Raw genomic sequence first — 138,256 nt, 5'->3', positions numbered from 1 at the left:
ATGGGTGTCCAATCCTACAGAGTTCAGCTTCAACACATCTGCCTGTGAGTTTCTAGTAACCCTGAAGACCTTGACTAGCTGGTTCAGATGTGTTTCATTTGGGTTCAGACTAAACTCTTCAGGAAGGTGGCCTTTCAGGAGTAGGTTTGGACACCCTTGATATAGACAGACCAGAGTTCATCAGGATTTTCCTTGAATTTGCAACTTTATGTGGTTTTTTTTGGGTCATCTTTCAAGATCAGTTCTCCAAAAAGGCTGGTGCCTGTGAAGGAATTTTTTAATTAATCATAATTAACTTATTTTCCTTGCAGGATTAATATTTATATGCTTTTGAGACCTAAAGTTCCCCGACACTTTGGCGTCAGTGTGTCTGACACGTGAATATAACAAAAGGGGAAATGAAACTAGACATATAAACTCTAAATCGAAGTATATAAACTCATGACTTTGAGTAACAAAGTGAATAAAGAAATCCAGATTTGCTTTTACCTAGTAACAGAAGGGTTTGCTGAATTATATATTTGTAGAACCAATCATATTAGATAAAAATTATGTAATGATGTCATGTTACCTTTGCTATGCTCCTGTTCTATAAAAACTGTTGTTCTCTTTTTGCTGGTTGGATTCTCTCTGGAAATGGTCTGAGGTCCTCCTGGCCGTGATTAAAGCATATTCCAAGGCATTGTCTGGAGTCTGTCTAATTGCTGCACAGCAGGTTAGTGGAACACTAGAGATCTTATTCCCAAGTGTCAGTGTTCATAGGGGGCGAGACGTTGTCCGGCTCAGAGTGAGGCTCTTAGATGGGGTTCTGATGTGGTCAGGTAGCTATAATTCTTAGGCTGTTAGTGAAAGTTCTAGAAAACTGAGACGCTTACACGGAGGTGTAATGTGTCGTTCATTCATTCATTCATTCATTCAAATCAATAACAACGATATCAGCTTACTTAGTATGTACTTGAAGTATATCAGGGTGGGGTGCACATCATTGCAATCTTTCAAAATAAACACAAAACATAACAAAAGTAAAAAAAAAAAAATTCAAAAACAAAAGTTACAACACTGGCATCTAATGCGGTCAGAGTGGGAGTCACCTGAGGATAATATTGCAGGTGTCAGGGATACCTGGTTTAACTTAAGTGCGTAGGGGAAAATCTACCACATGCCGAGGCCATCGCAGGACCACAGTCTGTCCTCGATTCGCTCAGCTGTAGCACGTGGCGCTCCTTCAAATGACTTTTACTTGGTAATGCGCCACAGTGCATCACCTTGAAATTATGCATCTCCATTGGCTTGTTTCTGGGTATTGGTCCTCTCAGCTTAAGGCCCCTGGCAATCAGAGGCCCTGGGCATTTTGCCCCATTACTCCTGTCCATAATCTGTCCATAGCTTATTTAGTCAAGGTATCAGCGTTTAAGTGCCTTGCAGTCAAATTCATTCTTCCTGAACCAATAACCACTGATTTCATTGATTGGCTGGTTGGAGAGGTACATAGTGTCATTTTGTTTGGTGAGGCTAAATTACTCATTGCAACGCTTCTCTAAAATGAACCTCTGCTGAAGTATTAGCTTCATTACCTGAACTTTCCCAGCACTCCTCCTGAGATCATTCTCTGCAGTTCCTCTGTCTTTGGGTGCTTGTCAGAAACACTTCACGTCCTAAACCAATTAACCAAGCTCTTCTCAGAGTGCCCTGATCTCCTGACAGGCTGGGAGGAGAGGCTGTTGTGCGTCTAACAGGATCTCTCCCCGCTTCTCCTCCCAGTTCACTGATTTAATTTGTTTGGTAATATGAGGATTGGCGTGTTCAGCCCAGATTCACTGCAAAGTGAAATTGGACAAGGGCATTGGAGCTTCAACATGTAAAACTGTCTCACCTTGACAGCTGGCTGAGTGGACTGGGGATTGCCTGCAGAGATACCCGAAAGGACCACACACACACACACACACACACCAATTCAGTCTCCATCGTATGGGTTCAGGGTACATTATGATGGAGGAAACCTATGTTGTGATTTTTAAAGGGAGGAATAGAGACACTTTGTAAATCTCTTGATCATTTTGGTTGCTGAACAGTGAACTTTTCCCGAATTGTCCGAAACACGGTTAATATACACTTCCTCTTGTCCATCAGCCTATGGACAAACAAAATGGAAACTGTTATTCACTGTGTTTTACTTATCTCACTTTCTACTCAATAACTATGTTTAGATGGAGAAACACTGACACTGCAGCTACAGAAGATAATCATCTTTATCCAAATGTCAGTGAACATGATTCCAGCCCGTCAGATCCTCTGCTCTTCAATCAACTTTGACTGACATTAATGGATTCCTCTGGGATTTTGCAGAATGCTGAGTTTTTAAAGTTATGACGTGTGTACATTGGAAATTGTATTTCCCCAGAAGGTGTAAACACTGTGCCACTTCCAGAACATAGCTGTTTGTTTGACCATTCTGACCAGCCCAGCAACACTGATTCAACCAATGGTGTGAGTTTGGGGCAGGGCTATCTGTTAGATTGACCAATGGCAGATAGGTTAAGTAGTCTGCAAACCTATTTGAAAACAGTTTTTATTTTTGCTACTTTGCAGATGTCATTAGAGGCACATAAATTACACACTTCACTTTTAGAAGACCCCATAAATTGGCTTAATGAGTGCAACTTTGTTTTCTATTCAAACAGGAAGTTTGGGCAGGGCATCTCAAGGGGTTGTCTGATTTTAAAATAGCTAATAGGCTTGAAGGGACAGTTCACCCAAAAATGAAAATTGTCATAATTTACTCACCATCATGTTGTTTTAAACCTGTGAGTTTCTTTGTTCTGTTGAACGCAAAAGAATATATTTTGAAGAATGTTGGTTACCAAACTTTTTTTTTTTTTCATACTATGGAAGTTTCAAATGGCAAATTTCTGGTTACCCATATCTTCTTTTGCATTCAGAAAAATAAAGAAACTCATACGGGTTTAAAACAACATGATGGCGAGTAAATGATGACAGAATTTGGGTGAACTATGCCTTTAATTTATGTCATGGCTATGAATCATGATTTGCTACTTGCTAGTCGATAGTATCTCATTCTAGAGAGTGTTTGATTGGATAAAAATATATGTAGTGCAGGGTGAGTCATCAATATTCTTGGTCTGTTTTCCTGGAAGAGAAAGACTGTATGTTTTAAATGGATCAAATGGATCAAAAAGCACAACTATTTATATATGAAGAGCTGATAAGTAACAAGAATCAGCTTACAAATATTTTTAGTGTTATATTATTGGCAAATTAAACTGAAATGACTGAATAAAATGATAATATCCAGCTGGTGGGCTAATTAGATAAAGTACATTAAACCGTGCACTGCCATGTTCTTTTGCACAGCAGACATCATTCCCAGACTCTCTGCCTAGTTGTCCTGAGAGACCGACACCAGGAGCATCTTAAGTCCGGCTCATTTCCACCTCCAGTGAAGGGAGACGGCTCCTTAAGGTGTGTGTATGAGGTGTAGCCCTCAGGGAAGATAGCCGATCTCAGCCAATCCCAGCGCCCTGCAGACAGACATGATCCTTTTGGGGACTCAGTTTGGAGACTTGCTTTATTTTATTAATGCCTAAGTCAGAGAATATAACTTATGGTTGTTCAACATTTTTCTCTATTCAGTCTGCCATGTATTCATACTATTCAATATAATTGCTTTATTCATAATAAAATCATAACATAACCATTTTGTGACCAGGCCCACATTAAATTTGTATGCGCGGAATCCACACAAAGTTCTGCTAATTTCCATAATCAGAATTCCCATCATTTAAAATGTTCTACATGTCCCCATTCTCTTGTTTATTATAATTCTGTCAAATTACTTTATTTTAGCTACCAAAAAAAAAAAATGGTAGCTAAATTTTTTTATTTTTTCTATTCCATAGATTTTCCTCCCAAACCAATGCTGAAAATCATCAAAATCAAAACCATACCTGGGTTCTATCTGGTATCTAACATCTGGGTTCTATCTATCTAACATATATCTGGGCCTGCTTATGAGTTTGGTTGAAATTCTAATATCATCAATAATATCATCAATGGCTGATCTTTAGTACATTGTGTCCAAACCAGATATTTAATTTGGTTTGCTATGATGAAATCCTTCTCTATTCTCTCTATGTTTTATGATAATCACTGGAGCAGCTCTGGAGGGGGCCAAATGGCTCTTTTCTGACATCCTGCTGTATCAGCAGCACAGCAGCGTGTCGTCACCCGACCGACTGACGCTTCGGTATCCTGGGATACAGTCTTAATGAAACATTCCCTGCACCATTTCTCTTTATGGCCTATAATGATTATTAAACAGGGCCGTGGCGCTATCAGGAAAGCACAATAAAAGCTAATGATGTAGCCAATGCTTTAGCCAAGCTTCATCAAAACACCTGATATTTCTGCATTGGGAATCCCTGATTAAATATTTAATTACATATTTCATACTTCAATTCACTGAGGACATTCATGCAGATTTGGGTGTTTGTACAAATGCGCTGGCGAGGTTCTTTATAGTATTTCAGAGATGCATTGGGTCAGTGTGGTTGCTTATACCTTGATTGCTCAGGTTGGGTATGTGTTTTTATGTATTTTATTAATCATGTAAAAATATTTCAAAGGCCTGCCTAGTTTTTTCTGAATCAACCATTTTGTCATGCAGAGAAATGATTCAAATTATAGAACAGCACACAGCCGGCCCGTATTGTATGCTCTGTTAGTGTCTATGCATAAAGAAGACCTCGATTTATCCTGCTATTTGATTTCCATAAAACAAACATCACACTACATCATAGCAGCACTTGCTGATTTCTCCATATGCATAAACCATTAGCTTCCATTACAAGCAATGTGTTCAAGCTAATGAGCAAAGCATCGCTCCCTAGAGAGAAAAACAAACAAAAGGAAAATCAACTAAATCTAGTTTACAAAGCAAATCCTCCTCCTCACATAGACCGGCTGCTCTTTACAATCCGACAGACGCGGCTGAATACTGCCAACATTTGTATGTAATGGGATCATGAGTTCAACTGTCTCAAATGAGATTTTAGAGGCTGTAACACCTAAAAATGATGTTTAATGGTGTTTAACCCTATAAAGCCTATAGGCCTTTTAAGGTCTCTAAATGATCAATATGATCAGAACTTTGTTGTCCACAATCTACTACATGCCCTAGGAGTAACTTTTATATTGTTAGTAATATTTGAAAATGAACATTTACATTACAAACTATCAGAATTTCATCTTACCTTTCATCCAAAGTTTTTATATAAATAACAGCATCTGCACCAAATTGCACATTTTTACTTCTAAATAAAACTGAGGTGTTTTTTTCTCACTATGAGCTATTAAAGCCTGATGCGTATGAATGTGATACAAAGACAAAACTCATATGCATAACTTTTTTTTCATATGTATTTTGTCTAAAGGTTCAATAAACTGTTTCATTAAAAAAAAATGTTTACAGGGTTAATAATTGAGGTGTGAAAAAATAATGTTTATGCTTTCTTAAACTCTGAAATTTCTAATAAAAAGTCATCAGCTGTTACAGAACACAATGTCATATCAAATTCTGTATTATTTTTTAAAACCATTTGCCTTGTAATTGATTAGCGCATCCGATTATTATGTTCAATAAAGCAGAGGGAACAATAGAGCATACATGAATGCCTAAACAATTGGCAAATCTCTTTCCAGTGCTCCGGTTGAATTGGAAAGTACGTCTGCTTCTATTTTCATCAGCAGGCTAATGTAATGTCATGACTAATATTATCCCCATTGACATGACAGGCACAATTTATTTCTTAATACTCTCAGAGGGAAGCTATACTCAGCGGTGCTTTTCCATCTCACTGATAGCCATCAAACTGCGGCCCTCATTTCAAACAGGGCTCAGCCGTCGCACTGCTATGAGAAAAGGAGGCCTTTCATTCACACTATTTTTCTCTTCTGTCTGTCCACCCAGTCGCCTGGAGAAAAGTCAAACAAAACCATTTAACTTTGTTGTCCATTACAGCGGCACGATCTATTAACAAGAAAGCAGATGCATCCCAATGACAAATTCCAAATGTAATAGGATTCTGACTGATCATGATCCTAAATTATCTCTGAGGCGAATAGTGATTATTGCATGTTCCAACACCTTGAGCCATTGAGCTCATACAGCCATGAGATCATGGAGTCTGATTTTTTTGCATAATGATGATTTTTATTATTACATTCAGTAGTTCGGAGCTAATTTAAAAAGATCTATTAGGAAATAAATTAGGAATTAAAAAGTGTGAAGAGTCATCTAAATCTACTTTCACATAAATAAAGATAAAGACTGTACTTAATAATTTTCTATAAAAGTGTTTTTATATGTGTGTGTGGCATGCAGTGGTGTTCTGAAATTAAGAGGCAAAGTCTCTTTGATTTTTTTTAAATCAAATGTAAATTCATCCATTAGTTTCAAAACAGAAAAGAAAGCAAATACAGTACTATTTTGTATTTTCACATTAACAATGTAATGTTCTATTTATTAAAACCAAGTATACATGTCATCAAGTTAGTGTTTTTAAGCATTTTTACATTAATTCCAAAATAGTAACTCAAGGCAATAACAATTAAAACAATATATTTGGTCACACTTTAGGTTAAGGGTCCAATTCTCACTATTAACTAACTATTAACTATGACTTTTGCCTCAGTAAACTCCTAATTACTTAAATTCCTAAAAACTCCAATATCCTAGTAATATGCATGCTAATACGCAATTAGTTAATAGTGAGAATTGGACCCTAAACTAGTGTTACCATATATTATATAATATTGTGAACTGATGTTCTTTTTAAGTCAACTTATTTTCAGATCATCAGTCATCAAGCTTGGTAAACATTGGTCACAGAAACAGAGATGTACCTGTAATTTAACAAAGCTGATTGCAAAGTGGATTTGTCACGAACTGCTCTGACAGGTTGAAGATCCAAATGCAGTTTTATTGAGGCAATCCAAAATCATAATCCATATAACAGGCAGAGGGTCTAAACCAAGGCAAACAATAACAGAGTCCAGGACACAGGCAAACAGGGAAAACGGGCAGGAGATCAAGACCATAAACCATGACAAAGGAAACAAGAGAGAGTAGAAATGCAGTGTGACTTTAGCAAGACTTTGCAAAGACTGAGAGAAAACTCAGGGCTTATATACACAGACATTAACAAGCTAATGACATACAGGTGGATGTAATCACATGATAATGAGTCTAGGCAAAGGTTTATGGGAAACGTTGTCCATGATGGAATGGCAAAGGACTAGGGAGGAGTGCCCTCTGGAGGCTATCATAGGCACTGCGACTGACATAGGTGAAATAGGCAATCTGGCCTGTAGACACTCCTAAGACAGTCACATAAATCTAGGATGGAGGTCGTGCAGAGGCGGAACCAGGGGAGGGATGGAGGTCCATGGACAGGAAGCAGGACTGGGAACAGAGGAGGATTAATGAGCCAGGGCGGATCTGGCAGAGCAGGCAGGGTAGATGGCCAGGGTATCGCTGACGAGACTGAAGACCATCTTGACCACAGATGACCACCACAGCCGAGTAGATGACCTCGGCTGTACAGATGACCACCACAGCCGAGTAGACGGGACTGAAGTTCCCCATGGCGGAGCAGAGGACAACCACAGCAGAGCAGATGGGTCTGAAGACCACCAAGGCTTAGCTGAGGACCACCACTGCAGATCAGGTGGAACTGGAGAAAATAAAATAAAGAGTTTAGGGTTGGCCTTTGGGGCAATGTCAAATCATGCAGAGTTCAGTAATGGCCTCTTTGGCTATAACAGGGCAGGCAGAACATCCCGTAGGTAGAGTCTTTAATCGTGGCCTCGTCGGCTGCAACTCTCGAACTTAGAGAGGCCTCTCTGGCTGAGACAAGACAGACAGGAAGTTCAAACTGGAAACCAGTCTCAAACGCCTAGGAACTGCTTTGGTAGCTTCAGGTGCAACGTTCATGACGGCTGGAGATTCTGGCGTGGCGTCCATGATGGCTGGAGACTCTTGAAGAGGTTTTGGGGTGGCCGCCATGTCGTGAAGAGGCTCTGGTCTTGGGACCACTAGACTGGAAAGTGCTGAGAGCATCCATCCATCTTCCTAGCGTTATTCCCGCTTATTTACTGAGAGTGCTGGGGACACATTCACACTCACACACACTCCTACGGACAATTTGGCATATCCAATCCACCTAACCTGCATGTTTTTGGACTGTGGAAGGAAAGCACCCGGAGGAAACCCACGCTGAGACAGAGAGAACATGCAAACTCCAGAAGGGACTCCTGGCTCAGCCGGGGCTCGAACAGGGGACCTTCTTGCTGTGAAGTGACAGTGTTACAGAATCTCTGTGTTTAAAGAGTGCAGAATGCTAGAACAAATTTTTACTAGTGCAAATTTGAAAACATCAATAACAGCGTTAAAGGTACAGCAAGCGATTTCTGAGAAACGCTTTTGAAAGTGGATCGGACCAAGCACCACAACCCACTTGTAGCCAATCAGCATACACACCTGACGGGGGAGGAGAGAGAGTGAGCAAGAGAGAGATTTGAAGAAAGACTGTAGAAAGAGAGATGACTGAGAGACATTACAAAAGAGAAAAGGTCTGAGGAATATCACTGGAAAAAGAAGAAAGAGCAAGAGGCAAGAGCTTTAGAACCCACATTAATGTTATAAAGAAGACCGCTGGAGAGACCTAAGCAAGAAGGCCTGAAAACGGATGGCAAGGTTGCATCGTTTCTGCTCCGTACGTGATTAACATTGTTTTGCTATGTTTCACAGAACCAAGATATGCTGTTGTTGTAATGTTAGCTATAGTAACAAGACAGTTTTGAGTGTTATTGTTTTCTACTGGTGTGCTGCTACCGACTAACAATGAACTCTTGCTTTTATATACTCTTGTGAACTGTATGTTAATTTTTTTTGTTATACCTTGTTGTTTGTTCATCTTTGCTTTATTTTTCATGAAGCATTATTTTGCTTTGCTTCAGCTAAGGTAAAGAGACTCTTGCATTGCGTGTTCCTGCATTTTGGGGGCAGGGCATTGAAGAGAGATGTGTGTTTGTTTTGGTTGATTTCAAATATCAAAGGCGTGTTCGACTTGAAGTGGCGCTGCAGGCCGATCGGTGTATGACATCAAAGTACCGCGAGAGCGGTAGCATACGGAGCATGCGGTAGTATACGGAGCATACGGAACCATCTGCTCTTTAATCACTTTAATCACTTACGCAATACTTTTATGTCATACACAGATTGGTCTGCCACAGTGCCGCTTCAAGTTGAACACACCTTAACAGTGTTTTGCTTACTGCACCTTTAACTTGTCAGTGATGGCAATTGCCCATGCCATAAGTTGGATTATCTAATAGTTTTGCTGTGTCTTTGTGACAGTGATGCTGTTGTTGTGTTCTCTTTAGAGACCCACCAAATTGTGGAATTTATAGATAAACCTGACTTTAAAGAACCAATAACTGATGATTACATAAAAACAAATATTTGGTCAAACAGATAATACTTTTATCCTTGTTCACCCCATTTTTTAACTATCCAATTAACAGCTACTATAAAACCAAATTCAGTCCCACACAGCTTTTCTATGCTGAGGCAGGCACTTTGAAGAATGGTAGGGCTAAGAGCTTAAGGGAGATAAAGAAGACCCATCAAGTCTGCTGTGTTCTGTCACATGGGTTGTTCTAAAACTTCATTCCATTAAGTGTGCTGTTCTAATGCTAATTAGCTGGTATAATTGCTTTTCAGTTCTTCAGCTGTGATTATCACCTGAGCTGTGTTATTACTGTTTTGTCCTATGCTGCATCTCATTTCGCCTACTTATACTACGCACTAAAAGTATGTACTCTTTTTGTGAAGAAAAAGTGCATAGCAGTGTGTAGCAGAAGTGTGTAGCAGAAGAGTAGACAAGCTTTGGGACATACTATCACGTCATAAAATAGTGTCTTTAACAGTTGCTCTCTGTCGCTTAGTTACACATCCTGTCACGTAAACTGACCTGACTGATTTAATATAATTTAATTTCCTACTGTATCAGAGAGAAATGCAGTAGCACTTTGATCTGCCAGTCATGGGTCTTTCATGCGGAGACTTATATATCATGCATAACGATGCATTTAAAGTTAATGGCCAAACGGATCTTTATAAAAGTTCCTGTTGTTGTTGTTGCAGATGAAATATAACACGGATAACATTACATAAATATTTTTTATCAGCTTAAATCTTGATTATTAGTCACTCAAACCCCTTTAACTAAACCTCTCTACTGAACTGTCAGTCGCGCACATCTGCCATGTTTTGTATTTTTCTGAACACCTTTTGTGTTTGTAGTTCTGAACTGGATACTCCTCCAAAGCACAATGGGTTATGGGCAATATTAGCTGTTAGCACGAAAATCCACCAGAAATTTGTAGACCATCCGGGGACTTCTGGTATACTCTTTTCAACATACTATGCTTTGGGACACACTTATTTTAATCTCACATACTGTTTAGGATGGACAGTGAGACGCAGAGCTAGTCTGAGCAGACAAAGGGTTACGCCTGAAATTTGCCCTTCAGTTTTCATCAACAAGCAAGTAATTCAAGTCCTTCAATGGTGTTCATTATTATTTTGTCATAGGAATGAGAGGAAAAACTCGTCAATTGTTACCAGGCACAAAAAGTAATTCTTGTCAAAGGACACTTGCCAATGCCTTCAGTGTGGATTTTTTTCATAGACGGCCAACACCATGTAAATGTCTGCAGCATTATGATTAATGGACTAAATGCCCTTACTGTATCCTTCACTGAAGCTACTGTACCCTCACCAGTCCTGTTCCCTACGGTGACAAATTCCTATAATTTACACATTGATTGGAAAGCCCACAGGAACGGACCATGCAGCTGGGCTAAAGCGGACTAATGACTAATGCTAGATCCTAATTGTACATTTACACAAAAGTGCTTGTGAAGGATTTGATGCTTATTTCAACATAAGCCATTAATATTCATTTTGTTCCAGAGATGCTTTTTCTCATCAAACACCACAATTTGTGCACATATAGATATAAGGTAGTGTATATAGTGCAATCGTTGTTAGTATTTTTATTTTTAAAGAAAGACTACCCAAATACATTTTCAAAAGAGACCCTATCATTTATACATGTGCAATACAAAGCACAACTGTGGGCAAGCTACTCAAAAATTAAGACAAAAGTAGCTAGTACAGTACACTATAAGCTACATTATATTGCTACATTTATGCTACATAATAATTTTTGTGATATATTAAAATAAAAAGCTGTAATTATTAAAAAAGGAGGTGTAAAACAAAATTATACATTAATTATACATATGTTTGAGAAGAAAATAATAATGTGACATTACATGACCGCATTCTATTAAGACAACTTTTCAAAGCAACTTTAACAGGAGTACAATGTACACTGAACAAAATTATAAACGCAACACTTTTGTTTTTGCCCCCATTTTTTCATGAGCTGAACTCAAAGATCTAAGACTTTTTCTATGTACACAAAAGGCCTATTTATCTCAAATACTGTTCACAAATCTGTCTAAATCTGTGTTAGTGAGCACTTCTCCTTTGCCGAGATAATCCATCCACCTCACAGGTGTGGCATATCAAGATACTGATTAGACAGCAAGATTACTGCACAGGTGTGCCTTAGGCTGGCCACAATAAAAGGCCACTCTAAAATGTGCAGTTTTATCACACAGCACAATGCCACAGATGTCACAAGTTTTGAGGGAGGGTGCAATTGGCATGCTGACTGCAGGAATGTCCACCAGAGCTGTTGCCCGTGAATTGAATGTTCATTTCTCTACCATAAGCCGTCACCAAAGGTGTTTCAGAGAATTTGGCAGTAAATCCAACTGGCCTTACAACCGCAGACCACGTGTAACCACACCAGCCCAGGACCTCCACATCCAGCATTCTTCACCTCCAAGATCGTCTGAGACCAGCTATCCGGACAGCTGCTGCAACAATCGGTTTGCATAGCCAAATAATTTCTGCACAAACTGTCAGAAACCACCTCAGGGAAGCTCATCTGCATGCTCGTTGTCCTCATCGGGTTCTCGACCTGACTGCAGTTCGTCATTGTGACTGACTTGAATGGACAAATGCTTACATTCGATAGCGTCTGGCACTTTGGAGAGGTGTTCTCTTCAAGGATGAATCCCGGTTTTCACTGTACTGGGCAGATGGCAGATAGCGTGTATGGCGTCGTGTGGGTGAGCGTCGTGTGGGTGACAACGAACACAGGTGCATTTTATTGATGGCATTTTGAATGCACAGAGATACCGTGACGAGATTGTGAGGCCCATTGTTGTGCCATTCATCCACGACCATCACCTCATGTTGCAGCATGATAATGCACGGCCCCATGTTGCAAGGATCTGTACACAATTCCTGGAAGCTGAAAACATCCCAGTTCTTGCATGGCCAGCATACTCACCGGACATGTCACCCACTGAGCATGTTTGGGATGCTCTGGATCGGATAATACGACAGCGTGTTCCAGGTCCTGCTAAAATCCAGCAACTTCGCACAGCCATTGAAGAGGAGTGGACCAACATGCCACAGGCCACAATCAACAACCTGATCAACTCTATGCGAAGGAGATGTCTTGCACTGTGTAAGGCAAATGGTGGTCACACCAGATACTGACTAGTTTTCGGACTATTTTTGAGAGAGATAGGCCTTTTGTGTACATAGAAAAAGTCTTAGATCTTTGAGTTCAGCTCATGAAAAATGGGGGCAAAAACAAGAGTGGTGCGTTTATAATTTTGTTCAGTGTAAAACAGAATTTAAAGGAATAGTTCACCCAAAAATGAAAATTCACAATTCTCTATTCCAATTTCGAAATCACAGCTAAAACTACTAGCTAAATATAATATTTAAAACATTATTAAAGACAAGTAACAGTAGTTCTGTTTCATTCCTCCTGACCGCCAGAGGCAGTGCTTAAGCACTAGTGGATTATCGCAGCGCGTTAAGCGAAGGGTCCCCCTCTCCAGTTCAGGCGGAGCTCGACCTACTCTAAATGTTCCAGAGGGGAGCGGCGAAACTCTCTATAGACTGGCCATCACACCATCCAGGGGATGGAGAGAAATCTCTATGATGGCAAGAGACTTCTGTCACGTGCCCCACCCGTGAAACAGCTCAGTCCAGCGGTCCCCATTTGTTTTTTAGAAATGAAAGATTTCTGGGATAAGCCTGTTTCACACAGGGTTCTTGTAAAAGGATTTTCTAGGCCGGGTGTTAATAGCATGGAGGAGATAGGGATGTCAAATGCCCATCCTGTTGAGCTGTCAGTGGCACCTCACTACTACGATCTACTGCTGTGCGCTCCATCATGGCAGCAGGCAGAGACAGAGAGAGAGACAAAAATGCACAAGTCTCATTTGTAGAGCTTAGGCTTCAAGATAAACAAGGCAAAAAGCTGCTTGGTGCCCACTAGATAATTTACCTGGGTCTCAGAATGAACTCAGACCTGTATCAAGCGTTTCTGTCGGAGGACTCTCTTCAGCTGGGCCCACGACCATCTGGCTGCCTTCATCTCAGCTTCAGTGCACAGTCTGCACCTTCAAGTCTGTCTTGGCCTGCCCACTCTTCTCTTTCCTTGTGGAACACTCCAGTGCCTGTTTGGTGACATTTTCAGGGCTCTTGCGGAGGCTGTGGCCTATCCAGTCCCATTTCCTCTTGCATATTTCTAGATCTTTTCTGGCCATGTGATGTGTAGGATGTAACTGAGGCATTTGTTGATGAAGGTCTGGAGTTTGTTGGTGGCTGTCTTTGTCAGTCTCCAGGTTTCAGATCCGTACAACAAGACTGCTTTCACGATGGTACTGAAGAAGCAGACCTTGGTCTGCTTGGAGAGCGCTGTTGAGTTCCAGATGGGGCGTAAGGTGTTGAAAGCATGTATGGCTTTGTTGATGCGGCTCCTGACGTTCTCATCTGCTCTTCCGTACTTGCTGACCACACTGCCCAGGTAGGTGAACTTGTCAATATCGCTGATGTCCACACTATGTAGTTGGATTTGGTCCTGTTGTTTGTTTTTAATCCTCATGGTTTCTGTTTTCTTGGTGTTTATTTTGAGGCCAATTTTCTCTGCTTCCTCCGGTTGAGCTCCTGCTGTGCTTATTGTTGCCTGTGTGACTGTAGGCTGATATTGTGCGAAATTGAGGTCCTCCAGCTGTTTGGTGAAGTGTGTTGGCATTCCTGTGTTGGCATTTTCTGTGGATATTTTCAATATCCAGTCCACTACCAGCAGAAAGATGGTCGGTGACAACAAGCAGCCCTGTCTCACTCCGGTCCGCACTTCAAAGGGTTCTGTAAGTTTTCCTTTGAAGTTTTCCATCCAGTAGGCTGTCTGCTGGAAATATAGGTGGGGGTTGCTCTGGAGGAGGTCTGTTGAGAGTTTCTTTAAAATTTTCAGCCCATCTTGCTCTTTCTTGGCATTCGTTTGTGATGATTCTGGCTTCTTTATCCTTGACTGAGCATGTTGGCTGGGTGCTCCTGCCTGCAAGAGTTCTGGTGATCTCATACAGCCTTTTCATGTCCCTTTTCCCTGCTGCTGTTTCTGCCTCTGTCAGGTAGTGAATACATTTCCTCTTATCTGCCCTGGTGCTCTTCGTCACTCTTTGGTTGGTTTTACAATACTTTGCTTGCAGGTTTTCTCTTGCTGGTCTTGGCAGTGGTTGATCTGCTGTTTCAGTTCTTTCCTTTCTGTGATGAGGCCACAGGTGTCTGCTGTTAGCCACTCCTTGTGCTCTCTGGTCTTCTTTCCCAAAACTTATTTGCAAGCATCTGTCCATCTTCTTTAGCTCTTGCTAATTGTCTTCTACAGTCTCCTCTGCCTAACTTCCCAATGCCTTGAAGTGGTTTTTCAGGCTGCACTGATATCCCATGTTTTTCCTGGTTTTCTTTCAGGCTTTTGATGTTATATTTGAATGATAGCTTTTGTGCACGGTCTCTGTGCACTTTCCGCTTCAGTTTCAGTGTTGCCTGCACTAGGTGGTGGTCTGATGCAGCATCCGCTACTCTCTTCACTCTTACATCTAGAAGATTTCTGTGCCATTTTCGACTGATGGTGATGTGGTCAATCTGGTTTTCTGTTTTTCCATCTGGGGAGGTCCAGATTTTCTTGTGGATGTCCTTGTGTGGAAAAAAGTGCCCCCTATGACAAGGTTGTTGAACGCACAGAAGTTCTACATTTTTGTTCTTGCCCCCGAAACCATGCTTGCCCATAGTAAGCTCTTTGTTGCTGTTGTCATTTCCTACTTAGGCATTCAGGCCTCCCATTAGAATCTTTCAGTCTCTTCTGTGTAGCCTGTCGTTGGTAGCCTGTAGTGCCCTGTAGAAGTCTTCTTTCTCGTATTTCTCTGCGACATTGGTGGGTGCATAACACTGGATGATGCTAATGTTTGTTCCCTTAAAGTTTAATCTTGCTGTGACAGGTTCCCATTCCAGGAGTGCCTTGGCTGTGTTTAGTATCATGAGTAGCCCAACTCCATGTGCGTGTGCTTCTTCTGGGCCTGAATATATTATAGTCTCTCCGCTTGCCATTTTTGTCAGTCCATTTTCATTTCATCTTGTCTCACAGAGTCCTAGTATCTTGAGTTTGTATCGTTTCATCTCTTTTGCTACTTGCGCAGTCTTCCTACTTTCATACAGGGTCCGGATATTCCAGGTTCCAATTTTGGTTTTGGTCTTGGCTGTCAGAAAATTCATCTGCGCACTGGCTTCCTGAAAGCTTTCACCAGGGTGCGTCATGAGCTCTACAGGAGAGAAATCATCCTTGGCCAAGTTGCTATCTGCACGTTTCTGCAGTTTCTATAACTTTGAGGGTTTTTTTATGGGAATGGGTTGTTAGCCCAGAGCCCAACCCCCAACCTGGAGGACCAGGGACCACTCTTTGTCTAATCTCTACCTTTCAACCAAAAAAGTGAGAGTGACGTCACTCATCATGCAACTCGAGTCAGGGACTCTGCTGGGGGTAGTTTCACTGAGAAAGGTGGTTACAACGGATGCGTCACTCACAGGTTAGGGTGCAGTGTGCAAGATAGCGAAAGGAAATGGCCTGGAACTGTTTCTAGCATTGAAACATTTTGTGCAGTTCCTAAGGAACCACCACGTTTTGATCAGATCAGACAACACATCGGATGTGGCATCGCCAGGAAGCCACACGCTCACCTCAGCTTCACAGTCTGGCATGGAAACTGATTGTGTTGGGGGGTGTGAAGTGGGGCGTGAAGCATTTTCATACAATACGGGCAATATATGTCTCGGGAATAATGAATGTGGGGGTGGATCTCCTGTCTAGAGGAAATCCTCTGTATGGCGAATGGACTCTCCACCCTCAGGTAGTGAGCCAGTTGTGGGAGAGGTTCGGCTGAGCTGCCTTAGATCTCTTTGCCCGTGAAAGGTTAAACTTGAGTTTTTATGAGTTTACATCTGAGGGTGATTGAAAAAATTCAGAACGTACAAGCAGCTTCAACACGCTCTGCATATGCTCGGAAATGGAATGTGTTTGAGCGATGGTGCGCACACAGACACATCGTCCCTTTTCTCTGTTCTGTTTACCTTGCGGGGTCAAGCAAACAGGTGGTGCGTGCTCTTTCGAAGGATCTTCTGCACCCAGGGGAATGGAGGCTTCACCCGGACATGGTGCAGAGTATATGGTAACCAAGCCATCTACTGTATGCATTCCCACCTCTTCCGCTGCTGTGGGAAAAATTGCAGTGTGCTTATTGAGTGTTACCTGTAGCACCCCGATGGCCAGCCAGGCCTTGGTTTCCCATGCTTCTGTCACTATTGGTGGGCAGGCTGTGGCAGCTTCTGCTTCGAAAGGATCAAAGATGGACAGAGCTGTTTGGCACCCGGATCCAGCCAGTCTACAGCTTTGGGTTTGGCCTCTAGGTCTGACTGTCTTTTAACCTACTGTGAACCCACTTTTGTACATATATACCATAAATACAAAGTTCTGGAATGAAACTCTAGATGGTGCAGGCTAATAGGTCCTTTTACCCACCTGTTCATAATCACATAATTATCTATAGGGCGCAACTGATTGGTTCCTGCCGTATTAGTAGTCAATGGGCTTGCTGCTCAACCTTCAAATACTTGGGTAGCATTTACCCTAGCAGTGCAGCGTGCTTCAGAAACCCTCCACCTTCCCCAGCTCCACCTGTATAGATCTGCTACGGGTAATTCATGTACACTATATTGTACAGCAGCAGCATGTCTACTTACTCACAGCAGCGTGTCGTGTATGTATTGGCAGTAGCATACTTGACCCATACTTGCTCTGCCGCAGCAGCAGCAATAAGCTACAGCAGCGGCAGCGTAGCAGATCTATTCCACCAAGACCAAACATACAACATTGTCATACCCATTACCATGCCAATCACTCCGAGAGTTGTCATGACAGAACTAGTGCTAGAGCTGTATCCACAAGTCTGCTCTATGCAACACGATGGAATTTCTACTCTTCATGGTACAAGAATCGTGGGTTGGATCCTACATTCTGTGAAGTTCCAAGAGTTCTAATTTTTTTTGCAACATGTTTTGGATTCTCACAAAGCAGCTTCCACGTTGAAGGTATGTGGCTGCAACCATTCGCCTTAGGCACACAGATCAGCTTTTTGTTATGTTGGTGCCCGGAAATACCCTGGAAATCCAGAGTTCTCACGAGAGCACAAGTTGAATTTGCTCAGCGAGTTTACTCTGGCGTCGAGTAATGATGCTCATTAAAAATGCCCTTGTATCCGAGCTGCACCAATCACATCGGGTTATCTGATATAGGTGGGCCAGAGGCGAGCTAAACAGATGACGACAGCGCTGTGACACAAGTCATTAGTAAACATTGCAAGATGAACACCAGTTGTTTGAAACTGCTTTGGCCGCTACAATGAACCAGTTAGACTTGGCTTTTTATCTAAAAGAGGAACAGAAGACGGCGCTCTAATCGTTCCTTTGCAAGAAGGGCATTTTTGCTGTTTTGTCGACCGGATACGGCAAGAGTCTAATCTACCAGTTAGCTCCGCTGGTAGCTAAGCGTATGGGGCTTGTTGTGATTGGTCGTAGTGTTATCCAATTGACCTATGGCTAAGCCACGCCCCCAAACGCGATGAGCCAATCACAGTGCGCATAGCTAACCCATACACTCGGACATTCTCTGCTTCCACGTCCATTGAAATGCATTGCAGTTAGTCAGTTTTCATTCGTTTTTATATTTTTTTCTTGTCATTTTAAGTTTAAAATGGTCAAACGGTGTGCATGGGGTACATTCAACTCCAACACTAGGTATCCTGAGAGGCTGGGCGACGGTGTGTATTTTTTACCCTTTCCCAAGCCACATTTCAACCGAGATAAGTGTCTGCTCTGGATTAAGTTATGCGGTAGACCACAACACCAACTAAACGCAATTAAACAAGGATGTCTACATCTGTTCTAAGGTAAGTAAACAACGTATTTGAACGTTATCTTTAACATCTCTAACATAACGTTAGCCTAGCTTCTAGCTGCGTTGTAGCTGCGTAGCCAGACACAATGTTGTGTTTTACACAAATATAAGTAGGCTAAACACTTTGCAGTTGTAATGATGTCCTGTATGAACAAAATGGAGTATGTTTTTATGTTTCCACTGTTCGATCGCGCCCGCGCCTCTCTCTCTCTGATACACACACTCATCCAGCATTGCAATCTTGACATCGCAGCCTGTTCATTATGCTGCGTTCACACCAAACGCAAATAGAGCGTCAAATTCGCGCGTATCGCGTCTAGTTCGACGCTTGAACATTTTGAATCCATTCACGCGTCCAAAGCGAATAGGACGCGCGTATAAAGTGAGCGTTTGAAGCGAAATAGCACCAAACTATAACGTGTAAGTTACACTGTGACCTGTAAATCTTTGTCTGGAGCTGAAGCTTTTCATCGACCTTCTCAACAATGAAATTATTAATATAACCCTCCAATGTATAGTTAAGGCCCTTTTGGTGACTTCGAGATGATATATAATATTTCTGTCTCCAAAAATCATCAATTGTCTCCTGTGAAATGTCTCCTACTGTGACAGCTACCGCTATAGCGCCTGTTACCGAATGTTGACTGTTTGTCCGAGTGAGTGGAGGGGGCGTGGCTTAGATTTTCAAATGCATGCTTGGTGCCGCCCCTCGAGCTGGACGATTTTTTTTAGTCGATGCCACACCATTAATCTTTCAGATTTAGGTCTGGATTTTCAGGCTAGCCCGGAAAGGGGCTGCTATATCAAAGCAGAGGTCATCACGATGGCATTCAAGAAAGCCCAAAGGCCTCTGCCAGAAGGTATCTCTTGTCATTCCACTAGGTTGTGTCTACATCTTGGGCTGCTTTCAGAGGATTCTGTATGGTGGATATTTGTGCAGCTGCTACTTGGGCTTCTCCATGTACCTTTGCCCGCTTCTAAAAGTTCAATGTTACTACCCCTTATGCTGTCAGTTCAGCAGTTCTCCAGGACCAACATTGAATTTTTTCAGGTGAGTGGCATTCCTCATGTTGGTAGGAGTCATCCACTAGTGCTTAAGCACCACCTCTAGTGGCCAGGAGGAATGAAACAGAACGCTAGTTACGTAGGTGACTGTGGTTTTGTGAATTCTGGATGACCGCCAGAGTTATTTGTCACTCTGAATGCGCGAGAAAGGCATATCGAGACTAAATGCTGAGCTAGTGTGTCTATTATACTCGAGGCTCCGGCTACGTCACCATGTGACTTTTTTAGTATATTATCTCGAACTATCGAGCTGGCTGCAATAATCCACTAGTGCTTAAGCACCGCCTCTGGATGCCTTTTGGATGCCTGAAATATGGTCTGTGGTTAATAACATTTTCACTTTTTATTATATAACATAAAATACATCAGTAATACCTCCTTGTGACTTTTTAAAAAAATCTTCTACAGTACTTATCTTGAATTATCTTAATGAACAAAACGTGTAAGAATCATAAACTTGTTGGTCGCAGAGCTTATTTTTGTCAAAGAAACCAGGGTGATACTAATTTCCAGCTTGACCTAACTTCAGAGGTTGACTTACGGCATCAGTTGCATTGCTTCACTGCTATTCATACATTGGATGTATACTTAGGAATCTCTTCGGAAGTAGTAGGTCATACTTTCGCCTACTATTTTATTATCCTTTTCACAAACCGTTTTTTCAACTACTATATACGTATAAAGTTTTAAAAATTATAATTCCATGAGAATAGGGAAGTCCACACCACAACTATAATGATAATGCCACAGAGGAACTTTATCATTGGAATCACTTTCAGAATGTTATTATTTTTCAGCTGATGAACGACAAAAAAATAGAGAGCTAATCAGAATTCAACAACTTTAAAGAGCTTAAGCATTTACAGTGGCAGGTGAAATATCTGCAGCGTGCACTTATAATAAACAGAACTTTATCGTGTGTTGGTGTGGACAATAATATAGTTAGCGTTATAGTTATTTTTTAGTTAGGCCTATTGTTCATGGTGTGAAATGGCCTTAAGGGCTGTGTAAATCCATTAGGCAAGAGACAAGCTACTTTACAATATATTTGGCATGACTTAATTGCACGGACTACAACGCATTCATCAACAAAGATTCATCACTGTGATTCTGCCTATATATCCTACTGGATATCCTCTTCATGTACTTCACAAAGGTCAGTCCCTCCATATGCCTTATTGTGACGAGGAATGAAGATTAAAGTAAGAAGAGAGACTGAAACTCTTAACATGTACAGTGTGCTCTTGCCTCAAAGGGTCAGAGCCATATAATCATTCGCAATAACATTCTTATCTACCTAGAACTGTAGTAACACTAGACACTGGGAACAATTGTCAAATTAATCAAGGTGTCAGGTTATGGTAGAACAAATAACCTCATTCGGCTTGTATGTGATTGGTAGATTGTACCTGGACTCTCTACTGTAGCTATAATTAAAAGCAGTAATACAGTTGTCAATGTCAATAAATCAATTCTTCCTCTCTGCAGGAAACAAGAGGAATGGCCTTGTCCCTGACTTTTAGTAGTAAACATATATTTTCATTCAGTTCTCATGAGAGATCTGCCCTCAACCTGAGCTAAAATAGCTGAAACAACCTTACTAATTGCTAAATATCCTGTTATTTTCTGTCATGTTAGCCCATGTTTTTGGCTGACCTTGGTTTAGACCTGACGATTGCGGCTAAAAACTCACTCATACTGTAACTTTTTATACTCTATTTACAATAACGCAAAAGTTTAGCATTTATAAAGGCTGGCTATCTGCTTTATAATCTCATTTAGAGTGAAAACAGAGATAATATCCAAAACTTTCCTCCCTGCAAATTTGGCAAAAAAATATTTTTGCATAATTTTTGGGAGCCTGAAACTGTCAAGGTAAGCCATAAATGTTCCATCTGCTTCTGCCGTTGCAGTGTCTCATTTAAATGAACACACTTGACACACCCTGGCAATTGAGACAAATGAATAGCACAGAAAGTATGCAGACGTGTTTGTGAAATGCACAAGTACAGATGGAGAGAGTTTCTGTAATGTTTTCCCAAAGTCCTCTGTGAGTGGGTGGTAAATTGACAGCCTGTAGTAATTACTGATTATGGCAGTGATAGCCCTGTAGATTAAATCCCAGATTGTTTTCAATCAGCTATTTGTGAATACGCCTTGTCTCATCGGATCTGGAAGGATGCCAGATAATTGGAATTAGAGCTTCGGAGGTGTGTTGCGCCATTAAACGGCAGAATCAATCATTGGGATTGGGACACTCGACTCACACTTCAATTGTTCACATGTGGCATGTTTCATGGATTAAATATGAGAGCAGCTTTCATAACAGATTCGGCAAGAAACAATGTTCACGATTGTCTGCTGTGTGTGAAAATTATTTCTTTACAGTGTTTTATATTGTCTGCTCATTATCTCTTTATTATATGGCTTGCTCATTATCTTTATCCTATTGTATCACACAACTTAATCATTACAGTCAGAAACCTCAGCTGGAAAGATGCTGAGCAGCGGTGCTGTTTGCTCATGCTGTCTTGGCCCCAGACATACAGTTGTATCAGGTTAGTGTTAAACAGGAAGAGTGATGAGGTTTTGCTGAGAGACAGCATCTCTATCATGCCAAGAAAGTGTGGGCTCCGAGTCTACATCAGTGTCAGCGAGAAAAGTAACACACCATCAGGGAAACAGAATGTCTGATGGATGAGCCTCGAATACTTCTAGTTCACATTAATGGGCCTGCTCTACATTAATTGATGTGAAGGAAATTGTTTTCCATTTAAGAAGTACTATTAATGTTGTAATGGTACTTAGTGTGGATACATTATGGAGGGGAAGAAATTCAATTTTTTTTTTTTAGCATAACTTTGGTCCAATTAATAGAAAACAATGCAACAATTTTGGGATGATCTGGAGATAATGAGTTTTTATTTATTTTTTATTTGTTTATAAATACCGTAATATATACCCTTACAACTTGGATTATATAATTACAGAAAACCAGGATTATGACTGCCTTTAACATTTTTACAGGAAGGCATTATGTTAAAGGTAGGGTAGGCAATGTTTTTCATAAACACCTTTTGTTATACTGGTTGAAACTCTCTTCACATCCTGATAGCAATCAATAATAGAAGTGATCTAAATATTAAAAAACGTCCATATATCTTCTGTGGACCAAAAATGTTCTTCCAATCACTGCATTCAGCCCAAATGCAATGATAGGATGCTCTACAACCTATGTATGTATACCTACCTCTGTGCACCCTGCTTGTGCAGACATCCCTGCATTCCATTAGGCTATTCAGAGTTGTAGACAGGGCCTCATTTATAAAACAGATTTGATCTTAGAGTGTGTGTATGCTAAAATCCACTGCAACGTTCATATTAATATTTAAGACTTAAACAAGATGGAGATCTGAAACCATTCAGCTGAGCACAGTTTCACGATCATGTACGATTTATAAATTTCACATCTGGAAGAGAGGTGTACGCGTTTGTTTGATAATTTGAGAAATGATTGTAAGATCAAATGTAGGAGTAGGACGGTTTCTATGTAACACTTTATAAATGAGGCCCACAGTCACAGGGCGCTGCAAAAAACAGCAGCCACAATTTACAGTTCCTCCTGAACCAAAGCAACAAGCTTATGCTGTGGTTACGCCATGTCGTAATTACTGTAATTAAGAGATGGCAATTCGTGACGTTCTACTCCCTGCACGATGTCATGCGTTTTTTAGGCCGAAACATTTTTTGTCACAATCAGCAAACATCCCCTCACTATCCGCTAGCTGCCTGTCCCCTGAACACACTGTAAAAAAAAAACACGGTCTCTGTAGACAGCCCAGGCTCCACAAATGGCAAGAAAAACAAACTGGCCCAGCCTGGACCACGAAACATAACAAACAGTGTTCCAGCCAATAACCGACAAGAATGATTTGGGGGTGGGGGGTTAGTGTGCGTGCACATGAAGGGGGGTGTGTGGGGAGTGGAGGAGAGAGAAACATGAAGAGGGAAGTTAGCTAGAGGAGAGATGTCCTAGACAACGACAACGACTAACGTTAGAATTATATTCTCTTGAATTTTGATATGGCTGACACACGACCAAAGACGACGTTCCGATGAACAAATAGCAAAGTGGTATACTGTTAGAAGGAAGCATGGAAGGGATGGGGAGGGGACAGGATTAGGAGGAGGGAGGGTCAAGCTGTCCTCCGTTTTGTTTGACAATACTTCGAACGTCAACAAGAAGTGATGTCACCCAACATCGCTTAGAGCACCTTTAAAGTTTGACAATAAAAATGTATATTATATAACAATGTTCTACACTAACAGAGCTAGGCAATGTCAATGGTATTCTTGAAAGGTAAAGTATAATTAATTAAAGGGAAGATCATTAAAAAAGATCAAACATAAAAATAATTTGGTTACTTGAAAGTAATGCATGACTTGACTTTATGCTATTGTGCTAATGCTAACAGTGTTATAGACCAACTTCAATTGCGGTTTCTAATAGTAGTAACAATAACCCTTTATTTCAAAAAAATTATTTCGGCCCAAATGCAATAATGTAATTAGTAATCAATGATTTATTATTTCCTTTCTATCTGTAACATTGATATAAATGTAAGTGTGGTGAGAGTATTGAAAAGTTTTAGCTGCATAAAAAGTAGTTCATTGACAAACTGACCATGGTTATTAATTCTTCAGTAAGTTGATAGATTTTCTATATATTTTCAAATGAATTAGCTTTGCCTCGGTGCCCTGTAAAAGTGCCTAATACTGTAATGAGTTTGATTTTATAACAACACTTCACTGCACCGATCCCAAGACCTGGGGCGCTAATTAAAACATTGAGCTATTAGCAATAATTCAAAAGGCAAGTTACAAAGAGATGAAAGCTCATAGAGGTTTAATAAAACATGTTAGCTTAAGAAATGTTCAATTATGTTGAAGTGAGCTGTCAAAAATACTAAACAGGCTACTGGGTGTGATATATGGTTTATATTTACAAAATGATTCTGTTGCAGTTTTGCTCAAGGGTGTAGAGAAACAATGACATGAAAAGTGACTTTCAATATCAAGTGAGGAACCGAGACAGTCTAATTGTCCGAAATAACAAATACTGATGTCTTCTGTTGGGAGTGTTATTAATTTTGTGTTTATAATTTGTTATATGCAGCTTTGTTCTCAACTCATTTCCTACTTTAAAACCGTTGTATTTTGCAATACTTCTGGTGAAGAGGGTTTACAATATGTGAATCTAATAAAACATCATCTCAAAGAGGAAAATAAAATGCAGTTAAAGAGTAATGAAGTTTTTTCACATGGAATAATAAGGCATGTACCGTTATTTCTCATATTGACTACTGGTTAACTCCGTGCAATTTACATAAAGAAGATATTTCTGTTAATATTCTTCCCACGCCATTAACAGATCATAAGGCAGTGTCTATCAGCATTTCTTTACATTCCTCTCTTTCCTCCAACTACCGTAACTCTTATTGGAAGCTCAATAAGTCATTATTGGAACATGAATTTGTAAAGATGACCATTCGCAGTTTGATTGCACAATATTAGAACATAGCTCAGATTAGTAATAACTATTGCTCTAATTGGGAGTTATTTAAATTTGAAGCTTGTAAATTTCTTAGAAAATTTGGCAGTTTTTTATCTAACTTGAAAAGAATTCAGCATATTTCTTTCAATTAGAAAAATTCCATGCAAAAACAAATACAATTTTGCATTTGAATATTAATGGTACGATAACACATGACTCAAAGAACCTTGCAGATTACTGTTCAACCTTTTTTTAGCACTCAGGGTTTAATGAAAATAATTCCTCTGTTTTTTATAGATAGTCCTACTAATTTGAAAACTATAAATGAAGATCAAAAAGAACATTGTGATAGTTCTATATGTATAAAGGAAGTCCTTCAAGCTATTACAGAGCTCAAGTTTAATAAATCCCCTGGTGTAGAATTCAGAACTCTGAATTCTATAACACTTTCTCAGAAGAACTTGCTCCTTTTCTTTTAAATCTTTTCTTACAATGTATTGAGTGTGGTAAACTCCAGCCTACCCTGACACAAGGCCTAATTATCTTAATTCCCAAACAAAAAAATACACTTTAATTTTCAACAATTTGCGACCAATTTCCCTAGTTAATAATGATTATAAAATTGTAGCCTCTATATTAGCTTCTAGAATTAAGAAAACTTTGGATTTTATTATTGATGACACACAGTCAGGTTTTATGCGTAATAGACACATTTCAAATTCGCTTGGTATTAGACCTCGTTGATTACCCACATCTATACCCAGACGAGAGTTTAATTCTTTTCTTAGACTTCCATAAGGCCTTTGACACTGTTGAACATCATTTCATACACTGAACAAAATACTTTTGTTTTTGCCCCCATTTTTCATGAGCTGAACTCAAAGATCTAAGACTTTTTCTATGTACATGCACAAAAGGCCCATTTCTCTCAAATATTGTTCACAAATCTGTCTAAATCTGTGTTAGTGAGCACTTCTCCTTTGCCGAGATAATCCATCCACCTCACAGGTGTAGCATATCAAGATGCTGATTAGACAGCATGATTATTGCACAGGTGTGCCTTAGGCTGGCCACAATAAAAGGCCACTCTAAAATGTGCAGTTTTATCACACAGCACAATGCCACAGAAGTTTTGAGGGAGCGTGCAATTGGCATGCTGACTGCAGGAATGTCCACCAGAGCTGTTGCCAGTGAATTGAATGTTAATTTCTCTAGCATAAGCTGTCTCCAAAGGCGTTTCAGAGAATTTGGCAGTGCATCCAATTGGTCCACAACCGCAGACCACGTGTAACCACACCAGCCCAGGACCTCCACATCCAGCATCTTCACCTCCAAGATCGTCTGAGACCAGCTATCCGGACAGCTGCTGCAACAATCCGTTTGCATAACCAAAGAATTTCTGCACAAACTGTCAGAAACCGTCTCAGGGAAGCTCATCTCGAGCTCTCGACCTGACTGCAGTTCGTTGTCGTAACTGACTTCAGTGGGCAAATGCTCACATTCGATGGCATTTGGCACTTGAAGAGGTGTTCTCTTCACGGATGAATCCCAGTTTTCACTGTACAGGGCAGATGGCAGACAGCGTGTATGGCGTCGTGTGGGTGAGCAGTTTGCTGATGTCAACGTTGTGGATCGAGTGGCCTATGGTGGCGGTGGTGTATGTTATGGACAACGAACACTGTGCATTCAAAATGCTATCAATAAAATGCACCTGAGATCCCATTACGAGATTGTGAGGCCCATTGTTGTGCCATTCATCCACGACCATCACCTCATGTTGCAGCATGATAATGCACGGCCCCATGTTGCAAGGATCCGTACACAATTCCTGGAAGCTGAAAACATCCCAGTTCTTGCATGGCCAGCATACTCACCGGACATGTCACCCACTGAGCATGTTTGGGATGCTCTGGATCGGCGTATACGACAATGTGTTCCAGGTCCTGCCAATATCCAGCAACTTCACACAGCCATTGAAGAGGAGTGGACCAACATGCCACAGGCCACAATCAACAACCTGATCAACTCTATGCGAAGGAGATGTGTTGCACTGCGTGAGGCAAATGGTGGTCACACCAGATACTGACTGGTTTTCGGGTTTACCCGAAATAGGTTTTGGTTATTTCTTCATTAATTCCATTAAAACTTTATATTCTAATGCAAATTGTTCAATCAAGCTGCGTAATGGCACCTCACCCAGATTCAAGTCATGGTATCAGACAGGGATGCCCTATTTCCACATTTTTATTTTTACTTTGTTCACAACTTCTTGCAGATCATATTAAACAGAGCCCTTTAAGAGGTATCACTGCTGCTGGCAGTGAAATTATCATTAGTCAATTGGCAGACGATACCACTCTTTTTTTTTTTAAAGATGCAGGAGAAATGCCTTTAGCCCTTAATATTATCCATACATTCTCTAAAGCTTCAGGGTTTAGAGAATTATTTATATATATTTATATTATTTATCATATATCTGAATATAAATAAGTGTGAATTAATGTCTGTTAAAAACAGTAATCTTCTGACAATTTGTAATATTCCCATTAAAGATGAAATCACATATTTAGGTATTAAGATTGTAAAGAATGAGGAGGAACGATGTAAGCTTAATTTTTCATCAGTCATTGACAAAACAAAGAAAAAATTTAATTGGTGGTTACAGAGAGACCTACCCTTAAGGGGGAGAGTATTGATCACAAAGGCAGAGGGCATCTCGAGACTTACATATGCAGCGCTCTCCTTAGCAATTAATGACAATACTTGTAAAATTATTGATAAAATGCTGTTCAACTTCTTATGGAAAAATAAAACCCATTATATAAAGAAATCTGTGGTTATGAACTCAACTGAAAATGGAGGCCTGAACTTCTTAGATTTTACCACCCTTAATCACACCTTCAAAGTTAACTGGCTCATTCAGTTTGTTTTTGGTCAGATTTCTGTTCCTTTATTAGGGCTCATATCATGCCCAGCTTTCAATTGTGCTTTAAAAATGTGTTATTTGTTTTTTTCTCTCTTATGACAAATCTTATCATAAGGAATATTACTTAATTAATCTGCTTCTTCTGTTAGCTATATTTAATATTCATAAATGTAAATTTGGAGGAAACAAGCTGCAAGTGTGTTTCAATCTGTAAACATTTTCACATTTTTGTTTAACTTTTAAGTTTGTCACTGTTTCTGTATGTCTTTTTATGTTTGTTTATTTGGTTTACTCATTGTATCCCCCTGACTGTAGTTGTAATTCTTAAAAATCAATAAATAAATAAAAAAGTGTCTGTCCAGTGATAGACATTTACACGTAAAAAATAAAATAAAATAAAAGTTAAAGGGTGATGGGAGTGAGACATGGGCCTGTGTACACAACATGATACTTCTGAAACATAATTATCAGACAAAATAATAATATTGTGTATTACACCTGTTAAATATAAATATACAGTGCTAGTTAGCTTAATTATGCAGCCATTAGCACTGAAACAAAGGTGAATATACGAACATACACTGCTGTTGAACACGTGGTTTGCCACGTTTGCAGTGAGAGCGGTTTAATGGAGGTTCCTGTCCCATGTCAGCTGGCTGCACATCATCAGAGGATACAATTTAATATGGGCTGTAATGAGAGCTGACAGGAAATAAATATTAATTAAATGAGATCAGAAAGTGCTCCAGCACATGCCTTGATTAAACTTTTAGCGAATGCATAATTTGTGGTGTACTGCAATTCGGAAAGGGGCCACATGTTGTTCTCCGAATGTCTTCTAATCTGTTTGTGTACGTAAAATGGTGTTACTACAGGCTAATGGCCCAGCAGTCAAGCGCCAAATATCAGCTTTCATAGCTTTTATGAATTTTAAATTTCGAAATTAGCTCCAGCAGTCACATGAGTGATATCTATTTCATCTGTTTCATGAGTGGTATCCATTTCATAGGAATGGATCAGCATTCTTCTTTTGATGTTCCCAGCGGTTTTCTGATTACCATTCGCTGTGTGGATTTTCCATTGTTTATTGATTAGGTGTTCATAAATTGTGAAAGAATATCGCAATGATGAAGTTGTTAAAAGCATTTTTAAATCGATTACTGTTGGCAAGTGGGCAAGTGCTAAAGCAGAGGAGAACTTTAAAATGAGTGAGGGCTTACTGCAAACCCCAGAGTCACATTGAGAGATTACAGGCAGAGCAGCACTGGAGCAGTCAGGATTTATTTCCTGTCCCCTTTGGTTGCAATATTGTGTTTTTAAATTGAATATGGTTATGGTAATGTTTTTGATCAAGGATGGTGGGGCTACAGATAATTGAGTTGTTTAGATTAGAAAAAGCATTTCTCCACGCCATTATGACATGCACTGCCTGGACGGCTAGCGCACAACGTGGCTCGGTCGGCTGTTGCTATAGCCGTATAGAAAATAATGTTTGAATTGTAATGCTGTTCTCGTGTGTCAGAGTCATTTGTCTTTGTTCTGTGCGCTTGTGTCTCGCTGTGTATCACAGGAAAGATGAATGCGGCTAATAGACTGTGACACAACCATTAACTACAGCTGTAATGAAAGTGTAATATAATCAAACAGTCATTTCTCTGCAGAGCCCCAGAAGATACAGGTAAACGTCTGAAGACCGGACACAAAGGCCTATGCTTTGCCTCCACATTTCGCCCTTGAACTCCCATCAGCCTCACTGGAAACATCAAACACCTGGGGGAAAAATTGGCTGACTGATCAGCTCCTTTACATATGAAACAAATCCACTGACTGCATTATTCTTTCAGTCTTCAACAAAGGAATAAGGTGTTCTTTCATGTGTGATCTCAGCTTTTGTGAGCTTTTGTCCTTGCTCTGTAGGAAATATTGACTTTAGAGATATTCACTCATTTTATGGAAATATTACGCATAAGGGACAATAATAAGCTCTTGTTATTAAAGGCTGCTGGCCCTCTTCTTTGGACCTGCAATAATGGAGGCACGAGTTTGTCTGGTGAACAATTGTCTTGTCAATGGGGAAATAATTCCCAGAACTAATTTTAATGTTTTTCATATCATTTACATAATATCAATATTTGTAATTACCCCTGGGTTATATCTATGTTTCATGAGATAAAATAAAACCATGTAAGCAGTGCCTTCTGTGTCCAACTGTAATAGTGAAGTGATTTTCACATTGGCTGGACAGACATACAAATGCTTATCAAATTCTTAAACTATTATTATTAAAGTCCTAAAGTGATCTTCACACTTTAATCAAACAAAATATAATAAGTAACTTATTAAAGATACATTACCAGTTACAATTCAGTCTCCAGAAAATGTTGCTAGACCATATCTCAATATAATTGTCAGGTGTGTTTCGATCACTTGTTAGTTGTCATGGTTAGCACTTGAGTTGTGCACCTGTTTCTTGTGCAGTTAATCCTGAGTGTGTATTTACACACTCAGTTCTTTCTGTTCATTGTTTGTTGTTGTTTGTAGGTATTATGTAATGCTGTATTTTACTGGCGCGATCCTTCTCCTCATTGCCTTCTTCGTTCGGCGTAATCTTGTGACTGTCAGAGCAGAAACGAAAGCTGATGCTCTCCGTATGTTTTCCCGTCATCTCCGTGCGTGTTCATACGTAAATTGCGCAAGCTTATTTTGTCCATTACATCAAAAGATCTGAAAAAAACATACATTTACCCATCCATAAACCCTCCCCTCAAAGAAATTGGGACAGAAATGGTGAAAGTGAGATGGATTAAAACACCAGATGTAAATGGGTATGTGTCTCCCTCGTCTACTTGTGATTCGATCCACCAAAACGCATCTTATTACCAGGTGTAAACAGGGCCTAAGTTATTGTGTGCCCTGGAACAATAACACAATGAAGAGTTGCTTCAGAAGTGGGCTGGATGACCACCTCCTGATAGTAATGCTGGCAAGGAACCCTAGCTGCACGCTGCAGCAGTACATTGATTATGCACTGTGTCTATTAGGTTTCTCCATGATGGTGGGGGTATCTGAAGATGAATTTAATATCACCACCTGCTTGCCCACTCCTCATGTTCCAGGGCCCATACACCCAGAGGACGTCCTCACACTGGAGCCCACCACGGAGCCCAACAAGCATTCAGCCACTGCTGACTTAGAGCCCGTGCCCACCACAAAGCCAGAGCAAACGCTAGAGGCCATCTTCGTCCCGGAGCCCGAGCCCAGCTCAGAGTCTGACCACGAGTGAGAGCCGCCAACAACGTTCTTTATGAAGGATAGTTAGTGGACATGGGGTGGAGTCCCGCCCATCCTCCCACCAATCCTCCCGCTGAGCTGTGTGCTGAGTGAGTGTGCTGAGCTGGGTCCCCACTGAGGTACTATTAGATGAGTTGGATGATGTAGTATATTATGGTCTACAGTCTCCGCTGGTCCCGTCCAGTCCCAAATCATCTTCGTCGTCACTGGTTCAGCCCAGTCCCAAGTCATTTTGTATCTGCTGGTTTAGCCCAGCTCCAAGTCTCCTGGTCGCCACTGGTTCCGCCCAACTCCACGTCTCCTTTGTCACTGTTGGCAGTGCTTAATTTGAGCCAGATCCTACCGGATCCTGTTCTGGAAAATGTCAGATTTTGGATTTTTGTGTTACAGCATTTGTTTTTGAACGATTCAGCATAAACAAGTGCATTACATGGTGACAGTACGTGCGTGTGAGAGACAGAGCGAGACAGAGCGAGCGTGGGTTAATGCAGATGTATTTGGAGGTTATGTTTTGCTGGCCTTAGCATATATATTTTTATCAGCTTTCTTAAGTTCAAAATCATTCTCGTTGGTTGGTTCTTGCTGCTTATTGTTTTGCATGCAGTAAAGCGTAAAGTTTGTAGAGTAACAAAGTTGGGAGAGATTGTAAATACCTGATGAATTATTCTAATAAAAATTAAGCGTAGTGTCAGTTCTGGCAGGTCACGTTAGTCAAGCTCGCATCAGCTGACTCTCAGCTGATCCACGTATACCTATAGGAATACAACGCCTATCACTGTATACATAATGTATACACTGTATACACTCTATACTAATTACCCTCCTCCATTCCCAGCTCCTCATCTCATCAGTCAGTATTTGGCCTTCTGAGTACCCTTTGAATCAGAATAAATTCTCGAATTATGTTGTACTTTAAAATCTTGAATTAATGATATCTGTAATACATTCATGTTGGTTCTGTTCTGTTTACCCTAAGGGGGGTTATTGCTGCTCTCCCTGCTCTTATCCATGCTAGGCTGCATGGATGCGCAGCGAGTTCTTGCCCAGAACAGAACCATACCACCAATCCTAACCATATGCTAATTGTCAATCGTATTTGACGATAGTGGTCCTGACAGAAATAAGTTAATATCACCAAAATGTCAATAAGACAGTCAAGCATATTTAAATTTTCCATATCCATAAGTTTTTACTCCATGAGTAAAGCTGGTGGTTTTTCTGATCAAAAGAGATCCCGAAGATGGAACTGCTAGTACTAATTAGGATGGTGGGAGACACAAGCAACGGGAGTTAGATCAGTCGGAATCAGAAATTGATGTAGTGGAAAAGGCAACTGTCATCGGTGAGAGAATATCACTGATCAACTGAATGGTTTTTGTTCTCAAAATAGCTATTTATGTGACAGAAGAATGATGTTCTTACAGTTGTGCCGTCATGGTTTAATGACCTAATTTTATGTGGCGGGAAAACTAAAGTTTGTTGGTCCCGTCCTGCCTCCCACTCCCTCCTCCTCTCCCAATGCCATCCAGTTCCTCAGCCCCACCTCTGCTGCTTCCCTTCCCTTCCTCCTTCACTGGCTCCGCCCTGCTGCTCAGATCCGCCTTGAGACCTCCAGGTCTCAAGCTCCGCCCTGGTTTGTCGATCCCCTAGCTCCACCTCAGGCCTCTGAGCGCTGGACTCAACCTCTGCAAGTTGACCCATCGGCTCCACCTTGGCTCCACGCTCCCTCGGTTCCACAATGGTACGTCATCCCTCAGGCTCCACCAGGCTCTTTCGACCCTCCGTCTCCGACCTTGGTCAGTTATCACCCTGTTTGCCTCATGGACTTCCAGGTCCCAGGCTACACTTCGTCCCTCCATTCCTGTCATCCTTATGGCTCTGCTCGGATAAATCATTGATAATAAACACTACAACATTCCATAAAAAAACTGAAAAAGAAAAACAAACAAAACTGGCAACTAACTGAAACCCGCAGCTGACAATGACCTGTCAGGGTTTATTTTGTGGACTGTCTAACTGGATCCCTTACTTATTATAGTCCTAAAGTTAACCTCACATCTTAATCAAACAAAATCTAAATCATTATTTAGTATCTTAATTTAGTAATTGTCTAAAATCTAATGTAATCATTTGAAATCTTATTAAAGGTGCATATACTAGTTCAACTCAACCTTCAGGGGTATTGATGGACTATATTTAAACTTTAGTCATCTTGGATGAAAACAATGATTTATCATATTTTCCATATAATTGCATTTAATAATTGTTGAGGAGAAAAACATGTTTTCCTGCATTATCACCTTTCCAATATTATGGATTGCTCAGTTCACACACATTCGTGTGACACATGCAGATGAAGACACATGATTCATGATTAGCATGAAAGAAGAGTGACTTGTCACTCATAAGTCGTGATACACTCGAGTGGCTGTTAGAGAAAAGTTTTTTTTTTTCTTCTCTCTATAGCTATGAGAGCAATAGACAGCAAATTACAAATATCCGGCTTACTAATGTCATGCAACGCCAACATACTTATATTGATCTTGCCTTCGTACCGAACCCTCATGACAGACAAGTTATAATAAACATATTTACCTTCAAATGATTATCTCTCTGCTTGAACACACAAACACGCAATTGGATAGATCCAGCAATATATCAAAGAAGGGTCTGGTGATGAAATTCCAGCTTCATGATGAATCTCTCATGGTTGTATATCTGGGGAAATAAAACAACCGAATTTAGTCTGATGAAGAAGCTCGATACACTCCACAATCTAATGATTTAATAATAAAAGATATATAATGTGCAAACGCAAAGTGCTTCAAAAGCTCAGATTAATTTCCTTTGTTTAAAATGCTAGATGATGCACCATTAAAACAAAACCATAGCAGGTGACTAATTAATCATAAAGCTTCATTACAATTGAATGATAATCTCCACTGAGAGACAGTATTTCTCATTTAAATCTTGAAAAGCAAAATACATGAAAACAGAAAAAACATGATAATACACAATCCAAGTGTATCAATTTCTTTGAAGGAAAGCAACATTTTAAGGAAAGTACACTTTATAGCTGAAGGACCATGTATCATATATCATTAGAAATATACAGTTCAGTCCAGTATATAGTTATTTTCAGTTTATGGAGCTGTAAGATAGATGTGTCGCATCTTTTCAAGTATTGTGGGGTCTGCTCGTCGATACCAATCCAATGTGCCAAAAATGTCTGAATTAGAGAATCTTTCTCTGGTTCTTCAAAGGTATTCTAACAATTTTCAAGACCAGCAACTTTAAAGTCTATAAAAATTGATTTGTTTGCCATGGGAGCAGACCCATTTAGACTCTTTGGGGCGTGAAATCTTTGTGAGAAATGGGTTTATCAATCAGAAACATGAAGAGATAGAAAGAAATAGAGGTTTGAGTTAAATATAGACATTGTTTGATGTACCGAATCCCTGCAGTATAAAACAAAGAAAAGAAATACTGCGACTCCACAGAGGTAGGTCTGTCCACACTTATGAAATCCAGTAGAAGAGGTTTCCTTAAGCAGGGCTAATTATCAAAAATTATTCTGGTGTAGACTGCACTTTTATTACATATACAATAAAAATTGGAAATATATGTTTCATTCAAATAGAAATATTTTAAATAACATTATTATAAAATACATCCCCAGGACACATGCTCTCTATTGTTTAACATGTTGAAATTGCACATCAGGTTCAGGCATCCTTATGACCCGGAGCTCTGAATTCTCATTCCATCCATCATGTTAAAGAAGAACCCGGGAGAGATGTGAACAGATAGCACATCGCAGACAACTGAAGCTGAAAATATAATTACATTTTATTGTCTTGCTATTTATAACTAATTTCAATTGTGAAGGTAAAAAACGAGACAATGTTTTGATCTACCATTATAGGGTGTCATTGAGGTGGCATACAGTAGAGGCTACACTTGAATATAGTTGCTGAGTGAATATATTTTTGCTATACTGTATACCGTCCATCACTCTAATCTCAATCAAGGTGACAGTATCAAATTATCAAATTTAAAGATGGGCATTTATACTAAATATAACAAAATCACTCTCATTTATTCTAAAGTACAGGAAGTCAAATCAGTGAAGCTTTTTTGTGAATTTGTTCGTAGCATAGGTCCATCCCTAAATTTAAGTTAACCCTCAGTGTTGCATTGTACAAAACATAAAATACTTACAAACTGCCATGGCCACTGTTGGAACGAACCAATTCATAGAATGAATCGAACTTTCTGCTACATATGACCCCTTAAAGGACAATTCCGGTGAAAAATGAACCTAGGGGTAATTAACACATAGTTACCGAGTCGATCGTTCCCTGGGATGCGTTTTCATGAAAATCAACGCGTCTGTGTTGCACGTCAACACGCATCACACACATGACCAGCGTCGGCCAATTGTGAGCCTACGTGGTGACGTGTAACACAGACACGCAGCGCAAAAACACTACGTGAACCAACTAGAGGCCCAGAGAGAAGGAAATGAATAGTGGAATACTATTTTTGTTTGTTTTTGCGCACAAAAAGTATTTTCGTCGCTTGATATACTTAAGATTGAGCCACTGTAGTCACTTGGACTATATTAACGATCTCTTTAATAACTTTTCTGGGCCAGCAAGTTTCGGTCACCTAGCAGCCTATGGAGAAGTGATCCAGCTCTCAGATTTCATCAAAAATATCTTAATTTGTGTTCCAAAATGAACGAAGGTCTTACGCGGTTGGAACAACATGAGGGTGAGTAATTACTGACAGAATTTTCATTTTTGGGTGAACTAACCCTTTAATGTCACTAACAAGGCTCAAAATAGCCTCACACTAACACGGTAGCATAATTAGAGGGTCCTTACATGCAAACCGAAGCATTGAGAACTTTGTAAGTGTACAGACAGTTTAATAAGAAGATACTTTATAAAGACAGAACATTACGCGTTTAAAGGCAGGCGTCATCTTGGAAAACAGTCTCGACTAATCGAGTCAAGAACGCCGTGCTAAGTGAGCTGGTCGACAGGAATTACGTTTGTGAAATATAACGTAGCGCGGCGTTCGTGACTCGATTAGTCGAGACTGTTTTCCAAGATGCCTGCTGCCTGTTAACGCGTAATGTACTGTCTTTATAAAGTCTCTTCTTATTAAACTGTCTGTACACTTACAAAGTTCTCAATGCTTCGGTTTGCATGTAGGGACCCTCATTATGCTACCGTGTTAGTGTGAGGCTATTTTGAACCTTGTTAGTGGTATTAACTAGCGATTTACTTTTACTTACTCTGTGCCCCATATACTAGCGTTATAAGCTAATCTGTTTTTAGAGATAAAACTCTTTACATTCGATTTTCATGAAAACGCATCCCAGGGAACAATCGACTCGGTAACCATGTGTTAATTACCCCTAGGTTCATTTTTCACCGGAATTGTCCTTTAAGCGTAGCGTCTGGCAGGTCACGTTGGTCAAGCTCGCATCAGCTGACTCTCAGCTGATCCACGTATACCTGTAGGAATACGACGCCTATAACTGTATTCATATATAAGCTCCTTCAGTATTATCAGCAGCTATCGCGTTTCTCAGGAGCTAATTACCCTCCCCCATTCCGAATTATGTTGTACTTTAAAATCTTGAATCTGTTATACATTCATGTTGGTTCTGTTCTGTTTACCCTAATGGGGGTTATTGTTGCTCTCCCTGCTCTTATCGATGCTAGGCTGGAGACCATGGATAAGAGCCATGCTATCCAGTTCTAGAGTTCTTGCCCAGAACAGAACCATACCGCCAATCCTAACTGTATGCTAATTGTCAATCGTATTTGACGATAGTGGTTCTGACATAACAAAAATATATGGGAATATACTGCAAAATATAATGCATTTCCATATATATGGGAAACTAGTGCTTATATTTTTCAATATATTCTGCAATGCATTGACCATGGCTATATGAAATATTTATAAATGAAGACAAAAATAGCATTACATGTAATATTTACAAAGTTTTATCCTTTATTGTGTAGCCTACATATTGCACATACATGTTCTCATATAAATGTGAATGTTCACACATTTAAATACACATTCACGGAATGAGTTACTAGTTCCCAGCATGCTTTGCCTCTGACTAAAGGAGAGCAAATGTTAAAATTAAGTGTTATTTAATGTGTTTTGCTCAATATTAATATTGGGGGGGAGATCTGTTTGTGTTTAATGTTCTATTATTTTGAAATTTAAATGGTTTTCTGGGATGTCTGAGTTTTTGGGGTTACTGTTGTGCTGAAGTGTAGAGCCTGTGGTTCGGTTGAGGATTGGCCGAAATCCATTAAGGCTATAATTACTTTATTTTAAAAGTAATAGTTGTGCACCCCTCAGCACAGTGATAGTCTTGTGGCTGAATACTTTAGTACATGCAGGTGTGCTTGTGCTTTTGTTAACTGCTTTTAAAATTGTAAAAAATATTTTAAAAAATATAATAAAAAAAATATAAGAAATACATTATATATCACTATGTGTGTTTATGCTGCATGACTAAATATGTCTGCAATATATTACACATGCAGTACCATATATGATCACATATACATCTTATGAAGTGTATTAATGAATATAAAATTACATACATTGTAATATATTAGTAAATATATTGTCACATTTTTCAATATATGAAAAGCGGCAATTCCTTGTGTATTATTCAATATACTGTAATATATTAACACAATATATTATTCTGTAGATTTTTAAATATACTGTTAAACCATTTAATATATTAATCATTCATATATAGGGAAATATATTTTCTTTTCATAAGGGACCATTAGGACAATCCGATTCACTAGAATGAATCTGACCTTCCAATGCTTGTTAAGTCTGACATTACGTCAATGGTTTAGGGAGCAAATGCTCTATGAGATGCTAAAGGCAAACAAATATGCTTTTTAAAAATCATGATCCTAACTTTAATCTCCATTCCGTAATCTCAGATGGCCAGTCAGTGATTCATCTAATGAATCATTAAAATATTGCTGTCCGGGATGGTGTGAGCCCAGAGACTGCAGTGTACACAGAGTTTTTAAAAGCTTAGCTTAAATGTGTGATATGAATAATAGTGTTAATAAACGACTGTTGAGAGAGTATTCTCAATTGAAACGAGTAGAGGCTTGAACCTGGAAACAGTTGGCTAGTCCTTATGTCACGACTTAACAAGCAGATAAGGGAGAGAGGGGCCATTTAGGTGAATATACAATTAAAACATGTTTTAGCATTTGGTTGCGCTAATGCTAGCATTGCATATAAAGTAGCTTGTTACTAAAAAAGTTAGACTATTATGAAAATAGCTACTTTCATACTACTGAAAAATGTAGCATTGTTACTTTTAGATTCTCTGCCCGTTTCATATTGTTTTTAACCTTCATTAACCATTAATACATACAACAGATAAGATTCCAAGTCATTTAACTAATATATGAACATATAGCACGGTTCAGCGGCATCAGTGCTCAGTGGGTTCTCAGATATTGCTCTGAACATTGTGATGTGTGTGTGTGTGTAGTGGAGGTGGGGGTTGCTAAAGCGATTTGATGAATCACATGTCATCATTTTCCGTCTTGAATTTCAACCCATAAATCTTCTGATCTCTGTCGCCAGTAATTGTTGCTTCATACCAGTGTCCCAAACCTCAGCCCCTGAACTAAAAACCCAATTACTCTTGCATGAAAGCCAGAGTAATTAGCCTTGACTGATAGGTTACCATACCATTATGCTCCTAATTAGGTCCCTATCAGACCCAATAATATATAATATTGTACTTCAGACTCTACATAATCAACCCGGATGACATAACTCAGTGCATAATCATCTGTCTGCAGGAGAGATAAAGCTGTTAACTGATGCTAATGTACATTTTAAGCAGCTTGGTGTTGACAGGGATTTCCTGTACTGTTATTGGCAACAATTTACTAAGCATATACTGTATTTGACATGTGACTGACGTGCCAAAGCACCAAATCTGAGGAAGATGGTTGTGTCTGTATTGAAGGGCAAATAGGACACCGGTGCTACCAACTATAACAAAAATATGTTTTAAGAATGTTTTGCTAAGTTCTGAAAAAAATATTTCTGAATGTTAAAAAAAAATAAAAACAAACTCTAAGGAAGCATTTAATTTGATAATTTTTCAAACATATTGCACTGTAAAAAAATTCTAACCCTCCCAAATAAAAAATTTCAAGTGACCGATAACATCTAAATTTTTCAATTGGCCCAAGTGAAATTCTTGTTGCAATAGTCTGTTAACATTGGCTCAATGAGAAATAATACGTCAGACTAATTGAAAAATGTAGATGTTATCGGTCACTTGAAATTTTTGACTTGGGGATTTTTTTTTTACAGTGTGAACATTCTTCAACTCTTGGCGACTAGTAAAAAACTGCGAGCGAGATAAACTCTCAGCTGGCTGGCTTTTAAAAAACGTGGCGCTCCCATTGAAAACAACTAGGGAAAAATGCGCTAGCCTATAAAACAATGCTTTGGTGGACACACAGCCTTATAGGGAATTCCTTGCCAGAATTTTAGCCAAAGTTCTGAGAACGTTCCCTGTTTGCTGGGTAGCAACCAGTTCTACGCTTGCTAACAGCATTGTGTGCTCTGTGGGCACTTAGCAAAATGAGCCCAGGCTAATGTATCTCAAACGTACCAGCCTGGGACACACAAAGTCACTGTCAGACAGATAGCTTTATTAGCACAGAATTGCAGAAAGGAGAAAATTGATTTAAATTAGGGTTAATAGAACTTGCAGAGAAATCTAAAGCAGCATCCATTAAGTGTCTTTAATTCTCCTTTCATTTTCTCTCTAATCCACCTCCTGGCCTCCAGCCTCTACCCACTGACATGGAGGATAATGAGTACTGGCAGGCGTTAATTGCACCGTCCATTTTACAAAGACCTCATCCTCCAGCCTTGACCATTAGCTCCTCTCTATGAGTGCGAGATAAGGCCTGACTGACTGCGTTTGGGGTTGACGACATGTTGGCCACAGAGAACACAATATTCTGTCTTTCATGTATCCCTCAGGGTTTCTTTACATGGCAGATTTCAGGCTAATTAATACAATTACCGAGCCATTGACCATAAGTTAGACACAAGACTCCCCTCTGTTAATGAAATGCACACGCTGTGTGGAAGCTGAGGAGTCGGACCGGGAACTGCGCTGCAGGAAGATGCTGCTGATGTGATTTTCTTTCTTTTTTTTCCCATATGGCACAACATTCTGTTTGGAATCTTCTTAAACATCATCACCATCTGTTTTCAAAGAAGAAAAACAGTTGAGTTGCAATTTATGCACTACCGTTCAAAAGTTAGAAGTCAGAAAAAAAAGGGGAGAAAAAAGAAATGAATCATTTTATTCAGAAAGTATGCATTTAATTAAAACATTTATAAAAGAGTTCTATTACAAATATATACGGTCCCACTGAACTCTCTATTCATCAAAGAATTATCTTTGATATACACAAAAATATTAAGCAGCACAACTGTTTTCGATATTTATATTTAATAAGAAATGTTCCTTGATCAGCATATTAGAACGATTTCTGAAGGACCGTGTGGCATTGAAGACTGCAATGGCTGCTTAATTGATCTTTGACATTAAATTACATTTTAAAATATATTAAAATATATTAACATAAAACTGTTGTTATAATATTTCACAATCTTACCGTTTTTACAGTTTTAAATCAAATAAATGCAGCCTTGGTGAGCGTAAGAGACTTTTTAAAAACATGGAAATATTACCGACTCCAAATTTTTGAACGGTACTGTATATATTTTTTTCTTTTTAATCTTAATAATCACAATGACACATTTTTTTATTTATTAAAAAGTATAATATTGTAAAAATAGTTAAACATTTAATTCCATGTGTATTTCCATTTGTAAGACATGCCTTTATCCTCGTAGTATGTTCCTAGCAAAAAGTGTTCCCCCGAATCCAGCGTGCGGATCTTTGAGAGCAGATGATTACTCTGGGATGTGAAGAGTAATGCGGGGGAACAATAACACAATTCTCTCAAAGGTCTTGGGAAAGCTCTCCACCATCTGCTTCAACCATATGGCTGTACTATATCAAATGAGATATTGCTTTTGAAACACAAATATCTCTACTGCTTCTGAACTAATTCTATTTGGCTTTGCAGCTCTATTCCATTACCACAGAGTATTCACAGAGCACGGCCGGAGTGGCTAATCAGAGAGGAGTGGAAACAATTCCTGATAGGCTGTGCCTCATTTGGGTGTGATGTAATGTAATGTGATAACCAGCTATGACGATAGAATAAAGACGATTCTCTACAGAAAGTACAATAAGAACATTTTGTGATTTTATTATTATATGATCATTGCCCAATGTGTCATAGTAGGCCATGCATTTGGCAAGCCATGCTTGCAGGCTGGCTTTAAGTTCCTTGAAAAATTAAAAAGTATTGTTTCAAAAGACATATGGGATTAATGTGTAGGAAATTGTTCTGTTTATATACACCAATGAGCCGAAACATTATGACCACCTGCCTAATAAGCTGCCAAAACAGAGCGGACTTGCCAATGCAATGGACTCTACAAGACCCCTGAAGGTGTCCTGTGGTATCTGGCACCAAGATGTTAGCAGCAGATCCTTCAAGTCCTGCAGGTTGCGAGGTGGAGCCATTGTGGACCGAACTCGTTGGTCCAGTAATATCACAGATGCTCAATTGGATTGAGATCTGTTGAATTTGCAGGTCAGGGCAACACCTTGAACTCTTCCTCAAACCATTCCTGAACAATGCATTATCCTGCTGAAAGAGGCACCTTCCACCAGGAAACACCATTGTCATGAAGGGAGTTTGCAACAACATTTAGGTAGGTGGCATGTGTCAAATTTATGTCCGCATAAATAGCCGGACCCAGGTTTTCTAAGCATTGCCCGGAGCATTGCACTCCCTCCTCCGGCTTGTCGTCGTCTCACAGGGCATCCTGGTGCCATCACTTCCCCAGGTATACGGCACACACTTACAAGGTCGTCCACAGGATGTAAAAGAAAACGGGACTCATTGGACCAGTTGACCTTCTTCCACTGCTGGACAGGGGTCATCATAGGCACTCTGGTAGGTCTGCCCAATAAAAGCAGCAGAGTGTGATGCATTGTGTGACACCTACTATAATCATAATTACAATTTTTGCTTGACTTGTGCCACAGTTGACCTTCTGTTGGCTCGGACTAGACAGGATAGTCTTTGTTGCCTTTGGGAATCAACGAGCCTTGCACCCTGTTGCCGGTTTGTGGTTTGTGCCTCCTCGGGATCATTGTTGGTAAATTCTCACCACTGCTGACTGGAAGCAACCAACAAGCCTTGCCGTTTCAGAGATACTCTGACTCAGTCGCCTTTCCATAACAATATGTCACTCAAAGTCACTCAGATCTTCCTGATTCCATTTCTCCTGTATCCAACACAGTGATTATGCTTACCATCTTACTAAGGACATTAAAACACATCTTATTTTTGTATACTTTAAAATGTTTGTTTCAAATGAAATGTTTTATTGCGATTTACATCAGAACAGGTCGATTTATCTTGCTTAGGAATCAGGAATGCATTTAATTTATGCATTTTTAGACACATGTATCCAAAGGAACACATATATAATTTCACTTTGTAAAACTATGATCTTTTGCAGGGCTAGGCAACTCTGGCCCTCGGGATCCACTTTCATGCAGAGTTTATTACCAACCCTTATCAATTTCATCTGCCTGTAATTTCTAGTAATCCTGAAGACTTTAATTAGCTTGTTCAGGTGTGTTTGATTAGGAGTGGAGCTCAAATCTGCATGAGAGTGGATTTCAAGTGCCATAGTTGCCCACCCATGTTCTGTTGTTTGAGCTTCAGCAGGAACAAGCATCTTCGGTCCTGAAGGGCCACTGTCCTGCAGAGTTTAGCTCCAACTCTGATAAAAACTCGCCTGCCTGTAGCTTTCTAGAAATCCTGAAGACGTTAGGTGTGTTCGACTTGCAGTGGCGCTGTGCAGACCAGTATGACATCAAAATACCGCAAGAGCGATATTCGATATACATGTACTCTAACTATACTTTTAAAATGGCAAAAACACTATGTATTTTCACAAATAAATATATAGATAAAAATCCAAGCATCATTATAAATTAACACATAAATTGCTCATTTTATTTTATTGTATTTTATTGACATTGTATTTTTGGAGGCTTGCAGTAAGTTACTTATTTCCTTGTCCATTGCCATTTGTCATGTGATCAGTCACGACATATATTCCTGTAATTCAGTGCCCATAAGCAAGATGGCATCCTCCATCTGGAGAACCCTGTGCCAACTGACTGCCATTGAGATGAATGACAATGCTTACAGATATGATTACATCTTCCCCAGATATTATAGACCTCCTTGGTAATATTTCAACAAAAATTCTACACAATTTTGCACATCAAAATTACTTGACTTCAAGTGTGAAGCCATGCCACGGACTGAGGGGATCTTAGATTTTGAAACGAGTCATCGTGAAATATGTCAGATAAGAATATTTAGCACATATCAGTGGTGTTGGACATCCTTCAAATGAGACTTTTTATCACAATGAGCTTCCCACTCAACTTTCAGTCCTCTGCTCAGTCTGTTAGATTGAAATTCAGTTGCTGATGTAGCTCCTTTTGAAGCTCATCTCAATTTGAATTTCATTTTCATGTCTTAACCTTGCAGTCTTAATCAAAACTGTGCTTTATAATACACATCAGTGAATGGGTGAGCAAGAATCAGTGGCCAGCAGTTAATGTTCAAGTCTCTTCTGATCCACTCAAAGGTCAGTCAAAATCACACCCCAGGGTTTCGAACCTCACAAAAGCAACCAATTATTTAAAAGATGAGATTATTAAGATGATAATGAATACTGACATGTACTGACAGTGATTTTTAATAACCTCCCAGGAAAAGTGATGGATATTTTGGTTGCAAAAATAGGTTGTTTTGTGATCTTTTTATTTATTTTTTTCCCCCTCTCAATTTCTTGATCAAGAACTTGTGCATTACTAATACATTTATATATATATATTATAGTTAGTTTATATTATATATCTCATCTCAATCATGGGCCATTTAGAACTAAACTAAGCTTAGAAATGACCTCATTAATCATTCAGGGTCAAAAAAGATGATATCAAAACGAACGAGGGACATTTCCTATTACGACTGCATCATCTTTGACAGTAATCTATTCCCTCTTCTTGGGTACTAAGAAACCAAGGCCTGCTGTGGCCTCATTGACAGTAGTGTAAATGAGTTATAGATCCATTTCCTCCCTCTACACAAGATCACTGCCAGGTAATTGGGATGCCAGATCATGAAGAAAGAAAGAAAAATCATTGGCTCTCGCAAACCGGACAGCTCTGTCCCTTCCCCCCTCGTCTCTGAGAGTAATATAGATATTATTTCAGCCTCTGCTCCATTTTCCTTTCAATGAAATTATGATGTCCTCCACCCTGTGTAAAGGGGAGAATTGGATGCAATATGAAAGCTTTATTGATGTAGACAATAACTGTTTGGGCACTACATAGGTCAGGTGGGGAGGAGCTGGGGGGTGTCTTTGTGAGTCAAAGCAACATGGGACTAGTAGGGGAAAGATAAATAATCTGCTAAATAATATTAGCATCTGACAGATACACAACAGAGATATGTAACAGTACACAGTGAGTGTGTTCAAATAATGATTGGGTGTTTCTTGTCGAGTATAAACTTACTCTTACTAGTTTTTTTTTTTGTTTTTTTTAAGTAGGGCTGGCGATATGTAGCCCCTCCAAGAACTCTGGATTACCAGGGAAGGCGATATGGCAAAAAAAAAAAAAAAAAAAATCACAATATTTTTCCCATATTATATGATATCGATATTTTCCATTAATAGGGAAGGAAATGCTTTCCACATATTTGTTAGACCTTGAGAATGAATGAACATGGAAACTTGTTTGTTCACAATTGAACTCCACAGAGTATAGCTACCTTTTATTTATTTCCTTTTAATTCTTTTATCTGAATAAAAGCTTAAATTATCTGTTCATCATATAAAGTGATTTTTAAAATGCTCAATTCATATGGATTAGTTTTACAATCTCTTTATGAACTTTTTGAAGTGTCAAAGTGCTAGTTGGGTGAACTGTCAATGGAGGGACAGAAATCGCTTATATTTCATTTAAAATATCTTCATTTGTGTTCCGTAGATGAAAGAAAGTCTTACAGGCTTGGAGCAACATGAAGGTGAGTAAATGATGACAGAATTTTCATTTTTTGGGTGAACTATTCCTTTAAGATTTTTATGATTTTAAACATGACATAATTCAAATTTGCATGAGATCTACATATTTTAAGACTGAACCGATAAAATCTATGCACAAAAGGATTTGAAAAGTAGAAAAAGTGATTTACATTACATTTTACATTTTGGTGAATTGGTAGCTATTTGGTATCAGTTTGTGTGATCTCATATGCACAAAAAAATAATAATTATGATGTCATAACTCAAAACTCGCCCTACAGTGCACTAACCTTGAATATGTTTATAACAAGTACATTCACATAAAATGCATTTTATGGAGGGGTGGAAAATGAAAATTAATGCTGCAAGCCATCATTCTGTGTTTTCATCTTACATATATTTCTCTGAAATGAGCTCCATGGCATTTGACTGTGAACGAGTTGAAGGACCCATGCTGCATTCTCTGATGGCTGATCTAATATTGTAGGGGAAAGTGAGCCTGCAGGGCCAGAGCTAACAGACAGAGGTTCAGCCCTCACGTGTAATGAGAAGTGACCGTATGTGTGTGTGGGTATCTGTTACAAAGCTCTAATTGGATGTTTGATATACCCTGACCTCCTGACAAAGCACACCTCTTCAGGTGAAGAGCACAGGAGGTGCATGCAGCAACATGATAGACTAAAAGTTAAAGGTCTTGTTAAACAAAGGTGGGTATGTTTGGGCCGTTTTTTTCCCCCGACTACCACATGAGGTAATGTTCTAATTGGATTTCTTCTGGAAAATTCCGCTCTCAGATTGCTGCCACAGACAGCGTGACCTTTTTGGTCTTAACAATGTGCATTGTCCTTTCATTGAAGGAGGAAGGTGTTTAATTCACATACAAGCATAAGGTAAATCGCTCCTTTTGTTTGTTCCATGTCCACTTTTGAAGCTAGAGAATATTAGGTTTCAGATGTACGAGTTTTAATAAAGAATGGAGGCCAGTATTGTCAGGTTTGCTGTTCAGGCAGACTTTTGTTCAAACAGAGTTCATTTTCATAGAAATGCGATACTTCTTTTCGTGAACTGACAATGTAATGAGACTATTTAATTTGTGTAAATAAGACAATTGAATTGCTAAAATATTACCACTATCAAATTTGAATAATACTTTTAAGTATACAACATTTAATTCCAGTCCACAAATGTAATGAGGACTTTTCGCTGGTTGTATCAGTCTGTGTTTGCTCATTCTAGGCAAATTGTCCATCTGTGTATTAGCTGAGAGGATTTTTCAGAGATTTTTTTGCAGGTTACATCCTTACATCGACAAGTGATTTTTAATGGAATATTGCAATATTTTACTTCCCCTCCTTCTTGCTGCCACATCTCTTATTCTCTGATGATGTGTTTACTGGCATGAGGGCGAGACAACCTGTCACTTACAGTACATGAGATCACCGCAAAAGCCACAACAGTCGGATATATGTCACAATAGGGAAGAAAGGTCTATCGCAACTTCCTTCTTATGCCGCTTTAAAAGCACTCAACCGATTTGTTCAAAACAGTTTCGAAACAGGAATGAATTGCTGTGCTTGGTGATGCGCAACAAAGTTGACGTGGTTTCGTTTGGAACTAATTTTGTTTGTCAGATGTAGGTTACTCACTATTAACTTCTTGTTTATTTAACTTTTTTATATAAAGAAATATGTTGTATGTTAATTGTAGGTTGATTTTTTATGTGTTGCTACCCTTATAAATGAATGATCAATATATTAAATGGTTCAACAGTATATTTGAAAATATACAGAATAGTATATTGTGTTAATATATTATACAATATATTGAATAATAATATATAAGGAATTATATTTATATTTACAATATATTTACTAATATTATAATGTATGTGATTTTATATACAGTGATACACTTCATTATATATAGATGTATATGTGATCAGATATGGTTCTGCATGTATAATATATTGCAGATATATTTAGGCCTACTCATGCAGCATAAACACACATTTATAGAGAAATATATAATGTAATATATTTCTTATATTTTTTTAATTATTTACATTATAAATGTTTAATATTTTCAAGATAGTTAACAAAAACACAAGCACACCTGCATGTACTAAAGTATTCAGCCACAAGACTATCACTGTGCTGAGGGGTGCACAACTATTACTTTTAAAATAAAGTAATTATAGCCTTAATGGATTTCGGCCAATCGTCAACCGAACCACAGGCTCTACACTTCAGCACAACAGTAACCCCAAAAACTCAGACATCCCAGAAAACCATTTAAATTCCAAAATAATAGAACATTAAACACTAACAGATCTCCCCCTATATTAATATTGAGCAAAACACATTAAATAACACTTAATTTTAACATTTGCTCTCCTTTAACAGTCAGAAGCAAAGCATGCTGGGAACTAGAAATCTGTTGTAACTCATTCAGTGAATGTGTGTGTATTTATATGTGTGAACATACATTCACATTTATATGAGAACATGTATGTGCAATATAAAATATTTATAAATGAAGACAAAAATAGCATTCCTTTATTGTGTTATATGTATTAATATAGCCATACATGGTCAATGCATATATTGCAGTATATTGAAAAATATAAGCACTAGTATGGAAATATATTATTTAATATATCACATTATATTTTTCAGTAGCCTGACGTCGTCATACTCAGATTCTAGTCAGAATATGAGTCTGATACTGCTCCATTGAGCTGTGATTATGGGGCGTTTCAACCGAACCAGGAAGGAAAATTCTTCATTCATGTTTCCGATCGACAAATGCCTTGATCGCGGTTCTCTGTTCCTCTTTTAAAATTAATGCGCTGTCGAAAATTTGCTGAGGTGAAGTGACGGCTAGTAACAGCAGACAAACGGCTAGCATTGACATCAGCGGGAATCCACCTGTCACTCAAGTGGCCACACCCTTAATTATGCAGAACTTTAAATATTAATCAACTAAACGGATGAGTTATAAAAAAATTCACCCCCCTCACAGTTGTTATGAAGGGCAAAATTAGCTGTATAGACCAAAGCCACATAGAGATCCAGGCTGTAAACATGTTTTTTTCTGCTGTAAAGTTGGTAATTTTAACATGGGGGAGATGCAGATTTGACTCACTTCTGCAGCCAGCCCAAGCGGCCAGTTAATGAATTGCAGTTTAACTCACTTCCGTGTTGGTTTCAAGAGAGAGACGGGGAGGTTGCCGTTTGGTCCAGACCGAACTTCCCGACCAAAAAATGTTGTGGGCGGGGTTCGGGCTGGCACCCAGGCTAATTTTTCAGTATATTCCCGTATATTTTTGTTCCGTAAGGGTATACCTATTTATGATTGGAATATGTAAACTGTTCTCTTGAATGCCTAAGACAAATTTCTCCCATGGGAGACTGTGCTTCTCAAACAAGAAAAAATGTATGCCCCAGGACATAACTGATTGGATCGTTGTGGTTGATAAATACTGCAATATTCCATACAAAAAAAAAAAAGAGTTGTCAATATTTTTTTTTTTTTGTGGTGCCATTATGTGTTAGCCTATACAATATTGTTCATGTGTGTCAGTCTTTTGCTCTATTTAGAGTGAATCATTCATCATGGTGGATGCAAACAATTCAAAATTGAAGGTCAAGATTTTATATTTCAAATGATTAAATAATATATTAATTAATTCTGCTCAACTGAATAAATAGATGAATCACCCTCTGTGTAAATGAGTGTAATCATAAAATCAGTGCTTAAAGGAATTGATTATGACAGCTTAGCTATACATATTGTTCAGACAAATTCTGATCATTTGGCCATTAAAAATCTGGATGGCATCTTCCAAAAGGCAGGTCTCCTAAAAGTTATTATCATGCTTTGTTTTTGAGAAAACTGCCACTTTTAAAAAGAATCATTTACATGCACGACTTTCTGCTGTGAAAAAAAGGATGGTGCCAGTCCTTTTTTATTTATATTTACTTTATTTCACATTTATGTAATATTATATTTAATATTTATAATACTAAACTTTCTTCTAATACAAATGCCTTTTAAATCCTAATGTCAGCAGTGGCAAAGAATGGAAGCTTGTTTCTGCCACAGAATAAAAAAATAAAAGGAAATTGAAACTTTTTATCTCACAATTCTAAATTTATATCTCACAATTTCTTAGAATTGTGAGTTTCTATCTCGCAATTTGGACTTTATTTCTTACAATTCCAAGTTTATAACTCACAATTCTGGGGCTGGTTGCATAAACCGCTAAGACAGTCTTACAAGTTAGTCATCCATTTTTATTTTTTTTCTGTTCATAAAGGCTGTTCATGCATTTTTTTAAGTTAGTTACATAAAAATGTAAATCAGTCTAATTTGATACTGAAACTGATTACCCCTAACTAACTGCTGGTTGGTCATACTAGTTCACAAGACACAGACTTAACTTAATGGCTATGTTTATGCACCTGGCTCCTGCTGGAGACGTGAGCTAGACGTTTTTGTGAGATATAAATTCTTGAATTCTGAGGAATAAAATCAAAATAACCAAATATAAACTCACAATACATACTCACAATTATGAGGCGCACTTCCCTTTTCTATTATTTTTCCATGGTGGAAACAAGCTTCCAGGAAAAGGACACAACATGACATTAGATTTCTCGTGACATTTGATAAGGCAACTTGAGGACACAGGATCACAATCGCTCTTCAATAAAGCTTTTGTGCTGTAAGAGACTAGCAATGCTCCTGTTTACCCTCAGGGAAAGTCCCTCACACTTAAGCAGACAGGTCAGTCTACTTTACACTCGAGGAAAGCTCAACCTTCATGAAATCTAGCTCTGTCCTCCAATAGTCATGACACGGAACCTGCTTATATGTAACATGCATTTATGTAATACTTTATTTTTAGACCCTTCGTTCTTCATACACATCGTCTCTTTGTAAGATAACAGATACGACACCCGCATTAGACTTCTAGCCCACAAGTCCAATAAGACCTCACAGTGCCAGAATTAGCATTTTGTCTTCAGACTTCTATACAAGAGACTATTTTAATGTGGTAATTGGCAAACGCACAAAACCACTTAAATATGTGTGAGAGTGAGACTATAGGATCCGTTTAGAGCGGCTAGACCCTCAAAACGTCTAGTTTCTCTCAAGCAAGACATTTCACACCCATTTAAACAATGCTAACAACAGACTCATACAGAGAGAAATACACAGTTCTCATTTAGCAGCATATTTTTATGAAATGATGAAGTACGTGCTGTGAAATATGTTAAGAATAATGCTAAAGCAAGGAAAAAGGTAATCAAGATCTGCCGAGCACAGCCGTTTTACTGTACGGCAGCTGCACGCTGAGGTCGCGAGTATTTCACTGGTTTTCTGTTGCTGTGTCTGCCACACAGTGATGTACTTCATGTACTAAATAACTGAACTATGAGTCAAGACACCATGACCTGACAGCTCCCTTGGCCTAACTCAAGCAGAACAGCTCTGCCAATGCAGTGTAATCTCATGTTTATGCTGGTGTTTGTATCCAGCCTCCTATAACAATACACCATGGTGACATTTTGCAGGGAGACAGCCCTGGTAATAAAGGTCTTAGCAAACACTGCTACCTGCCATAGCCAAGTGTCTACTAACTTATAACTGAGAGAAGCTGCTAGAAGATAACCTGCCGAGTCAGCATTCACATAATTGCCATATAGGAGCTGTGAGTGGTACGATTGTAGAGAAAAGGAAACAGTCAAGACAGCAGAGAAAAAGTTTGCCTTTTCGAAAGTTCGGGGAAACTTCATAAAGTAAATTATAATGGCTGCACATTAAAAGCCTGCCAAAACATCCATAAGGCGAGTCTGACGTGCTTATCAAGGGCTTGAAATTGTTGTTAATAATCTGCAACAGAATGATTAGCTAAAGGTATAAGGTAGATCTCACCAGTCAAACCTAAGCACACGTTGTGCTATCCCTTTTCGCACAATTAGAATTTGCTAATTGATGCGCTAACAACAAACCCTCTTCAAATTACCATATGCAAATGAACTCTCAGATGCAACAGTAATATTCTCGGCTGTACAGTCGGATTCATGAGTGCATAAGTCCTACATTTCTTCAAATCATCTAGCTGAGTTCCTTCGCTTAGCGATGCTAGTCTATGACAACAAACAAAGAATACTTGGCTGTCATTTTCAGTTGAATATATATATAGTACTTGAGCAAAATAACAAACAGTGTGGCACAGATGACTGTTATTTGGACAGGGCAAGGAGGTTGTTACTATAATCACTGCAGACCAGCCATCCTTAGGGATGCACATTCAAACCCACACACTGGAATAAACACAAGCCTAACGAAATCATTTGAGCTAGAAAGCTTCACTGTCAAACCTCACACTCATTAAAACCATCCGCGCAGAGCTAATTATAGTTTTATATGGGGCCTGTAGTGCGCAACTTATTTCTCTGGTTCATCCACTCAAGACATAAACATTGCATGCTTCGGTTGTGTGACCTCTCACTTCTCGACGCTTGCTTAAACAAACATATAGACGAAAAAGGTGTAGTTGCAAAATGTTGCTATAAATAAAAAAGGTGAAGACAGAAGGGAAACAGATTGGGGGCCGCGTAAGAGTGCAGGGACAGGCAGATCTTTCATAATGTTATTGCTCTGGCTTATTTTAGTCTTGTGTGTTACCACATATCTGCTGGCCCAAGAGTACAATCTCTTCTGCTATCATAAAAATCATCCTATTTCTAGCTATCATAAGACTCTGTTTGTTTACTGTAGCTGACTGCATATGAAGGTTAAACAAAAATAACCTGTTTTACTTTAGAAAATGTCAAATTTATTTTTCATCTTTATAATTGAAGAGTGCCATCAGTCTCAATCTGAAATCTAAAATAGTAAACTTAATCTTTTCAATGTGTATTTTTTGTATATTTTCTAAGTCGTGCTAACATTTTTAAAAAAGGCTGTTCAAGTGTAAAACCTAAGATTGTCCTTTTATATGCTGCATTTTATGCACAAAATAATGTTTTTAAATCGTCACGATTATGTTCAGTTGGTTTCACTTTCATGGACTTTTAGTTTGTTTTTTTGTCTGTTTCCTGTTTCCTTTGTTTTAGTTTTCCCGCCATTCATCTGTTACCATGGATATTCATTTAATTATCAGAGCTGATTATTAAGTTCATTATCATTGAGTATTTAAGTTTCTCATTTCCTTTCTGTCATGGTCTGGTATTTTTGGTGTTTGCTTTTGTTAATAAACCTTGTTATTATTTTGAAACTCTTAACCTGCCTTCATCATCTTTGGACTTGAAATGTTACAGAAATATAGTTCTAATTCAGTTATCATGTTTTGGCTCTTTTAATTTATTTACATTTTATTTACACAATCTAAATTTGCACATTGATTCTTAAATTCCAAAGTGTTTAATTTACACATCCATGGTGTTTATTTCTTAGAACACAAGTTTTAATTCACACCCTTAAATCTGTCTTTGTCGCAACCTTGGTGATAACATCTATGAACTGCCTGTTTCTCCCTTTTTTGGGCTTCAAAACCAATTTTTTTTATAGCATTAATTGTTATACAATATGTATTTATTCAGGTTTTTTTATATATATTAATATAGGTATCAGACTTTTTTTAATTATGAAATTTTGTGATTTTTAGTGTATTTTTATCTGATGCATTTTCTGCATCCATTCAGTCCTTGCTACCTCAGCATCATACTGTAGATTAAGTACACTAAAAACAAAATGTGTCAATGTGCATAAATTATGTCCGTAAATTATATAGTCTCTTCAACAAAAAGCAGAAGAATAGCATTACTTAAATTGAAGTACTGTGATCATCTCATAAGTCATTATCAAGTTGTGTTTTTATACATTTAAGTATGCCTTTTGGAAGCATGTAATAAAGCAAGTCTCATAATATGAATAATAACTGAATGCAACAGAAACATGCTTTGGGGGAGTTTGGGAATTGTAGGTCAAGTAAAAATATAAGCATTTTCCTGCCACTGAAATGTGTCTTACTTTAATGCTAATTTTCAGATGAAATCAATCCCATTACACCTCCTCACTGTTCCCTTCTGATCATTGACTGAAGTTGAAGCATATTGACTATACTTTAAATTAATTTCAACTTCCATCAAACCCACGCTCCCGCTCTCTATCGCTATCCGAGCAAATTGTAGCATAAATCTCTGACTAAATAATGAATAGACATGTCAGCCAAAGCTTTCATGCCCTCGCCCTATCTGTATCTGTATCTCTATCTTCAGTATAATCCCCTATCTCTGTCCACAGAACTGTATCTAATGGTCCACCCTGATACCTTGCAGAGACATACAGGAGTGGTCATAAATCTATTCAGCCTTATTTACAGCCTCTGCTGTAGTCAGCGCTTTGAAAGGAACAAATCCTCTGTGTTCCCTTTGCCATCTGTGGAGCTCTCAAGCCAGTGCCATTCTGCTGGCCTGCTCACTATGAGAGATGCAACGGAGGTGGACCGAGTGTTGACACAAGCTACGCATTCTGGTTTGAATGGCTTGTCTGTTGTCTCAGTCATTTTTGACATCCTTGCTTTTCATACGACACATACTGTAGGCGAAGGACAGGGCTGAGTTAATGTTAAGAGGGAGTTATAGTTGTGTTAAGCCAGTTCTTATCATAGGAATGTGATCTTATCACAGGAAATGCAATGAAAGAACAGAAGCTTGTTTGAAATCAGTGATCATTAATTAGCTCAGACAAGAACCCAAACAACACTGGGTTTTGGGGTAATGGCACAAAATTCAGCAGGGAATTTGAGAAAAACTCCTTCCGCAGACAATCAGCCATTCATTGTCATCTCTGACGGTTCACTTGTCTGAAATGTGACATTTGACATAATATATTATAATTAAGTGATTAGTGCTGTCTACATGTCTCTGTCTTGTACTGAACCTGCTCTTTGTATAGGGAGACACATGTTCATTCATGATCAGATCAAAGTACATTTTAATTATTTTGTTTCATTATCTTTATTGTTCCGGCCTTTATTGTTCCTGTTAATCTTTGCTGCTTTTATTTTATGCTTTGTGTCAATCTTATGCATTATTTAAATACATATTTGGAGCTTTACAGCATAGAATTGTGGAGCTGATGAAATGAAGATTGCATTTAGAGCAATGCTTCTCAACCAGGGGGTCGCGACCCACTAGCGGGCCACAGCACTTCTGAAGGGGCCTAAAATTATTTATAAACCATGGAAACAAAAAGCAAATATATATATATATATATAGCTCCTCCGACATTTCTCTTTACAAATTCTCGTTTTAGACTTCTAATTCGTGACCGGTGTTTTGTTTTGCTCTATCCTCTCTTTAGCGTTCGTCAATACGTCATGCGTTGGTTCAGCAGTCACTCTTCAGCACTTTAATGATGGATGGATGGATGCACTTTTTTGGGCTTCAAAATGTAAGGTATCATTCACTCCCATTATAAAGATATTTTTTAATATAACTCCGGCTGAAAGAAGAAAGTAATATACAGGATGGCTTGAGGGTGAGTAAATTATGGGATAATTTCATTTTTGAGTGAACCAACCCTTTAAATGGATAGACCAACCCCCCAAAAAATGTCATAATTTACTCACCCTATAATGTAGAAACCTTAAAAGTCGCAATACTCTATTATTCCACAATGTGTGATATATATTTCACATCTTCTGAAGCTACGTAATTGCTTTGGATAAGAAAACAAAGTCACATTGTGAGTGATTTACTAAAAATCTTGAAAGTCATCTTCTCTAGCTTGTTGTGTTCATGAGAGAATAAGTGACACTGGTTTATGAGCTAATCAATGAATCAGATGATCCAGTTCATAATGGCCTGTCTGAACAATTTCTTCACAAATGAGTCATCCTTCTCTATTTTTGTGTTTCACAGGAGGAGTAAAATCACATGTTAGGATTAACAGTAAACAATATACAATTTTCACTTTTAGGTGAACTCACTTTAATTAGGGTTCTTTCTTCTGATCATATTATTTTTTACCTCATCATTTGCAGTAGGCCTGTGCCTCTTTTGTCAGCTGCTCCATGACATGCCACATGGAAAAAGTCCAGAAATTTTCCACCGAAATAGGTGGTAGAGAGGGGCATGCGTGTTAAATACATCTTAAAAAGTCATTTCAGACAAAAATGGGTAGTAGTGTGTGTTCAGACGCCCTCTTCTTGCACAATTTGACGCTACAGGAAGCAAGCCTGGACTGTCTGTCTTCTGTTTTCAAGCTCAGCCAATCCTCTATGTGCGAGGGGCTTCAGCATCATGATATTTAACACACCCACCCTGAACTCCGACAGAGGTATTTCCTCAAGCGCCTGTCAACGGGCAGGTATCACCTTCATACCAGCTGGATGTTCAGGATGAAACGTTGAAACTTTCTCCACAGATCACATTTATCGACGGAAGGAGCTCGATGCGATGCCAGACTTTTTCGAAACCTGCCATGCGTTCATCGCTCTCAACGACTGAACAGCCTCGATTTGTACTGGATGAGAAAAGCGAATGAACTTGTGCAGCTGCGGCATCGAGAACACGCACTTTTGTGGATAATTTATCTGATGAGGCTTGACTTAATTATATTTCGCAAATACTTGCAGCATAACAGCTATTACATGTTAAAATAGACTATGAGCGATTGTGTCGAGACTGTTCTCGTGTCTCGTCAACTGACTGCACGGGAGGACTTTAATCGCGAGCGCACGTAAATAACTGGATTATTGTTTCGCATGGATGTGGATGAGCGCTTTTTCTAAATAAACCCCATTTCTGCCCTTAAACTGGAAAATGAAAACGAAAACGTTCCATGTGTTCTTCTCACAAAATTGGGAGCCCGTGTTTTATGTACTGTTGGCGATGTAGTGCGCTTGCTCACTTTTATCCCTGCCATTCCAAACAAGTCATTTCTCGAACAAGAGACCCTGAAGATGATCCTCTTTAGAAAATTCCGCGTCTTGATTCTGATGGTGTTTCTTATAGCCTGCTCTATGCACATTATGATAGACTTGTTACCGAAGCTGGAGAGACGGAGCAGTAGCGCGTGCTCGTGCTCGCACACACCCAGCGAAGAGCCGCAGAACTGGGCTAAGCATCGAGCCAAGCCGGGATCAGAGTCCGGCTGGCCTAATAAACACACACTCAGAATACTTCAAGACTTCAGCAACGAGCCGAACTCAAACCTGTCCTCTCACTCGCTGGAAAAAATCACCGTTGGGGAGAGACCTGAGGCTTTGAAAAGATTTGAGCAGTTGACAGGTGACGAGAAGAGGCACGCGACGCGGGACTCTACCCTGAAGAACGCAGTTGTGAAGGGTTCGAGGCTCTCTGCGCTATTTGACCATCCTTTGTACAACAGGCCATTGCCTACTTTAAATGAAGACGAAGACACTTTATTCAATGTCAACACTGATATAAGATTTGACCCTAAAGCTGCACAGAACCCAGAGTGGTAGGTTGAGAATCTCAGGGGGTTTCTTTATGTTTTCCCCAATTAATATCGATTTACTCATAACAGCAACAATAATAAGTGTAGTGATAATATTATCTATTATAATAATAATAGCTAACCGCATGATTTGTATTATCTTAGAACTTTAAAAAATTTGGACACATTTTGGTCACCTCACCTCTGGTAACAGATTACTATACTATACTATGTAATGTAGAAACATGCATTTTTCTGTAAAGCTGCTTTGAAATGATATGTATTGTGAAAAGCCCTATACAAATAAATGTGAATTGAATTGAATTAAAAGAATTGGTATTATCATCATGCATTTGATCTTGATGATGTCAATAAACTCATGGCATTCAGAACAACATATGATTAATCTCTGTAATGGCTTCTGAAAAATGCCACATTGTTCATTGCATTTGGGACATGTTGTCTTTCCGCAGGAATGGGGAAGGTAAAGATGGGGATTATGCTCCTACCGGCGAGATGTCCTCAGACTCATACCCAAACTGGCTCCGCTTCCACATTGGGATCAACCGGTATGAGCTTTACTCCAGGCATAACCCAGTCATTGATGCAATGCTGAAGGATCTGGTGTCGCAAAGGATCACAAGTGTTGGTAAGACAATATTTGAGATTACACAATTAAGTAGCATTAGAGTTAAACGTTAAATGGGGAAGTGATTTTAGGATTGCAGTGGTTGTGATGCGTGATTTGAGTGCAGCGTCATCTTTCAATGCTGCTCCTCCTAACAGATTTAAATAGATACTTTGAATGAAGTTTCTCAAAGATAATGGCTAGACTCTTCCTGCACTCTGGCTGCGGATGCATTAATAAAATTGGACTGAGATTCACTGCTAGTGGATTCCAGCAGGGTAAATGAATGAGAAGAGCGTGGAATTTAGACTTAATCAAACGCCATGCTGTGGAAAAGTATCTCCTGCCAAGCATATTGTCAAGTAGACTTGTGCTTGATGGGCTGCATTTACGTGAAGCCCCAAGGTCAATTTCTCAACTTATTATTAACAGGCTCTCCTGAATACTTGATTCTGATTGGATGATTGCTGTATTCTGTGGTCAGAATATTTTTGTATAATAACCACTAAACTACATATTTGACCACTGTCCTTGGCAACCAATCTCACTCGTATCAACTCTCTTTCTTCTCGGATGATGGATTTCGTGTCCATTTATTTACTTATTTGCTAAGTAGCTGTGTAATAAGTTACAGAATGCATAGTGACCTGGTCATTATCACAAAATAAACCAATTTAGGATGATCCATTAAGGAACAAAGACCTGTTTGGGATCTGTGTTTATTTAATTTTAAAGGAAGTTGCATGTTAATCTACGGTGATAGTGATCTTTAAAAAACCTGGTATGGGCACAGCAGCCTAATAAGTGACTTGAGGCGGTGTCCCCTTGTTTTCTTCATCTGTTTGTGATTGCCTACATATTCATTACCACAATTCATTACAGCTTTTAAAAAAGGTCTTATCAACTTCCCCAAAAGGACAGTGTGTATGGCCAAAATACACTTGTTGTCTTTCGATTTTTCAACCGTGTATAATCAAAAACAAGACTACAACCATCTGCGATTACAGGACAAAGAATTTTCACTATTGAATTTTCACATTGTTATTGCCACTTGCATAATGAGTCTTATCTTAAATGGTTAATTGTAAGAAAGCTCAAGTTGTTTTCCTGAGACGAGTGTTTAGCGCCACTCTTGTTCTCTCTGTAGCAATGAAATCTGGAGGCACGCAGCTGAAGCTCATCATGACATTCCAGAACTATGGCCAGGCGCTCTTCAAGCCCATGAAGTAAGTGATGCAGTAATAGGACAATGTTAATGAAATGACTAATTTACCCATGGTTAAATATTATAGTTGTGTGAACATCTATAATCTCAGCAGCTTTGATTTTTACATCTTCTGATTGTCTTATGGGACTATTTCCTGTGCTATATAGTTGTCTATACTCTGTTATTAAATCTTCTGACGGACACCATTGTGTGGTACTTTTAGCTCATCTGCTCAATTCTATTTGGATATGTCTGTTATTATAATCGTGTGATAATATGCTGGGATCAGAGCTATTGAAAATGGATTTATAGTCGTCTGCGTAGTGATCCACAATGGACGGATCACATCCTATTTGAAATGTAGGTTACAAAGGGAGGGAGGTTGTTTTTACGGATTTGACAACCCCTCAGCACAAATAACAGTTGCCTCCCTGTAATTTTCCAGATCTATAAATGGCAGCAAGTAAATCTTTGGTGTCATTGTCTCAGATTCAGAGCAGCAGCCCCTCCATCTGCATGCGCCTTAACTATCTGTTTCACAGACACTGCTTATGCTTTCTCTGGCAGATTAGTATTTAATGTCTTAGTGGTTTCATTATTATCATTGAGATCCTCTCTGTTTCCTCAATGGTTTTTCATAGCACCACCAGTTAAAGAGTAATGTATACAGGATGTGGGCCTTGGTGACTGAATCATTTCTAATGTGTTGGTCGAGCGTATGTCCTGCCAGCTGAGTGCCTTTATTGGCCATGAAGCTGGTGTTCAGACTGCAGACATCCTGCATTCATAAAGACACGCTTTAGCATTGACAAACTTTAACATGAGATGCGTTTTCCGTGTGTGGGCATGAAATCAAAGAGTTGATCAATATTCTTGAATTTTATATAGACAAATGTAAAATGTCCATGTTGTTTTCTGTATTCTTCGATAATGTTTTCAGAATTAAGGAAGCCAAATAGGAGGCACATGTGTCCCAGAGGATTCAGTCGTTCAGAGATGTTCTTGGTTTGTTCTTGGGGAGTATTTGAGGAGAGATGAGAACAATGGGTCTTTGGTGACAAGATGCTGATAAATGTTATTAGAGAGAGGAGGTCTGAGCCCAGGCTGTTCCTGCTATAATTAGCACAGACCAACAAAGACACATTTATTTCTTTTCCAGCCACAAGCTAAACACTTCACCCCCATCTTGCTTTTGGAGATCATCTTTTCTCTTGCATTCTCCTTTTTCACTGATAGTTTGAAACCCAGGACTTGCTCGACCTTCTTTGAGGACACGATCTCAGATGTTTGCCAGCGAGCACATTGCTAATGTAATCAAAGTCAAGATGAAACTTCAAACGTCTTTACTCATCTCTGCCTTTGTTTGTAATTACATTTTGTAAATATTGTTTTCATGAACTGATTTGTCTACGTGCTTTCCATGCCTTCTCTGACAAGTCAGGCAAGGATGTGTTCTTGCAACACTTGTGGTTGAGTACGATTTGATTCATGTTCAAATATGCCACACACTCAGATATTCCTATATTACTGCATAGCCTGAGGAAATTGCTTAATCAGCTTTAATTATCTTAATCATATTAGCTGAGAAATAATAGAAAACTCTGTCATCATTTGCTCACCTTCATGTTGTTCCAAACCTGTATATTTTTCTTTCTTCCCTGGATCACAAATTAAGATGTTTAGCAGAATGTTCCTGCTGCTCCTCCCAATGAAAGCAAATGGTGACCAGAGGCTGTCAAACTCTAAAAATAAGAGAAAGATCTTAAGCGAATAACGATTTAAAGGTCATATGGTTCTTTTTTTTAATCATTTTTTGGCACATAGTTGCCATTCGCTTTCATTCTATGGAAACGAGCAGCCTCAAAACCATAATAACATCTCCTTTTATGATCTAAAGAACAAAGGAAACTATACAGGTGTGGTGCAGCATTAAATGTTTCATTCATTTATTCATTTATGGCTTGTGTTTTTGGCAGAGGAACTGAGCTCCTGAAATAGAAAACTGGTTAGATTGTTAGCAAATTCCCTATGATCAGTTGATAGAATAAAAGCTGCTTGATTGGTCTCAAAAGCAGGTAATTTGGTCTGGAATTCTTATGTGGTTTCTGCTTAGGCTAGTACTTAGGCTATTTAACAGAATTAATGAAACTCTGTGATGAATGGGTGTGTGAGTGGATTAGTGGGTGGACAGATCAGAGGGAGTGATAGTTTTTAAGAACTTCCACAGTTGGGCTTCTCGAGGTTTAATAAAGAAAAGATACAAGAACTCAGTGTAGGAGAGGCGAGCTCCTCTGAATGCATCATTACTCAAGCACTATTTAAAGATAAAGGAGATTTCAATAGCAAACAGACGCGTCTTAAAGGCTGCTCTCTGAGGCATGAAATGCTTAAAAATGGATCTTCCTCTGTTCTGAGATAGAGGCGAATGGACAACAACACAATTGTTCTCATCTGCTTGCGTTGTTTGACATATCCCTGTAAATATCACATGACAAGCACACAACACTGACTTTGAGCAGTGGTTCTCCACTGGTTTTGCTTTAGGACTCAGTTTGTAAGAGTCAGTGGAAATCAAATGTCAATTCAAATACTGAAATTGTTTCTTTGACAAAAGTTTACTGGATTTTTTACTGAAAATGTATTAATATTACTATGAACTGTATTGGTCCAACAATATTAGGGATGCACCGATATGAAAATTTGGGCAATACTGATAACCGATAATTCTTTAGTTGAAAGCCCATAACCGATATATTGGCCGATAAATCTAAATCCAAATTTTTATATAATTTTTTAATGTTTTGATCACAAAACAAAAGTCTCACCATTAAAACCCATGTCCCAAGCACACAATTATAATGTCCTCATTATAATTTTATGTAGCTTATATGACAGACTTGCGCTGCACATAACTGTATTTTCCTTTTTTAAGTGATTCCAATCATATTTCAAGCAATTCAAAAACATCATGGTGAACAGTGAGAATCTGAATTGTTAGCTGAAATAATCCATTATTTATCGGCTTTAATATATCGGCCATATTTTCTTTTCAGGCCGATAACGATAACATTAAAATGTAACATATTTTAGCCGATACCGATATGGTGGGCGATGTATCGTGCATCCCTAAACAATATGCAAAATTACTAATTATACACAGATTATTCTAATATAGCTTGAATGTGAACATTTTGTTTTCTTTTGTATTTAGGTGTGTAAATAAAAAAATGATATTGTGTAGTGGGCACAAACCAAAAAAGTAAAGCATATTAAAAATGGTATTTTTTTTACCATATGTTGTTTTGTTCTTAGTTTTTGAGGCATATTTGTCATATTTATTTTGTCATCCTAACTATGGTTGATTATACAGTTAAGTGCATTTTATTATTCACATTTAGCATTGTTTTTTTTTCATGTTGTCTGGACCCACCAGTTGAGGACAACTAGATAGATAACATCTTAGTACGTGTGCATGACTATGAGTTTCAGAGTTTGAATGAAATGAATCAGATGAATGAGTGTTTGCCTGATATCTCTCACTCATGAAACCTCCAATAGTGTTGATCCACCATGAAGCCGACTGCAGCCCCCCCACAGAAACACTGACATGCTTCATCCATAATTAGCTCCTCCCTGGTCACACTAGACAGGATTTTTTGGACAAACATGCTGTCATTGATTAAGCTAATCTGATGAGTCATTCCGTTGCTGCACGTTTAGCTGTTTGACTGATGAGAGATGCTAATGTAAAATTTATTCTAGAGGTAAAAATTTCACCAAGGAGAAAGAGACAGACCACTTGTAAAAAATATAATTTGAGAATGGAAGTCCCACCCCTCAGTTAAGAGAACCATTTAATCAGCTTTTTGTTAGTTGCTTACTGTAGAACATCTGTGTGCTTTAGCTGGATCCCCCTGAAATATAGATTTTGCTAAATTGCGTGGAAATCATTTATAATAAACACAATATTGCATAAAAAAACAAGAATTGGTGACTTTAATATACTATACTATAATGTTATGTTCACTTTAGTTAATGATGTATAAAAGACAGAAAACAGTTAAAGAATTTATTGTAAAATAATTCATTTGATTGAATCGCATTAATTACAACCTATATTTTCAATTCAAAATGGAGAAAATTACCAAAAAAACAAGTAGTTTGCATCACTGTTGTTTAACAGTTGTCCTATATATAATGTTTATCTTACCTCACTCTTTCACAGTTAAAACTGAAGTCATGCTGCAATTCATGTTTTGGCTTCTGTGTAGAGTAAAGCCCGCCTTCTATGATTTGATTGGCCATCTCAATAATTTTGTCATTGATGAGCACTGTTAGACCACTTAAGCAGACCATCTTGAAAAATCTACTTCATCTTGTCATCCTAAAAACAAACAGAGTGGTGTGTAATAAAGTCCATATGTTACTGAAAAGTGATCTTGACAAGCACTTTTTGAGATTTCATTATTTTCCCTTGCATTCCCATTGCATTAAAGCTACATTATTCCATTCTGGAGTAAAAACATGGATGTCAGAGTCAATCTTTCTTTTTATAAAACTGCAATAATCTAAAATAGCTCCCAGCCACTACTTGACAACACTTATGCTGTCCATACTTTGAGAATTTTCTTTGCTGTAACATTAACTAGGGTTGGACTGGGACTGAAAAATAGCCTGAGCCCAATCCTGGCCCATCACAAACCAAAGCAGATAATCTCCCACTAAATGTATCACTTATGCATATAATACAAACTACTGCCTGCTGTACTTCCTTGTTGATATTGATTTTGTATTGTGTGTGAAAAAGACATGTTTACATTGAAAAGGCAGTGCAATTAAATTACACAACAAATGAAAAAATCTATAAAGCTTAAGTGTGCAATTTTTTTAATGTTCAAATACTTTCATATATCCCAGATTTATATAAATAAGTACTTTTTTTGTAGGCTCACTTTCTGAGAAATGTTAACACTGTGGTTCTGTGCATCCAGAACATCACAACACAACCACATTGGCTTGGGACTATCGGGTGGGGCTATGTTTGACTGACCAGTTGGCGAGACACTCGATCTGTCCATTTGGAAAAGCCCCGGTGCCATTAACTTGTCTTTATGCGTTGTGTTTAGTCATGCTGAAAGCATCTTTGTTATTTCATGTGGTTTATACTGCTGCTTGATTCATAGTCTCAGAAGCATGTACTTCAGGGGTGTCTGTCATAAAGTATTACTGTCTGAATGATCTGAGGTTTTGTGCATCGACAAGGTTAATGATATCTACCCTGGCAGTGCAGTTCTACCAGAAAGACTCGGGAGGCAAAATAACGTAACAAAGCATACATTTATTAACAGCCTAGCAAGCAAGTATTTATAAAGTTATTTGGCGTAGGCCCCATCCGTAGCTCACAATCCGAGGGTAACGGAATCTGCATTTCCTGCCTGAAGACGAAGGCAGGGGCGCAGCCGACCCCCCCCGGGAGGTACGGACAGGACCATCCTGGTGGTGGTGGGGAGGATGGAGGTAATTGATGGCGTCAGCATCTGCGAACTCAGACATGTGTAAGTACTGATCTTTTATACTGCAAGTATTAGAACACGATTGGTTAGATGTGAAGGTAATAAGTGACGTAACAATTGAGTCTTCCTGGCAGAACTTACGCTAACGCTTTCATTTTCCACAGATCTGTTCCCATCCAAGATATGACTCCCATGACAGACCTTAAGTCTTCCATAAGACAGCTCAGAACTCACTCACATTTGTAGTGCTTTTGCTTAGTTCTTGTCCTGTCTTTATCAAGGCCTTTTTGCAGGTCTTTGACTCAAAAAAAGGGATTCATACCAGCTTAATGCCCCATGAAATTCCATGTCGCTTTAAAGAATTCATTTTCTCAGTTTTGTTTGCAGTGTTAATTTATTAGAGATAGGTAATTGATTTGACCAATATTTTTTACTGATACGTTTCTACAATACTGGGACCATTGATAAATGGCATAATTTAGTGGATCTCTAAAGATTTGCACCCAACAAATGCAACTGTGCGTTCAAAAGGAAGTGGTCACATGTGAAGTAACGTACTTAATTTAAGAAATATGTAACATTTTAAACTTAGCAGTGAGTCAATATATACGTATATGAAAATAAATATAATGGCATACATCGTTGTTGTTGTTGTTTGGTAGACTATGTCTAACAGCTAAGTGTAAAGTCTAATTTAAAAAGGAATAATACAAATAATATTTATAATGCATATTATATATATAGTTGTGGTACACTGACATTTTTTTGCTACCTTCAATTTTTAAGTACAATCAACTTGGATGTTTAAGTCATTTCAACTTAAATAACATTAAACTGACTTAAAAAAAAATTAGTGTTTAATGTATTTTGATGAGTTAAAGCAATGTAAAAACAGTGTACTAAGGGTTTTGAAATGTATTATTACTACGACTACTATACTACTACTAATTATTATTAAATTTTCTCCCAAAAACAAACGTTTACAAAAACAATATCAGCCAATCTCTGTTATGTAGTGTCTGTCTGTTGGTGTAGTTTTAAAAGCAGATGGGTATGTAAGCAGCATCACAGAGCACAACAGCAGAAACAGATCTATTTTATAACCTGTAGTTACTGTCAGTCGAGCGCCTCGGGGGAATAATTATCTGATAATTGAGGCACAAGGTAAAATACTGTTTTCACAGTTGTTAAAATTCTTGATTGTCACTCTTAATTATAACAGCACAGGCGTTGCATGCACGATTTTATCTGTTCTCATTAGGACAAATTCCCTAATTGGTCCTGAATGTTCCAGATCTGAAACATAACCCTGAATGATGGGATAATTGGGGGACAACAGATTGCACACACCTTTGGGGACAACAGAGTACTATAATACTAACTAAACTTACTAAAGTACTGCAGCTTATGAGCAACACCGAAGCTTTGAAGACATCTGTTCTACAGCTCCAGATAGAGCTGATCTGTGGAGGACGAGGACTGCTCGGCTGAATGGCCTTGACTTTCCTCTTTACTTTCCTCTCACTTGTGTTGGAGTAACGGTGAGGTTGGGTAGACAAAATAAATGATGTAACTGGCCTTGGATACAAATGCCCACAACTAATCTGTGTGAGCAGGCGGACTCCCTCCCTCTTACCCTGTCTCTTTCGCTTCTTCCATCACATTCTTTCTATTTCTCCTTCTGCTTCTTCCAGGATTACCGCATATACTTGTTTGTGTTGTGATAAGCGCTTCACTATATCCAGGAAAAGCACGGTGCATTGTACCTCTTAAGCCTCTGCATCGGGGCTCTTTGCTCCTCTCCATAGACTTTCATAGTGAAGAATCAAGAGAAAAGAGAATAACATCGCAGGGTCATTCCTACTGTGCCGTACATTTTTATGTCCCCATCATATATGTCTTAATATATTGGAACTCACAATGTTTGAGGATTGAATTCATATTAGTTTGATTTTCTTTTCTTTTTTATCATGGTATTACAGTTATGTGAACAAACATGGGGTAATATTTTATTCATTTCACCAGTTTGCTTTGAGCAGATGCCACTTGTCCCCAGGTACACTAACTTCTGACATAAAAAAATTACAGTTTATTAAAAAATATTCTAGATTCAGTTCCTAGAATGAGAAATATTCTGGTTTCATCATATGAAGTCTCTTATGCTCACCAATGCTTCATTTGTTTGTTTAAAATACAGCAAAAAATGTTTGAATATATGGTAAAATATTTATTTTATTATAAATATTTAGATTTATTCTTTTTTTAAACCGTTTTAAATAACTGTTTTCTATTTTAATAGAGTCATTTATTCCTGTGATGACAAATCTGCAATTTTCAGCATCATTACTCCAGTTTTCAGTGTCACATGATTTGGTGCTCAAGAAAAATATCTCATTACTATCAATTTTGAAAACAGTACTTGCTGCTCAATATTTTTGTGGAAAACAGGATTTTTTTCAGGATTCTTTGATGAATAGAAAGTTCAAAAGAACAGCATTTATTTGAAACAGTTTTTGATCAATTTGTTGTGTCCTTGCTGAATAAAATTATAAGTAACATCTTTCTTAAAAAAAAAAATATTGATCCCATACTTTTGAAAGGTAATGTGTATATATTTTCCTAATCTTTTGTAATAACCCATTAACTAACAGAAATCAGGGCTGCGTTCAGCCCCGACAAAACGTTGCACAACGTTTTTTAAACAGAAACGGTGATGCGTTGAACACACTGTTCTGATGACGCAAGAGTTGCAACTATGGCAGCTGAGAAGCCCATTCTTTGTGTTCTTTGTGAAGAATTTTCGGAGCCTGATGAAGTCGGTACAAATATGTGTTTAATACTACAAAATATGCCCGGTGTTACAGTTACTGCACTTGCCGCCCAGAACAAAAGAGAACATCCCAATCGAGTGAAGGGATTGCTGAAACTGAAATGGAAGCACACATCTTACCTAATTCAGACTAAAACACATCTATTTACCTCACATACTGACTTTATTTGTAGTTCATACTGTTTTAATACCCTGTATTTTCTTTCTCATTTTTAGGAAAAGCACTTAATTGCCATTGTTTATTTCTATACCACATGTCATACACTTGCAATGAAGCTAAAAATATAAACAACTAGGCTACATCATTATGTTGATATCCTATATTTTTACAATAAAACTAACTTACGACAAACATGTCTTCTAATATCCTCAGTTGTTGCGTATACCGAGCTGCATCGAACACATTTGTAAATTACTTTCCTTGAACCCATTGTGCGAGTTCACTTTAATACCACGTGCTTTATATACATGTTGCTGCTGATTGGACGGCAGTTCTGACACACCCACCAAACAAGAGAAAACGTATCTCAAACCCCGTTGCACACCGGTACACGCCGTTTCCAGGAAACATGACGTTCAACCCGGAAACCGTAGCAAAACGTTGCGCACCGTTTTGAACTTGAACGTGCCCCAGGTCTTTAATACTCCAGGAAGTGACATCATTTTAAGTGGAACAACTACAGCCAAAACATAATTTTTAGCTATGAATTAAAAAAAAATGTTCTATGGCATTTATTGGTTTCTCATTCAATCTTGGTATGTTAAATTGGTATGATAATACCCACCAACCTTTCAAAAGAGAGTTAAAAAATATGTCAAAATGAACTTGACACCGTCATGTAACTATGACACGTCTCAATCCTCACTGAGAAATGGCTCTTTATTTCCACCCTGTTAGAATCCATCCTGTTTATTTTATTGCCAAGTCCAAATGAATAAAGTGTAAGTAGCTTTTTTTTTTTTTTTTTTTTTTGATAGCCTGCCATACCCTTTTCATAGAAATACTACCTCAAATTACAACTCAAATATATATAAATTGTTAAAAGTCAAAAGGTACTGCATAACAGGAATGACCCAACAATAGATTAACATCTGTTAAAACTGAAAGAGTGACAATTGTCTGCATCTTAGACTATAGGCATAATTCAAATGTGCTGTTAGACTGGGAGATGTAGGCAAATAACTGAACAGCACTAGAGCAAAACAACTTGCAGAAAACCATTGATCTGTTTACTCAGGATTGCAGAAATAGGCAATAGACCTGAGAAAACATGTGACCCCATTTGTGGTACAGCATATGCAAATATGAGCTTTGGAGTCTAATTTTTGGTTGATGCACATGGTTTTGTGTCTAATCTCCAATCATGCAATGATGCAGCCATTATAATTTGGGCATTAGAATAATGCTGTTGCTCAGTTAGAGGATTCAGAGGAAATGGCTTTTGTCATGCGCAGAATATTCACAGACACACCTTCACAATAGCCAACACCCAAAAAAATGTCTCAAAGTTCTCCATAATCCTTGTCTCAACAAACACAGTACCTCCTAAAAAGCAGCTTAACCAACACACATTATATAAGCCTAATGAGTCATTCCAAGAGTACAGTGTATGAAGTTTTGGGGGGGGGGGGTCAGAAAGTCAGTGAAAACTTGCACAACCAGTATACCTAAAAACATTATGTATGCACATATATAGAGTGAGGGAACTGCAGGATATTTCTCTATTGTCTACCCTTCCTCTATAATCTATATAGCCTGTAATCTACTCGCTCTTCAGAAAGGCAGTATGCCACGTACTTCACTCTACCAGTGGGACTGCTGAGGATTTCAGGGCTTGCAGCCTAGCAAATGTGTTTTTTTCCTTCTTTCCCCTGTCTTTTGTGTCTATGCTCTGGGAATTATGAAAGGAACTTCTATATAGCTGGAAAATGTGAACTCTTCAAACCAAGCCAGCATCAAAACTGCAGTTAATCCAAGCTTTCTCTCACAAACTTGTTTTTCCCCCCTCTAAAGCATCTCAGACTGTTTCTATAAATGTTTAATGATTTCGATTCTGGCACTGCTTTCCTCAGTGTGGCCGATATGTTTCCTATTGTGCTACGGCCAGCTACTGGATTCCATGTTCTCACCACACGGTCAATAGCGTGTGATTTCAGTTGAATTTTAGAGTATTTTGACCCTTTGAACGAAGCTATATTTCATTGTGTTAGATCTCAGAAGCCTTTGTCTCTTTTAGTCTGTGTTGATTTAATTACAGTTGCCTGTCTGTCATCTTTTCACAACTATAAAAGAATCAGATAAGCCTTAAAGGAATTTTCCAGGTTCCATATAAGTTATCAATCAACTGCATGTGTGGCAAAAACCACAAAAATAATTTCGACTTGAGGCACTTACAATGGAGGTGAATAGGGCCAATCTATGAACTTAAAAAAGTGCTTTTCTTTGTGAAGTTACATTTAAAAAAAATGACTAGCACAACTTTACAACTCTAAGAATTGAACATGTTTAAACAAAAATCTTATTTTTAACAAATGCTAAAAACAGTTGCTTAATGTTGCCTAATGTTGTTGTGAAAACCTTGATATATATTTTTTCATGATTCTTTGAAAAAAAAATAGCATTTGAAATAAACATAAACGTATTTACTGTCACTTCTGATCAATTAAAATGCATCATTTCTGAATAAAAGTAAAAAGTAGTGAACAGTAGTGTGCTTTTACATTTTTTCTTAAAATTAGTACATTTCTGTTTTTAAATCCTCCCAAATTTGGCCCCATTCACTTCCAACATTGAACGCTCGTAACACTGATTTATTTTATTTTTTTTACAGAAAATGATGGACGAATCGAAGTGTGTTGTGTTAATCAGCATTATGCCACACATACTGTCGATTGATCTTAACTTATATTGAACTTGGAATATTATTTTTGAAAACACTCCTGAAGGGGAAGCCCTCACTCCTAAGTGAGGAGTGAAAGCGCAATGTCTGCGAAAGCCAGTGTTTTTTTTTGTTTGTTTTTTACGTTAGACTGTTGTAACCAGGGCTGGGCCTTTTCTTGCCCTTCAATTTATAGAGCTCTGCTTATCAACTCTCGCTTTACTTTTCCACCCACTAATTTACCTAATTTCATGGTGGGATGCTTACCACAGACTCAGGGAGTTTTTTTTTTCCTGTTCATTGCTTACGGCTGCATTTTTACCTGGGCATGATGTTTGTTATGGGGGCTGGAAGGAATACTAAAATATTACTCTGGATTAAAGAACTGCAATTGTGATGTGTTGACTTTTTAAACAGAAAGTAATCTAACGTGTATTTATGGAGAAGAGGTTTGCATTAGTCTCCGTTAGGGAGTCTGCAACTGTACTGCAGGGGGTCTGGCAATTATTATTATTAGATCTTTGAGGAAAAAAATGCATTAAATAAAATACAATATTATGTTCAACCACTCCTAGTTAAGAAGTTAACATTTAGCTAAATGTATAATTGTCCTTCAATTCAGTAATGGATATTTTAATTGCTTTGCAATGTGAGCATCATAGCAAAGAATGTATATGCATTAAGTTTACGTGTCATATTATAGGCCAGGCTTAAAATGTGACACTCAATTTTATATGTTATGTAACAGGGGTCTCTGGCTGTCCACCAAAGGAGTCATTGGCCTCAGAAGGTTGAAGACACCTGGTCTAAATGATTTAAACATACAACAAAGGGATGCTGCTTTTGCAATTAAGTATGAGAAAATAAGAAAAAATGTTGGGCACAAGTCAGGCCTTGCCAGCACTGTTGCCACCAACAGTCAGACCAGACTCCAGCAGTATAATTACTCTAATTGTCTCGGCAATAAATCTGAAGCCAGACATGAAAGAATTCAGGGAACATCTTTAATTATACTCAGTGGGGACCAAATAAGCACTTAGCAACTTAAAAGATGTTTTATATAGAATTTATCTAGGGAACGTTTGATTTTAAAATATTTGGAGGAATGCTTCAAAAATGGTGTTTCTTCAGTTTGTTGATGTGCTAAAGCTTAAGCCTCTTTTCACTTCAGAAGACCTATTAAAACGGTGGCAAACAAGGAGACTGGTTCTCATGTCTAAATCATTTCCAAGCACAGGAAAGCTGATTGATTTTGCATTTGAAGCACTTCCAGTGCAATATGTTGTTGTCATCAAGAATTTCAGTGCGCAACCAGTCGCGGCGTCAGGAAACTGATCTTGAGGGTCCACCCCCCCCTCCGTGGCGGGACAGAAGAGCGTCTCTGGTGCAGGTGCAGCGTTCTGCTATTGTCCGTCTTCTGATTGCTCCCCCTCAGGGCCTGAGGAGTGGGTGTTGACTGCCCGCCTATGGGAAATGCACACTATGGTAGTAAAAGGAGACAGCGGGAGACAGAAGGGGTGAAGATTTTAGCTCGGATTCAAAACCTAGTGAGCGACCTTGTGAGTCTACGTACACAGGCAGCAGTCTAAATTAACTGAAATCGAACCTCATAAGTGTCTAATGTAGAAGGCTTTTCTTAAGGTGCTGCCACGTTAGTGGTTTCTGTGAAATTTCATGGGTAAAAAAAGTTCCATTGTCTATTGTCAATAGTGTAGCTCACACACAATTCATTTTCAAACCAAGCAGCTTTCTGTTGGTTAACCCAGCAAATTTGTGTGACCAACTTGAACCCATTTCAAAATCTGCCTGAGGGAAACTTTGAAAAATACAGTAAGTATCAGAAATACAGTAAAATACAGTAATATTGAAATTTAATATTACAATTTAAAATTAATGTTTTGTATTATAATATATTTAAAATTGTAATTTATTTATGTGAGGCAAAGCTGAATTTTCAGCAGTTATTACTCTTCATTGTCAAATGATTCTTCAGAAATATATATATATATGTATATATAAATCGTACTCACTAACAGAGTTATATATATATATACTCTGTTAGTGAGTCTGATTTCTCAAAAGATGGAGCTTTCCCTGTAGTCAAAAGAGAGGAGTTAAACATGCAAAATATTTATTAATACTTTTCAGTATTTAGGGAAAAATCGAAGTATTTTTAATAGTGCTGAGAAAAAATTAATCGCGATTAATCGCATCCAAAATAAAAGTTTGTGTTTGCATAATATATATGTGTGTACTGTGTATAATTATTTTGTATATATAAATACACACATATGCATGTATATATTTAAGATTTTTATTTATTTATATATAAATTATTTATATTTATATATAATATAAATTATGTATAAATGTATATACAGTATATACATGCAAATATTTCTTAAATAAATACATGCATATGTGTGTATTTATATATACAAAATAATTATACACAGGACACGCATATATATCATGCAAACACAAACTTTTATTTTGGATGCGATTAATCACGATTAATTTTTTCCCAGCACTAATTTTTAATCTACTGTACATTTTCTTTTGCTTTGTTCACCAATGGATCCTGCTTGGAGCACAGCTGTGATGCCTTAAAATGCTTGCTAGGTTTAGGAGCATAACAAAAGATGACATGTAATAGTGTGATAATGTTATATTGAGAGCGAAGAAGTTTACTTGTCATAAACAGTACAAGGCCTCTTGTAAGAGTCTTTCTCAGCAGTGACATTTTTACCGCTGCTGTCAGAGCACCAAGGACAGGAAACAACAGAACACCCTTCTGCAGGCAGATGTTTCTTCCATTCTCAGCGTGGCCTCAGTAAATCCCTTTGGGCAAAGTAGCCAAGCTGTTTACAAGGAAAATAGAGACCAGCACCCCAGCAAAAGAGGAAATGCCTTTTAATCGCAGTCGCTCTTCTGAGTTATCTGTGCAGCTGCAACTGAGGTTGACACCATCCTTCCTGACCTGAGAAAAACTCTGAAAATGTCGATAAATGTCAAGTGCTTGATCCGAAGCCTGTTGACAGGGTATTATAGAAGGAAAAAGCATTTAAACATCCTGCCGATTCCCTTTTGTTTTATCGCCGGCATATTTCTGTTTCTGCATGTGGACGGCAGATTTGCCATCCTTAGAGCAGCAATCACTAAATGCTTTGTATGCTTGTATGGCTTGCAGACTTTCAGTTTCTGTGATGCTTTAAATATTGTTTATGTGAATTCTGTAAAGTAAATGAAGTAACATAGGCAAAAATAAAATGTTAAAGGCCTCCCTATTATTTCAGCTTATTCGGGGAGAGCCTTAGTAATAATAGGTTTGTAATTATAAACAAATCAGTAATGTTTTGCAGAATATGCCAACATTTTCCAGCCGAAGTGTTTAAAGCTGTCACAGAGTAATATTATAGACATTACATGTCAAATTTCCAGAATGATAATCATATTGTACAATAACTATGTCAGTCAAGAAAGGCATCAACTATAATTATTGAATATGATTAACTTGTTTTAATCTTTTTTTGCACATTTAAAAAACATTTGACCCTTGTCCCCTTCATCTGTTGTAACACTTCTGTTTGATCCTTTCCTTCCTTCTTTCCTTCCTTTGCTCCCCTGGGTTAAGCAGTAGATCAAGTAAAACTAAATAATTAGGGATATGATTAATTTAAAAGTAATATTTTCCCCTTGATTTCTAGTCATAGGTGTTATCAATGTTAAAAACTTGTATTTTGAAAATACAATAAGTTGTGGATAAATACTTCCAGGTAAAAGTTCTGAGTAAGAAGAGGCTGTTTTTTATTATGTGATTATGTCAAGATGTTAATTTCTTACCATCAGATTAGAATTTTTTTTGAGAATGACCCTTCACCCAGAACTTTTCCATTGAGTAACAGTTTTGTTCGCGTCTTGCGTCCTTTGCAGCGTCTTGCGCATGACACCCCATTCTAAAAATGTGACACTTAAGTTAAAATAAGTTCAACTTTCCACTCTCCTGCGTCTCAGATTTTTAACAGCAAAAACGCGTTCTGTTTAAAGAAAACATTTAATGAATAGTATAAATAAATTTGTCTTACACCTACATAAATATGTTGTTTAAAAACATTTTGAGTCCTAATTCCCAGTGAGAGGTCTGGTGTATGTATTTCCATGTTCCGTATCTGGTGCCAAATCTGGCTCTTAACAGCATCTCTCTATTCTCCACACCCATTCTCTCTTCCCGCCCAGATGGATATCACTGCCTTCAGAATGACCATCCCCTCCGGAGAGTTATTTTCTTCTCTTTCTCTCCCGTGTCCCGCTCGTCCGCGTCTGTCTCGATATCTCTCGATGTCTTTCTGCCCTCACGCTGCGCTCTGGCCTCGGATCCTGTCCATTAAGCCGTTTCCAGCAGCTCTGTAATATGAAGGAATGGAGTGCCCTCGGCACCCTGACATTCTGGCTGTGTCATCATTAACCTGCCCGTCTGTGTATCTGCCCTCTGCGGGGCTTGCGTTTGCTGCATGGCTGAGGCGGGCGCTGGAATGGCACAAATGATGTGCTTTTTATTAGACGTTGGGGTTATCCTATTAAGGCGAAGGTAGAGTGGGGTGGATATGATATTGAGTGTAAAGCCCTAAAAAGCTCTCTGAATGCCGTCTAGAGATAATCCCTACCTTCACAACACAGACGAGCTCTTTTCTAAGCCTTTTCCCCATGCACTTATACACATTGATCCAAGAGCACTCCTAAACTGCTCACTGAATGCATGGTGATAGGAGAATAATTATTGCTATTATATCAGCTAAATATTGAGATTTTGTCAGCTCGCATATTTGAATAATCACCCAAGACTTAAATTATTATTTCCCCCTATATAACGGTAAAGAAAACAAAAACAATAAGATAAGTTATGTCACAACCATGAAATATGCTACTTGCTGGCCTTTATTTATTTATTTATTTTGTGCCCCTATTATGCATTTTCATATGTTGCCTTTCATGAAGTGTGTAATAACGCTGTTTGTGAATGTAAAAGGTCTGAAAGTTTTAAAGGTCAAAGTGCACAACAAATAAAGTTATTGTCACATTAAATAAAGAATCGATTTGAACTGCCAAAATGAGTCATCATCAATTCCAGTCTCACTCGCTGTTACATACCTAGCATTGAGCATTGAGGAAGCCTCTGGAGCTGAAATTCAGATATTCAGACATTTCGTTTCTGTCACACGCTGTAAGCGGTAGACCAATCAGAGCAGAGTAGACCAGAAAGGAGGGGTTTAGAGAGACTGAAACCTCGAACAAACCTTTTTTAGACTCTTTAAGAAATGAGGTGATGTGCAGTGTATATTACGGGAAATTTTAAATGTTTTTTTGATCTTGGATGTATGTAAACCTGTTGTAGGAGACCTCTGAAATAAAAATAGGAATCTTTAAAATTGCATGATAGGAGCACTTTAAGATAATTTGCTGGTTTTGTTTTGTTTTGTTTTCTAGACTTGACAGATGTCTTGTACAGAAGACTGAAGAGAGTAAGTTATAAGTTAAAAAAGTTATTGGGTTCCACAGGAATTCCAGTCGGAATTCTGTTACTGCGTTAAACAGAGCTAAGCTGAAAACATAATCAAAATAGCCATAATGTTAAATAAATAAACACAATGTTGAGATTGTGTACTAATTTCCGGAGCTTTCTGCAGAACTCTGCAGGCACAGATTCCATGTGGGTCTAGTTATTGTGAAATGTCTAGTTGACTCATCCTGTGCTGTAAATAATCGACCTTTAAATGCACACATACACACAACACACTCACAACAGCTTATGACCATTAGGCTGTTGGAATGCTAGACATTCCTGGTAATGCCCCTTAAGAGAGTAATATGGGAATATGTGATATAAATTATGTAAAGCCTTCTCCCAAGAGCTCTGTCATATCCTGCTGTTTTGCTTTTGACTGCGTTGCAGCAAACTCTGTGTTGTTTTCCAGTCAGAAGATAACACCTAATGCTGCGGACCGATATTCGCCTCAGTAAAAGGCTTTTCCACTGTAAGACAAAGGCTAATGTGGTAGCTTGTATTTAACAATAAAGCAAACGTCCCCTTGTAAAGTCAAGAGTTGGTCATCCCCTGAGCAGTTATTCTGCTGTTCCCAGGGTTAGCATTAGCATTGTTTTCCTGTGGTTGAAGAATTGCCTTTGTGTTCTCAGCTGCAGGCTTTAGTCTGAGGAGAGACAATTAAGGTGTGCTACGTGCACTGAGAGCCAAATCCAAAATGGAGGACTCAGCCTGACTAATTAGTGCTAATTGCTGTATAGGCAAAGCAATTTGCTTGTTTTCTCTTCTGTACTGTAAGTCATACATCTTAAGACACCACTTTCCTTTCAGAGCTTTGCAGTGTACCATGAGCATGCCAACACTTATGATTGTTTTAGAGGCAACAGTGATTAATGGGCTTTTTAAAAAGGTGTTGTATTGTCTGATCCTTACATTTCTGTTTTATAAAGCTTTTTCACTTGACATTTTAGATACAGAATGTAATCACTCGTTTTCGGTTCTGTGTTGTTGTTCGTTTTGAAAGAAGAACATTGAGTCGATGAGATTAAGTTATGTCACAACCATGAAAGATGATTTGCTACTTGCTGCTCATTTGTATTTATTTTTGATTTTATTTATTTGTTTTGTTTTTCATGTTTTTTTCTATATGTACAGTATTATAGCCATCCAATCTTGAGGTTGAGCATGCTTCTATGATTGTCATTCTATACAGTTTCAATAAAGATAATAAAAATAAGTGGTCTTTGCGTGGATGGGGGCATCTATGTTTTGACAAATTTTAGGAGTACACTAGAATATAGATGACCTCAAAGCTAAAATCTAAAAGCCATAAAAACTTAAATCTTTGATTTTATGTAGCCTGCAAAACTGTTTAGTGAAATTTAGGTCTAGATCGAGCTGTGAAAGCCTGTAATGGATGCCACTACTATCAAAACAAAAGACAATAAAGAGCATGGAGGTTGCACCAGATACTGAAGTCAATCGTTAAAGTCAGTCGTTGAAAAATGTTAAGGAGAAAACAAAAATTATATTTTTATTGAGATCTTTGTTTGATGGGAATCACAATAACCTAATTATAGCCTACTTGTTTTCAGCAAAATCTCAGCAAAATCTCAGATGATGCATTTAACATTGACCTCGTCAGGGCTTTGTTCTGTTTTTATAAGCAATGAAAAGGACATGTTTGCCTAGAAAAGCATGGCTGAGCACCGGAAATCAATGAGAAATACTCACTGATCCCATGGGTCAGTTGTAATTATAAATGATAATGGCAGATGCTTTCTTGCTGCTGGAAAGCAGTGGCTGAGATGGAGCAGTCAATTCCAGTTACTGTACATGGAGGTGCTTGGAACTCCAGTATTGCACAAACTTGACATGGCCCATAAGCAGAGTCGGAAATTACAGGGGCTTGGGGCAAAAATGCCAAGTTTGTCCCCAAAATGTCCCTAAAATGTCCCTATTAGGGGTGTAAGAAAATATTGATACACTGGAATATTGCGATATTATATTTGGCGATACTGTATCGATTCTCAAAAACACTGTATCGATGTTTATGTTACTTTAAATCCAAGATTCATGTCAGTGGCTTTGTGTTAGGTTTAAACCCGACCGCCAGATGGCAGTGTTATCTGAGAACGCAAACTGTGAAGGGGAGATGCAAACATGGGTGAATCGCTAGCGTTAGCATTAGCAAATCCAGCTCACAAGATGATACGCTTATTCCGGCTCCGGCGCGGTGATTAGTGATATAAATGCAAATGCAGATCCCACTGTTTTTGATTTTGTTTTTGATGGTGGTATGTTCTTTATAAAAAAAAATGTTTTTAAATGACTGTCTTACAGTATCGCAATATATCGTATTGTACCTCTGTAACGTGATACGTATTGTATCGCCAGATTCTTGGCAATACAAAGCCCTAGTCCCTACAGAATTAATTTAAATCTATTATGACTTTTGCGAACCAATCACATGCATTTCTGTTGAGCGTATGAATGTAATGATCCAATCAGAGTCGTTTAGTTTAGACCGGTGATAACTGAATTATGCTTACTGAATTATGCTCTCTTGCGGATTCTCTCATCATAAACAACAAAGCGCAGATACAATGTAAACGAGAATCGTTTAGCAATGTAGACAAAGATTATAATGGAAGTTTTTGCAAGAGTGCATAACTCATGCTAGACTGAAGTCATGGACTGCTTCAGTGATGGGGAATATGTTTGCTTTCTGTATTTATTCTCAGTAGTACGAAGAACAAACCGGTTTTCAAACTAAGACAACCAATGTAAAGTCTTAATTTTCTAATGCATAAAAAGCAATAAACTGATTCATAAATAGTTCTTAACTTGTTTTGTCTGTGTAGCCTACAAGGAAGAGCCAATTTATGTATTAATCAACATTAAAAATCATTATTACAATATCACGAACAATAATGATTTGTCATATTGCAGTTCTGCCCTGTAATTAATTCCTGTTTTTTTATGTTTATAATTATATACTTCATAGGCTATTTGCATGCAGTTGTCATGTAAATAAACATGCCATGTCAGATGCAGATTCTGTTCCACCTTTGCACTGTTCTAATTTTGGATGATGTTGATAAAATTGTATTGATAACAGTCTAAGTAATTAGTTAAATTTACGCATTTGACATAAAAGACAACAGATACATTTAATAAGGTGATCATAAAAATTGCTCCTGGAAATCAATTCCAGTGGACAATATTGCCCCTAAATGGAAAAGTTCATTTCTGGCCCTGCCCATAATTAATATTAAATTTAGCATGAACTTGGTTCCTTGCAGAGCATATGCCCTCTGTTTTATAATTTAACCAATTAAACAATACAGTTGAAAACAGTATTCAAGTATTCATCTTCAAGTATTGTTAAAACGAGCCAATGCACATTGGCGTGCGTTAATTGCATCACACGCTCCGCCCCGCAGCGTGGGTATAAATACGGAAGTGGATGCACGCACTTAGTTGTATCGGTGTATCGATGTCTCTGAAGAGTGTTGTTCTCTATACAACGAGCGAGTGTGTCTGTGTTCTTCTGGAAGACTCTTCCAGTGCTGGTGTTTCTACAGCGAGTGCAGGTCGGTAGCACGCCATGACGTGAAGTACATGAGGAGCTTACTAGGTCGTAGACAGCACCTTTCTCTTCCCGTTACCCTTGACGGAGGAGCTGCGAAGGGATATGAGGCTATCCCTCCAGTGGAGCGGTCTGTCGTGCAGATCGCGAGCTTCTAGGCTCTCAACTGCTGTTTTAACAGCATCAAATTCTGTGTTTGTGTTTGTTGACGGTTGGTTAGAGGGTGTAGAAGTGAGTGCTTCACTGTTTCAGTTCAAGCGCTGCCCCGGACGAGGCAGACCCAGCCCTGGCTTTTCTCTGTCCCTTCCGCTCCTTGCGGTTATAACTGGACAGAATGCAAAGCCTCAGGACCTCAGACCAGCTCTTGTCTGTTACGGAGACCAGCAGAAGGGAAGGCTGTTTCCAAGCTGAGGTTGGCCCACTGGATAAGTGGTTGCCATCATCTTGGTGTATATTTCCAAGGCGCATATTTCCAAGGCCTATCTCTCGGATGCACTGGTGGAACCTGTGCTAGGCTGGGTCCATATGTTGTGGTCCCTACGGCCCATATGTGTATTCTTCCACGGTACGGCTCCCTGTGGCATGCCCGTGTCTTCCCTTCACTGATCGGTTGTGTCTCCCCCCTATTATAGGCTGGAGCCACCTCAGTGACATTCCATATGTTGCACTGCCCGGTAAATCGCCCAGTCCATATGTGTTATTCCCCACATGTTACCTCCCTTCGGTCAGGATGTGGCCTCCGCAGCGTATTCCTTCCAACGAAAGGTTAATGCTTTACCAGTGGTCTTGTGAAACAGCAGTGACTTCCCTGGCGTAAGCCCTGTCCTATCTCCGCCTCAATAATGCGGGGGGATCAGGAGGCTTTTTTCTAGGCACTGGAAGGTGGCACTAATTACTAGTTTTAATAGGGATCCCAATCAGTCGACACGTCAACTACGTCGAAAGTGAGCGACTGAAAGGGAACGTCTCGGTTACGTATGTAACCCTCGTTCCCTGAAGGAGGTAATGGAGACGTAGTCCTGTCGCCACTATTGCTGGACCACCGCTGACTCCGGGCTCCGCTCGGCTCCTCAGCGAAAAACAACGATCCACTTCCGTATTTATACCCGCGCTGCAGGGCGGAGCGTGTGATGCAATTCACGCACGCCAATGTGCATTGGCTCGTTTTAACAATACTCGAAGATGACAGGCTCCCTAAGCTTGATCCCAATCAGTCGACACGTCGACTACGTCTCCGTTCCCTCCTTCAAGGAACGAGGGTTACATACCTAACCGAGACGTATCACATCACTGCATGTTTTACAATATATTTTAATTTAATAAAAAGTCTTAAAATAAGTAGCAACTGACATTGGTCATTTTGACAGATGTATTGGCAGTGTGATTCATCGATTTGAAACTCTTTTTGTAACCTAGTTTATGACTGTTATTCTTGGTTAACATTCAGTGTCACGTTTGATTTTAGGTCATTACAAATCATGTGTCCCATCTCACCATTTCATCATTAACCCACCCTGGGGTTTTTTACGACCAGCAGAAAGTGATAAAGCTCGGTAATAGAGACTGACAGGGTCACAGCCTTGATCATGGACACAAAGCTCTATTTCACATCAGAGGCACCTAGGTACGGCATTCATGGCTGAACGCCCCATAGACCTGCTCTTAAACGATACACGTTTATGTTTGAATGACCAAAATAAATGAATAAAGGAGTGAGAGTTTTGATTCAATGAGGTCGGCCAGCCAATGAGAGAGGAGACGAGCAGACCTGCAGGGCAGAGATAGGAGCTATTTGTCTCTGGATGTTAGGCCTGTGTGGATCATGGAGTTTCAGTACGCTGTCTCTCAAGGATGATACTAAGCATTGGGTGAAATAGGAAATCGTATTTTTAAGCCCATTTTTAAATCAAAGACTTTAATTAACTTGTAAAATACGAGTAAGATGAGAACATTCTGGGAGTTTCTGAGACCTCCAGTTAGACTTTCAGTGATTTCAGAGAGTTTATCCAGTGAGGGTCTATGTGTATTGCTGCAATATTTCCACAGAGCCTTATGATAATATAAATATATAATATAAATAAATAAAATAAAAAAATGACATGAAAAATAAAATAAAAATGAAAAATAAATTAACAGTAGTAATGCATTATCATGAATTATAATGATACATTACAGTCCAATTATTGTTTATATTATTTTATATTTTAACGTGCATTTAGTTTTTGGTTATATTAAGTAATAATTATATCCCTATATAACTATATATGTACTTATCTTTTTTATTTAATTTGTATCTAGGTTATCTTGTTTTATTTTATGTATATCATTTTTATGTTAACAATCCTCAGTTATAGTAAATAATAATAATAATAATCCTGACATAATTTTATTATATTTTAACTTGTATCTAGGTTCTCTTTTATTATTTTTGTTTGTTTGTTTGTTTTGTGTTATTATATTATTTGTTATTTAATATTATTTAATACATTTTTTTATTATTTTAATAATTTTTTTAAACATGGATTTAATTCTTGGCTATAGTGAATGATGATGATTATGATTATGATGATAAGCATTCTGGCAACATTTTTACTTTCTATTTTTACTATTCTATTTTATTTTATCTGCATTTAGGATTTATTTGACTATTTATAGTGACCCATGAAATTGTCATATGACAGTCAAATGAAATATATATCACAATGCATCAGAATACTTTTTACGTCTCAAAACATCTCTAATCACTAAATGTATCATATTGTTGCCCAAACCCAGGCGATTCCCACCTCTGCCATTCCTCCACTTTGAGATGTGTGACAGCAGCCCCTTCAACATTGGAGAGACCAGATCAAACCACAAGACTGAAAGCACACCATCCACACACTGCACACTTTAACCTGACTTTAACCACTTGTCAGGCGGGAGATGTGTTCCGTGGCTCGTGTGTGTGTGTGTGTGTGTGTGTGTGTGTGCGCATGTGGGGGGTGTTATCCCAGACATGCTATCATACAGGGAAGCCTGTCAGCCCAGGCCAGTAAATCTGTCAGAGATTATGTGCAGATGATGGATTCCTCTTTATGGCTTGTTGATCTGGCTGGAATATTTACACGATGCCATTACAGGGATGATGCGCATGAGAGGCTGATGCTGTGGTCTCACTTATTTAAGCCTGCCTGTCTTTCAGCTCAGTGTGTGCTCTCGTTTTTTTCTCTATCTCTCTCTCTTCATTAACCCCTAGCTCTTCCTCTCTGACTCTCTCCATTTGTGTGTGTGTTTGTGTGTGTGTGTGTGTGTGTGTGTGTGTGTGTTTGTGTGTGTGTGTGTGTGTGTGTGTGTGTGTGTACTGTTTCCTGTGAGTGCCTGGGTTTTCTTTGCAGTCAAGATCTATTAGTCCATTGTCATCTCAGAAGTCTCATGTTCAGTGATTGTGAGAGCACTCAATGCTTATCTCAGAAACACAATACATGTGCAAAGGATCTTTCATTATTTTCAGCCTAGCCAAGTTTCTCATAGCAAATTTTTTGCTCTGTACAAAAAGCAGCCTGTTCCTGAGGGGGTGTTTTTTTTTTGTTTTTTTTGTCTTGCGAGTTGTAGTCTCGTATTCACGTCAATCCATTTTTCACGCTTGTACTGGACTTAAAGAAAACAGCTGGCTCACAGAGCTCCATATCATACCCTTGAGCACATCTGTGAAAGTGTGAGAAAAGAGAGAGAGGTGAAATACAAACATTACACTTGATATTAAAGGTGATATATATTTTTTCACTCTTAAAAGTTTGATTCTAGATCCTAGATTAACCCTGTAAAGCCTGACAAATATAATAATATTAGTCAGGAAAATCTCATTTTAAAAATATCACATTTTATTGAACCTTTTTTTTAAAAAAAGGTCGCCACAGACAGCAGAGAGTAGACTGGACTCTTGACTGTTGCATACGTGTGACATGCTTAATGTTATTAAATGCAATATGCGAAGTACTCACGCACAGAAAGCCGCCTCTCAGAGAGTGCATGATCCCGAGTTCAGTTCTCTTGGTGAGTATTCATGTAAACACAGTCAGTTATGTCTTAAGTGGACTAAACAGTTGAGAAAGGACACGTGTAACAATATATTGGATCCGTGCAGCTCTTAAAGTGACAGCAGCCTAATAAACCTGTTTCTATCTGTGTGCTTAATGTTAATCAAACAACAAAAGACTAAGAGAAAATCACTCGCTGCTCCTGACGAAAAAAACTTTAATAAGAATCAGTATGTATTTAATTCATCCATACCTGGTTTACACAGATGTTAAAATGACCATTTTTATGTAATGCCACAGTAAAACACTGCTGTTCACTTTCAGGATTTGTAAAGGATACTTTCTTCTCACAAAAAGAAGAATGTGAAACATGTTCGTTGGTTCTATTATTTTCAGTTTTTAAATATATTTAAATATAATTGAAATTTATTTTACACACTTAAAGCATTATCGAATATCGCATTATTTAACGAGTTATCGCATATCGCATTTTATGTTATATCATATTTGATACTGCATGCTTTTTTTGGCTCATATATTATGATATAGTGAAAATATGGAGCTCAAAACTCAAGGAATATGAAAAGAGACCTAAATTGAGCAAATCTGCAATTTGGTGCTGATATTTATATGGCCAAAAAGTAAGAAGAAATTGATTTAAACAGTGAGAATTTTACAACAGTATATCAGACCACTTGCATAACATGCATATAAATATCAGTTGTCACTCTACAGTATATTTTACAATGATATGTCTTAAGATGAAATCTCTGTATGGTACAGATATATTCAAGTGTAGCAAAAGAAAAAATGTTTGGTTCTATGGATTTTTAGAGGGCAGTGAAGGCGAAAGTGAAGGCAGATGAAGGTGCCAGACTAAATGATTGGAGAAGTCCTGCATATGTTAAGAGAGAGAAGTCTGTTTCACTGGATGGTCCAATAATGACATTTGGATTGGATTAAAAAAATTTTTTTTAAAACACACATGGATTAATCTTTCACAATAAGTGGAAAAAGTAGAAAAGATGATTTTTTTTATTTCATGCCAACTTTAAAAAGCCTTGATGTTTGAATGTTTATAGCCCTTGTGGACAGAGATAATGGTAGATAGATTAATCTATTAGTTTTTGCAGACCAGGATGGAAGAACACAGCATTTCCCAGAAGGCATCACATCTGTGTTGAATTTCTTTGAATTATTGTTCTGTAAATTTCTCTTCTTTTCATTCCAATTCAAATTCCCATTCATTGTGCTTCTTGTGGGGGGTTGTGGTAATTGAATTCAAATTCACATTCAGGGAGCCAGATCTTCATTTCATTTTGAATTTTGCCTAATCCTACTGGCGTTGATGGATAGATTTGAAAAAAATAATGACCGCTTTCACAAACACTCCCTGAAACCTCATCCATTATTTTTGCAATCTCATTAATGCCAAAACAAGAGTTTCACCAAACAACAAAAATACGTGTGGGAGTGACATGTAGGTGAGTAAATGATGACAAAACTTGCGAACGCTTTGATGCTCACAATTAAGCACAATAAATTCATAAAGCCTATATTCCAAAAAGTATATGCTGGCCTTGTGCGTAAGCAAATTTAGAAATGTAACTCAATAAACCTGTCAGAGCTTTAAAATAAAAAAGCCGCATCCAGAGACAGAGAGAAAAGCATTTCTCTGTGGAATTTTTACAGCAGGTCTGAATATCCCCTCACATAAAGCAGGCTCAAGGCCGACGTCAGTCTCTTCTCTCACGCTCATCAACAACTCGACCGCCACTGTCAGATGCAACACTAAATACCAGACATCCCCACTGACCTGCCAGTAGCACTTCTAAGCCAGAGAGGAGGAATGGTTTGGCCTTAACTCAGGAGAGGTCGCCCTTAAGAGATGGAAAAGCATCAACCACTTACATTTTCAAACAAAGAAAAATTACACCGCTGTTTGCTTTGACAAGTTTCTTAAAACAATGATGCATGTCACTGGTGCAGAACAAGTAGAAAAAGGTAGAAAACAGGCCTGGCTAAATATATAGCAGCATTTCTGCACTTTTCTGTCTTTTTTTAAACTCTAATGTTATTATGCAGTGCTGTGAGAAACAGCGACTGCTGAAGTTTGTAATGTGAGCCGCCTCTTGACATTACCCGTTACCTGTTATCACAAACAAGCCACAGAATGTAGCTTTATTCCCGTCCTGGTGCCTCCTTCTCTAATATTTGCTCCCAACGCCATGACATTCGCTCCAAAGGTCGTTTCTGCATGCTTCTGCAGTTTAAACAATGCTCCGTTTGATCATCATTCACAGTCAAAAAAAATCACAGAGTGGCTCTTGTGGAAACAGCTTGGGAAGTGACCAAATTTAGTATTCGCACCAACAGTTTTTCTTTTAAGTGAAAGTTCACCTAGAAATGATAATTCTGTCATCATTTATTCACCAAACCTGTCTGACTTTTTTCTTCTGTGGAACAAAAAAATATATATATTTTGAAGAATGTCCAAGCTGTTCCTTTGTATATAATGAAAGTGAATGGGGAAAGTGGCTGGTATTGTATGAAAAAGAGCAGCTTGGCCAATACTACTTGATAACTCATTTTGTGTTCAAGTCATTCAGGTTTGAAAAGATGCGAGGATCAGTAAATAATGACTAATCATTTTTTAAGTTTTGGGTGAACTGTCCCTTTAAGGCTCCAGAAGTGTCTGCTTGAACATTGTTTTTTCTTCATTCGCAATCGCAGTCTGACCAACACACCTCCTAAGAATGCTGGGATAAGCTTTTATAGTGCTGCAGCCATCAGGCTTTGTGAGATGAATTTGCTTTCATGGCTATTGTGTGAGCTTTTTTTCGTGTTTGTCCAGTGTAAAGCCAACTAAGGGATTTGGCAGAATATAGTGTCCTAGATAGCGTGTCCTGTTTGATTCATTTGTTTGCTCCTGTGTGTTTTCTTAATAGATCAGGGATTTATTATTTATTTTTTTGGTGGTTGTCTGTAACTTTTGCACTTTGTCCATCAGGAATTTTCTAATCTGCTACTGTTTTATTGTTTGCAATGCCAGCTTTTACATGTAGCCATGGCCTTGAAACCATATGTGTACAGTGAGAGACCGATATAGGCCTATATCTCAGCCAGGGCGATTGATCGGCTGATATTTGGCTATTTCATGCCGGGTTTGGACTAATTAACAAAAGTTCCTAGCATCTGTTTAGTGTCAGCTCCAAAACCTGGGATGTTAATTGAATGAAATCCATTAGAAACTTGTACAATGACTATAAATTCTATATTACTCTAAATGTCATGTTCTATATTTCAATATAGTTGCTTGCTTGGCATCCTCAAACAGCCAACAATTAAGTTAATGAACTACTAATTAGTTTAATGAATAATAATAATTAGAGATGCACAATATATAAGTACAGTATCGCTAATAGCCAGTGTTTGAGTTTTTTAAAATCTTAAATATAGGCAGACACTGGATATGTAATTGCGAGCCAATTAAATGTTCAAAAATTAATATCCATTGTTAATATTATACATTATAATGTTGTGCTGCCTAAGTTCACTTGTAGCATTCATTTCATTTTATTGTTTTATTTGCAATTTATTTACACAAAATAGTATTAAATGTCAATATCAGCCATTTATGGTTATTGGCCATAACATAAAAATATAATAGCAGACAGCAACATAGTGTCGGCCCAAATCCGGCCCACATCTGGTACGCGTTGAATCCACATGTACCAGATGTGGCCCGGATCTGGGCCAACACTATGTTGCTGTCTAGGTTGTTCCAATATTGCTGTTTATAATGCCATTATATAAGTCGACGTCTAGCGTTTATTCTAGTGTCTTTGTGAGCCTGTTTGCATGAATCAATAATCTATTGGCTTGGCAGGAGTAAACAGAGTGTTTACCTTGAAGTGCAGGGTCACGGAGAGCGCTCTCTCAGCGTATTTTGATCACTAGAGACATTCTGCTCTCAGCTGAGTTGGTTTTAAAGATCCCAGAGAGCGGCCCATCTTGAGGCTCATTTAAGTGTACTTTAAGAGTGGCCACCATTCCCATGGCGTCTTTTATGGTGAACCACATCCACCGATCGTGCATTTGAAGAAAATTGAGGAAAAAAAATCACCTTGAGCTTTCAATCTATATCCCAACAACCCCCCACGCACACAGATTGCACCTGTTTTTCCTTTCGTTTTTATATACAGTGCCTCATAAACTTGCCTTTGTTGGTTTGTTAATTTAATGAAATCCATTAGAAACTGTTGTTACTCTAAACGCTATGGTCTATATTTTTATATAGTTGTCTTTAAATTGTCTTTAAAGAGGGATTTTTTTTTTTTCCTCTCTCCGAGGTGTAGTTAATGTCGAATGTAGGAAACTAAGCTTTACAGAATTCTTCGGAGGGATTGTTTTGACCCTTTGACAGGCTGGCCTGTGTCTGGTTTCTTTTGTTATAATTTTCTGGTCCAGCAGCCAGTCGAATGTTGTTTTCCTCATGTCTCTCTGGGGTTTTACGGGAATAAATGAGAGCTCTCAAGCTCCAGCTTAACAAGGTTGTCTGGAGTGCCAGCGTGAGTGGAGGGAGTTTCGAGTTCTCCACCCACAGAACACTCCTCAGAGGGTTTTGCCATCAGCTGCGGTCTATGAGCTTTTAAAAAGCCTGTGTATTATTATTATTATTTTTTTTTTTCCTGTTGGGACCATTTGTGTTATGGAGTTGATGTTAATCACTAATTTTACCTTGATGGAATCCTATTTGATGAATAGCATATACAGAATAGAGGCAGATGTGTGCAGATGCTAAGTGCTGTCACCGCAGCGGAGGCCTCAGCTGGGTCAAGTCCTTGGGCACAGTGGTGCTCAATAAGTGCTTAGAGACTTAATATTACTTTACAGTGCATTAGACAGTGAGCTATCATAATAGCTGTGAAAACAGGCCTGATGCGGTTCCCAAAGTCCTGAAATTATGAGCTGAAGCAAGTGGAATTGTGGTACACTGTCACACAAGTGAACAGGTGTTTCCTTCAGAGACTTTTATGTCCAATTATGATTTTTATTAAAACAGCTTTGCTTTGTGTTTTGGAAGGTGTTTTTTCTTTCTTTGTTTTTTGGTTCTTTAAAAATGTTGTATAAATGTATAGAGATACACTATCGTTCATAAGTAAGGTAAGATTGAAATTGGCTGCATTTATTTGATCAAAAATATAGTAAAAACAATAATATTGTGTAATATAATCATTTAAAATGTGTTTTCTATTTTGATATTTTAAAATGTAATTTATTTCTGTGATGCAAATCATTTCTGTCTTTAGTGTCACATGATCCTTCAGAAATCATACTAATTTGGTGCTCGAGAAACATTTCTTAATATTTCTTAATATTATTATAAATTCTGAAAACAGTTGTGCTGAAACCATGATACAGTATTTTTAGGATTCTTTGCTGAATATTAAGTTCAAAAGAACAGCTTTTAATTAAAGTAGAAATCTTTTGCAACATTATAAATGTCTTTCACTTTTAATCAGTTTAATGCATTATGAATAATAGTGTTAATTTCTTTGAAAAAATCTAACTTTTGTACAGTAGTCTATTTTTTTAAATCTTAAAAGTACATTTTTTTAAATGACCCAGTATTTCAAAGAGACAGTGGTGTTGGCGAAGAGCTTGTGTGTGAATAAATATCTCCTATGAGATATTTTATTGAGATTTATACTGTGCATCATTTCTAGTCAATTTTGTTACACCATTTCATGTGTATAAATAAATATTTAATATGTTTTTAAACGTAAATAGACTGTCAGACGTTGCTAGTGGACAAATGAAGAAAAAAAAAATTGTGAGAGTGAAAAGTCCTTTAGGGGTGTTTGCTTTCCACACACAAAAAAACACATACACACTTCTCTGCCAATTAAACATCTGAGCGTCTGAGGGCAAGCGTCCAATGGGTTCATCACCAGGACACTTCTGGGTTTGTTGCAGAAGTAGGCCTGTTTCTTCCGGCAGAAACACAAATCCATTTTAATTCTCTTCATGCCTGAAAAGAGGTTCACAGTTGGCGAGTGGAGCGATATTATCCGGGGCTCTGAGGAGCGAACTGCAGAAGAATGTGAAGTTGGAGACTCTCGTTTGGCAGGTCCCATGCTGTGTTATTTAACGATCGGTGAGCGTGTCAGTCTCACAGCTGCGCCTTGAACGACTGCCGCCAGCTGAGGACGATACTGAATGCCTGATTTCGCCAAGATAAGGATCTGTTTCTATTACAGAGCTGGCACTCCTCCCGCCAGCTACCTTGCCTTCGGTTTGCCACAAAGATGTTGGGATGTGACAAGATTCAGTTCCCAGAGAAGTCGTTGTTTTGAACCGTCCTTACATGATTAAGGCTGTTACGAAAGGCGAGAAACCCAGCTGGATTTAATTGTTCTGACATTCGGACAGCATTCAGAGAGAGAGAGAGAAGGGAAGAGCAAAGAGAGAAATCTCAAGTATGTTTGAAATGGAGTCTGCTGAAAACATTTCAGCGGGACCTTATGAAGTCGGCCCGGGTTAAAAATAGTTTCTCTGGCTCTTGTCTGTGGAGAAATGTTTGCCTGGAACTTGATATGTCCTCCAATGACCTACAAGTATTGATTAAATGATATTGTTTTCATATTGTTTGGCCTGTTATTAACTGCTCATGTACAATATCATCATTTTGGATGTTTCAATGAAATCAAAATGGAAGTTCTGTGGCTTTAAGTCCATGTCAGTTAGCTTAAGAGCCATCAGTATGATAGTGTACTCCTATACGCTAACAAAATTAGTCTTTAGAAATATAACATTAATGGGAAAACTGACTGGGAAATGATTGATGACTCATCCTGCACTACACAGATTTCTGTCCAATGAAATGCTCTCTTAGACAAAAATGTCCCTCCCCCTAAAACGTCCTGCAAATTCTAACAATAGCAACTATAGCTAGCAGATCATGGCCCTTTGATCACTATTATTTAAAAAAAGGACAAGCCATTTGAAATGTCCCATCCAAACATACTCTTTCCAGAGGAAATAAGGGGATGTTTACACGACACCGTTTTCAACTAAAACCGTAAAACTTTGTATGCGTTTTGGCCGTTCGTTTACACGACAACGACGTTTTGGGTGCCTGAAAACGCAAACTTTTGAAAACGGGTTTTAAAGTGCAAGTTTTTGAAAACGGTCTCCGACGATGCCGCCATGCACATGCGTATTACGCGTTCAGTAAGTCGTTTTTGTGGATCCGTGTGAATGGGAATCGTTTTGACAATGTACGTGTACATGTACAATGTAATGTCTGTACGTGGAAAACTCAAAGGAAAAACTCTGTTTTAAAGGACAAGTTCGGTATTTTACACTTAAAGCCCTGTTTTCAGATTGTTTCTGATGAAATACAATGGTTAAGATTGAAATTTGGACAAATGCTGCTGGCCTGAGAATTTTCGGTTTCTTTCGCTTTCCCCCCCACCTCCACAATGGTTGCATAGGTGCATATGAACAATCCTTCCTAAAACGCATTAAACTTTCGTTTACAAAGACGTGAAACTCACCGAGTGGTCAGGGGTGTTCACTGATATGCTCACACAAAAACCGCTGCAAAAGATGCTTAAGAAAAGACATTTCCTTCCAGACATCAATCCAGAAATAATGGAGGGGCGTCTCTTAAAGTTTTGTTGACGGGGTGGCTTTAGTTTCAAGGGCTAGGGCTGTGATTATGGGTTTGTTGATGAAAGGGGCTCACAGCAGATTAACCTTTGCCTTGCAGGCAGACACGGGAGCAGGAGACACCCCCAGACTTCTTCTACTTCTCAGATTTCGAGAGGCACAATGCCGAGATCGCAGCATATCATCTGGACAGGTAAAGCGTCATAAATGTCAGCCTCTGGCATGAATAGAGTGTGTGGGATGTTTGTCTTCCTCTGAATATATGTGTATGGATACATGCACCACATGCTACTTCTAAGTATGTTGCCTGCTTGTGTATATGAACCTGTGGGGCCGCGTTTGTTTGCACAAGAATGTTTTGTGTGCGTGTGAATGTATAACGCTTGTGGTGTCCTGCATGTTTTCAGCACGTTTGAACTTGTGTTTGTATGTATGTGTGAAAGTACAGTGTGTGAGCATATCTCGGGGCAGTAAGCAGTCTGAAACCTGCAGTTTAACACTTATAAACACCAAATGCAGGGAGAATATAATGACTCACTCTGAATGAACGCAAACACATCCGTCAGTATCTGATCACCGATCGAGCTCCATCCAACAATGTCTGCTTATTGGTGATTACCCTTCTGATGAATGTCAGTTAGTGATTGAGAGGCTTTAATTTGTGTCAGCCGCAATAACCCATGTACATCTGTCATTGTCAGCTCATTGCAGCCGAGTTTATTGGTTGTTTGCTATATGAGTCAGATTTTCCTCGATTGTGATCTGAGACTCTGGGATTTATTCCCATTATAGTTAATTTCCATTCTCATCTCGTGTTCTCCTCATCATTGTGATGGGTGTGAACATCCGGAAACATTGTCCCGGCCCTGTCGAAGAGGAGACCCAATGGACAAAAAACATTTGAGAAAAAAAGTATAATATAATATAATATAATATAATATAATATAATATAATATAATATACAGTTCAAAAGATTGGGGTATGAATTATTTTAAAATAAATAAATACTTTAAGCAAGGATTCAGCAAGGATGCACTCCCACTACTGTTGTCTAGCTGTTTTTTTAGAACAATATCCTTATGATGTTTATAACCAGGAGTGCATGTAAATACATTATTTTATACAATATATTACGTATATAGAATACTTAATGTGAACTTTTAAGTACATTCCATCAACTCCATATAGATGTACATACTTTTTTTAATGTATATTACTTTAAGTTTTGATTTAATTCTGCTTATTTAATTCTTTCTCTCTATTCTCTTGTGTATATTTGTATGTAAGTAAGTATTCTGGAAACCAGACCAAATTTCTTGCGTGTTTTTGCACACCTGCAGAATAAAACACACATTCTGATTCTGAATTTGATCAAAAGTGACAGTAAATAGATTTATAATGTTACTTTTGAACTTTCTAATGAATGCTGAATGCTATATTTATTAGTGCTGTTAAATCGATTAATCGATTAAAATTTTTGTTTATATAAAATATGTGCATATATATTATATTATAGTGTCTGTGTGTATAAATGTACAGCACTAATAAATGTGACCCTGGACCACAAAACCAGTCACATGGGTAATTTTTTTTTTAAATTGAGATCTATACATCATCTAAAAGCTGATAAATAAGCTTTCCATTGATGTATGTATTTGTTAGGATAGGATAATATTTGGTCGAGATACAACTATTTGCAAATCTGGAATCTGAGGGTGCAAAAAAATCGCAACATTGAGAAAATCGCCTTTAAAGTTGTCCATTTATGCTCGCGATTTTGCTGCATTCACTCATAAAAATAAATGTTTTATATATTTACGGTAGGCAATTTACAAAATATCTTCATGGAACATGATCTTTACTTAATATCCTAATGATTTTTGGCATAAAAGAAAAATCGATAATTTTGACCCATACAATGTATTGTTGGCCATTGCCACAAATATACCCGTACGACTTGTTACTGGTTTTGTGATCCATATGTATGAAAGTTAAGCTTTTCCATCAGAGGAACACATTTTAATACAAATAAATAATACATTTTAAAATATATTATATTGGTATATTATATAACAAAGAAAACAGTTATTTTAAATTGTGATAATATTTCTCAATATTATTGTTTTACTGTATTTTTTCTCAAATAAGATAAGAAATAAAAATTAAGAATAGTATAAGATGTTAGATGTTAGTATAGATGTTAGTAATAATAACAAAATAACTATTTTACTTCTCACATATTTACCAGTATTATTTAGTTTGAATATTATTTATCTTTATTATTTAATTATTTTTAAGAATGCTTATTTTAGCTAGAAAACAAATACCCATTAAGAAGATGATTTTTGGAGTGTAATGTCTACTTATAGTTTCTTGGGAGAGGAGGCCCAGCCATATAAATCTGAAGGTCCCTCACATGATTGGTGTGTTGTCCTGTGCTGTTCTCTAGCCGGCACTGGATCCTCCTCTCCGGCAGTGCGAGCGTGAGTCAGACTGAACCCAGCATGAGTCTTGGGCACAATATAATCATTCAGCAGGCCCAGACCGGCCTGGTCCGCCTCGCTTCTGCACATCTGGCCGGGAGTAAAATCTAGTCAGAACACACAGGCATGTGTGTGGGTAGAAAGCGCAAACCAAGAACATGAAAAAAACACCAGCTTTTCTAAATAAAGTTCATCTGGGTTAGACAAAAGTGCAGGTTGTTATTTCTATTTTAAAGCGCCATCACCCAGTGGGCCTCTCTGCCCTCGCAAGCCCACCACGGCTAAATCTGACAACGTACCATTAATTATCGGATTTTAGCTGATGGGAAACGCTTATTGTAGCGTGGCTTTGGGGAGGAAGACGGGATTGAGGGAGAAGAGAGGTTTGAAAGGACGACTTTTCATTTGCCCCACAGTTCCCACTGAGTTATGCGTCGGACAGTGAAAGCGCTCCCGCACACAAACTCTCTCTGTCATCTCTGTCAGCATGACTGGGCAATTAGTAGCTTCAAGTGCTTTTATCCCTTCGGCCCCGTCCATTAGTTGTTTTCAGGGTGGGTTTTTTTTTCCGAGTTGCCCTGTCAGCAGAGAGTCTACACTTGCACGCAGGGTGAACATGTTTTAAAACATGGATGAGCAGACCACGCTCACAAATAACCAGGAAGAAAGCCCACACATTTATGTTACATTCAGCAATAAATTCAGCTTCGTGCAAGGTCAGTTCCGTCAAAAGATACAGTAAATTCTGCAAAAATGTGTTATTTCCTCAGTATGAAATATGAAATATACAGTAAGTAAAAGGGTTTTGATAGGAAACAAATGTTTCATCCCTTGACAGGCTAGTGATTTATTATTCACAATCTGTGAAGTGTATTTTATGTAGTGTACTTTGAGCGCCCTCTACTGGTGAAAGTCATTACCAGTTTTACCTCCCATAGTTTCTTCCCACAATTCTCTATGAATTTGGTTTGAGTGTTTTAATTTATTTGAGCAAATCTGTACATAACTTTTTGGGCTGCAACATTTTTTTATTGGGCTTCAATCCGTATGTGGTATTCATGTAAAAACTAACTTATGTCTCATTTGATTGATGATCAGGATCCTGGATTTCCGCAGAGTGCCGCCGGTGACTGGGCGACTGGTGAATATGACCAAAGAGATCAGAGATGTGACCCGTGACAAAAAACTGTGGAGAACCTTTTTCATTTCGCCAGGTACTCAACATCCAGCAGTCACTCTCTCATCACTTATTATCAATTTACTGACTAAAGGGGACTTATCAAAATCAATAGTTTTGGCCCAAATAGCCCTTTCTGAGGCAAGATAATTTCTTATCACCAATTCAAACTATGCTTTTTCTGACCTCTTTTGTGCTTATCTTTATTATCTAATCAGAGGATTCTGCGATTTTCTACTACTTCTACTACTGTAGGTAACCAGTAGATGGCGCTGTTGGTCAATTAATTGTCAAGTGAGAACTCATTTGACACCAACTTCAGATTTATGCCAAATAATCCCCTTGATAGGCTGCAATTAAAATATGTACACTACCTTTATTGTGAAATAGGCCTATTATTACAATTAAAAAATAACTTTTCTATTTAAAAATGTTTTTTTTTTATGATGGCAAAGCTGTATTTTTCAGCAGCCATTACTCCAGTCTTCAGTGTCACATGATCCTTCACAAATCATTCTGATTTGCTGATTTGATGCTCAGGAAACATTTCTTCTTATCAATGTTTGAAACAGTTTTTCTGCTTGATATTTTTGTGGTAAATGTGACACATTTTTTCAACATTCTTTGATGAATACAAAGTTTAAAAGAACAGCATTCATTCGAAATAGAAATCTTTTGTAACATTATAAATGTTTTTACTGTCATTAAATGCATCATTGTTGAATAAAAGTATTAATTCCTTAAGTTCTTTTACAAAACAAAATCTTTCCGCAAACTGTAGTGTATATTAACGTCATGACAATAGTTTTTAATTAACTAATTATTTGATGCTACAAAAATCATAATTTAAAGTCAATGTGAAATGCTATTTACTACCAATACAATAATGTGATAGTTTTCCAAGTGAAACCAAATATTCAACAAAAACTGTTTGATCTCAATATTTATTTGCCCTTAAACTACATGGATCCAAACAGCTAGTGTTGTAAAATAGACTTAAACAACACATTAAATTTTCATAAAATTCATAGTAATCTAGGCACATTTTTTCACTAAATGTTTAAGGAGGATGCATGATAATTACTCATTTTCATCTATATGAAACAATATACAAATACAGAGTAAATAAACAGCTATACTGAGCTAAATATATATTTTTGGTCTGGTCATACTGATTTAATTTCTGGAATTTGGGCTTAATAATGCCAGGAACATGCATTTGGATTTAATGTTGACATTAAAATCATCATTATAAATGTATTGAACTGTCTGTCTGTTTTTTTATCACGCTCTATCATCCCTGCAGCCAATAACATCTGTTTCTACGGTGAATGTTCGTACTACTGCTCCACTGAGCATGCTCTGTGCGGGAAGCCTGACCAGATCGAGGGCTCTTTAGCAGCTTTTCTGCCCGACCTGGCCTTGGCCAAGCGCAGGACCTGGAGAAACCCCTGGAGACGATCCTATCACAAACGCAAGAAAGCAGAGTGAGGAATACACAGCACACCTAATTTAGAGAAATGCATCCCAAGAAACGTTCATATATTTGCATATTACTGTTAGGGCGTTTTCACACTTGGTCCGATTGCCCGAGTTCGATTGCTCCCCCCTCCATTATTTGGGTCCAAACGATGGCGCGTTTGCATCATCAAGGCAGCAGCTGTTTAACCCTGTCTCTTAGTGATGACGATGCAGGAGAAGGAGAAAACAGCGTTCACATCATCCAAACCAACACGAACTCTGACGTCAATCGAACCCGAGTGAGCACCAAAAGTGCTAGCGTGAAAGCACCCTTAAAGGGATAGTTCACCCAAAAAATGAAAATTAGCCCATGATTTACTCACCCTCAAGCCATCCAAGGTGTATATGACATTATTCTTTTAGACGAACACAATCGGAGTTATATTTTAAAATATCCTGGCTCTTCCAAGCTTTATAATGGGAGTGAATGGGGGACGAGATTTTGAAGCCCTAAAAATGCATCCATCCATCATAAAAAGTAATCCATACGGCTCCAGGGTGTTAATAAAGGCCTTCTGATGAGAAGCGATAGGTTTTTGCATAGTGTGTGTCATATTTAAAACTTTTAATAAAAAATGCTATAACTAGCCGGCAGACGGCCGTATGCAGGGAAAGACTAACCCCTGACCTGACGTATGACGCAATGACGAACGTGGATGCATTTTTTCGGGCTTCAAAATCTTCAATTCCCCCCATTCACTCCCATTATAAAGCTTGGAAGAACCAGGATATTTTTTAAAATATCTGATTTTGTTCGTCTGAAAGAAGAATGTCATATACACCTTGGATGGCTTGAGGGTGAGTAATTTTTGGGTGAGCTATCCCTTTTAAGATCAGCTATCATCACATGAAACACTTTCATTGGAACAGTGCTGAAATGATTGACAAATGATGAAATGATGGCAAAATGTAGGACATATTCATTATAAAACTCATTAATAGTAGTGTAGTTGCTCACTTCTAATCGTCCAGTTTCTCCTCAGATTATCATGATAGCCCTACAGTGTCTCATTACATTGAGCTTCAGCATGTTTTTATTTGTACAGTGTGTGTGTTAGCGTGACATTAATGAGGTGTGTGTGTTTGTAGGTGGGAGGTGGATCCGGATTATTGTGAAGAGGTGAAGCAGACGCCACCCTATGACAGCGGCACACGCCTGCTGGACATCATGGACATGACCATTTTTGATTTCCTCATGGGTAAGACGATCTCACAGAAGTGCATCATTTGTACCTGAACGCAAAACTAAAGCTGAAATTCAGTCAAAGTATTTATATAATAAATGTTAATATTTATATGTCTTCAAAGGAAACATGGATCGTCATCATTATGAGACTTTTGAAAAATTTGGAAATGAAACTTTCATTATTCACCTTGATAATGGAAGAGGGTAAGACATTATTCTCTCTCTTTTTTTTTTTAACTGTCAATGAAAAAAGCTTCTTAAATTCATTACTATTAATGCGCTGTGTGTGTGTTTTCTGAAGCATTGTCATACAAATGTCATTTCTGATTTGTCTCTTAATCTTCAGCTTTGGGAAACATTCTCATGATGAGCTCTCCATACTGGTGCCTTTGAGTCAGTGCTGCAGGTCAGTATGATTTATTATTCAGTATTTGTCATATCACTGCAAGAATCTCCAAAAGTTGTTTAGATCAAGGCTGTCAAACTTAACGTGTAAATGTGATTGTGGCGTTTAACAAAAGCCATTTCACTTTGTATGGTAGAAATTAATTATCGATTCACTAGTTCGCCTGCCCATTAATAGTTCCGAAGCTCCGAGCTCTGAGCTAAACCCCCTATAACGGGACTACATAATGGGAGAATGAGAGAAATAGAGGAGATGGGGAGGTGGAGGGATGCTGGAAGACTTGTCGCTGGGGCAGCAAGATATGCTCGTAATGATGATCGACAGGACTGAATGATATGGCTCCTCCCGAACCTGCGTTTGGAACTTCATTAAAAGCTCAACAAATATCAAATGTTAAATTGAAACAATGTTATTTGCACAAACATGAATGAAAAGAATAAGATTAAATACACAAAGTGTAGGAAAAGTTATATTATTATATATCATGGTCTGTCTAAATACTTTGATTCTAATTGGCTGGAAGGTGTGCATTTTACAGTACAGTACACTCGCACACAGTCAGAGATGAGAGATGGAGCACACACAGAAACATTCAGGAGCACAGAAACTTCTCAACGCTGCCACTTTTAGAAATAAAATAGCTTCACTTAATCGCTACATGATATTTCTCTGCAACTGTTTTTGAAGTAATTAAACTCAGCTTCACCGTTAGTAGAGAGAGAGACGCTACAGACACAGGTAATTCACACACGCATCTCTCTCTCTCTTTATATATATAATTCATTCACATTTATTTGAATGAATTATAGCATTTATTTATAAATAAAAAACATTAAAAAAAATAATAATAAAAAATATATATATATACAGTGCAATGCATAAGTTAATACACCCATGCTAAAGTTGACTAAAAAGAGGAATAAAAAATCATATTTTGGAAATTGAACTTAATGCCTTAATTTAAAAAATTAGGAAAAATCCAACCTTTTAGGACACCAATTTTCTTTGTGAATGAATAATGTATCGTAAATAAATAAATGTTCTTCCTTAAAATACATGGTGCATAAGTGAGTACACCCCTATGTTAAATTCCCATAGAGGCAGGCAGATTTTTATTTTTAAGTATTTTTTTTAAATTAATTTTTAGGATACTATGCATCCTGATAAAGTTCCCTTGGCCTTTGGAATTAAAATAGCCCCACATCATCACATAGCCTTCACCATACCTAGAGATTGGCATGGTTTTATTTCAGTTAGCCTAAAAGCTAGTTTGATTTGCATTGAGAGATGATCTTATGGAAAGTACCCCATGCCAATCTCTAGGTATGGTGAAGGCTATGTGATGATGTGCGGCTATTTTAATTCCAAAGGCCAAGGGAACTTTATCAGGATGCATAGTATCCTAAAAATTAATCAAAAAAAAAAAAATACTTAAAAATAAAAATCTGCCTGCCTCTATGGGAATTTAACATAGGGGTGTACACAGTTATGCACCATGTATTTTAAGGAAGAACATTTATTTATTTACGATACATTATTCATTCACAAAGAAAATTGGTGTCCTAAAAGGTTGGATTTTTCCTAATTTTTTAAATTAAGGCATTAAGTTCAATTTCCAAAATATGATTTTTTATTCCTCTTTTTAGTCAACTTTAGCATGGGTGTATTAACTTATGCATTGCACTGTATATATATATATATACATATAAATAAATGCTATAATTCATTCAAATAAATGTAATCTTTCCACACTACTTATATCATGTTATTATTATACTATCTTATATATATATATATATATAGAGAGATATATATAGATATATAGATACATACATATATATATACACTATCTTATACTATCTTATATCTGATTTAAAGCGGGCAGGATGCTAGTACCGTAACTGACGAAAGAACCCCTAGAACTGTGACTAAAGAAAATAACGGCCTATTTTAGCCTTCCGGTCAAATATTGTTCTGCAAACATCAATAACACTTAACTTGTCAATGCTGTCAAGTGACCATGGTATAAGTGGAATAATCCACGGCTAACTGTGCATTAAACAATTTTTCTGCTTAATGCACAGTTAGCCATGGATTATCCCTTACTTATTTAATCATGTTTTGAAATAGTTATTTATGAACTGAATGTGATTCATTGAAATAAAAAATATTTGATTAGTCCTAATTTTGAAATCCACAAAGAATGTCCTGATTACTTTGTAGTTGTTGGTTAGTGATTATGTCTGATCTGTTTGACTCAGGATGAAGAAGTCCACTCATTTACGGCTTCAGCTGTTGGCTAAGGAGGAGTTCAGACTGAGTGTTCTGATGGAGGAAAGTCTACAGGCGGACACGCTGACGCCCATCCTCATTAAACCTCATTTGGAGGCCATGGACCGTCGGCTACGCCTGGTGCTTCAAGTACTTACCGACTGCATTGAGAAGGAGGGCTACAGTAACGTAGTAGAGGACGACCTGGGCACAGAGGGCTTGAACACGGGCACGGTCCCACAGAGGTAGTGGGCACAGACTGATCACATGCTCCCCGCGGGTCCTTTGAAGTCCCGCCACAGCTCTATAGACCATGAACGTCTTGCAAGAGATGACTTTTCTGAATTCAGTGAATTCCAAAGACTCATTCCTCAACCAATGGACCATGTGTTCAAATAAGGACACACCGTAGACAGAGAAAGCAGTCCAGCATTTATTTGATCCAAAATGTAAGATGATCTTCACATGTTAACAGCCGGTGTTATAAAACAGTGGTTCTCAACTGGTGAAGCGTCACCTAAAATGGGGTCAGACTTGTTCTGATGACGTATAATTATTATTTATGTACTTTCTAAAAATAAAACATACGTTTTAAATGGCCATTTTTCCTATTCAGCCTATATCAGGTTAAAAATGTGGCATACTATTGGGTTTATGCAGTTCTTATTAGGCCTAATAATAATTTTCAGTGTAAAAAGGATATTTTTGGTTTTATTTTTTTATAGTGAATAACTTATAATATGAGATGTAAAGCAAAACCAGTTGAGAACCACTGTTATAACGGATCTAAATACATAACAATAACGATTATATTTCCATGTCTTTGCAGAACATCATTTAACCAGTATTTGCTGTCCCTTTGGGAAAGTATTTGAACTTTAGAGATATATCGACTATTTTTTATTTTATTTTAAAGTTTGGCTGAAGTATTTGCAGCTAAAGAAGGTTCAAACTACAGCTTCACAAACTCTTTCGCCGCTGTACATGACATGTGCATCTGTCTGAATATATGTGGACTTTCAAATAAAATACTTCATACTCTCTCCATACAAGGAGGAATAAGAGGGACTGTGCATTCATATAGCAACGTATTTTTCATGACCTTATTTCGGACAAAAAGCTTTGAGTGAAATATTAATTTCCTCCCAAAACTGTCCCGTCTGTCATGTAATGTTATAGCTGATCAGAGATTATTTATTGAGTTTCATATTTATTGTTCTTTAAGCATGCCACTCATACATTCTGTTTCATGAAATCAAAGAGGTAAATTTATCTGGTACATTAAACCAGTTGCAGTATTTGTGCTATAGCGAGTAGATAAGTAACAATGTGCAGTATATGTTTGAAAAAAGTTGATGGTTTACTGCATTTCAGAGAAATGTCCTTAACATTTAACAACTCGCATCATTCTGGCTTTGCCTGCTCTACCTGCACATCAAGATCTGTTTTCAGTCAAATTGAAGGCGATGTCAAAAATTCAACATTCAAATATCAATAATCAACATTGTCAGTGACTGCTGCATTTTCACCCACATGTGACCTGTAAATGGAGCCCTTAAATTGCACAAGGATGCTGATTAGATAATGTCAGATTAATGACTAGAATTGTCATGCTATTAAACAAAAATTGTGAAAACAATGTGAAATTATGTGAATGATGTTCTTGAGATCTAATGGATGATATACACATCTTTTTAGTCCTCTGACTTTTTGACCATGCTAAAAAAAAAAAAAAAACATTTTTTTTAAATCTTCAGTTCGTTTTCCCCCCATTGACACAGCTCTTAAAGAAACAGTACATGAGAGTTAACATGCATGAATGCCACTCGGTTTAGTCGTCGGCAGTAGCACAGAGGTCATGTTAGTTTTGCTGATTGAGCTTTTTTCTTAGTATAATTTTGTATATGATATGCTGCAGCGTATGTATAGACATGCATGTACATTGTAACATTGGTTGTCTTTTTAGTTCAGGGTGGGAAGGATGTGGGTGTTTATGTCCAGCTCTCTACAGCCTTTGTTGTGCTACAAAACACATTTCTACTAACACTGCTGAAAACGTTCTGTAAATACCGTGTGAATCCAGTGCCTGTGCAATTAGAGAAATACTTGAATACTCGGTTGTGGAGATGTGAGAGTAATCAGCAGAATAAATGTGGTTTATTATATTATGGCTACATTGCAATTTCATATGATTTGTTGTTTTCTTCATACCTACAGTTAGTATTTTCACAGTTTCAAAGGATTACAGTATGTTTTGCTGTTGCTGTCATATTTTGTCTCTTTAACGGGACCTTTTGTTTCAGTTTGTCCATTGGTTATGGTACAATAAACAGAGATTAAGCAAATGATGGAATACAGATAATCTTTTTTAATATAACCTATATAATAATTCCAGTGTAGTAATCATAGACTTTTAAATACGGATTGCTTTGCACTTTTTTTCATAAAGAATGTGACGTATCATTAGGTAACGCTTATTAGTTAATGCATTAACTAACATGAATTAACAATGAACACTTTGTTCTTACAGCATTTATTAACCATTGTTAATGTAAGTTTATAAAAATGTTCATGTTTATGTTAGTTCACAGTGCATTAAACAATGTTTAACAGATAAACCATTGATCATAAAAATGTATTAGGCTAGTAAATGTTGAGATTAACATTAGATTAATAAATGCTGTATAAGTATTGTTCATTGTTAGTTCATGTTAACTAATGAAACCTTATTGTAAAGTGTTATCGGTTACACTTCATTTTAAGGTGTCCGTTTTACAGTGTAATTATATATGGACTGAGTAATATGAATTAACTACATGTTCTTACTATATGGTTAGGGTTATGAATGGGGTTTGATTTAGGGTTAATTGAATGTAATTATGCATAATTTAGTACTACAGTTACTTCATGTAACATATGTAATAAGAACACTGTAAAACAAAGTGTTACTGTGTTATCTTTATCACTAAAAATATTTTCAGAAAACAACTGCTTCAATTTAATAGCTACAAAATCAGCTTTAGAGCAAATGTTTGTTCTAATAGCAATCAAATATAGAAATTTGTTGAAATAAGTCCAACTGATCAATCATCTACTGACCATAAATGACCAGTTAGAGGCCTATGTAAAAAATCGGTAATAATTAAAGTGATTAGACAATTAATGGGCTGTTAACATGACATGGTTATACATTAGCTAATAATGGTATTAATTAATGATCCGTCTGAACAATTTTAAAAGCTGAAGCCCACTGTTCCACTTTAACATGATCAGTTAAATGGGACTTAAAATAGAGCTTCAGAAATCATTAGATATAGGTACATTAATGTAAGCACTGCAGATGTTAATAATGTTTTAAAGTATTTTATGAAGTGTTACTGAGCACAGGAATTTGCTTTATTATCTTGGAGATCAATGAGTTTGCTGTGTCTAAGAGGTTCCTATCTGTAAAGGTTGAAAACCTCTACACATGTCAAAGAATATTAAAGAATATTAAGGAAACATCAAGGTATTCTTTCAAATACAAATACATTTTTATTCATAACAAGTATGACTTAATTATAGAATAAACTTTAAAAGGAGCTAAAAAGGAGCTGATAATGATATACAGTAATGCAATAAATACATTTACATAAATGTATTTCATGTAGATTTTGTCATTTAAAGTGTTAGTTCACCCAAAAATGTTGTCATTATTTACTAACCCTCAAGTTGTTTAATACCTGTATGAGTTTCTTTTTTCTATTGGACACAAAATAAGATATTTTGAAGAATGTTTGTAATCAAACAGTTGACTGTAGCCATTTACTTCTATAGTAGGCTACCAAAAAAAAAAAAAAAAAATGTTATAAAATATTATGTTTAATATATATATATATACAGTGCAATGCATAAGTGAATACACCCATGCTAAAGTTGACTAAAAAGAGGAATAAAAAATCATATTTTGGAAATTGAACTTAATGCCTTAATTTAAAAAATTAGGAAAAATCCAACCTTTAAGGACACCAATTTTCTTTGTGAATGAATAATGTATTGTAAATAAATAAATGTTCTTCCTTAAAATACATGGTGCATAAGTGAGTACACCCCTATGTTAAATTCCCATAGAGGCAGGCAGATTTTTATTTTTAAGTATTTTTTTTTATTTTTTTTTAGGATACTATGCATCCTGATAAAGTTCCCTTGGCCTTTGGAATTAAAATAGCCCCACATCATCACATAGCATTCACCATACCTAGAGATTGGCATGATTTTATTCCAAAGGCCAAGGGAACTTTATCAGGATGCATAGTATCCTAAAAAAAAATATAAAAAAAATACTTAAAAATAAAAATCTGCCTGCCTCTATGGGAATTTAACATAGGGGTGTACTCACTTATGCACCATGTATTTTAAGGAAGAACATTTATTTATTTACGATACATTATTCATTCACAAAGAAAATTGGTGTCCTTAAAGGTTGGATTTTTCCTAATTTTTTAAATTAAGGCATTAAGTTCAATTTCCAAAATATGATTTTTTATTCCTCTTTTTAGTCAACTTTAGCATGGGTGTATTCACTTATGCATTGCACTGTATATATATATATATATATATAGGCCTACTATGGGAGTTAATGGGTGCCGTCAACTGTCTGGTTAAGTTTAAACATCCTTTAAAATATTTTTGTGTGTGTGTGTTAGAAAATAGAAACTCCTACAGGTTTGGAACAACTTGAGGGTACGTAAGCCCTAAGAGGCCATGGATTATATATTTATTTCTATGTTGTTTTCTCGTGATGACGATTTAATTTTCTCGTGATCTCGAGATAACAACTTTTGTTATCTCGAGATCTCGAGAAATTTAAGTCGTCATCACGAGAAAACAAAATAGAAAAACATTATAATCCATGGCCTCTTAAGGCTTCCGTATGAGGGTGAGTAACGTTAAGTGATGACCAAATATAAATGTTGGGGGGTGAACTATCCGTTTAAATAAGGCTTTAAAAGCCTAAACATGTTAAAAGTCTATACTTACAGCTTCATGTCAGTGTATTCAGTGGCAAAAATCCAAAGGTATGTAAATGAAATATATCGAATGTTATTATAGCCTACGCCTATAACATTTGATACAACAAACATTTTAAATATCTGGGGCAGTTTTGCCTCGAGCCCTGGCTAATGGCTGACCTGTCCCTGATGCACAGTGTTGTTGTGCTGGTGCAGTAATGGTCTTGTGGAGTGGTCTGGTCTGGGGGGACAGGGACTGCAGTAATCAGAGCAGCCGCAGACGGTCCAGCAGAGGAAACGGCGTCATGGGAACGGACCGGGATTCCGCAGGGAACGTTATCAGATCGCACTCTCTGTGCACTCAGAGTCTGACAGGAAACGCCACATGAGCGCGAATATCTGTGTGATCATTACAACGCAAAACAACTGGACTTTAACCATTGACTGTTTAATTCTCACCTGTTAAAATATCAAATCACGGCCAACTTTTAACAAAGCGTAGACTAATAACAAAAGCAAAACAACGATTTTTGTCCGAGCGGTGTTCAAACATGGCAGCGAGATCGATCTCAGGCCACACACCGACATCTCGCGCCGCGGGCTGTTTGCTCGTGTTTCTCAGTCCTTCATACGCCACTTAATGTTCTTTTGAACACACATCCCCTTTTTAGTCACGGAAACACAATTTATGGCTATTATGTCGCATTATAGATTGCATCTACAGAAGCCAAGAGTTAGTGCCGAGAGATATGTGATTCAAGGGGCCACAACTTTGTGAGAGGAACACAAACAACCTGAAAGAGTTAAGACTAAAGACACGAGAAACATGTTTGTTAATGTTTCATTCGTCGTTCAATTATAGTTAAGAGGGTCAGACTATAAAAAGAAACACGACAAAACAAAACATCCAATCCCGAGTAGGACTGGACCACCCAGAATCAAAGAGTGAATGAGTGACTGGAGTTTGTTGATCACGCCCCGGGTTCAGACGTTTACAGTAGTTCCAGTCATGTACGCCCATTACATGAGCATCTGAGCAGCAGCCGGTCACTTACACTACACACACACACACACTTCTCATGAGAGCTGCTTCATTTATCTTGGCCAGCTAGAGCCTTTTTTGTATTATTATAAATCACAAAGGCTTGCCACCCTGGACGTCTGATGATGTTTGACAGCTCGCAATATCCTTATAACTGTTTTAACTATGATGGAGAAGGATATCCCTCTTGTGCCACAGATGAAGAGAAGAAAGTGTGTCGTCCGGCTTACAGGTATTTCATTATTATTTAGTATTATTAGTAGTATTAATAATATTTTTTTTGTTAGATGATATATAGAATAAAAGGTAGTAAAAATATATATTTGAGCACTTTTACAATAATTTTATGTTAAGTTAAATACATTGTTGTAAAAGTTGTTGATGATATTTTAAATTATTGTTTTATCTTGTATTGTTTTATTATTTTATATTTCAAATTCTATTTCTTAATGTGGCGAATGGTGTTGAGCATTACAGAGGGTAATAATATTATATATTTATAAGTAGCCTAATGAATGAAAGTTTATTATATTATATTATTAATATGAAACATTTTAAAAGTTATAATGTATCAGCTATTTACTATGTAAAATGAAAACAATATGTAATATGTAGTAAGTATAATTACAGTATTTTTTTATGAAATTATGACAATAAGTTTATGCTGTTGTCTAGATCAGTGAAGACTTGCAATAAAGCTTTTGCAATGTTAGCAAGATTAATAAGTGTTTCAGAACATTTAAAGCATATTATATTCTTAGTATATTTTTTATTAATTATTTGTGTGTGTGGGGGTGTGTGTGAATGATTACAAACGAGCATATATCCCTTAAATTAGGGCATACAAGCCTATTTGAAAGGACAAATTTTCTCTAACATGCGTTTTCTGTCTGTCTATTAGTTACATTGCACTAATAGCGATGGCTATACAGCAGAGCCCAGAGAACAAAGTTACCCTATCTGGAATCTACGAGTTCATCATGAAGAGATTTCCTTATTACAGATCCAACCAGAGGGCTTGGCAAAACTCAATTCGGCATAACCTCTCTCTAAACAGCTGCTTCATAAAGGTATGAGGATGGAGGCTGGATGTGTATGCTAAAATGTAAACGTAAAGTACCTAGATTTAAAAAAAAAAAAAAACCTAAGTGGATGAACAATTTTCATTATACAAATATAACCAGATTGTTTTGTTATGCTGTGCAACCAGGCATGACTGGAAGTTCTGAAATCAACAAACGTTTTAAGAAAAAGTAAAGAAACCCCATAGTTATAATTGTAAGGGCATTATTACTAATGGTTTTCTTAACTTTAGGGCTTTGCTGTAACTGGCTGCTGATTATTTGTTTTCCTCAGGTGCCCCGTACGGAAGGTAACGAGAAAGGAAAAGGTAATTACTGGACGTTCGCCACGGGCTGCGAGTCCATGCTGGACCTCTTTGAAAATGGCAACTTCCGTCGCCGGCGCCGCAGACGCAACTTAAAAATGGGCCTGAAGGAGCCAGCCGAAACCTTTGTTGCCACGGACACTCATCAGGGCGTCGCAGTAAGATCCACAGAATCAGATTCGTTCTGCCCCGTGAACACCAGTCACAGACCGGCCCAAAACAACCCACCCCTCAGCAAACCTGAGCCTGAGATCAAATTCAGCATTGACTACATTCTGTCCACGCCGGACCCTCTGCCAGGGTTCAGAGCCCCTAACAGTATAGCTGGAGCTGTGATCCACCACCTGGAGCCACAACATCTCAATCTACACTTCTGGACCATGTAACCTAAACCATAGGAGGCAGAACAGATTCAGTAAATACCTGAAAAAGACAAATTAAGCTTCAATAGTGTGCAAAAAGTTCTTCCCATAATGCAAATTGGCTTGTCAATATAGGCACATGCAGTTTATTGTGTGCTAGTGCTCTCGTCAGTAAGTCTGCTGTCGCTCATGTTAGAACAGCTGTTAAATAAGAATGTAACTTATGAATATATAATTATTTAATGATTAATAATAGGAGTTTGAGTATATATATATATATATATATATATATACACACACATACACACAGTATGCTTACTTTGAAAAGGTCACTTCGAATATCGCCATGAATTTTTGAAAGCATAGACAGTTGATTTTGATGAAATCAATCAATTAGACTGTTCATGTCAAACAAGTAACACTTTACACTAAGGTTCCATTTGTTAACATAAGTTAACATAAAATGTTTTAATAACATGGAAAATACTTCTAAAGCATTCATTAATCACAGTTAATGTTAATTTTAACATTTACTAATGCATTATTGGTTACACTTTCTTTTAAGGTGTCCTTGTTACAGTAATTATACATTTAAGTATGAGAAATGTTACTTACTGTGGGTTAGGATTTGGTTTAGAGTGTGTTGCATGTGATTATGCCTAATTTATAGTTACATATAGTTACATACCAGGACACTAAAATAAAGTGTAGTAACACTATTTTACAGTCGTTAAACATTACATGTACTTACTGTATCTCTAACCCTATATATATATAGTTCATGTTGTTAATTAATATTACTCAGTACTTAAATGTATAATTATACTGTAACAAGGACACCTTAAAATAAAGTGTAACCTAAAGTGTTACCGCATTACTAAAAACAAAAAACATTATTTAATGGACCTGAACAATCACAGTTGTATTTTTATTAACTGACGTTAAAGATGAATAAATGCTGTAACAAATGGATTGTTCATTAATGCGTTAACTAACGTTAACTGATGCGACCTTACTGTAAAGTGTTACCAATACATAACTCACAATTAGTACAAATTACAAATATTAATTGCAAATCTCATGCTCACCTGAGGTGTGTTGGTGTTGAGGACAAGGGTTTGCTGTTAGTGAAGTGTTTGCAAACAAATGCACTAACGTGAGGTTAGTGTAATCAGCATTCCCTGCTCACTGCACAACTGCTGAACGACTCTATTGTTTACATATGTTGTTTATAATGTGTATCATTGGCCCTTGACAGTCTGTGATCCGTATCAATCACTGATAGACTGAGAATATGCTCCCCTGGGCAAAACCAGAGCCCTCCATATCTAAAGCCCTCCCCGGGGTGTTATTTTGCTTTTAATGTTTTATTTGGTAATCTCTGTTTATTTTAAAGCATCTTTAAACTTTGTACAAAGATGATATACGAAGGAGAGTTTTTCAAAGGAAAAAAGTGAGATGTGCTACACTATTCTCAGTCCTTATTGTTTGGCTGATTCAATTGCAATATCACATAATAGTTTGGTTTGGTCATTCGCTTTTAGTTCAAATCAAACCTGCTTTTATATATATATATATATATATATATATATACACATATACACAGTATATTATATACCATAGCATCTGCTAAATTAGTAGGTTTATAGGAGCAATGCTGAGATCTATGAAATATTGTTTAAATGCCAATAAGGCAATAAAGCAGTAATTATTGAATATAAGGCCTCATTTCTTCCAGTCACCAACATTTATTATTTAAGATTTGAGAAAATATTCTATACTGTACATGTTGTAATCTCCTAACAAACAGTTATTCTGACATTAAAATAGTTTAAAAAAATTGTTAACTATTATAATTAAGATTAAACAAAAACAGGTTATAAATAAATAACTCTACATCCCAGCCAGCTTTAATAACAGTGATTCCTTTTATGTCCTATATATATTATATATACACACATTTCTATTTTATATATATATATATATATATATATATATATATATATATATATATATATATATATATATATATATATATATAATGTATGAAGAGTTTTTATCAAGTTCGTATATTTAAGTTCAGTAATTTCACTTAAATGGCAATGAAAATGACCTATGAATTGTCATTTAAGTGAAATTACTGAAGTTAAATATACGAACTTGATAAAAATGATCATTCTAGAAGAAAATTTCAGATGGCACTTTGAGCTTTTTCATCTGAACTCTTCATATGTATGTATATGTATGTATATGTATATGTAGGCCTGTAGAAAGTCCATTTCACATGCCATGAAAATGTTCCTTAATGGTATAGAAATGCATTTGGCATATTTGAATAGACATAACTGAATATTAGCAAACTGTCAGACAAGTGCAGTCTAACCTTCTCCAAATCTCCCTAATCTCTCTGACTGACCTTTTCCATTTATATGAAATCCGACTAATGCGATCCAAACACTCTATTAGAATACATATCACTCATAAAGCTGGGAGTTTAGAACGGGAAGCCTGTTAACATTTATTTTCCTTCTAAGGTGTATCAATCATGGCTTGCATTGTGCTCAGGAGGGGACATTTTTCAATTTAACCTTTATATTACGGAGTGACTGCATCAGAAAGGTTTCAACACACTTAACATGAGTGGCATTTAATATAGCATTACACTTGCAAGGTTAGCCAGAGATGTGACCTTATTCAAATCCTGCTGCCACTACAACACCTATCCTGATGCAATTATAATTAAACGCCTTATGCCGGCTTGCAAATCCTCTGATCGATCACTGATATTAAGGTAAATATTGCACTGCCCCCCAGTGAACATCTAACTCTAAAAGTGTTATGGATCAGCAGGTTTCTATTAACAGCATTGTTGATGTTGTGTGCTCTGGTGTGGATATATTTGGGTAAATTAACTTAGCATAAAGTGCTTCAAGGCTTGATCTTAAAAGGCCCAAGATACCCCCCCTCCCTCCCTCCCTCCTCCCTCCCAAAAAAACCCTCAAAGCTCTGGCTGCATTCCTTTACCCTGCCCTGGCGTACGGATTAATGTTAGTTTAAGGAGTAAACGCTCATTTTTGCTTTGCTTTTTAATTAAAACCAGTTTACACTTCATAGATTAATGTGTCTCTGGAATATTGTGACGGTGTTGTTCACTTGCCTTGTCTGTTGTTGTACAGATCTCGAGATAAAAAATTGTATCTTTCCCTCTTATATTTGTAAATAAACCCTCTTTTTGTGCATATATTTATTGCGTTATACTGAAGCATTGTCAGCGAGGTGAAATGAAAGGCTTAGGGCTAGGTAAACAGCACTGAACGAGGAAATTGGGAAATCAGTGATGTGCAACGATAATAGCACCCATATAATAAACATAAACAGCTAATTTGCTCAAAATGTTTAGCTTTCATTGCCTTTTCCCCTGTTTTAAAATTGGATTTTGGCCAGGAAATTATTACAAAAACAAGATAGCGATGAAACCTTTAAGAAATACTTATAATGCAATAATAAGTCCCTGATTAACAATCATGACTTCCTTAAGGTGTGATTTTTAGTTCATTGAATAACTCCCAATCTGGATGTGCACATATGCTTCTGAATAACCTGGAAGCTAAAGAGAGCTCTTTAAATAACTACGGGTTATGAGGTTTGCTACTGTATGTTTTGGACTGACACCAGTTTTTTTTCATATACTGTATATTATCATGTTTGCAAATGTAGCGATCAAAATATTTTGTGGTAATCAACATCATCTCTAAATACCTAAAAATTCACAGGAGAGCATAAACTGAACAGGCCATGTCATAAAAATGTACAGTCGTCATATCAATACAAAGCCATGATTATCAAAGCCATGTTTTCTATGCAATACTTAGTCATTTGAGGCATTGAGGTTATCACATTAATTACAGAGCTCAAAAAGCTCAAAACACGTTAATGGGCCGTTGCGCTTTGATCAGGAAATAATTAATTTCTATTGCCCTAGATGAAAGTGTTCATGCACTTGTTGTAAGTGTTTACTACTACAGTCTTTCTGAGTCATTTTAACCCTTAGTCAGGAATGTGCCACGCGAGCCTGATTCTCATTGGTGCTTGCATCATTTCCTCTAAATTGTTGTCAAATTTGTCCACATGCACAGAGGATTCTTGTCTTCAAGGGTTTACGAGAAACAACGTAACCCCTTCACTGGCAGTCACGTAATTAATACTCATGAAATAAGGTGGTTATGATCAGAGGTGGGCACAAATACATCAAAAACTATTTTGTTACAAACTACAAATACTGGCTCATGAAATGTAACAAAATAAAATACAAAATACTGATGTGAAAAATGTATTTAAATAAAATACAAGTAATTAGTATTTTGAAAATACAAAAATACTCCCACAATAATCTTAAAGGGTTAGTTCACCCAAAAATGAAAATTCTGTCAGTAATTACTCACCCTCATGTTGTTCCAACCCCGTAAGACCTTCGTTCATCTTCGGAACACAAATTAAGATATTTTTCATGAAATCTGAGAGCTGGATCACTCCTCCATAGGCATAAGGCATTATAACTTGCTGGCCCAGAAAATGTATTAAAGCTGCATTATGCAGCTTTGCCGATTTCTTCGCTGTTTTCTCGCATTTTGCTCGCGGGTTTCTCTATAGAGCTCCCCCTACAGCTTCGGAATAGATATTTGACAACACTGTCGTCAAAATTCGTTGGCTCGTCCCATCTTCTCCCGCTGGTCATGTGCATTTGTTTTCAAAGAACCCGGCGAACGCACGGAGCCATGTCCACTGAGGTATGTATGATACACAGAAGGCTAGCATATAAATGTTTAGATAGTATATGTGTGCAGTGCCGTAAAGCAGTTTGTTACATCGCAAGACCTGATATCACGCGATACTTCCTGATGCTGCAGCCGGCGGCCCAAAGTTGCAAGGGTGGTTTTTCGTCTCACAGGCGCTCGGGGGGTGCGAGAAGACCACCATTCAACCCGAAAACAGTCATATAACCATTCCAATGACTCCGAAGCTGTTCGGTTAAGATAAAAAAGTTACTTAGTTCACCTTTAAAGACATCGTTAATATAGTCCAAGTGACTACAGTGGCTCAATCTTAAGTTTATAAAGCGACGAGAATACTTTTTGTGCGCAAAAAAAATGACTTTATTCCACTATTCATTTCCTTCTCTCTGGGCCTCGAGTTAGTTCACGTAGTGTTTTAGCGCAGTGCATCTGTGTTGCACGTCACACGCATCACACACATGACCAGCGTCGGCCAATAGTGAGCCTACGTGTGACGTGCAACACAGACGCGCTGCGCAGTTATACTAAGTGAAAAAACTCGAGGCCCAGAGAGAAGGAAATGAAAAGTGGAATAAAGTCGTTATTTTTTTTGTTTTTTGCGCACAAAAAGTATTCTCGTCGCTTGATAAACTTAAGATTTAGCCACTGTAGTCACTTGGACTATATTAACGATGTCTTTAATACATTTTTTGGGCCAGCAAGTTATAATGTCTTAGAAGCCTATGGAGGAGTGATCCAGCTCTCAGATTTAATCAAAAATATCTTAATTTGTGTTCCGAAGATGAACGAAGGTCTTACGGGGTTGGAACAACATGAGGGTGAGTAATTACTGACAGAATTTTAATTTTTGGGTGAACTAACCCTTTAATGCCGTTTTTAAGAGGAGCAGCGCCACTTCTTCTCCTGTGTTCAAAACTCATTCACTTCTTGGAGGGAGCCCGGTCTACAGGGTGTCACGTGATTTTCGTGCATCTAACCTGGACATTGCCATTGCCAACATCAGACCGAAAATATGGCAAAATCGTTTACTATGGTGATAAGCATATGGTGATTTTTCTTAAGTATTTAAGTATTTGAAATACTCTAAATACACTCCCTCAAAATATTTTGTTACAAACTACATTTTATTTTTTCCACACCTGCAAAATACAAATTACAAAATACACTAAAGTAATTAAATACGTATTTAAAATACATTTAATTGAAATACTGCCCATGTCTGGTTATGATAAAGACACTCACCTTTTAGATCTTGAGCTGCTCTTCACTCACTTCTGTTTGAGATCATTTCCTGCTGAAAGTGGTACTTTCATTAAAACTAGATGTTTTAGTAGTCTGAAACAGGTTCTCTCTTCTTCCTTCTTCTCCAGCCTTTTCTAGGCTGTCTGAAAATGGATGTTTTCGATTGTAATATATTTTAATATAATATATATATATACAGTATATAGTGGCCAAAAGTCATGTTTTGTTTCAAAATATTTTGTTTTGTTGGCCAAAAGTCATGTTTTGTTTTTAATGACCCAAGTTCAATATTAAACCATCAAAATATGAGGAAAATATTTTTTTTGCTATAGCAGAAGTTCTGATTGGCCGGAACTTCAAAAAATAAAATTAAATACGTTTCAGAGCTTAGCAAAACAATTTAAAAATCTTAATAAAATGGCTAGTTCAAAATAAAAGGATAACAGGACTACATTTTTAACGTTAAATCTATAGTGCTGGGCGGTATACTGCGTTAAATCTACAGTGCTGGGCGGTATACTGGTTCAACTGGTAGGCTATACCGGTTTCAATTTTGCGTACGATTTGCATTTTTGAAATAGCCTACCGTCATACCGTGTGTCGCTGAAACAGTCTATTCAATGGAGAGGGGGCCTCTTTTAATCGTAGCCTATATCCTTCTTTCTAATGGTTCTAACTTTATAACACAACAATAAATAATCCACACACAACTAACTTTCTATATTGTAAATACCATGTAGAGCCCTATGATTGCCACAATGCGGACACGCAGACGGAATCACTGAATCCATTGCGACTAAGAATAGATGTTTGCCTGTCTACTGTCTATTATTGGATCATTATTGCAGTGATTAATATGTTTTATGTTTTTGTTCTCCTGCCTCTAATTGATGGAGTGTGTAGGCTTTTAATTTCTTAAACTGTCATTCTGGAATATGGCCATGATGTGTCTTCCCACATGGCTATGTCAAACTGTCCAGAATGACGATGTCAAATTGGCTCACATTGTGAAAGAATGGTTGAGAGCATGAAGAATCATTTTTACACATGAACTGGCACCTCTGAGTCCAGACCTTAAATCATTGAAAGTGTTTGGGATGTGCTGGAGTAGATTTTACAGAGTGCTTATATTTCTTTTGAATTTCTCACAGGCCTCTAGGCCCAGTGATTGACCTCCATTAACCTTGTCTGACAGCTGCTCAAAATTCATTAGCCGCCCCCAACCACGTTTTTCGTGATACGCGAAAGTTTGATGAAAATTTCTTGTTTTGTTCATGAGTTGTAGCTTTTTTAGTAAAAGTGCCTCCTCCCACTTAGAACGGTTTGGTGGCCCTTAGAGACCACGAATCAAAAGTTCAACTTTTTTGATAATTATTGACAATCAGACTCCAGAGAATCAAGCTGCACTGGTTTGGCTCCGATTGGGCCAAAAACATAGAACTAGTTTGCAAAAGTAGGTTTATCAAAAAAATACAAAATACCCGAAAATTTTGACGGGACGACGATCAAATTCGAGGCATGCATTTTGGTCATTGTGAGCCAAGGATTCCAACGATATAAGACACTTGACTTGAGCCTACGCCTAACGGTTTAGGAGTCATGAACGATTTCGTACTTTTGACCGCTGTAGCGCCCCCGTCAGGCCGATCGGGGCGAGCCTTGGTGACGGTGTAGACCAGGGATAGGCAACTCCAGTCCTGGAGGGCCACTGTCCTGCAGAGTTTAGCTCCAACCCCAATTAAACACACCTGAACAAGGCAATCAATGTTTTCAGGATTACTAGATAGATACAGGCAGGTGAGTTTTTATCAGGGCTGAAGCTAAACTCTGCAGGACAGTGGCCCTCCAGGACCGAAGTTGCCTATCCCTGGTGTAGACCGTGTGAGTACTACCAGCCCTCAAAGTTTCAAGTCTCTAAAACTTACGGTTTGGTCTGCCCGATCACTTTTAGGGGAGAATGCTGATTCTTGGAAATTTGAACCATTACAAAAATGTTTTGAACCCCTAATTAAAACATTATTTTTAAGAAGTAGAACAAGTTTTCATTTGTTTTAATTTAAACAGTAAACTTGCCAAAAGGAATTATTACATTTTAAAAGGATAACTAAATTTTTTTGTTCTGGGTTTTTTTTATACCACTTTACAGTAATTTTATAAATTGATTTGATTACCTCCATTTTTTAAAGTAAATTTGTTTTTGACATTGCAATGTTTTCATATTCTATGTACTCCTGACAGTAAATTAAACCAATGTGAGCTAATATAAAAGGTCCAGCCATGAAAAAAAATTTAAAATAATAATTGATATACCGTGAAAACACCAGAATCTAAAAGCATACAGTAATACAGATTTTTGGTCATCCCACCCCGCCCACACTAGTTAGATCTGTAATTCAGTTAGAATAGAAAATACATTTTATATGACAATTTTACAATAGACAGAATAACAGATCACCGTCTTGGTATGTTTTATTGGAGTTCAACACATGCATGAATCAAACAATACAGAGAGCAGCTTGAGGTATAACAACAGGTAAGCACACAGACCAACACCAGTGCAATCTGTAAAACCAAGATTGACCAGAGAAATGATCACCGGTTAGAGAGTACAGCTTACGCCAGCCCTTCACACTCACACACACACACACGCGCGCGCTGCAGTTTCACTCCCTTTATAGAGATGTGTCATGTTGGAAAGCTAGATTTTCTCCTTCCCATCCCTTGGTAAACACAGGATAAACACGGTGTCTGCAGCAGATATCAGGAGCGGTTGTTCACACACACATATAGATAGACACACACACACAACTCCAAATACATATCAAAGAGAAGAAAAGTGCCGTACCTATAAAGAAATGCTCTCAAAGGTACAAAAGGGTTTCTTTACTGAAGACATTGGCAAAACCTGACCACATGCTCGGGAAAACTTGTGTCTGCCTAAAATAAGTCAGTGAAAGAGTTTCACTCCAAACTGCAACAAGAAATAAGAGCGGAAACTCTATCAAACCTATGATTCTGAGCTTTACAGTTCCTTCATACTAATATAAAGTTAACCAATACTGACTTCTGAAATAAAAGATGCAAAATAAATTTCTTTTACATTCTCAAACTGTACATTTCTGAGACTAATTTACAGCCAAAACCATTTCAAATGAAATCAAACTGTAGTGCAGCATTGAAATTGAAGGTAGTTGCTAATAAAGTGATAAATAACTCAAAAGTTACATCCATCCATGGATGTATAACATTATCCATGTCAAGATGAACCATATCAGCGATAGAGTCAAAAACAGTAACAACAGCAATTACATGAAATGGTTAACATCCATGGGAGGTAAAATCTGAATGTTTTTTTTTTATAGATTGAATTTAGTGTACATATTAATAATGTGTAGGGGGATATATAAATCTCTTAAAACGAACAAGTCAATTAGGAAAACTAACAAGTCCCCACAATTATGTCGTGTCCCTCAAGTCTCCTGTTGTCAACAGAACAAAGCCACAATATTTTAGTATTAATGCTCGTGCATTATCATCCCTGCTACAGCTAACCTTTACTTAGCTCTTCTAACAAACCAGATATTATTGCTGCATGTACAACAGCTTCAGCTTTTCATAGCTCCTTAAACAGTTTCCCTTAAAACTGCTTTAACAGATCAACCAGTTTTGCGGTAACTAACATTAACAAACACAGCATAATGAACTCCCAATAATTCTCCCAAAGGCAGCGATCCTCAAAAATCACCCAGTTTTCAAACTGAAATTATGAGTGCCAAAGCTTAGTTACTCAAAAGATCTGGGGTTGTTTTCATTTGTAATACATCATTTCTGTAGTGTGACAAATCATATAAAATAATTAGCCATGCAAAAGTGCACCGTCCCTTTGATTTGTGCTCACCTATATCAACAAATAAAATCTTGCACAAATACAAACACAACTAAAACCCATCTGGATGTTAAAAGCAATATATGTCTTAAGTTAGTTGACTTTACACTTAAATTATTTGCTAAGGTTAAACATTTGGTCCGTCAAAACAGTATGTACAGAACAGCGAGACACAGCACTCGAACTAAAGATATCACGTCAGCACATTCACCTCACTAAATCAAATGTCTGGTGTGCAAACATACGAGTACCAAACGTTACATGATCATTAGCGGACTACATCTTAAACTAGTCACAATCTGTTCTTTAAGGCAGATTCATTTCATTCCTTAATAGCAACGCTAAGCTTGACACCCTTTCTGCAGCAGTTGTGAACGTAAAATCCAATTTAAACTGCCTTGCAGTCACCATCAGTTCTCTAGAAACTCCATTTGTTTTTCGGTCTCGTAATAGAGAGCGTTGAAATGAAGGACAGCTTAAATTTTGTATTTGAACAAAAGCTCTGTTAACAGCCGAAAGGCGAATAATTCTTTCAGTGCAAATTAAATTGAAATACATACCTTTTGTTCCTATTAATGCTTTCTAATAGGCAATGCTTTTGCCAAATAAAATAATAACATTAAAAGAATCCAGTGAAATAATCATATAATTTTCCCTTTGATGTGACCCATGTAGTGAAGTCCTTCTGCCTTTTAAATATTCAGTTTTAATTTGAATATATTATAAATAATGCTTAAAAATTATGTCTCATTCAATAACTGATTCAAATATCCGGTAATATGACAAAATTCTCAATTCTGAAAGCTGAACTGCTACCATCATCTTTCTGCTATGGTATGTCTTGTCAGAGGTATTAATTGGAAATTGTATAATAAATAATCCTATATATAACATCCCTTTAAAGCAAATCTTCCGGTAGATAAAGTTGGGGGGAAAAAGAAGAAGAAGAACTAACAATTATTAACTCCCTTTACAGGTTATCCTTGAGGAAAGAGAAATAGGATTTTTCAGCTGTTGCATGCAGGACCACAGTGAACACAAAAATTAGACATGGCCGGATCTAATTTTACATTAATTTTCTTGCTTTATACCACAAATATCAATTAAAAAAATAGACATTGACCTCTCGAACTCGCACGGAACGGTATGCTTTTGGGGAGTTCTCGGTGGAGCATTTTCAATGGAATGAAAACTTGGTAAAGTAAGAAAATGTCCATTATGAAAATGTCTAGATCATGAAACAGTTCTGATCACTTCAGCCGTGATAGTGTTGATTGAGCTGGAGAAGCAGGAGAGAAAGAGGGGATGCTGATGGATCTGCAAAGGGACTGACCCACCACCGCCACATGAGCAGAGCTGGGCCGCCCCTGAGGATCTGACACTTATCTACAAGGCAAAGAGGGCGTCCTCGGACCTGCCCGGCTTTTTACTCGCGCTGGCAGAAGCACCGGAAGCAGCAGGAAGCTCGTCGCTCGGGGGGGTCGGCAGTGTGGGCACCATCTCTGCTGCTTTGGCTCGCTCCTCTAGAAACTTGTCAAACTCTGGAAGAAAGTTTTCAGAAAGTGTTTAAAGTCAAAAACTGCCTTTAACTGCTGAGTCTATGAATAGATACACTACCACTCAAAAAAAACATATTACACAATTTCAAATAGTAGTAGTATTTGAGTTTATTGCCATAGCACCACCGGCTATTACATGGCAGATACATACTAAACATTTAACAACATAATATCATGAGAACAATATAATGAAAACAAACTTGGACAAAAAAAAGGAAATGTACAAAATGAGCACAATTCTATAAAGATTCTTTAAATGTACTTGTGCTAAAAATGATCCATAAATAAGTCCATAAAGGTTTGTCCTGATAAAAAGCAATGTCTCATAACATTAAAGATTGGGCAGTCCAAAAGAATATGTTTTACAGACAAGTTGGTACTACAGTATTGACATTTTGGTGCTACTTCACAATTCAATAAATTCCCATGAGTCAGTGTAATATGGCCTATCCGACACCTTGTAAATGCAACTTGGTCGTGTCTTGATCTAAATGGATAGATGCATCTTTTCCCAAGCACAGAATTTATTTCAAATAATATGCTATTTTGATATTCTACCCATTCTTACAATTTAAAATAACTGTTTTATATTTTACAATGTAATGTAATATAAATGCAATATATTTTTAAAATGCATTTCATTCCTGTGATGGCAAAGTTGAATTTCCAGCATCATTACTCTAGTTTTTAGTGTCTCGTGATCCTTCAGAAATCATTCTAATATGCTGATTTGGTGCTCAAGGAACATTTCTTCTTATTTTCAAAGTTGAAAATTATTATTTTCCAAGTTTCAAACCTTTTGAACAGTAGTATAAATCAAGTAATTCTTCATACCTTCACTTGTCACACCCTCCTCTCCTTCATCTCCTTTCTGAAGGGAAGTAGAAAAAAAGGGTAAAATATTTCAACGCATGAAGGCTTTTTTTAAAAAGGAGCACAATTTGTTTGCAGCCACATCAAACATTATAATTTCTTCCCTTCAAAATACCAATACAAGTTCTTGAGTTAACAGATTATCTAAATTATATTACCCAAAACATCCAAAGGCATTAGTATAGAATATCAAAGTGTTAAAAGCATGTCAAGCAAGGGTCTGTTCACTACGCACTCTGGGTTTTCTAAAATAACTGACAGAATATCCCAGAAAAGTAAGGAACGCAGCAAAACCATTCAAGGAGAGTTGTTAGTGACCCAAAAAAGAGGGTACAAGGTAGTCAGCCAGGAATAAAAAGGCAAACAAAAAAGAAATATGCAGTTACATATTTCTTTTCAAATGAGTGAGTTATGTCCTGAAGAAGACGGAAAAAAAAATGAAATAAAAATAAACAAAAGGAAATCTCACCACATCAGTACAGAGCCACTCCTCAATGTCATCCATGACAGAGGACTGGTCAAGAGCTGCCTATGGGCCCAAACCATGGGCCGGGGCCAAGCAAATAAAAAATGAAAAATAATAATCCCAAGAAAACATGACAAAACAAACAAACAAACGACAAAAAACAAAACAAAAACAATAAGACTTCAACATAAAAGTCTTAAACAAATATTAGTAAACTACCCCCAAATGGACAAGTGAAACATGCACAGCGCGTCACCGCAGAAAACAGCAGTTAAACACTATTGAGCTGCACTGACTGATTAATATTGGTCAAGAATTACTAATAAGTAAAAAATAAAAGTATATTCTGAACTCCTGCTTCCAGAAAGAATTTCTTGTCACTCAAAAGTTTACGTTCATGAACCAGTGTCATCTTCTGTGCGTGGAGTATGGTACACTATATACATTACTGTGTACTAACAGAAATATTTATCTTTATAAACCACTCCAAAATAAGTATCTTAACATCCAGCTCTATGTCTCCTTAACATGAAAACAAGTCCAACGAGTCCATACGTACATATGCTGATGGAGAAGACAAGAAACTGTCCTAAAATAAAACACACACACACACACACACACACACACACACACACACACACACACACACACCTACACACAAAATCACAGAAACTCACCCCAGTGTTTTGCTGTCTGACATCCAAAGTCGGGGCCACTCCACTTGAAGCCTTCGTGTCTTCGAATGGTACACTGGGAGTTCAAAACCAGGAATGTGTGAGTTAAATGCTAACAATATAATATATAGTCATGGTTTCACAGACGGCTTAGATTAATGTAAGTATCTTTTATAAAAGTGCCTTAGAAAAGTGCCTTAGAAAAAAAAACATTACTTGTGTGCATCTTGAGATAAAACAAAACCTCTGTCTGTGAAACCGGGGATAATATAATATAATATAAAACATTTTATTATTGCCTATTTAGGATTTAAATTATATAATATACTATAGGGTATGATGCTCCTCCCCCCACCTTTACTGTAATTTAATTATAGTGATCTGTGAATATATTAATTATTTGAAACTAATTGGTTTAGTATTTTACATGAAATGAAACATTATTCAAAACAAACACATAAATACTTTAATTAATTAAAAAAACTATAAAGTAATTAGGAATAAGTTAACGCTGTGGGGTATTAGAACTAATTGTCTTAATGTTTCCATTAATTTCAAATTAATAACATACTGAATGATGTATCATCATAAAGCCATCTTTAAATAGGATAAAACTGACATAGCACATCAAATATGGTAAACACGAGAACCAATGAGGTTTGTTTTAGCGCGAAGCACACACAATCTTCCATGTTTACCATGAATTATGAGCTCCATGTATGTGCATTTATTAAATTAAATTAAATCTGTTCATCATATAAAGTGATAGTATCTCTTCACAAAATTTTAATTAATCCGCTTGATTCAAATAGATTAATTTCACAATGCCTTTGACCTTTTTGTTTTGGTCATCTGGACTAAACAGAAACCTCTTAGGTTTCATTAAAAATATCTTAATTTGAGTTTAGAAGATTAACCAAAGTCTAAAGGGTCTGGAACGACATGAGGGTGAGTAAATCATGACAGATGGGTGAACTATCCCTTTAAGGGGGGCATTTAACTCTATTATATATTATAATCTATTGGTTGCATGAAATTTTGATTTGTTTATACTTCTTCCGCTCAGGAATGGTACCAGTCCTGGTCTGGGCAAACATGTCAAAGTCATCTTGGGGTTGACAGGTAGTCAAAGAGCTCAAGGTGCCAGTCACACTGTCAGAACCCACATCTGTGAAGCAACGGTATTCTCACATTAGTGCAGGCAAACAAAACAGCTTCTCTCTAGATATCAAAAATGTACAGAATATTGTGTATCCAAGGTCCGAGACTCACCCAAAACCGCCAGTCTGGAGGAGAGTGTGACTGGAGAGGCAGAGCGAACAGCAGCGACGGAGGGAGGCAGGCTGGATGGAGGAGTAGCGCTGATCCTGGGACTGACCACCGCAGGAGACCCCGGTCCCAGGTCAATCAGGTTATCTTCGGTCGCCTCGTTCAGGACCTGTTGATATGCAACACCATTTCGCATAGACACACATTAGTTACAGACACTTTAGGGAAAAATGAAAGATTATTTATTTGCTATCTTACCTTTACACCATGAACATTTTCAAACTGGTTTACATACTTCTACTCTTTTTACTTTTGCTTAAAGGAATAGTTCACTTCAAAATGAAAATTCTGTCATCATCGTTTGTTTCAAACCTGTATGGATTTCTTTCTTCTGCTGAACACAAAGGAAGATATTTTGAAGAATGTCGGTAACCAAACAGTTGATGGACCCCATTGACTTCCATAGTAGGAAAAAAAAATACTATGGAAGTCAATGGGGTACATCAACTGTTTGGTTATTGCCATTCTTCAAAATATCTTCCTTTGTGTTCAGCAGAAGAAAGAAATTCATACAGGTTTGAAACAATTTTCATTTAAGTGAACTATTCCTTTAAATGTTTGCTTTAAAAAAAAAAAAGAGAGACCCTGCAGTCAGTTCTACAGGTTGAGAGGAGTTAAGACAAATGGTTGGGATGTATTACATACAATGCTTTCACCGGTTTCACCAACTCTTTTGTGAGAGGAAGTCTAATCTTTAACTCAAAGAATTGATGAAAAGGTGAAGTGGTGAGACTGTACAGGAACATTGACTATTAGACTGGGCACGAGAAGGACGGCTAATGGATATTCCCAGGCCAATTATTACTCCGTGTGTGTGAATGTTACTCACAGCCTTTGTTTCTTTGCCACTTAAAAAAGGTATGTTGCTGTATTTCAGAGGAGTTGTGCTTAAATGTGTTAGAATCCACTATTCTACTTAAAAAAGAAACACCAAATGACGTCAAAAACATAATTTGTTGATGTCGTGGCACGTTGGTACGGGACATGCTCGTGACAAGAAATTACTTATTCCAAGGCAAAAGTCCATAAATAATAATAGTAATATACACATGCTGTCAAAATGTGATCTGTTCTACATCTGTGCTGTATTGCTGTACTGTATTGTGTAACAAAGTAGAAAAAAGCACATTAATAATCTGAGATAACTGGCTTCATGACAGTGAACTATGGTACATCATATGTGCATCTCGTCGCCTTTCCGTAGTACTAGACACCACCACATGAATAAATTCAACAATTGTTTTTAACAAAAATACCCAAAATACATTGCAATTCAAAAGTTTGGAGTTTTTAATGTTTTTAAAAGAAGTATCTTATGCTCACCAAGGCTGTATTTATTTAATCAAAAATACAGTAAAACCAGTAATATTGTGAAATATTATTACAATTTACAACTTTTCTACTTTAATATATTTAAAAAATTAATTTATTCCTGTATTGGCAAAGCTGAACTTTCAACAGCAAGTCTTCAGTGTCACATGATCCTTCAGAAATCATTCTAATATGCTGATTTAGTTCTCAAGAAACATTTCTTATTTTCATCAATGTTGAAAACAATTGTGCTGCTTAATGTTTTTGTGGAAACCGTGATATATTTTTATTGTAATATATATCTTACTGACCCCAAACTTTTGAACGGTTGTGTATTTCTCTCAGGGAATCCTGAAAACTACCAAAATAGCCTAAAGTAGCATATTATTGCTGCATTATGCTATTAAAAATCATATATCCATTACATAAAAAGCACCATTCCTAAATCCCCATGTAGTCTATTTTATTTGAAGCAGTGGAGGAACTAGTACTAGGGTAAGCAGATGGAGGGGATGGCAAGCAAAGGTCACAGATTGCAGGACAGGCATTCTACATGCTAGTGGAGGTTCAATGGATGCAACACAGGACTGGGACCGCACCGGCCAATACTGACACAACATTCTTTAGCATCTGCATGTCCAAGTAAAAAAAATGAGATTAGATGACTCATACTTGCCTCCCTCAGCTAGCAATACCAAAAAATAAAAATAAGAAAAACAAAATCACAAAACAGACCAAACCACACAATAAGTAACACCAACATGCGATCACTTTTTCAGTTGATAACCGCACATGATGAAAGTGTATGCATCTCAAAGCAAACGTACCATGCTTTCTCAGAGCATACTGTATATTAGAGCAAAAAGCAAGCAATGAGGGGAAGAGAAAATGACACGTGTGACTCTGAGCTGTGCTTTTGGCATGAACAATTTACCTTACATGTGTTTGGAGGGGGAAACAACACACACATTGATGATGAACTGATGCTAACACACAGATAAAACCACTCTCTTAAAGAAGACACACAACCCACCCCATTGTTTATGCCTTGCGCAGTTCGGCCAGATCGGAACCTCTCGTATCTAAAGAAAAGTGAGCAAACAAAATCATTAAAACCTTACCCTCGCTTAAAACAGTCTTTTCATGAAGCTTTAAGAGGATAGTTCACCCAAAAATTGAAATTTTGCCATCATTTACTTACCCTCATGTTGTTCCAAAACCATTAGACTTCGGTTAATCTTTGATACACAACTATATTTTTCAATGAAACAGGAGATGTTTCTGTTCCTCCAGTGAATGTCCAGATAACCAAAAAATATCCATAAAGGTCATAAAGGCAGTAAAATGAATCCACATTACTCGAGCGGTTAATATTCTTGTGAAGTGTTACGATCACTTTATATGATAAACAGATTTAATTTATGCTTTTATTCACATAATGTATAAACACATAAACAGAAGCTTGTGTGTGCGTCACATGCTAAAACAAACTCATAGGTTTTCTTGCATCAACACTCGCACATTTGAGCGTCTGTGTTTAACATATGTGATGTGCTCAATTGTATGCGTGTCTAAATAAAATCTTTTCATTATATAAAATGATAATTTCTCTTCACAAGACTTGGATTAAACTGCTCAATTCATATGGATTCATTTTATGACGCCTTTATGATCTTCCGATTTTTTGGTCAGCTGGACTTTCAATGAAGGGGCAGAAGCCTCTTAGGTTTCATTAAAAATACCTTCATGTTTCAAAGATTAACCAAAGTCTAATGGGTTTAGAACAACATGAGGGTGAGGAAATTATGAAAATTTTCAGGTGAACTATCCCTTTAAAGAAAAGGCAAATTCATCCTGCTTGTTCACACCTCTCATATCGTAAGAAAATGTTGTTGAGGTCGTCGTTGACGTGCAGGAGCTCCTCCGTGACTTCCTCATTGGACACGCGTGAGATGAGCTCAACTATCCTTTGCTGCATGGCCCTGCACGTCCTGTTCAATTCCTTCCAACAAAGCAAACAAGCCTTGTAATACTGAATAATAAAAATGGTCAATTTAATGCTGTACCAACACTCCCTCTAGTGGCCTTATGTAGCTCTTTCAAGACTCTAGCAAAATTAACATAAAACAATAAAAAAACTGAATGAGAAACCTGCAGAAGCTCATGATCAGATAGATCCTCTTGACCGGGAACCATCTCGGTCAACATCTCCGACATCACCTTAGTGTTCCCGCGCACAATGTCGAGCTCACTGCGCAGCTTGCAAATCTAATCAATGAGATTTTATGACATCATTAAGCAATCTGAGGAAACAAATGTTGAATCATCCCATTTAAAAGAATGAAACAAGGCAATTCTGTACCTGTTCTGGGGAAGGGTTGATGGGCAGATTGGGCATCTGTGGGGAAGTGTGGGTCACAGGGGCAGAGAAGGGAGGAGCGGAGGCAGGGTGAGGGTGAGGGTGAGGGTGAGGGTGAGGGTGAGGCTGTGGCTTGGGCTGGACTGGGGCGCTGTATTTCGGCTGGTCCATCTCTGGAGCACTTTGCAGCTATTATCAACAGAGCAAGACAATGAGAGATAGCGCAGAGATAAAGAGGGAAGGTAAAGCGATAAAGTTAAGCAAATGATAAGGCCAATTATATTTTAGAGGAAGCCACCATAACCTTCTGTGACAAAGAAACCATAACATACCTGGCGTCAACACCTACCCGTTGTGGTGTGTGAATGGGGGACAAGGTCTCCAATTCAGACGTTGGAAACTCTATACCCTTCCTCTTCATCTCTTCATAGACGTGGACTACTCCTGTTAAATCTGGACTACTCCTGAAGGCATCTGCCCATGCCTGATGTATAGAGTACATGCAAATTAACATGTGAAAACATGACATAAAATGGATCAGAATAGCTAGCTATTAATATAGTTTAAAACTGGTGTTGTATACTATAAAACTTGTCTAAAGGAATGCACGTTCAGCTGCTCAGATCTTCTCTACTTGAACATTCAATACCTTATTAAACAAGCTACACTACTGTTCAAAAGTTTTGTGTTCGGTAGGATTTTTTAAATGACATTTTGCAAGAAGACTTTCACCAAAGCTGCATTTATTTGATCAAAAATAGTATAAAACAGTACTATTATATTATTACAATTTAAAATAACTGTTTCTATTTTATTATATTTTAAAATGTAATTTATTCCTGTAATGGCAAAGCTGAATTACTCCAGTCTTTAGTGTCACGTGATCCTTCAGAAATCATTCTAATATGCAGATTTCGGTGCTAAAGAAACATTTCTTATTATTATCAATGTTAAAAACAGTTGTGCTGCTTTAATATTTTGGTGGAAACTGTGATACATTTTGTTTTCAGGATTTTTTGATGAATAGAAAGTTTAAAGGAATAACATTTATTTGAAATATAATTTCTTTACTGTTACTTTTGAACAATTTAACGTGTCCATGCTAAATAAAAGTATTAATGTATTTCAAAAAATACTTAACCCAAACTTTTGAAAAGTAGTGTAGTAACTACAATCAGGTGACTGTTTAAAATATTTGTTTGAATGGCAAACAAAAATGCAAAGCACTACCTTCACTTGCCTAGTTTTTTTGGACAACGGCATTCTAGAGATTCCATCTTGATCATTTTATTATGAGAAATTTCTGGCATCACATTAAATGCAACACCATGTAAATTGAAGTTACCCTTGGTCATTGGAGCCAAACTTGGTAACCTGATCCACTAGATTTTAATGAGCACAACTTCAGTGCCAACGAATCAGCCGGATCTCCTTGACTACTGAGCATCAGGTAACCAGCCCCATTATGCACCTCCTCTCTCTCTCTTTCTCTCTCTCCATCATGCTCTCATTCTTGTCATTTTCCTTTCTTCATGGTATGTTTAAACCATAAGGCAAATGCATTTTTCTTGACTGATCATGAACAATCAAATTAAAAAAAATCCAGATTTTTTCCATACCTGTATCAAAGCTAGTACTTTGTCCTGCACTATGGCCGGTGGGTTGTTTTTAGGAGATATAATTTTCACCAAAACGCCATCTATGAAGTCCCGGGTGGTGACGAGTGCGTGGAACCGATAGCCACAGTTCTTTACACATGTCTCAAGAACCTGAACACATTATGAAAATCGAAATAAACAGGACAATTTAAAAAGGAATTATCAACCGTTAGTAAGATTATAAAGAGAAAAGTTTCCATCGACTGTTGCCCACCGTCAGTGTAAGCATCACCTCCCTGTAGTTTTTATTCCCATTAAGCCTCTTCTTCACAGCTCTTATAGCATCCTTAGGCCTATAAATCAGATAACACATATATGCAGGTAAAAAGCAATTCATTATGGAGTTACAGTCAAACCAAATATATTTAGACACCAGATATAATTTTTGATATTTATTTTTTTACTAGTGGGTGCAGGACACTATAGTTAATTTATGTAAGTGAGGATAGCAAAATAAAGTAAACTGTGACATATTATACCCAAAAATTCTTCATACAGTGGACTACTAGTAAAATATATACAAAATTCAGGACCAAAAATTATTCACACTTTGACCTGAACATGTTTTGCTTAAGTGTTTTTTTCTATAATTGCTAATGCGAACTTTTTACACCACAGACTGAACAAAATTAAGCATTGCTTGGTAATTGGTTGACCTAAATTGGTATTATCTAATTGTGTACTTAAATTTAACATTTGACAGCTGACAGCTATTCAACCTAATTCATTTGTGAGACAGTCTACCAGAAGGATGGCCAAACCCAGTGAAATATCAACTGATTTGATAACTTTGACATAACTGTGATATTGTGAGAAATATTGAAGGTGTCTCAACAGCCTAAATTTTGGTTTGACTGTACAATGACATGGTCAAGTGAATGAATCATGTTCTGCTAGAAAGCATTACCAGGTTCCATAATAACACATTGTTGAAGAATAATCATTTTATGTAACATCCTGGACTTGATCCTTCAGCCACAATTAAACATTTTATATTATGAAAAATATGTACAACTATAACAATGACAGCAACTTCTGGCTTTGTGTAACAATGTTTTTCGTTTCCTAAGGCTTACGGAATATGTCAGCAAAAAGGTTAAACGCTATGAATCATGCATCTTTCATGCCTCACCCATCTTCTGTTTCATTGATTAAGTCACATATTTCCATATTCAAGGTCCAGTCTTCACTTTGCAGGGAGCCATCTGTGGCCCTTTCTGGAGAAGATCAAAAGGCAAACTGATAAGAGAATCTGTTACTAAGAGAATCTAGAGAAACATCGGCACTAATGACATTGCACTGATCTGCAAACCGCTGTGCAATATGTGCTTGATAACGCTGGGTGTCTTCCAAAGCAAGCGGACATGTTCCTCTGACAGAGTGGCCATTTATAAATGTTGTTCATTAGTATGATTCATTTACACACATTACCTCAAGCTTTAGCTATGAAACTGGGTGTGAGAGATAGACGCACTGTCCTGGGGCTAAGTTAGCAGGCTAATAGCCGCTGTAGTACTTCAGTTTACTTAAACTCATTTCAGAATTTCGCCTCCCTAGAATTGGTCATTTAAAGAATTAAGAATATTACTATTTTGCAGCACATTTTGAGAACTAACTGTGAGTTAGACCAGCTAGCATGAATGAGCATTAGCTATAAGACAGCTAACTGAGAGGCTCTCCATATGGTGAGCTTCTGTACAGCGGCTCGGCAAAATACATCGCTTTAGAGGTTAACTTGTTGTGACACAATGTTTAAGCATCATTTAATTTCTGAAAAACATACCAATGCACTGTCCCACCGGAGTGCTGTATGGGTTTCCCAGCAAGAACTCCATCTTGTCAACATATCCAACGACAAACAGTCAATGAGACAGTAAACACTCAAGCCCCGCCCATGAACGACTCCTATTGGTTGGTTTATTCAGGGCTGCAACGCTATTGGCCGAACCTGCTGTCTGTTTTTAAAATGACACGCCAGCTACTTAAAGGGACAGTAGTGAACTCGTCGACACGACTGCTTTAAACCGCAGATTGGATACTTTATTACTAATGGTTATGTATCAGTTTGCCCTTTCAGACTATGCACTTAAGAACCAGACATTTTATATGTGACTTTGACCTTAAGGGAATTGCTTGAAAAGCATATGTCTGGGTGACCATGTAGCAAAAACAAATGAGGTGACTCGATCAGACATTTGCACATGATTGTAATTTATTAAAAAGTCTCCATTTTTTTTTGTCTCTAACATATTTGCTTAACTGTTTCATTAAACTGACATTTACATACTAGGATTATGCATTTACAATTTTCCCATGCAGCAGCTGTTATAACTAAAAATACACATAATGACCTTAGACATCTTTATTATTGCTCAAAACACAACTGGACAGCAACATCGTTTTACTGGTTAGGTGGCTAGCATCACCTCTGCTTACTGTAAAAAGTAAACAAAGACAGATAACAAAAAAAATCTGTTTCAGTCCCATCAAGGGCCTTTTTGGCCTTTTCAATCCTGTAAAATTTTTCTCTTAACGGCTGTGCTTTCAGAAGACAGATGCACAAACATTGCACCAGCAGCTGTTCGTGCCTGCAACTCATACATGTCGTAATCATGGGCCCATTCCACATTTCCCCAGCTCTGGATCTAAGACAAAACAGAACAGAAATGTACAGTAATCATAAACATAAACAATTTTACCATGCTATAATCATAAAACATTTGGAATAAAAAAAGAAACCACCATACCTGGTATTCTTCCTCAAGTCTGGACAGCAGAACCGCTTGTTCCACGCTTAGGTGTCTGTCAATCAGCCCAAGGGACAAGATCAACGATTTTAGCTGAGTGATCACATACTCAAGCCCTGTAGGAACATTAGAAACTGCACTGTTCAAACAGGCCCATTCACATAAGTTGCAAAAGCACCAAATATCTTTACCTGTCAGAGACCAAAAATTGTAGGAATGAAGGTGTTGACGAAATGTCTCCTTAGTCTTTTCTGGGATTTGAGGGCCCATTATATTGGAGGATGAGCCAATGACTACATTGTATCTAAAAATAACAAGATGTTCATATACACCATTTATTAAACCTGATCTAGCCAAAATGTGTAAATAATCTAGCCAAAACAACTACATATCACCTTTGTTCTATCCAGTTCATTACAGGCTCCCATTCATTTGTCTGCAGTTCCACAAGAGCTGGAGGTTCTTCTACTCTGTAACTGCAAGCAAGGTAGATCTGATTTAATGAAATCATAATACTGTCAGCAGATGTATTTAGGAGAACTAATACTATTTACCTTTAATGTAATTTTGTGGCACAATAATGGCAGAGAAGATCTAGTAAGATCTAGGTTTAATTAATTAAAAATAAACCAGTGAACCTCACCAGATAGTGTCAGTCTCCAAAAACTTTAAAGCTGCTGAGATCATTTGTTCTTTCGTCCTTTGTGTTGGGTTATCAAGAGCTGTGTTGCAAAGTGTGGTCTATATGGACAGAAATAAGTCTTATTAGCATATATACCATGTAAGCCAGTTCAATTGTTTTGTATATATACAATATATATATACACAATATATATATATATATATATATATATATATATATATATATATATATATATATATATATGATATCTTATTTTCTTCATGCTTTGTAGTTGCATTTAGCAGATTAGAGCCGGGCAATTTGTGACAATATAAACAATCAAGCAGTTGAAATCTGCTACATACTGTAGTATATACATTCATGTGAAAAGAAAATACACCCTCTTTAAATTCTATGGTTATACGTATCAGGACCTAATAAACAAGTAATAAAAACTCGGTGAGTGTTTTAGCGCAATTTTCTCACCTCATGGGATCACAACACTAAGAGATAGTAAATCTTTTCCTGGATTTTTTTTGTGCGTTCCCGAGATTAGACCTTCCTTAACATAATGCCGAAAAACCCGAAGTCTCTAGGTGGTCTGGTTGAGGAGTAGATAGAAGTGCAAGATTGGTGCGCACAGATGCACAGAACAGAAATCATGAGTTAACAAGCGCAATTTTGTCCGGTGGAAAATTGCGCTAAAAATTGTCTCTAGTAATAAAAAAATCATCTAGTTCTTCGTAGGTCTTAAAATTAGGTAAATACAACCTCAGATGAATAACAACATATGACATATTACAGTGTGTCATTCTTTATTCTACAAAAACTTGGCCAAAATGGAGAAGCCATGTGTAAAATTAAAAAACTAAATACACCCTTACTGCTTCCATAGGAATTAAGAGGTTGCTGTCATAGCAACAGGTCTGTAAGCTCAACCCTGCTCAGGAGCAAGCTTATTTCTTAAAGGTGATACTTAAAGTCTGTCCCAGCCACTGCTACTTTCTTACAATAATACCCTATTGAACCAGGGACAATAATTTTTATAATATTAAGATTGTAATAATTATATTAATATTATAATAATTATAATATTGTGTTGTGTAGTGATTTTAGACAACTTAAACCAGATATTTTAATAAAATCCACAAATTTGTTAGAAAGAACCAAATTAGCCAGAGATCAGTTATCACGATTAGAAGATCTGACACCTGTTAAACCATCTCTGATGTATTAAGCAAGGTTAGAAGAATGGACCCCAAGTGTGTGTTTACACAACGCCAAGGAGGAATTTGTAAAGTTGCATCTGAACAAACCACATCCGACGATACCAAAGTGGAGATGTTTTGCCATAAATTGGAAACCAAAGCAAGCATATCAGCACAAACACCTCTTTGAGTTGACCATGAGCTCCTCTGTATACCAAAGCATTCTAGAGTCAAATGTGAGGCCATCTGTCCAACAGCTAAAGCTTGGCTGAAATTGGGCCGTGCAACAGGACAATGTTAAATAAATAATGACACTGTGTAATATGTCATGTTGTTATTCATCTGAGGTTGTATTTACCTAATTTTAAGATCTGCAAAAGACAAAATGATGTATTATGTCCTGATACATAAAACCAAAGATTTCAAAGAGGGTGCGCTTTCTTTTTAACGACTGTATACTGCTTTATGTGATTGACAGTCATTCTGTATACCAGGGATGGGCAACTTCGGTCCCGGAGGGCCACTGTCCTACAGAGTTTAGCTTCAACCGTAATCAAACACACCTGAACATGCTAATCAAGGTCCTCAGGATTACTAGAAAATTACAGGCAGGTGATTTTTTCAGGGTTGGAGCTAAACTCTGTAGGACAGTGGCCCTCCAGGACCGATGTTGCCCATCCCTGATGTATACGAATAGAGTTGAATTTGATATGCAACTTTGAATATATCGCTGGATAATAAGACAGTTAATATATACAATTTAGAAACTTTAACGTTTAATAATAATGGCCTACTAGGTGCATGGTGTAAAACTTCAGTGTTTCCTTCTGAACGTCCCACTCTGTTGCAACAGCTATGGCAAGAGCTTCATTGGGAACTGTGAACAGCTTTCCACCTGGAGTCTTCAGCTTTCGCTTGTCAAGGTTTATTTCAAACAAGCCCCCTGTAGACAACACAAAGACTATTTTCAAACAGGCATCATTTTTGTCTTGTTGAAAACCTACGTGTATTATTTTTATTATTTTAAAATGCTTAATGACGCTCACCGTCTACTTGAGATATCGAGACATTCTCGTAGAACTTCTTTCTTTCTGCAAAACGCGATGTAAGAACAAGAGATCATGCATCAATATATTAGGTTTGTCCTTAGGCTATACATATCTCATATCTGTAATGATCTTACCCGTTATGGCACTGGCATATTTTGCCTTTTGTAGGTGTGTTGATAAGCTAGGAACATGATGCCCTTGAGGAAATGGCCAAATGACCTGGCCAAATTGTCTGTGATACCTACAAATATTCCGTAACATCTTATATTTTAAACTCTATGTATTCGCATTAACGTAATAGTTCGACTGTGATCAAATTCAGTCAAGGTTAGAAAGCTGGATCAGCCGTTGAAGCTAATTTGACAAATCATCGTTCCTGTTTCAGGAATAATAGAAAAGCACACGTTTTAAGTATAATTAAGGCTAATTCGGTTATTTAAGAAATATAAATAAATATTCTGTGACTAGGGATGTCACAGCATGCAGCAACGTGAAACCAAAGCGTGTGAAGCTGATGACTGTGACCTACATAAGGACCGTAAAGGACAATTCAAAATAAAAGTCCCAGCAGCTCCACCTGTGGATTACAGGGATTTCGAACATTTATTAAACACCGGTGCCACCTAATTCTGATCCAAATGAACGTCCAAAGAAATAAGAAATACAAATATTTTGTCCATTTGCAGACAATCGAATATACTGACTTCGTATGCCCTTCTTTTAATGAAAATATTGACGTTAGGCCTACGTGAACTAGATTACGTTTGCTAGATTTCTTCTTTTATGAATGGGCTTCTTATGAGGATCAAAAATTTGATCGAGGAAGAGAGAAAGAAAATAAGAAAATGATTTCACAAATAAAGCCTTTATGAGAGGCTATATAATCCGAGTAATCATACATGATTCTGGAAAAAGCGGGAAAAATAAAGTTGCTCTTTAAACAAACACAGAAGCCAGAATCTGTTCTGATGTGCAGGTAAATCCCGCCTCTTCTGCATTAGTTCACTGTAGATTCCAGATATCGACAGGAGTTTTAAATACATAACCTTCCTTCCCATCAGCCTGTTTTTCATCTCTCCTTTACAGGGCCTGTAAATCAGGGCAATTAAAACTGTAATGGGAATTACAATGCGTCAGATAAACAAACAAGACTGCCCGTAACCTCGTTAATAGTTTTGTTTTAAACTGTGCTTTCTATTTCATCTCCATTTAACTCTTTTTTTTCCGAATAAATAAGTCTTACCTTAAAAAAAAATAGTCTATGGAAATATAGTTTCATCTAAAAATACTGATACAACAACAAAACCAAAGGAAAGAAAGGAAACTTGATCAAATAGGCCTACTACAATTAAAAAGTTTGAAGTGAGCTACAGCTCACTATATTTGAAATATATTTCAAATAAATGCTGTTCTTTTGCGCTTTCTATTCATCCAAGAATCCTGAAAAAAAGTTTGCTCAACAATATTAAGCAATAAGCAGCACAATTGTTTTCAACATGATAATAATAAGAAATGTTTCTTGAGCAACAATTAAGCATATTAGAATGATTTCTGAAGGATCATGTGACATTGAAGACTGGAGTTATGATGCTGAAAATTCAACTTTGCCCTCACAGGAATACATTTTATTAATTTAAAATATATTAATATAGAAATCAGTTCTATAAAACTGTAATATTTCACAATATTACTGTTTTTACTGTATTTTTGAGCAAATAAATGCAGCCTTGGTGAGCATAAAATACTTTTTGACTTTTGAATAGTTTAAGCCTACATGAAATTTAACCAAATAAAGGACATTATTTAAAAAAACAGCCTATGATGGAGATCCAATATTAATGTATTGTACAATATAGGCCCTTGCTTTTGGCCTGCTGGGATAGCCTCTGGGCCTCTCGCGACCCTGCAGAGGAGAAGTGGTATGAAGAATAGATGGATGGATCTGTTGCATGATATTTTGGCAGAAACAACTGCTACAATGCTTGTTGGGGAATTAGAAAATCAACCACAGTTTTGATGAGCACCAGTCCTATTTCAGCAGTTACTATGAAGGACCTGTGTGGATACCTTTGGTTAAAATGCTTGACAGAGGTGAGTGACTGTGGTATCACACTGTCATATAGAAAGTAAAAACTGTCATGTTTGATTGATGAAACTAACTAACTCACTTTACAGGACTAACCACATTCTCCAGTGAGAAACACTTTTCTGATGATGATGATGCACAAAGGCTTTATTCCTGAAATACAATACTAGATCTGACAGCATAAAGAAATCAGGACATGTTCTCATTTGTAGAGGATACACAAGCACCTTACACTCTAAAAAATAATTATGTGGCTTAGTAAATATTACAGTAATATTTAACTTTATTAACTTAATAAAATCTCTGAATATCGTTTACACTGAGAAAAACAATAAGTAGAATTTACTCAATTTTTATAAGGCAAGTTTTTGCACAAATTTTTTTCAAGTAAATTTCACATTGATGGAAATTAAGTAAATCTACTTAACTAAGCCGAGTAAAATTCACAAAGTGAATAAGTACATATAACTTGGCCTGTTAAATTATATTGAGTAATTTTTACTTACAAATCTGATATAATTAATATAATTAAGTAAAACCACTTGATATTTTAAATACATTTTACTTGTTTTATGCAGTGCTGGTAATTATTTTAAATTAAATTAAATGTTACTCTTATAATGTGACAAAATAATACTGTGACAATGTGCAGTTAAGAGTAATTTATTAAGAAATAAGCATATACAGAAACCTATAATGACAATAATAACAATTCAGTGTGTTCGGTCTCTCTCTTTGTCCCTCTCAACCGGTTTACAGCAACGGAGGCACAAAGGGCTGAATGCATTTGAGAAATATCCTGAAATTAAGAAAAGAGAGAGAGAAAAAAACAATAATCAGTAAACAGCTAATACTTTTAAATTAAAAGTTAATTAATTTGCATTCACATTATTCATTTCATTTAAACCAAATCATTAAAAACATCCTGCATGACCTTACTCTCATAGTCAATTTACACACATTAATGCTAACATGTGACACACAGCAGATATCAAGGCTACGAATTAGGAATTTGGGAGTACGAATTATTGTCATTTACAACGTGGTTACGATTTAGTAAAAGCAGGGACCATTTAATAGATAGTATGCACGATTTAGCAAATGAATGAGGAAATGAATTATATTGTGCACGATGAGGGAACGAGAACCTTCTCACTTAGGCCTATTGTTAATTCGTGGCCAATATTTGTCATCTATAAAGAAAATTGCACACAAAATAAATATTAAACAAAAAGATCATGATTTAAGTGACATATTCATGGTTTTTAGGCGTAATTACTGATAAATCGTGTAAAACGTAAAGTTTAAAACTGAGAAAAAAATATGGCTAACGTCTACAAAGTTAACTCGTCATTAACCCTCTTGAGTCGGCAAAAGCGCCCGCGCGTAGCAGCAAATTAGACTTATACTCCGTCATTTTTGGTCATAAAGATTACAGACTTAAGAAATATGAAAAAATAAACTGTTAAATGTCTACTTTTTCCACTTTCAATCGAAATAAAACATTGTGCTTTTGTAAAATAAAGAAAATAAACAGTGTGCTTTCTGCCTCTGCCTCTCCCTTAACTTTTTTCTGGAGCACGTCTCTAAACTTAAGAACACTAAACTTTTCAAATGTATAGCATGAAGTGATGACAAGACAATCGTTGAATTAATCAAAAAATCATTATAAATCCGTAATATAATGCAGTTTTTTACTGTTGCTTACCTGTCGAGAGCCGTTGGAGTGGAGATTCGAAATCCCTCAATCATCGCGTGTTTTCTTCTTTCTGCGCATGCGCAGATTCCTTTCTTCAAGGACTAAATTTTACTTGATTTTTTTAAATTTGCTTCAAGTACTTAATTAATGCATGTAAATATGCCAGAGAGTCAGAAGTCAATTTCACTTGTCTGTTGGATGTCTAATATTTACAAGTAAAAAATTAGTATATAATTAGGATTTACTTAATATACTAAAGTTTTCATTTTTACAAAATTATTCTTAGCAAAAGATACATGATTTTTCCTGTTTTATTTACTTTGACATAAAATCATTTTTTACAGTGTACTTGATTGTTTGAGTTAAACATACCAAAATAATTGACTAAAAATCCAACAGTTAATTTAATCTAAAAAGTACAGTTATATTTAAGTTTTTTTCACTAAAAGAATTTAGTATTTGACTAACCAAATATTTATTTATAATAGGCTACACTTAATATATTTGTGAAATTTCTATCAAAATATTTGAGAATGGAGAATTAAACTGATCTGTTTCAAGAAACAAAAATATTACTTAATTCAAATCAATATTATTAATATATTTAACACACTCTTAAGAAATTGAGTAAGATTACTCAATTAAAACAATGCACCCCTCCCCCACCCTCTGATGTGACAATAACAACTCAATGGTTGAGTGAGCGCCAGCTGTTTGAATTCTCTCCAGTCCAGAACAGTTCTCTCTTCTCAGCGTCGCAGAATTGGTGCATTTCCTTTGTGAAATTCAGGTTTGTGTATGTTTTATTTTATCTATAAAATCATCTGT

The 138,256-nt window shown here is 37.4% G+C and overlaps 4 protein-coding genes across 6 annotated transcripts; 2 read left to right on the top strand and 2 right to left on the bottom strand.

Moving 5' to 3' along the window:
- The first annotated feature begins 55,945 nt into the window (after positions 1–55,945).
- fam20cb (FAM20C golgi associated secretory pathway kinase b) lies at positions 55,946–102,430 on the top strand. Of its 2 annotated transcripts, XR_014608968.1 has the most exons (11): positions 55,946–57,181; positions 57,631–57,806; positions 58,933–59,011; positions 91,142–91,234; positions 94,623–94,738; positions 96,008–96,188; positions 97,312–97,421; positions 97,531–97,612; positions 97,755–97,814; positions 100,076–100,563; positions 100,853–101,137. XR_014608968.1 is itself a non-coding variant. In XM_084135146.1 (10 exons), exons 1-10 carry the CDS (start codon positions 56,661–56,663, stop codon positions 100,332–100,334), a joined length of 1,677 nt encoding a protein of 558 aa, XP_083991272.1. In that variant the 5' UTR covers positions 55,977–56,660; the 3' UTR covers positions 100,335–102,430. The 2 variants fall into 2 exon arrangements, 1 of the variants encoding a protein (XP_083991272.1); XM_084135146.1 differs by having other exon boundaries at positions 55,977–57,181; positions 100,076–102,430.
- Positions 102,431–105,964: 3,534 nt separating this feature from the next.
- foxl3 (forkhead box L3) lies at positions 105,965–108,029 on the top strand. The gene is made up of 3 exons (XM_084135727.1): positions 105,965–106,350; positions 107,020–107,188; positions 107,475–108,029. Exons 1-3 carry the CDS (start codon positions 106,241–106,243, stop codon positions 107,889–107,891), a joined length of 696 nt encoding a protein of 231 aa, XP_083991853.1. The 5' UTR covers positions 105,965–106,240; the 3' UTR covers positions 107,892–108,029.
- Positions 108,030–116,353: 8,324 nt separating this feature from the next.
- On the bottom strand, positions 116,354–129,900 carry tom1l2b (target of myb1 like 2 membrane trafficking protein b). Of its 2 annotated transcripts, XM_084135680.1 has the most exons (15): positions 129,801–129,896; positions 129,150–129,234; positions 128,232–128,310; positions 127,979–128,128; positions 126,709–126,843; positions 126,363–126,548; positions 126,152–126,268; positions 125,869–126,002; positions 125,034–125,082; positions 122,633–122,798; positions 122,414–122,528; positions 121,364–121,436; positions 120,690–120,749; positions 120,182–120,218; positions 116,354–119,329 (listed from the first exon to the last, which is right to left on the bottom strand). In XM_084135680.1, the coding sequence occupies exons 1-15, from the start codon at positions 129,850–129,852 to the stop codon at positions 119,175–119,177; spliced, it is 1,593 nt and encodes a 530-aa protein (XP_083991806.1). In that variant the 5' UTR covers positions 129,853–129,896; the 3' UTR covers positions 116,354–119,174. The 2 variants fall into 2 exon arrangements, with proteins under 2 accessions (XP_083991806.1, XP_083991807.1); XM_084135681.1 differs by lacking the exon at positions 120,690–120,749 and having other exon boundaries at positions 129,801–129,900.
- A 307-nt stretch (positions 129,901–130,207) lies between these two features.
- Positions 130,208–134,183, bottom strand: atpaf2 (ATP synthase mitochondrial F1 complex assembly factor 2). Its single transcript, XM_084134633.1, has 8 exons — positions 133,778–134,183; positions 133,641–133,685; positions 133,389–133,537; positions 131,408–131,505; positions 131,160–131,240; positions 130,956–131,068; positions 130,765–130,880; positions 130,208–130,662 (listed from the first exon to the last, which is right to left on the bottom strand). The coding sequence occupies exons 1-8, from the start codon at positions 133,902–133,904 to the stop codon at positions 130,525–130,527; spliced, it is 867 nt and encodes a 288-aa protein (XP_083990759.1). The 5' UTR covers positions 133,905–134,183; the 3' UTR covers positions 130,208–130,524.
- Positions 134,184–138,256: the final 4,073 nt, after the last annotated feature.

This window comes from Abramis brama (genome assembly GCF_963993115.1).
Source record: "Abramis brama genome assembly, chromosome: 14".
Classification (NCBI taxonomy): Eukaryota; Metazoa; Chordata; class Actinopteri; order Cypriniformes; family Leuciscidae; genus Abramis; species Abramis brama.
The sequence above is the reverse complement of the archived record's forward strand: the minus strand, read 5'-3'. Positions and strand labels throughout refer to the sequence as shown.

Excerpts from the sequence above, each read along its gene's own strand:
- fam20cb (XM_084135146.1), top strand. The coding sequence starts at position 56,661 with ATGATCCTCTTTAGAAAATTCCGCGTCTTGATTCTGATGGTGTTTCTT. Across the intron at positions 94,739-96,007 it reads AACCTTTTTCATTTCGCCAG|CCAATAACATCTGTTTCTAC; the intron begins GTACTCAACATC and ends TCATCCCTGCAG. Across the intron at positions 96,189-97,311 it reads CACAAACGCAAGAAAGCAGA|GTGGGAGGTGGATCCGGATT; the intron begins GTGAGGAATACA and ends GTGTGTTTGTAG.
- foxl3 (XM_084135727.1), top strand. The coding sequence starts at position 106,241 with ATGATGTTTGACAGCTCGCAATATCCTTATAACTGTTTTAACTATGAT. Across the intron at positions 106,351-107,019 it reads GTGTGTCGTCCGGCTTACAG|TTACATTGCACTAATAGCGA; the intron begins GTATTTCATTAT and ends TCTGTCTATTAG. Across the intron at positions 107,189-107,474 it reads TAAACAGCTGCTTCATAAAG|GTGCCCCGTACGGAAGGTAA; the intron begins GTATGAGGATGG and ends TGTTTTCCTCAG.
- tom1l2b (XM_084135680.1), bottom strand. The coding sequence starts at position 129,852 with ATGGAGTTCTTGCTGGGAAACCCATACAGCACTCCGGTGGGACAGTGC. Across the intron at positions 128,129-128,231 it reads AGGTGATGCTTACACTGACG|GTTCTTGAGACATGTGTAAA; the intron begins GTGGGCAACAGT and ends TAATGTGTTCAG. Across the intron at positions 122,529-122,632 it reads CTCCAGACTGGCGGTTTTGG|ATGTGGGTTCTGACAGTGTG; the intron begins GTGAGTCTCGGA and ends GTTGCTTCACAG.
- atpaf2 (XM_084134633.1), bottom strand. The coding sequence starts at position 133,904 with ATGTTACGGAATATTTGTAGGTATCACAGACAATTTGGCCAGGTCATT. Across the intron at positions 133,686-133,777 it reads ATATGCCAGTGCCATAACGG|AAAGAAAGAAGTTCTACGAG; the intron begins GTAAGATCATTA and ends CGCGTTTTGCAG. Across the intron at positions 133,538-133,640 it reads CTCGATATCTCAAGTAGACG|GGGGCTTGTTTGAAATAAAC; the intron begins GTGAGCGTCATT and ends TGTTGTCTACAG.